Below are 144179 nucleotides of genomic sequence, written 5' to 3' on the forward strand. Positions count from 1 at the left end.
ATAATCCAATCTGTGATTGTATGAAGAAAGCCCTGGAAAAGTGGAGCCAGGAACTCTGAGCCCCCCCTCCACCCCCTTCCTCCCTGGCCCCTGGCAGTGTATCAAGGAGCATTTTAAGACAGAGAGAAGTGGGTCCTGGAACACCGGGATGGGAACAGCTCCGGGATGAGCACTGCCCCGGGATGGGAACAGCTCTGGGATGGGAACAGCCCCGGGATGGGAACAGCCCCGGGATGGGCACTGCTCCGGGATGGGCACTGCTCCGGGATGGGAACAGCCCCAGGATGGGAACTGCCCCGGGATGGGAACAGCCCTGGGCACAGCCCCGGGATGGGAACAGCCCCGGGATGGGAACTGCCCCGGGATGGGAACTGCCCCCGCTCCCGCTCCCGCCCGGATCGAAGGGAAGGAGCGAAGGGAAACCAGCGTCTCTCCCCGCCGGGCTGCGAGACAGCAACACTACTATGGAATATTTTTAATTATCTATTTTCTACTTTTCTATAAATATAATGTATAGGTTTATATTGTCCGCTATTGAAACACATGCTGAGTGTTTCAGACTGGAGTTTGTTTACCGCTGCTCCTAATGTTGCAAAATCGAGCCGTGAGAATCCGGAAAGCTTGGCGAGCGCGGCTTTTATTTGTTTTCCTTAACGCGGCAAATGTACCGACTTGCATTCCACGGTGGCATCCAAGTTCCAGCTCCGTTTGTCCCGATCCTGGTTGTCCCGATCCCGTTTGTTTATCCCGATCCCGTTTGTTTATCCCGATCCCGTTTGTACCGCTCCCAGGATCCCCGCCGCGCCTCCCTCACGGCGCCCGCTCCTTCCCGCGTGACGTCACTGCGCCGGAACAGCCTCGGCGCGCCCGTGACGTCAGCACTTCCTTCTTTCCCGGGGAGGCCGGAGCGAGGTAGGAGCGGGGCGGCCGCGATCCCGGTCCCGACCGCGAATCCGCCGCCATCCGCGCCCGGGCGGCCGCGGGAAGGGGCAGGGCGGGGACGGGACAGGGATGGCGTGTCGCTGAGCGTGTCGCGGGTGTCGCTGAGCTGTCCCCGTGCCCCCGCAGGGCGCCATGGGCCGCGTCATCCGCGGGCAGAGGAAAGGCGCGGGCTCCGTGTTCCGCGCCCACGTCAAGCACAGGAAGGGCCCGGCCAAGCTGCGCGCCGTGGACTTCGCCGAGCGGCACGGGTACATCAAGGGCATCGTCAAGGTACGTGCGGCCGCGGGTCCCCTGCTCGGGGGGAGATTCGGCACCGCGTCCCGGGGGTGGCCGAGCCTCCTGCGCTGCCAGCAGTGCCCACAGCCCTTTGGCTGACCCTTATCCCGTCTGTTCCTCGTCCAGCTTTCTCTCTTCGTAAATAGGGCACAGTCCTTGAAAAGTTAAACTCTTTTAGTTATAAGAACATCTCAACAGAGAGGGCACCCTTAGCCAGCAGCAGGATTTTCTGCTGGAGTTTTGCTAAGAGTAGCAGTACCAGCGTGGTTTTATGTTGCCTTAGAATTCCCTGTACATGAAACATGGTTGGGGAGTTTGCCATGTAGCTGATTGCATATTAAAAAAAAATTAAAAAATCCTTTGCAAATGCCAAGTGATCTCCATAATTTTAGCCTTGAGCAGTAGGAGCAAGGCAGTACCTGTATTTGGGTGTGATAGTGGTTCAGGGGTGCTGCAGGTACTTTCTGGGGTGTCAGGGACTGTAGAGTGCAAACAGTGCTACTGGTTGGATTCTCTGAGCAGCCCTTCAGCATTTTACAGCACGGTCATGTTCAGGATATAGAGAGAATCCTCTTCACCCTCACCTAATTGAGGTGAGAGAAGGTAGGTAGCAAGGCTTGACTTGAACTTGGTAATACATAGGGCATTTGGCCAACAGGGTTGAGAAAACATCAGTAATGGACACCAACAGTTTATGGGCTGTCCTGGAAGACAGACACATCTTACAGATGTGTCAGAGTCACTTGTCTGTAGTCTGTAAACACATGGTTGGGTATTTTAATCCCAGTGTGCTTCAGGAACAGAATGGACATGTTTTGCAAAGTGTAAAAGAAACAACAAGTCTGTGCTTCCTTATTTAGGAGCTTCAAAAACTTTGTTTATCTGTTTGCAGAATGTTAGAAATGCTTCAATCCCAAGGAAACACATGGAGAAGTCACTGCCTGTGCCCACCTCTGTCCAAAGGTGGCTGGGCAAAGAGAAAGTGGATTTCTTAGCATGGAGAGACTGGATACCTGCAGAATGTCAGGAATAAAACTGTTCAGACAGGATTAGCTGCACTCTAAACCAGACATTATTTTGTGATGGATGAATGATTTGGTTTGGAAGGGACCTTAGAGCTCATCCAGTTCTAATTCCCTTGTCATTGGCAGAGACACCTTCCACTATCCCAGGTTGCTCCAAGCCCTGTCCAGCCTGGCTGTGAACACTTCCAGGGATGGGGCATCCTGTGGCAGGGCCTCACCACCCTCACAGGGAGGACTTCTGTGGTAGGATGGGATATAGGTACTGGAGCTTATATCAGATGTGAATCTTCAGCTCCCTCATGCTGAGGGAAACCCAGATCCCCCTGAGAAGTGTCTTGCTCAGAATCACCCCAGAGTAACCATTCCCCAGTTCTCAAAGCTCTGGATTCCTTCAGAGCCCCTGGCAGAGGCCATGTCCTGCCCTAAAGCAGCTCTGCATTCCCACAGGACATCATCCATGACCCCGGGCGGGGTGCTCCGCTGGCCAAGATCGCCTTCCGTGACCCGTACCGGTTCAAGAAGCGCACGGAGCTGTTCATCGCTGCCGAGGGCATCCACACTGGGCAGTTTGTGTACTGTGGCAAGAAAGGTGGGGCGGGGCTGGGCTGGGCTGGGCTGGGCAGGGCAGGGCAGGGCAGGGCAGTGGGGTCCCAGCTCCTGCACTTTGGGATGCCGGAGTGCAGGACCCTGCTGCTGCCACTGGGTCTGTGGCGCAACCCTCCCGTGCTGAGCAGGGCTGTAGCCCTGGCCCAGGGCCCTGAGTGAGGCTGTGGCTGCTCTCTTGCTGTTTGCAGCCCAGCTGAACATCGGGAATGTTCTGCCTGTGGGCACCATGCCCGAGGGCACCATCGTGTGCTGCCTGGAGGAGAAGCCCGGTGACCGCGGGAAGCTGGCGCGTGCCTCCGGGAACTACGCCACCGTCATCTCCCACAACCCCGAAACCAAGAAAACCAGGGTGAAGCTGCCCTCAGGCTCCAAGAAAGTAATTTCTTCTGCAAACAGGGCTGTCGTAGGTAAGGAACAATCACTGTGAACTTGTCACTGGGCTTCTTGTCACTGAATCTTCCAAACAAGGCCCCTGTTTTAGTAACCATCTTGAAAAGAGTGTCATGTGCAGGCTGGACAGTCTGTGCTCAGTTGCCTGGCTCGTGTTTTACACCTGAATTACTTTTGCATGTTGCTAACCTGAATTTGGAGAAGTTTTGACTTGGTGAGAGGAGAGGGAAGTAGCTGCTCATTGTCCTCAGGCTGTAGTGGAATTGCTCAGCCTGTAAAACCTGCGGTCCTTGGGGAACAACTTACATGGAAAATGCCATTTTGATTTCCTGCTTTTGGTACACTGAGGGAGCCTGTTGGTGGTGTCAGGTGGGTGGAGTGTTCTGGGAGGTCTGACAGGGAATGACAAAACCACTGCCAAGAAGCAGAGGCTGCACCAGGTTTGTTGTGCACCTGTGACAGCTGAGATGGCTGCTGGTGACACTTGCCTGCCTCTGCATGGAAGACACCAAGGTGAGTAATCTGGTGTGTTACTCCAGTAAAATTGACTCAGGAAATTATGAAACAAGTAGGTATTGGACCTCAAAGTTCTTTCAATTCATACTTCACTTGAAAAACTTGATGTTGCTCAGGAAATTGTAGCATTAGAACTGACAGTGCTTTAGAAAGAAAGCTCAATCCTGTGTGTATTGGATCAGGAAAAAGGCTGCAGCTCAGTTCTGATGTCACTGTTGGTGTTGGCTTTCCTTTTTACTGGTGTGTACTCTATTTGGGTGTCACCATTCCTGCCATTCCCTGCAGGAATCGTGGCTGGTGGAGGCCGTATTGACAAGCCCATCCTGAAGGCTGGCCGTGCCTACCACAAGTACAAGGCCAAGAGGAACTGCTGGCCACGTGTCCGTGGTGTGGCCATGAACGTGAGTCTGTTTGGAGTCATCCCTGTCCCCTCTGACAGTTGAGAAAAGATTAGTGGGATTATTGGGATGAGCCTGGCATGTATCTGGGAGGGAAGCTTCCCAGATAAATGTGCAGCCACAGGGTGAATTAGCAGCACTTGATGGTGACTGCACCACATGAAAAGTGAAGTAGTTATTTCTTTGTTCCCTTTAATCTGTTTATTTCTGTTGACCATCAGTTTCTGTGGTTACATTGGTGTCTTGCTTTCCCCCTGCACAGCCCGTGGAGCATCCCTTCGGAGGAGGCAACCACCAGCACATCGGGAAGCCCTCGACCATCCGCAGGGATGCTCCCGCGGGACGCAAGGTCGGGCTCATCGCTGCGCGCCGCACGGGGCGGCTGCGGGGCACAAAGACTGTGCAGGAGAAGGAGAACTGAGCTCCCACCCTGGGGACCACACAATAAATTTGTACAACAGAGCTTGTGTAGAGTTCCTAGTATCTGCTGCTGCAGTGGGGGTAATTCTGGGGTAATGTTCATCACAGGAAGTTGTGAGCAGAGATTGGGGGTTTTTTCCCCCTTGCCTTGGAGAGCAAGGATTCTCTCAGCCAGCTGTAAGCTGGTCCTGCAGGCTGGAGAAACACTGCTGTGGGTGCTGCTGTGCCCTGGTGTGATGTTCATGTTGGCCTGGTTCTGTGGAAGCTGAGGCCTAACAAAGCAATCAAGTAATCCTGTGGTTAAACTTGGGAATCTGGCTCAAAGGATGCTCAATTTTCTAAGTTCATAACCTCTAACAATGGTTTTCCATTTTTATCTTTCAGGGGTGGGGGGGAAGCTTGAGAGTTGCAGAACTTAAGGAAGTATTTCAGCTGCTCTCACTGCAAGGTTTGGGCTTCCTTTTGGAACTGTTAAGCTCGAGCCAAAAGAAAGGTGCCTAAAAACTCAAGGTATCATACAGACTGCCCCCTCTACTCGTCAGTTTTTGGGAAGGGCAGACAGCTTCAAACATCCCTTTGCAGGTTGGTCATGACGGGATATTCCAAGGTGCTGCAGTAACGAGGAAGCTGTGTAGTGTTCTCATGAGAACAGCTGTCCTGTGAAAAGCCAGCAAAGTGGCTACATGTACAGCTTTTCTGAACTGCCTTAGGAGGGAAAAGTCAATGAAAGCAGGTGGGGCTCAGCTTTGTGTGTGAGCACACCCAAAGTCGGGGCTCCTGTCGATCTGCAGCAGCTCTGGCTGTGCTGGAGGAGTCTGTGCCAAGGGCCAGGCTTCCATGTACGGATATGACTTGCATTGATGGGAATCCAGTGGAATGCAAAGTGGAAAAGTTCCTACACCCACCCACAAAACCAGTGCTGGAGCTGACCATGTATGTCTGGGGGGGGAAAGGTGATTTAAACACCCCAAACCACACCTTGAAGAAAGGCTTCCAATCCCACTGGGGAGAAAAAGCAAGGCAAGGGAAGTTTTGTTTGTTTATACTGCTCCAATTCCATCAAAGTGAAGTTCACATCTGTTCTTGCCATGAGGTCAGAAGCTCCTGGGGGGTGCGTGTGCTCTCCTGACAGGATCCAAAGTGTAACACTCCTCCCAGGCACCATCAGAAGAGCAGCTGAAGTATTTCGTGTTCCACAACAATTTGCATTAAATGCACTTCAAGGACTTGAAGAAAACCATGGCTTCCAGCCACATTTGTGTGTGTTGACCCTGTGCATTTTCTCAGGAAGGGGGAGATGGCTGCTGTTCCTTGGCTGTTCTGCTTTTCCAGGCTCTGACAGTACCCATGAGTGCTCACAGCCACAGGTTCAGTGCACCAAGCCCAAGAGTTGGGAGTAATTAACACAAATTATTACAAATAAATAAGTACTATATTACATGGTTTAATGCAGCTCCAAACACATTTAATGTAAACATAAAGGATGCAATGCCAGAAGTCTCTAAATTAACACAGTAGTATGAGGATTTCAAAGGTTCTTCTCCCTTCACCAAACTCCAGTTGCAACTACTATTCCAGTCTTGTGTTACCAAAATGAACATGGAACTTAAAAAAGCCACCATGATCCTGGCAAATGAGCAGAGGACTCGAGGGGCAAAATGCTCCTCCAGCCCCAACACCACCAGTGCTAAAAGTCTGTGAAAAGAAACATGAGGGAACAGGGAGTAAGATAAAGCAAATTAAAAAAATGAAATGCTATAAAGAAAGCAACCTGGAATGAAAAATTTAAGTAAACTGAAATACATTTTCCAAACCAAAGGTCTAATTTAAGCGGTAGAATAGAGGCCAACTCCAGCAGTTTACATGACAGGGGAAGTTAAGACAATTAACAATGCAATAAAAATAAAAAAAAAATATACAGGTGAGTTCCTAACAAGCTTAACTTCAGGCTGGGAGGATCTGTGAAAGCACAGAACAGAAAATGAAAACGGGGCTGAGGTTAAACCAGCCCTGTCCTCTGAGTGGGCTGAGCATCAGGCAGCAAGTTCAGCTGGGCAGGGCAGAGGCTCCCTCTGAACCTGCACTGCAGAAATCAGAAACAGCAGGCCAGGGACACTGCAGAGGAGCAGGAGCTGAGGAGCTGCTGCTGACCACAGGAAAGCACAAACCTGGCCATGAGGTGGGCAGGTGTCCTGGCTCCACTGAAGCAGCTCCAAAACAAAAACCCTTTCAAATGTAAATGAAGCAAAATAAATGCAAACCACGTTCAGTAGAAAAGAGCACACTGCTCCTTCTGTGGTCTTGCCCTCCTTCTACCCCCACAATTCATTGTATGGAATCATAGGCTTGGTTTGGGGTTGAAAAGACCTTGAGGATCATCTAGTTCCATCCCCCCTGCTGTGGGAGTAATTATGTAATGTGTTGTAATTATGCTTTAATTGTGTATCATAACCGGCAACCTCCTGCTCAAACCATTTTAGCAGTGTGACAGAATACCCAGTTGATTTGCTTTTATGGTTTATATCCAGGATACTTCACTTCGTGGAGGATCATCTCAATTCCCAATCCTAATACTGTACAGAAGGCATGAACTATTACAGATACAGTCAAACTTAAAAACCAAAGCCATGTTCATTAGTAAAACAATAATAATGATGATTACCATTATATTATTAACCCCCCTCACATAAAGAGAAGCACAGTTACAGAATTCTTGAAATGAAGAAAACTCTTTTAAAGAAAGAAATGTTCCTGCAGAATTTTCAGAGGTTATTTCCAGTATAAGGCTTTGTTTGCTAAAAGAAAAAAAAAAAAAGATACATACCAGTGAAGCACTAAATCTTTCCTTTAGAAGGACTTCAAATTTCCATCTACTGAAAGACCAAACAGTATTTTCTTTATACTTTTTTCAGGGTGTGTTGAGAAGCACCAAGTGCTACCTAAACATCACCAGGTATCACAAATTCCTTCACAGTACCAGAACCTCATTAACATCACTATCCCTTTTCAGCCCCTCCATAGAAGCAATTCTTCACCCGGAAGGTCACTGCCCCGGGGCTTTCCACAGCACCATCTCCCATCCTGACTGCCCAGCCTCAAGACATCAGAAAGGAGGAGCAGATCTGGAGGAGCCACAGCCTGGACACACTGGTACAGGCAGGGAAGAACTGCAGAGGGAGATGCAAGGAAACAATGTGAGGTAAAAAAAGGCCAAAGCAAACCCATGCAGGGAGTTTCTGTGAAAAGGAGAGGGAAACAAGCTCCAGCAGCAAGATAATGATGCTGACTGTTAAGCTGAAGTTACCAGGTAAGTATCTATTAAATCCAAGGGAAATGCTTTGGGCTATATTTTCAGCTAATGTAAAAACCACAGGAGCCCAAATTCTAAAAGGTTTCAGGGAGTCGGGTGATCAATAAATCATTACAGCCTCCACAGAACTTAAATTAAAAAATGGCTTTTTTCATCCTGTGGCATTAACAAATTCTCAGAGAGAAATGTGAGAACAGAAACATTTGTGGGAGTTGTTTTACATTTTTGCTGTCTTCATCAAAAGCTTTCTTCTCCCACTTTACAGCTACCCCCCACCCCAATGATCTGTTGGGATAAATCCAAAATGTACCCTAAATTCTCAGTTTTGCCACCACATCGATGTCCAGAGAATTCACGCTTATGGCCACTCAGATGGGTGACATCGACTGAACAGACCAAGGATGAACTCAGGTGTTACAGAATCACAGAACTGTCAGGGCTGGAGGGAGCTCTGGAGATCACCCAGTCCATCCCAAGGCAGGGTCACCTGGAGCAGGTGACACAGGAATGCATCCAGGTGGAGACATTTGGAATGTCTCCAGAGAGGGAGGCTCCACAGCTGTTCCAGAGCTCTGCCACCTTCACTGTAAAGTTCTTCCTCATGCCAAACTGGAACCTCTGTGTCACCTGCTTCCATAATGTCTTTTTTTAATTGTTTTTTTATTTAATGTTAATACCACAAATTCCCAGGATTTTGCCACTGTTTTCCACTATCTTTTGCATATCTTCAAGAGCAAACTTGGGGGACCAGAGGTTTCCACTAGCTCTCCATTGCACCCACCTCACATTCCTTTGGGAGATGGCTCTTGCTCTGGCAGAGCAAAGCAAGGGGCACGTGGCAGGCGCAGGGGTCACAGCAGCTCCCCAGCACCTGCACCGGCTCCTCTTGGCCTGGAATGTGACAGGACACCTGTCCCTGGAGCAGCTGCCACTCCCAGAGCCTCTGGTCCTCACAGACACCAAGGTGACGCCAGGGGCATTCCCAGCTTGTCTCCAGCCACTGCAGCACCATCAAACCAGTCTGTGGGTGCTACAGGAGGTGCAAAGGCAGCAGCAAACCTGGCTCAACTCAAGGACACCCCAGTGTTATTTCCCTGTCTTCATCACAGTGATTCTCCTCCACCAACAACTTGGTTATGTTGTATTTAATAAATTCAACACAAGAGGCCTCCACTAGCCCATTCTTCAATTAAGTCCACATTTTATTTATGGTTTGCTGTTGGTACTTCAATCAGATTTATATATACATAATCTAAAACCTACATCAAAACCATGTTGACTGCTCTGAAGACCGAGAGAAGTGACACGATTGAAGTTTTCTTCCACAGCTCTATGGTAAGTCTACATTCCCACAGCAGGTTTTTGGTTCAGGTTGCAGAAGTGTTCAGAAAGCCAATGCCAGGTCTCGGACTCGGAGTGGGAGGGTTACAGTTCTCTTTCAGCATTTCAGTCTTACACACAACCACAGTAGCAATCAGTAACATTTTTTTTTTATTATTCTTGATAAACACCTGGGTTGATCTGCAGAATCCTGGCTTTTCACATTCCCACATCTCTCCCTTCCTAAACCCTCATTGACACAGCTGGAAAACCAAGTCCCTCCCTGCGATTGCTGTGTTATTTGAACATTAATTGTGAGAGGATTTGATGCTACTTCACAAAGGAGGCAGCACGAGAGGCTGAGGAGAAAGCGCGAGTCCTCACGGTGCCACCCGAAAAATGCCAGTTCCTTCACTTGAATGCAAACACAGGTACCTCAAACGATTCCATTTATCCCCAGGGAGGCAGGGACTGCCCCTGCCTGCCCAGCAAACAGCCCCACCAGGGATTTGTGCACCTTGGCCTGGCCCAGGACAGCTCTCACACACCAGGAGCCACTCCCGGCAGAGCCACTGGCAATGAACGACAAGAGGTAGAAAGAATTCACAGAAGCAGCTTGCGAAGGCCCTTGCTCAGCCCACTTCCTGTCTTTATTTGCTCAGAGGATCAGACTTGGTACAGATCTTAGAGAAGAAGAAGAATAGAAAATGCTTTACATGCTACTTAATCTGAAGTTCCTGCTCGGAAGGGTTCCTGGTGCCCGGGGAGCCCTGTGGCTCAGGACAGGTCCCATCGGGAAGGCTCCCGAGCTGCTGCCACAGGGCTGTGTGGGGCCAGGCACGGCACATTTCCAGTTCCCCAGGGGTTTCACACAGCACAACCTCTCCCTCCAGCAAAATATTCCCATTTCTGCTATTTCACCTGTCCTTAGTCATGCACAGGGCAGGCAGATAGAATTGGTGAGTATCAGTAAGTCCTGAAGAACTAATCTTCACATTTCTAAGCTTTGGAATTTGCTTCCAGAAGACCTTCTGAGGACTTTAAAGCACCTACCAGATATTTAAATACAATCAAGTATATTAAGTGTCCAAATTTTCCATCAGCCTTCTTTTCCAGAGTAGATTCCAGCAAAACCTACTGGTTTTATTCACCTGTAGAATAATGGTTCAATATAGAAAATGAAGGGAAAAAATACCCCAAACAACAACCAACCAAAGAAACCCAATAAGCTACAAGCTATTAGAATTCCAGACTGCCATCAGTAGCACAAAGCTTTCCTATCCCACATAAATGAGAAGATTTAGGAGATGACAAAGCCCGCCTGGTCGAGGCTGTGGCTGCTGCTACTGCACTGTGAAAGGCTCCAGGCTGCCTGGCAAATGTGGGGTTTTTTTGGGGTTGTTTCTTGCAGCAGCAAACAGCAGGACAGCAGGTGTAGGTAAAAACAGGAGGTAAACAACCATCATGGCAAGTGAAGGGATTTGATTCCAAGAAAATACAAAAATATTGAATATAAAAATGATCCTTGCAATCCAGAGTGAAAAACTCTGTAAGAAAGAATCACAAGAAATGATGGACAGGAATTTAAGAGTGAGGGACAAGAACTGAGCAGCATTTCAATAAATAAAGCTACAAAAAAGGCCAATACCTTTAAAAGCTGCACCTACAGAGGTATCACTACAGCAAAGGAACAGAACTGCTCACTTAATGGCTCAGGTGAAACCACACTTGGAAAGCATTCATCCAGCCCTGGGCATTGTATGAAAACAGCAACAGCACATCACCACGACAGAAATGTGGATCAGGGAACGGCTTATAGGGGAAAATCAAACATTTAAAGATTTTGCTCTGGACTAAAGGGGACATCACTGCAAACGCAGACTGTGCAGCTCACACCACTTTGGGCAAAATACACCCACTTACTGGAATAGCAGTTGCAAATTAAGAACAAAAATTAACATTATCAGACATTTTGAATACTACAGAAACAGAGAGGGAAATGATCTTATTTTCCTGCACTGGATGTTTTGCTATGGTCACATTGTGGATGAAGTCATACAACCTTTTTCCTCTTGTTTACATTACTTAAGGTTATCTAATGGTTAAAAACTAGAAGACATTTTTTGCACATTATTCTGACCACTGAACGATGACCCTGTCATTTCAGAATTTTGCTGATACAATTTAAGGCTATATTAAATTCTTCCAAGGGAACAGCCTGTAGGTCGGTTTTATTATCAAAAAGTGGCTTCAAGGAGTTCTAAAGTTAAAAAATAGAGAGTTGGGTATTTAAAAATCTGATGAAAAGTTAGCCCTTATTCAGGAGTGGTTTTTCTCCTTCAGAAACTGGTTCCCCCGTGCTTGTTTTGATTTGTCTGCAAACAAGAGCTCTTGTCTTCTGTGCCACCCGCTGACTGAGCTGGCTTGACCCCAACATATCACCAGCTTCCACTCTTACAGTGCTGAAATCAACTGAACTCGCACAAATGCTGCTGAAATCCATGGATTCACCACAACTTGCATTAGAAAATCAGAGTGCAGGATGGGAATGTCTGAATGTAATGGCTGAAATCTCTTGTCAGCACACTTCCAGACACAGCCCACCCTTACAGACACTGCAGGATGGGGCTGTGCACTTGCTCTTGTGAAGAAATGACACAGGAATGGTTACTGGACACTTAACAACAGCCCGAGGGAGACTTTAATACCTCAGAAATCAAAGGAAATTTATGGTAAGAACCTTAGGAAGTTCCAGAGTGGAAAGTGACAGTGCCTGGGCTGGGTTAAAGCCCTTCCTCCAGTCTGGACGGGAGGGCAAGTCTCAGCCAAATGACTGTGCTGACATGGCAACCCCACTGAAATGCAGGGACAGGGACAGCCTGGAATGGCACAGGGGCACACACAGATCACTCTGATCCCAGCTGCCAGCCAGGAGAAAATGCACTGAGCTCTAAAGACTGCTTTGGTGTCATGTTCCTCACTAGATCACCTGCAAGTAGGGCAGGAATCCTGGAGGAGGAAGCAGCTGGGATCCTTTCACTTTGCCTTTTGCCACTGCAGCACCACGGTGCAGCACATGGTTTGTACAAGACTCTTCCTACTGCTCCCAGAACACCTCTTCCGTCTGGCTCTAAGCAAGGCCAGTGCAGACTTTATTCCCAGGACCTCATGGCTGTGGGAAAGTGGTATGAACATGATGGACAGCATGAAAAGTAAGACAGCGAGCCAAAATCGCTGTTGTCTTGATTATGCTGTGCTGGAGCAGAGCCACAAATGGCAAACACCCATACCTGTCCTAAGAAATGTGAGGTTGGTATCAGCATCTCACCCTCCCCAAAAGTAAAGGTGTGCCTTTCATCACAGGGAAGAGAACTTACTTTCAATGTGGATTTGAAAGTGTGGCTAACGAGGTTTAACTAAGATATTTAAATGTTTAATTAGTTACTCTCCAAATTTCCCAACATGTCACTTCCTCTAGTTTATACAGTCAGCATTTAGCTTTCATTTTTAGTTAAATCCATTGTACTGAAAGCTTCCCTGCAATGCCCAGTAACTGGAACTCAGGTCAACAAAAACATGGAGCCACTTTGCCCTGACACAGTTCATCACCCTATTCATTTCTGGCAAAAGACTTAAGAGGTAGACAAAATTTATTGAAACCAAAAATGAAGTAAATTGCTACAGCAGCCAATTTTTGCCCATTTTAGCTTTGGCAGAATGGCTAATCTCATTCTCTCCTGGATCTCAGGAAATATACAGGAAGTTTTGGAACCGTAAGTGCTTTTTCATGATACATATGCTAAAACACACAAGCTAGGCACAACAGAGTGGCTGAGAAGGCATAAAACAAATATGATAACACAAATCTCTCATGTTCTAAAGTTCCACTCAGGAAAAAAAAAAAAAAAAGAAATGTCAATGGGGGAATTTCATTTCTTTCTGGCTCAATTTCAGCAAGATACACAAGCTTGAAAAACAGAGAACTCAAATTTTCAGAGCTGGTTGTCAGCTGGGAAAATAATGTGAAAAATTCCAAGCCAAGCAGAGTCCTGTTCTGCTTGTCCACTCCCATAAGTTCGGATCCTGCAGGACAAACAAGCTTTGACTGAACCCTGAGCCATCTCCTTCTTGTCAAAGGGGTAACACAGGTACAGGTGACCAACTCTGTGACCAAAATGTAGTACATTTACTGAAACACAAACAGTGACTGAATTCTTTTTATATATGGCTGTACTATTTTTAACACTGACAGTAGCAAGTGTTAAAAGCTTAATTTAGTCACTAAACAACCACAATCCAAATGTACAAGAGACAGAAATTCTGCTCAGTAAGGTTATGGATTTCCCCCAAGGTCAAACTACACACTAATCCCGACTCAACATCACCTATGGATTTTCAGTTTCTATGTATTCCATGTTACACCGCCAGGAACACGAGGAATTGCTTTACTATTTATTGGCTCATTTTATGGAAGACCAGAGATTCCCTAGAAACTGTTCTAAACAGAAAACAGAACTGAAATCAGTGATGGGGGAATTTAATCTTTAGGCACTTTGAGGGCTACTGCTTTAGAGTGTGCCATCACCAACGAGGTATTGCCAGGTGCATTGCCTGAAAGTCACCTGCCAAAATGCTGCGACAGAAATGTGCATATCAAACTTTTTGCTTGTACAATATTGGTTAAGAAGTACAATTCAGAATGGTTTAGCCCAGAGTGAAGAAAACATTGCACCTTACACTGGAGCTGCCTGTTTAAAAAGCAACAGCTGCAGCAAACAATATGGGTTTATCCTTCTTCATGTCACAAAGATGCACAATATCCTCAGTTTGCTGCCTGGAAAACAACTGTCACTGCAGCCATTCCCAATTCCGGGGCAGGGCTGGGTACGGCTGGAGAAAGCCACAGCCTTAAAGTGTCACAGGTTTGACATGTCTCTACAATCATTGCACTATTAAAAGCAAACACATTTGGCAAGGCTGAACTAGCACATTATATATTTTACCTATATAGTACAAAATACGTAATAATCGCCTCTGAGATAGCTTGTTTAACAATTACTGGTCCAAATAAATATTTCAGCTTGAGAACTCAGGGTAGAATTTTTTTAGTTAAAACCTCCAACAAGCATCCCCAAACATAAATGGGAACACGTTATCCAAATTTACTAAATCCAGGTAAAATGGTATTACTAAAAAACTATGAAAAAAATATGAATTAACTTGAGCACTAGGAAAAACATGGAAGCATAAAAGTGATCATTGCTACACAGCATATTCAAAAATCTTCTGTGTCCCTCCCTTGTTACACTAAATGCCTAAGAATGCACTTGGACTGAATTTTCCATTGTTCATTTCAAAACTACAGACCTTTAATTTGATAAGCAGCTTTGTTTCTATCAACTCATTTGTAAAAAACACCATCAAGCTTGTGCTCTTAAATATATATATGTATATATAAAAACATACAAAAAGTACAAGATAAATCACATTAAGAAACTTTTACAGTGTAATTGTCCTGATTATTTTATTCTTGAGGGCCAATTTTTTTTTTGTGCACAGAATCTCAATGTGACTGTTGTTCCAGAATTCAGCATAGTGCCACTGCACAGAATTCACCTTTCTGTGCAGCCCATTAAAAAACAAAACCCCAAAAAACAACACACACCACAGGACAAAACATTCTTCTTAAATCAAATTCTATTTGTGAATTCAGCAAAATAATTTCTATAAAATAAAACAGCAAAATATTTAAATAGTATAGGGTGGGCTGTATCTGTTTTGCAGGGGTATTTGGTTTTTAGACAGGTTCCAAAAAATTACACACATTCAAGTTACCAATTTTCATTTAAATACAGTATTTACTGATGCGTTTCTTTAAGTCTTTAAACAAATGTTTATTCTGGAATAGAGATACCTCAGAATTGTATTTGACTAACCAGTAGTTTCTTTTATATTTAAACCCTGCTTCTAATGTTAAGATTTTCTGTATAATGGATAAAGAGCTAAGACAATTCTCGCTTTCAAGTAGAACTGTGAACGAGCAGAAAACCAGCAAGTTAACTTGGTGCAGTGGCACTCACAAGTACTCTGTGATTTTGTTGACTTCCACTTCACTGGGATGCAGTAGAAGGAAAGTGTTAGAAGTTTATCTAATAAGCTCTACCAAAGAAACAAAACAAGCACACCAAATACAGTCTATTATGCTCCAGGCATCCTGGCATAGCAAATTTTTGCATATTTGTTTTAAATCTTTTAAATTCCTATTACTGAAAACTAAGTGTTCTTTATCCCACCCAGAGAGAGAACTGTCAAACATCAGATGTGAGGAACATATGTGAAACTGAAAACCACTTGTCACATTTTCCCTCCCCATTTTATAGTCTAGGTGTAAGAAGAAAAAGTTCTGAGCAATGCAGTTGTCACATTGGGACAACTGCTGTCACGTTTGTTGTTTTTTTTCCCCTCATTGGCTACACTAACTTGGTGTGAAGCCATGCTAAATGTTACAGCATAACTATAGCTTCAAAGTGATTAACCTAATACCAGAATGAAAAAGGCAATGAAAAAAGATCTAGAAACAATGTTACATCACCAATTTTCCACATCAACCAAATAATTAAAAGGTTACCAGCCATTACGTTGCTCATAGTAAAATCGACTCCAGTGGCAAAGAATTAACATGAAACTATTTTTGTGGTTGACATGGATAGGCTTTTTTGTAAAGGAGTTGATCCAACTGCCATGAGGCAGGCAACACTGGTTGCAGAGCGCAGCAGATATATCAAGAAATTATTTTTTTGTTTTTGTAGATCTGTGAGTCTCATCAAGACAAAAAAAAATGTTTCTTGCTCAAGAATTAACAGTCAAACATTAATATACTATATACACCTTTGCCATTTACACATTAGCATCAGGCCATTTATTACAAAACACTATACACTTTCCACTGCAGGCGGGTTATATATTGACAGCAATTTTCTGCAGATAAGACAGTGAATAGACTCTCCACTCCATGTTGATTAGGAATAGTTTTTCTAGTTTTAAATATTAGCCAGACACAGAGAAAAGTTGGACTGTAAGGCCTGGGTGCACAGTCTTGATGGAGCAAGTTAATTGATTATGTGCATTTCACTAATCTTTTGTCTGAGGCGGGGAAACTTCTTCACTGCCTTCGTAGTTTTCTTGTGCTCGCTGGCCAGTTCGCTGAGGGTTGTTCATATGATGTGCTGCCGGGCCCGTATATGGCTGTCCATGCACATGGTTATTCTGCAACAAAACACACACATTTCAAAGAGATTTAAACCTGTGGGCTGTCTCCTGACTCCCTGCTTTCCCCCATTTCCACTCAGACCACTGGAAAGCATCCTCAAGCACACCAGCTTCTCGTGTACCTACATGGGTATGAACTCACATCCCAGCTGCTTCATTCCTCTAATTCACACCTTCTACTTACCTTGCCGATTTACACACAAGAGAAACAAACTTTCAACTTATAAAGATAAAAGGATCAGTTGAAACAGTAATCTCAGCTTTTGAATCACAAACAGTTACATGCAAAGCAAAAGCAGCAAGAAAGGGAAAAAGGAGACCAGGAGAGGTTGCCTACGTGCTGCCACATTAAACCGTGCACATATTTTATTAACAGATTCAACCAGCTTGACTTTTTTCCCTAAAACAACGGAAAAAGCAAACCTGTGTTTATGCAGCATATTTTAATTTTTAAGGGGGAAACCTCAATGTTACAGAACTGAATGAAATCTAGACCAACAGTTTTCTGCAAATGCTCTGCCCCAATCTAAAAAGTCACGCACGGATCTGGCAAACAAAACCACCTCATTTTTCTACTGTTTTACAGAGTTTGTGGAGAAACCAAGAGTATGAGGATTGTGTGTGTGTGTGTTAGTGAGAAATGCCATCTCTTGCAAGAAAGTGAACACATGACAAGGGCAATGGTGAGGTTACGGAATGTGTCTAAACTCAGGAGCTCAGGAAGGAGTGGGAAAATCTGCATGACTTACCAACTGCTCTGCTGAGAACATCAAGTAAGGAAAGCAAGATGGAGGGGGAAAATGGATTTGGGCAGGAAAGGAAATTAAATTAGCAGATTTGGAATATACAAAATGAATTGGAACAAAAAATGGCAACTAAGTGAGGGATCTAATAATTTAGTCAGTTCAATAAGATGACCCTGGTTATGATGTCTTCCAGATCTGTCTTTCCACGGGAAGTATTAACAAAGCAGCCATTTAACATAAAAATGGATTTTGATTTTATATGTACTTAAGATTTAGAGATCACTGTTCATAACATGAGTTACATGGCAACAAAGCCATCTGCTTTTTTCCAAAAGCCTTCCAGTTACCCAAATTCAGGCCTTGAGACTTGATTTTATATTTGAAAACAAGAAAGCAATTCACAAAATATTATCAATGTCAATAAATACAACAGAATCAAATTCAGTATGCACTAGGCTGTGATGGCATCAATCTCTCTGCTCTTTCTGTGGATGATTAATCCCTGATCTGATAAAATTCACACCTGAAGCTCTGATGGTGAAACTGCTCCTGTTGAAATGGAGGTGTACCTTTATCTTTATTCCTCCAAACATGGTATTTGACAATAACATGCTTCTGACCAAATGCGTATAATTTAAGTCACCATAAATGCTAAAAAAAGCACACCTGAAACTCTGAATAAGTAGTTAAACTCAGAGCTTTTACCTGTTGATACTGGGAACCAGGTGAATGGGGATACAGTGGGGCATCTTCAGGTGGAGAAGACTCATGTTCATCTGGGGCATCAGGATCATCTGGTTCCTGAAGTTTGAAACAGCCCATTTAACTTACTTTTTAAAAACATATTACAATTATTCTAGCCATAACCAATCCTATGTGCAAGTGATTTAGACATGAAAGAATGATGTTTTAGACATCTAGAGAAAAATTCCACCCCACCCTGTCATCTACAGCTTTTGTTGTACTAAATAAAAATTCCCTCTATCAATGTTTTACTGGAAATAACCATTCATAATCTACTTCAATTTCAATTTTATACTGCTTGTTTTCTAAGTGACAGATATCTATAGGAACAGTAATAAAAACATAAATCCATACTTATAAAGTACATATGAAATGTGTTACTTCTTAAATGAGTGTAGACTGTTGCTACGGTTAATTATTTACAGAAGCACTTTACTCAATTTCTTAATTGAAAGTCAAATTAATTCTTTACCTCCTCTGGGCAGAGTTCACAAGCCTTTGCAAGAGTCATTCTAGCACTGTGTGACCTCTCTAGGAAGTAGCCATTTGATGTTTCATTGCTCTGTATTGGTGGAGACCAATTATTGTAGGTGTATTGGGGATTGCCAGTGTATGGTCGACGCTCTAGCTCATCTCCAAGCCATTCCACTGCCCAGGTCCATTTTCTCTTCAAATCTCCATTGCTCTGCAGACAGAAAATGAACAATTCACAATTATTTCCTCTGCTCTTGAAAACAGAAGTATTTTTCCTTTTCTATACATCAGCTGTCAAGAGATGTAACCTATCTGCCACTTCCTTACAGGAGTCACAAATATCCATTTTTTCCCAAAGAAAACTTCAAATTTGAAATGAAGTTTGCAGATTTGCAGCTGCATCACAGCTACAAATGAGTGTGAATTTAACCAGATTGCTTTCAATCACTTACAATGACCTTCTCATACAGAAAGTTCAAAGAGTTGTCCCTGGAAGTTGTAATTTAATCGAGGTGTTAAAAACTGAATAATGGCGGGGTTTGTTTTGGGTTTTTTTTAACACAGAAGTGGGGAAAAAAGCAGCAAGAAACAGAATAAAAGGTATCACCTGAAGGATCTGGTAGGCTACAGGGCAGTTGCTGAAGAGAGCTACCATGCATTTTATACACTGGTAAGCTCTTTTCTGATAATGATTCTTCGAGCGCTGAATGGTGTCAAAGAGTCCATCCCTGTCATCTGGGATTCCCTTAAGTGCATTGTGAATCCTAGAAAAAAACAAACCAAAGCAATGACAAAACTAAGTTTTAAAGAGTTTTAGCATTTGAATTAAGGCTCTATGTACAATGTAATTATAAAAGGGACAGCTGATGTTCTGACTTCTGGTGTTAAGTCAAGAGGTTTTTTTAAAATCAGAAAATTAACCTAACATGTCATATAAATAACTTAGTTTAAATATTACCAAACATGCTAAAAATGCTAAAAAATGTAGCTGAACAAGATATATGAAAAAATGTAAATATGATTAATTCTAGTCACAGTAACCAACTTTAACAGTTTAATTTTATTACTAAAGTTATCTACTGCATTTACAAATCAGCCCCGTTAACCCAGTAGGTCCTTACCGGGTTAGAATTACTGGTAAAGAATACTTTAGAATTGGAACAGTTAAATCTGTGACAGAATGGTTATTTACACTCAGTTATGCTTCTCAAAGACACCCTTTTACATGCAGCTCCTCTGAAGGCGAATGAATGGTACACATTTGTGCATGGGATAAGGGACTTGGGCATTCCCTGGAACTAAGCCCAGTTTCTGTGCCTTCTGCTCTTGAACAAGGCAGAGGAATGAACTGCTACCCTGAAACTGTGCAAAAACCAAGAACCAACATACTTTTGGCTTTGAAAAAAAGTCAGAGGGGGCACAGAACCCACACTGGTGTCTCCAAGAGCTACACTCATGGCAGGGAAACAACTGCCCTGTTTCCTCATAGCCCTGGCAGCTGCCAGCCCCAGCTCCATCTTTAAAGCAATGATGAACTTTATTTCAGTTAATTGAATGGTATTTGTACCATTCCAAACTTGGCACTTGAACCTGTCAAATCAAGAGAAATTTAAGAGAGTGGGTCTGATGCCAAGGGCCAGCAGCAGTGATCCTGCAGTACCAGAGGACAAGTTGCCCCAAGGGATGCACACTACTCAAGGTCAGATCAGGCTCGTTTTCCAGGAGTTACAAGATACCATTTACAACAAACAATTCCACTGTTTCATGGTGGTTTGTTGAGTTTTGGTTTTTTTGGTTTGTTTTTTTTAAAGATAAGATCATTAAAACTCTCTGATTATCACATCAAAACCAACAACAGGGCAGATACAAGTACTTCAAGCTATGGCCAGAAGTGGCAGCAAGAAGTAGTGGATGACTGGAGCTGGCCATTTAATACCCTCTGTGGAAACCTAACACAGTTCCATAGAGCAGTGCTCCATAGAGCAATGGAACATGTGAGTGATGTACTTCTCCAGGGAAGCCACACCACAACTTCCACCTCCTTCATACCCCGCTTTTCCAAACACAGCATTATCCCCAAGAACCACTTCCATAATTTCTCACCTGCAGTTCAACCCTAAAAATCCATTATTTCAGATCTGTTAAAGTATGCTCATCATCCAGCATTCTGTGGAGTTATCTCATAGAATTACTTGTTTATCAAGAAGGTAATATAAGCTTCTATATAAATATATAGATTTATAAATATAAACTGCATGATACATGCATAGCAAATCCCATAAAGAAAATGACCAAATCCCTGCAACTCACTCATCATATTTTGGAGTGTGGTTAAGCCAGACCACCATCTCCTTTGAGTCCCTCCCAAAATAAGCCCAGGAAATTGGTAATGTCCTAAATGAGCAGTCTGCTTCCACAGCTAAGGACAGGACTCTGCTCCCATACCCACCAAGTGTGCTCTCACTCAAGGTATTTGAAAGGTCCTGAGACACAGCTGGAAATTATTCAGTAAATCACATACTACCTGTAACTGCTTATTATGAAATAGTGACATTTTGCAACACTGACAGGTAGCACATTGATGACTTTTGTGTTATCTCACCTACTACTTTTATATTAAACTTCTGAAAAACTGACTGTTCTCACAAGTAGTATTTGCAGTAATTACAATTTTTAATAACTTTCAAAAGCTTTATTCTGTAGACATATAAAAATCAGGTTTTAAACTGGATTAATATGTCATACACTGAAGTTACAATACTCTTGAAATGTGATCATATAGAAATATCTATATGTGAAATACTCCTCTCTCCCAAATTCACGCTTTATATGTGCTTGGTACCAACTCCTACATCTGATGTGCTCCCAAGCAAGCCCAGGCTGTTGCTGACCCACCTCAAGGGGATGTTTCTATGAATCAATCCAAGCTCTTCAGAGGGAAGACCACTGACTTTAACCTAAACAGCACATTCTCTTGTATGTGAGAAACCCTGGCTTTATAGCAAACTTCTCAATAGTAAGGAATGTGAAAATATTGTACTTACCTCAAAATTTCAGATAAAACCACAAAAAACTGCTTTATATGTGATTTTTGATTTAATGCCTATTTAAAACAAACCTACTGAAAGGATTACCAACAGAACCACTGGCAAACAATCTGTACAGAACATTATTGATTTATAAAAGGACAGGTAAATACTGACCTGTGAGTTTGCCAAGAGTCCTCAATTAACAGGATTTGCAGAAGCAGATCCAAATAAGGTCGAAGCTCATATGTATATGAATATGCAACCTAAAAAGTGAAAATGCAGAGAACACAAGAAAGCATTCCTTGAGGCAGGCAGCTTATACAGTGAAATACAAGAACACAATTCATTTGAAGTTTGCTGTAATTCAAAGGTTGTTTCAAGATACAATACTTCTTTTTGAGAAAGGGTTGGTTGTGTCAGGAATTCTGCGCATCGCAATTTTGTTTGCTTTGTTTTGTTTTTAAATACAGTAGAATCTGTCTGTAAAGGACAAAATGTTTCTTTATGACTTTCTGACACAGTTGATCTAAAGCTCCAAGCATGGTATGCTGAAGAAAGTACCTTAAAAAATACCTTTAGAAAAGCAAAATTTAAAAATGGCACTTTTCATTGATATTACTATGTTTAGGCAATGTGTACAAAGGTTGTCTTCACAGGTTATCCTAAAATGTAAAGTACATGGCTAGCAAAAATATCAATTAAGTGAGTTTTATTATGATTCTTTCAAGTGTCAAACAAAGGGACATAGAAAAATGTCATGTTACATGAAAAAAAAGTGCAAATATTAAGATGGGCTAAGTTCCCTTAATTCTAGTGAAGAGTTTTATTTTGAGTGGAAATGTGTAACTCACCTTACAGAGATTATCATGGAAATATAAGACAGCATCAAAGATTCTTTGCTGAGTCTGAAGCCAAATATATGTTCTGCAGACTTGTAAAAAAATCCTTACTAACATTCTTGAAATAAATACAAGGCAGATCTTAGGAAATTATTCCAACTTCTCATGTCATCTATGAATCTCTTTTAGAGACAATGACAAAGATTTAGCAGATGCTCTTGAAATACACGAAGACCACCTCGGTCTACTTTCCACCCTTAACACATCATTCCTGACTCGTTAAAGGTTGATTGCTTCCCTAAATTCATAAAGCATTTCTCACAGTATTCCAATGTGATGTACAGACCTAAGACTGTAAATACTGACAGAGGATGCCATCTTGAGGAAAGTTTATTTATCAGGCCCCTGTTCAGTATTTAATACAACATTCTTACATATAAATGCAGAATCATTCAAATTTTTATTCCCATCTTTCTCCTAGCTCTTTATTTTTACCTGCCAAAGTAGTTCACTGAGGACTGTGGAAGAGAACTGAGGATTCTCCCAACAGCAGAAACGAAGCAACTTGATAGTCTCTTCAGAGTTGCTGCAATCTTCAATAATTTTCTTTACATAACTAGTTCTCACAAACAGAATGTCTGCTACGTTCTGCTGAAGTGCCATTATAGGTTGAGATAAATTAGGATCACCATAAGGGTTGGCAAGCGGGGGATTACCTGGAACAAACAGTTATTACAGATTAAAAGGTGCTGAAGTACCTTCAGTGTAGACACTCCAAAATACAAACCGTTATAACTCATCAAAAAACACAGATAGAGAAAAAACACAAACCCTCCCTTAAAAACTGACTTTCTTTGAAAAAAAAATTAGCATGAAATAACTAATTTTTATGTTTATGAAGCTTGACACTTGAGAGAGCTACTTCTCCCTCTCTGATAGGATTATGCAGTGAAAATCAAAGCAGAACAGCTGGAGACATGTTCACATGCAAGAGGAGAAATCACTGAGATTCCTCAGAGAAATCCTCTTATCTCCTGCATTTATCTACATCACTGCTTGCGTAACACAGCCCAAGTCATATTTTAAGGACACAATGTCTGTTTATTTCACAAGGCAATGCAAGAGTGTTCAGAGGAAGATTTATGTTAGAACAGGCCCAGCTGAATCTCTGGAGTGTAGACAATAAATATACTTTTGTAATTAATGTATCTTAGTCAGCTTCATTTTGTGTAGCGAAAGAATCTGATTTGCTCCTGATGTTTCTAAATCTAGTAGTGTTTTGAGCCATTGTTTGAAGATGCCCAGAAGACTAGGGAGAACTTTTCTAGCCTCATAAGCTGAAGCAAAAAATAACTTTATTATGCAAATAGTAATCATAATTAGTAGTCAAAGTAAAGTCCATATAAATGTTTTTTTAAATACGCTATTATGAATATAGTGAATATACAACTATTTTTCACAGGTAGAATATCTTTTCAGTTTAAGCTTCAAGTAATGCACTGGAAAAAGACCCAACCAAAATTGCCACATGATTCTGAAGCTCATTACGGCACAGTAAAATTTTCAGTTCATTAATCTCACTATAGCACAGTCTGGCCTATTGACTTTATAGCCTGACACATCAAGCTGTCATCAGTTTGCCATTAAATAGCTTCTTTACAGATTTGTAATTAGGCTTTCTAAAATATGCTTAGCAGAAGGTGTACAGATACAGGCTATAAAGTCCACATGGCCTAATATCCTGTCACTGTTCCTCAAAAATAACTGCATTCCATTCAGCTACTGGAAATGTTAATGATTTACATTGTGGTTAATCCATTTCTAGCTGATTCTTTTTCTTTTATAAATTGAAGTGTTGGCTTCTGTTTGCAGTCTTGAGTATGAACAAGCATCAAATCATATTCAAGAGCTACCCAAAACAATGCAACATCTCTTCAGTGGTAAGAACTATCAGTTATCTTAAAACCTGCTGTGGTGCTTTTCCTGTACAGATTATTTCTGTAGTTTGTTTTTTTATCACATACTCAGGATAAAATCATCTTTGGACAACTCTTTACAATGGGCTTAAACTATTCTAAAAGCATTACTATTCTGTAATGAACAGCCTCCTACTTTATTAATTATTTCCCTCTATTTTTAAGGAGTAAGCCAAGCAGCATAAAATACAGAACAGATTTCTGTCTTGGTCTTTCTAGTATAACAAATCAGTTCTGCTTATGACAAACAGCTCTGTTTCTTTAAATGAAAGGAACTGTGATGCATAAAATAAAACATTTTTCCAGCTGATCCACTTTATACATAATAGCTAAAAATGCAAAAAAAACCATTTACTGATTTAGTCAATAGATCTAAAGCAAACTTGAAATTCACTGTACCATTGATAGAAGACTGCATCCGTGATGAGACGTTGCAACAGCGGATCAGCTGTGACACCACAGTGTACAGCTTCCCCAGCTCAGCATACTGGTATTTAATTGGAGGGCCTGGACCTTCATCCAGAGCCACAAGCATGAAGGTTGCAGGAACATTTAGTTTCAGAAGTTGTGTCTTCTCTGCTACACCTTTATGGGACAGGGAGGTAAAAAAAACATTGTTTCTGGCACTGAAAATATTTTTAGAATTTTTTAAAAGAAAAATAACAGAAGTTTACATGACTCACAACTTTTTAGTTCTTGGGTTCTATTAAACCCTCATTTATACCTTCTGGGGAAAAAATAATCGTATCAATAAAGATGCACAATAAAATTATATACAGCTGAAAAATGACATCGAAGGAGAATTGTAAATTACTCCAATTTCTTCACAGTGCTCATTAGCACTTAAGCAAACACACAAGTAGCATCTGTGTTAATAGCAAAGCCTCAAGAGAAGTCTTTCGGACGATAAATTAATGCTTTTATTGTGAGGCCCAGGAGGATAGGAAAAACAACACCCACAGTGTATTTTGATATTTTTCTAACATGTCCTAGATACATCAGTTACAAACTTAAGACATTTCTAATTGTGCCACACAATGTAATACAAGTAAATTAAGTGACAAAATAAACAAGGCAACCTCCAAAACCCCAACCAACCAAAAAACCCAAAGCTACACCTGGTTTTACTGCAAGAGTACCTTGCACCTACTACACAAGTACTCACCACGAAATTTACTACGTCCCTTCTTCCATTCTGTTTCTTATTTTGCTCAAAAGTAATGATTTTTCATATATTTCCAAGTCTTTTCTTATTCTGAAATACAACTGGACCATACCTTCCATCTTTCTGATAAGGAGGAGTGTAAGTGCTTTTTTTATGGCATTTTTTCTGATTATGCTAGATAGTTTTGTAGTTGCATCCTCAGTAGAACTGACCTCTCACTTGCTTTGATGTGAACAATCTACTATTTGATTTCTCAAAATGTCAGACAATTTAATCTTTTTCCCAGAATGCAAGAATGATGTTATTGTGGGTTTTGCTGAATGAACTCTACATCCATACAGAAGCCTTCAGGTAACAGTAGTAAGACAAGGACAACTGCTTATTGTATTAGTATTTCCAGGTTTATCTCTGCAGAGTAGATTGTGATAATGATCAGACCCACAAATAAAATTTTATTTTCCATCTGGCCTCTGAGTGCTCTCCTACTCAGAGGCCTGAACTGCACTGACTATGAAAAGCTAGTGAAGAAGAAAAGAGAAGTTGGAGCAGAAGAATTGCATCTCTCTTTTCTGCTTTCTAATTCTGCTGTGGGGTCATGACAGAAACCTGCCAGACAGAATATACTTTGGTAGGCAAAGTATATGAAAGCAACAGATTTCAGAGATGTAACTAAATTAACACAATTGTCTAGATTAATTTTAGAGATAGGAAACTAAATTCCTTTAAAATAGTCTACTTCCTTCATGAGCTGATAAACATCAATGGTCAAGTGTTTCATAAAATTTCACTCCCACCCTCTCTCATCAGGACACTGTTTTACTGCTCCAAACTTCTCAGGTTTATATTGCATGGATGATAGGGAGACTGAGGTCCCAAACTTGAAAGAGGAACATGCTAGGGAGCATTTAACTATAACAATCTGCCTAAAGATGGAAGACTGGATCCTCCTACTGTTACCTCTGTAACTGGATCATCAATAACACCCCAGTTTATTACAGTGTCATCAGTAAAAGCAATCTGCTTACCTAGGTTGGCATACATCACAAACAGATTGAAATACTGCTGCAAGTGGCGCCCATGTTCAGATACTTCCCTTCTTAGAAGATTCAGTACCGCCCTCAGTAAGTGATCACTTAAACTTAAGTTATCATAGGCCTACAGAAACAAACAAGTTCTATTGTTAGTGGCTGAATCTATCATATCTTTATTTAGTTTCTACTTTTTACTATGACAGAAAACAGAACTGGTTAAAAGGTATGAGATTTATACAAGCTCCAAAGTACCAGCAGTTGGTCAGTCTTTTGTGTCTCACACAGAGAAAAAGATACAGACAGACAGGGACTAAGATTCCCATCACTCAGTGCAATGTAAATCCAAGAAATTATGCAGCTATAGAAATGTTTAACTGGGCTTTTTTCCCAATAGCAGATAGGCTTAAATACTCAAGAGACACACATACAATACCACTGTTAACTTTTTAGACTAAGACAATCAAATAATCTCTACAGGTGTATCTTAAATGCCTCACAATACAGAACACTTTGTAAGCTATGGAGCTTTAACTTAATTCTTAACAAATTATTTTGCTGGACACAGTAGTGACAATATTCTGAGAAGTTAAGTGGGACCATGTAAGCAAAAGGATACATTAAAACACGACAAAGCAAAAGCTCAAAAAGGTTGGTCTTTTATAACATTGTTATCACAATAAGACGTAGACTTTTTTTGTTGCTGTTTGTCAATTCTAGGTGTGTAAAATCAGGCAATTCACTGTCTACTTCTACATGAAGCTACAATTTTTGACAATTTTACTGTTACAAGATAATGGGATTAAAACTTAGGGAAGTCCTGAAGGTTTTCGGGTTAGTGTGTTTGTTTGTGGGGGTTTGTTTGTTTGTTTTACAGTTCTAAATAAAAAACAAGGATTCACTTCCCTAGACATTACTTCACTAAAATAGTCACTGCTTCTTTTTGCAGATTTCACACTCCCAGCTCTATGTTCTCACTGAGCCTTCACAGAGATTCACAAATGAGGGGAAACAGAACCCTCTGACAGCAACTCTCAAACTGGTTGAGTTACATCCTGTTTCATAGTGCAAAATGGGCTGTACAGCTTTCCAGCTGACACTAATGCATCTGCTCCAGAGTTTACTTTACATTATACGCTTATAACGAAGCACTAAGAGTAAGTTTCAAAAGCTTTTCATTAGAAAATTAAATACCTGACTGGAAGGTCCAGGAGAGGCAAAAGGTGATTGACATGGTCCGTCTTGCAAGGAAAAATGTGCAATAAATACTATAAGTTTTGCAAATGCACCCCTCACTTCTGCACTAGGGCATTCCAGGAGATACTCAGAGAAGCGGTTTGAAACATTAAAAAGGACGTTGTGTGCAAACCAAAAGCGTACATTCTTGCTGTGACGGAGCAGGATGCACAGGGCATCATACCTGAAACAGGAGATAACACAGTTATGACTAAACGCAGACATTAGTGAATTTTGGCAGACATGTTCTTTTGCAGAGTTTCAAGAAAAAAATATGCATTAAAGGTGACATTTTTATTCACAAAATTATTCTAATCAGATAATTTGTAGTTCTTTTAGTGATACTCTTACGAGCAATCAGAAATGGAAGATATCCTTCAATTAAAAACCTAACACTTAACTGTAGCATTTTACTTCTACCACCTGTAAAAATTAAGTCAGCATTATACCCCCTAACTACTCCTCAAAGCAGGTTCTCTGCACCATTCTCTCTGTACTGGAACTGAGGAGAGGGTAAACAGCAGAGAACACAGATGGATTTCATAAACTGTGTATACAATATATAACTAAATATGTAACCTAACAAGAATTTATAATCTCATTTAGAGATCTTAAAAAACCCCACAAAATGAAAAACCAATACCCAAAGACTAAAATATCTGTTTCATAGAGGGCCTTGCATTACTCTGTCCTTTAGCAGGAGTATTTGAACTCTTCTTGATCTCTTAAATTAAAAGGAGTAACTTAAGCTACTCTGGAAGTTGCTGCTGGGGATATGAATTTGCCATTATTACAGAACTACTTACTAGTAGCTGGTAAACTACTGGCCATGAATAGTAGATTTTCTTTCCAATTTGACCAGTAGCAACCCATACTCCTCTCCCCAGCAGAGAATAACCCAGCTGAAGAACTAAAATGAGTAAGATGGAACTGTTTGTCACAGTGTGGATTTGAATTGCAGGCACTGCAGCAATGTACATAAAGTACTCTGCCAACAGTGTCTCAGAGACTATATACATTTCACAAACAGAATTCAAATATAAGCTGCAACAATGGCTTGTAAAGAGCTTTGTTTAAAACTACTAAAACAATGTAAAAATTATTCTAAATTTGTCAGAAAATGTAACTTGTTCTGTGCTAGTGACAGCTTCCATTCTTTTATTATTTTTAGAAGACAGACAAAAAGACAGATTTAAGCTCTGTTTGAAAATGAAATTTGAAGCTGTTCAGATCAGCATGATTAATTTTAAGACTAAAATTCTTCTCAGAATTTTGTATTCAAATTTTCCCCCCTTTTCATATGCACCTTCACCATGTATCTAAATGGGATCTTTTAACAGACATCAAACTTCCAAAACTGTAATTGTTGTTAAAAGACAAAATACCAATCACTAGCAGGGCCACGGACTATTTTCTTTGTATGAAATCCTGTGGTGAAGAGAAATCTAGCAGCAAGCTGAATACTAATCATAGTTATTTCTTCTGCTTCAGGCAACAGATGATCTTGTCCTAAAGAAAAATCAGAAAATACTCACTTGTAGACAAAGTAAAAGCAATTTTCAATAATTAAACTGATTTCAGATTACTGTTTTGTCTGACATGGTGCTCCAATTTTAGAAGAAACTTGATCAAAAACAGCCCCTAGCTTCTATAATGTATCATTTGAAAATGTAAGCTTTAATACAGGTACCTGGAGGCTAAAATGTCTTTTAGAAATCCAGCATATCATCTTTGAGAACTGTTTTTAACAGAAGAGCCCTCTAACTTGAGTATTTTAACTTGATTTAGTAAGGCAACTGAGTAATAGCTGACAGTTTATCACAGTATTGTTTGATAAATATTGTGGCAAGTTATCACTGATGTAATATCAACTCAACAAGAGGTGTTTAATTGCAGAAGTCCAAAAGGACAAGAGTGTTCAAAGCAGGACACACCAAATCTTCTAGATTGTCTAGAAAATCCTTGGCCACACAAACCAAAACTCTTCTTGCAAGAAATGAATCCATAATTATCGCACTACCATACTAACCTGGAGGAGGATTTAGGTAGACACTATTGCAAGTAAGCAACTTCTTTATGAACTGGAAATATTCCAGGCTGTACTGCATCCGATTGTGCATGAACTGCACGTTCTGCTTCCGCACGCTCCGCTCGATGGCTGAGGGCATTTTAATCTGGTGGGGTTTAGTCGTGATAGTGATTTCTGAAATATATTTTATTAGTTCATTGTCTTTGTCTATCGTGTCCATGCGTTCATAAAAAAGAATGTAAGCATTCCACCACCTCTTCTGGCGCCTGTAGGACATTCGCTTCATCATGTGATCAAACACTTCGCCCATGTACTCTCCCCCAAAACACTGATTTTTCATCTCTTCATCGTCATCCATTTTACACTCTGTCACATCTCCATCGTCAAATTTGTACCACCGGTTCTTCTCACCATCTCCACCATTCCTCTGGATAATGTAAGAGTAGTAATGTCCGCCGCTGGCCTGGCCGCTGTGCACAAGCACACCCACAAGTCTGTATTTTGTGCTCCCAGAGTGTTCATTTTCCGACTGCTCATTTTGTATTATCTGATTTTCAGGATTCACGTCATCCCCTTCCAATTTTGCTACACCTGCCACTGTGTAAGGCTCCATGTCCAGTTCTCGTGGAAATTCAAAATAATCATTGAATTTGATTGCACATTCCCTTTCCCAGTCATAATCAAATCGTTTCAACTGGATGGCAAGAACTGGAGGCAACTTCTTAATCAACAAGCGTTTCACTGTATCCACCTAAAAGGACATGAACAGTTACCAGCTCTCAAATTTCCATTCATGTACTCTCACCAAATACCAAACTGAGTAATGAAAGGATGACTTTTCTCCTCAAACATGAACTAAGGCTGAACTTAATATAGCTACAACATCACAGTTATACAAAAATTTAATATATAAGGAATCATTACCTTTTTGTTGCATTTTTCACAATGATACGCATTTGCACCTTCCAATAAATCGCCTTTGACGTACTGTTCCAAAGAATCAAGAAGGTTTTGGTGATTCCTTATATCTACATTCAGAGTTGTGAAGGATTCCTCACACTCGTACCTAGCAATGAACAGGTAAATGTATGAGAAAGGTAGGAATGCATTCAACTTTTTATGTTTTACACGTGCTACAGTGTGTAAGCAGTAAAAAGAACTGAACTATTTTTTACTGCAGTTTTCTTACAGTTACATTAGAGCATCTGCACACTCTAGTTTTATGGCCAGGACTTAGACTGAAAAACACAAATACTGTATCACACATCTAAAGACAATAGTTCAAAACAGATGCCAATTCAGAAAAAAAACAAACAAAAAGCCTTTTTATTTTCTTTCTAAAATCACCATCTTATAAAACCTCTTTGAAAGTTTATGACTGGCTTTGACACTGTAAGCTACAAACAAATTTGACATAAGCTACAAAAAAATCTCTAGCAATGAACCAGCAATGCTTGAGAGACAACCAATTGATACATCCTGGAAGCAACTTTTGCTTTTAAAGATAAAGAAGTGTTGAATAAATTAAAAAAGCTGCATCTATTCCAGTGTAACCCTGAAGGGCTTGTTTCCCTGATATGCAACCAAGCATTCAAAGACTGAATAAATGAATATTTAGAAACACTTCAACCAACAGCAATATTCATTCATCCAATAAATAACATACCAAAAAATATAGAAAGGCTGTTAATTTGCCATACACAAATCCACAATTTGGGTACTATCAGTTTTTTCCTCCCTAAATTACAATCAGGGTAACATTTTTATTAATAAGTAACATTATGCAAAGCCAATAGAGTTCCGAAAACACAGAAAATACTTCAGGATAGTACATAATATCAGGAATGAATGGTAACTCATGCTGCTTCTGGTCTGGATCTGCCATTTAATTACCCAATAGCATATAAAGTAAAATCAGTGCTTTCATTTTACCTTGCAGTATTTCAACTCACTTCTAGTCACTCATTGAAACCCATGAAACCTAAGATGTTCCCTTTACAAATTCTTCTTATTCATATATTCGGTCAATTGAAGTTGAAAGACTACCACAATAAAATCCATTTGTATAATTTTTTTCCAGTATTTTAATTGCTAACTGAAGCCTAAAGGAAATGGTCACCTTTCAAAATAAAGAGAATTTGCAATGGCAATGTACAGAGGTAAGGACTGATAAAGAATCACACATGATCTGAAGAGAAAGAAGGCCAACGAACAGTGACAGAAATAAACACAATAATAAAAAAAAAAAGCCAAATGCTAAAATGAGTAAGTTCATCACTAGGCCATTCTGAATTTTGCATGCGATTTTAACCATCCATCACAAAAAAAGAGATTTAAAAAGTCTGGAGAATTACAACTTCATAATAGTGAGTTCTATTCCTTCATTAATAACCATCATCGAAACAGCGAGCTGCAGACCTGAAGTCCGATTTGGCCGGGGTGGTTTCTTTCATACCTTCTATAAAGCTGAATTTCAGTATTCACATTTAAAGTTAACTACAAATGCAGCAGAAGCCTTAAGAAAAAGATGAACTTTCTACACCACTGTCCTTAATTACAGGTTACATGATGAGTATGAACAGTTTTACTCATTGGAACTGAAGATTCCTACTTGGCTCAGCTCTAAACACACATTATGGAAAAACAAAGACAGCAACAACCATTGGCCAGGTATTAAAATTTTCAACATTGCATTTGGTTCTGACAATTGTTTTCACTTTTAACATGAAAAAGCTTTTTCTTTTCCTGCCTGGATCAATACACAATGCTTCACACACTATCTGTGAAGTAGAAGCAATAATGATTAAGTACTTCAAGGCACTTGTAGACGAATGAATGTTCAGCTGTAGAAAAAATAAGGTAGCAAAATCTGTTAGGTTAAAAAACCCACACAAAAAGCCCACTCTTGACTCTACTTTTATAAGGCCACAAACATGGGTTGTTTTTCTACAAAAAAAGATTAAAATCTTCAACACTTACCGATGTGGGCATCCTTGACAAATCTTCTGATCAGCAAAGGACCCCCCTAAAACTTTACTTAACATTGCTGGATGGCCCAAAGCTTTTAAAGCTTCATCTAAACTGTCCACCAACGAATTAAAAAATTCTAAAGCATCGTGTTGTTCACGTAGATTTACAGGTTCACCCCAGAGTCTGAAAACAAAAGCACATTTTGTCAAATACTTTTGTTTTGTTTGCCAACAATTTCTTTTTGAAGAAGAATATTATTCAAGCTCCTAACAATTCCTTCTTGAAGAACCAAACTACTGGCTTTTAATGTACTATATGACCTGCTGTTCTGTCCCTGACACTTTCTGCTAAGTAAAAAAAAGCTCCTAGGTATAACTTCGTACTTAATTCAAAGTCTCACTATCAAAATCTGCTGAAATTCGGAAGAACCAACCTGCTGTAGACTTTAGTTTATTAACAGACTTCTATGGAATGGTGGAAAGGCAGATAAAACTGCAGAACTTCTGCTAATTTACAATCTACATCATTGTCATTCTACTACAATTAGTTTTTTTGCACTTCAGGGATCCAGTGAACAAACATCAATACTCAATTTTCCACTTACCTAAACTGTTTCCAAAACCCTCTTGGTACATAGTACTGTAGCCTGGAAGCTGCTAAATGGCCAAAAATTACTTGGAGATGCCTCAAAACTCCAATATTGTACTCTTTTCTATCTTCAGTTTTGCTCAGTGCTGGTTTATCTTCATACTGATGTGGGTAACCAAACACATCATCTCGTGGGTCAACATTGCTCTGAAAGGAAGAAAATTTGTGCAATTCACTTTCATATGTAGCTGTCTCGTAGTTAGTTTTATCCCTTGTTTAATTTAGCAATCAAAGGTGTTTCATACTCAGCTGAAAACCCAAATACTGTCTGTGTTTGCATTATCAGAGTTGTGGTGGCAGTGCTTTCCAGCAGAAATGCCTGAGGAGGAATTCTGCAAACCCTGCTACCTGTATCTTTTGAAGTGCCCCTTCAGCAGCAGACCTATTCCATGTATGAAATATTATCCTATTTTCCCCAAAGATATCAGTGGAAATCGAAGTAATTGATTAGCAACTGAAATTTATTATAACCTTTTCATAAAAAAAAAGTAATTGCAATTTAAAGATTAGGTAATTTTATATAATTAAATTTACCTCGTTGTCCTGCTTTTCATCCCCAGACATGTCATCATCCACATCACTGCCTGTGCCTTCAATTGCAAGAATCCCATTCCTGATGGCTGGAATCATGTACAGCTGCTGAATGACAGAATTCATGTAACAAGTGGCACCAGCATTTTTCAGTCCCACAAATCCCTTTGGCGGTCGAGGCCCAACAGGTGGCAGATATTCCCATTCTGTGAGCGCTTCACATGCTAAGAGAAAAGAGCACAATGTGGTCAGGGAACTGCTTTGTTATGAAATAAAGAGAACATCGATGCAGTACAAGAGGGCAGTTGCATGAAATTATTATTAGTCTGTATCATACTGCAATTTAATAAAAAACAATGTTCCATCAGAAAACTTAATTGCTAAAATTAACACAACTTCTATGAAGGACAGTTCTATCTGTAATCTTAACATTATAACATTTTCTTCTACTGCGTAACCACAGAGGTGAACAGGCAGAAATTTAGTCTACTTATATATGCAACAGAAGTCTTTCCTCAATATCAGCAAGTTTCTTAGCTGAAGAATTCAGCTGAGTGAATATAGACTATATAAACAATTTATAAGCCTTCCAAAAATTATAATACTCTCAAAAATTTACAATCCTTAAAAAAATTATAGTATTTCACTTAAGCCTCAATTTTACTTGCCAGGATGCAAAACAGTTTTTAGCAAATGCTATCTATATAACTTATATAAACATTTTTTTCCTCCTCAGTCTTCTCTCTCAGGTCCCTCACATCTCTTCAAGAACATTTATGATCACCTCAGCTAACCTGCTGCTCTGTAGTTTTAACACAAAAATTCTAATATAAGAGAGCATATTTATTTACAAGCAGATTGGTATATGACTCCCAGAGCATGCGCAGTTCATACATGTGCTCTCTCTTCTCTCTGACATACCACAGAGATCTGGTGTTCTGTTGTGCTCATCAAACACTTGAATGGAAGGGAATTCCATTAAATCCCCCTAACTGTGAGGTGATAAGAAATACACTACTTCCCAATAGTAAAGGGTGAAGAAAGAATGATGAGGCAGAGGGGAAAACCATAAAGCTGCCCTTTTAATTTATTCAACTGAGATGGAACTGAACAGGAAGAGACTGAAAAACCTCAAGTGACTCACTGACAGCACCATTCAAGCAAGCAGCACAGCCATTCTGAGAGGCAGTGGACAATTTCCACTTTTGGATAATACTTTTAACTGCTTAAGGTTTTGCTAAACTCTGAGTAATAATTCACTGTTAAATCCCACAATAGTTTGGGTTGGAAGGACCTTTAAAGATCATCTAGTCCAACCCCCTGCCATGGGCCAGAATATCTTCCACTAGACCAGATTGCTCAGGGCCCCATCTAACCTGGCCTGGAACACTTCCAGGGAGAATGTATCAACAACTGGGCAACCTGTTCCAGTGTCTCAGCATTCTCATACTGAAGAATTTCTTCCCTGTGTCCAATCTAAATCTACTCTCCGTTTAAAATTATGGCCTCTTGTCCTGTAACTACAGGCCCTGGTACAAAACTTTTTCTACATCTTTCTTATAAGCCACGTTTTAAATAAGGAAGATCACAATAAGGCACCCCTGGATGCTTCTCTTGTCCAGGCTGAACAACCCAAACTCTCCCAGCTTTTCTCACCATATGAGCTTGGGTTTCCTTGGTTTGATGGTGTTTGGATTTTGTTTGGTGGCTGTTGATCCTTTCCCTGTTATTATTACAGCAGAATGGCTCCAGTGTCCCTTTAGGGCTGGAGAAAATATGTTCCTGCTTTATCATTTTTAAGAAATGCTTTTTTTTATGACAACAATCATCTGTGCTGAAAACAAGGTTTTTGCCATCCTTGTGAAAATTAGCTCAAGTTTCTCTTGACTATTGGCTTTTGAAGCATTTGCAAGTTTTTGAACAGACTGCAATCACTACAATCTTTCTCAAGTGAGAGGGAGAAAGTTCTTTCAGTGCAGAGCTGTGCTGAGACAAGGCCAAAAAGGAATTTGAAAAAGGACTATGAAAGAATGAGTTCAGAACTAAAAAGAGAAGCAGGACACAGCACCTGCATCTGTGGGGACAATGATGAAAAATCAGGTGAGCAACCAAGAGACTGGCTCTAAAACTAAACTGAAGATACGTGGTGAGGCTCTGGGATTAGTTAGCAAGAGCCTGAAACGATGAGACAAAAGTACAAGATACAGACAGAATGAGGTTTCTGGCAGCTGGTATGGACAAAGGGGAGCAATCAGAGATTGAGACAGGAAGGGTCAGGCTGTGCAAGTGACTGAGGCTGGATTTTGGATGTGACCATGGAATGCAAATCAGTGCATTTACTGCATAAAGAAAAACAAGTAAAGGCTACGCTGGCAAACTGATTTTGCAACATTAAAAGCAGCCACAAACAAACCATGAACTAAAAAACTCAGCATTTGGTTCAGTGGATAATATAAACAAAACCTATGCTTGATATATACATTAAAGAGTAGAAAATAGATAATTGAAAGTATTACATACTAGTGATTGCTGTACCTATGTAATACATTTCAGTCAATGTGTCTACTATCTGTTTGAGATTTCGCACACATCCAACTGCTAGTGCAACGAGGAGCTCAAAGCCAGCATTAATAGTGGCTGGTGAACTACAGACTGGTATGGCCTGCTCAGCAGGCAATTCTCCATTCCTCATGTATTGTAGATAAACATTGGATGCTGGGAAGATGAAATCATCTATCAACTCCTGAAAAAGAAGACAATAAATCACCTGTTACCATGGAAATTATTTTATAAGAGAGTAAGGGTTATTACATAAATGAATATCTGAGAACCAGAGAGGTACTTAGAAACAAAAAAACAAGAGTAAAATTGAGACCAACACCATAAAGAGCTTTTACATTTAGAACAGAAGAACTCCATTCTAAAGCGGTTCCCTGCAAACCCACCTCCCTACTGAAAGTTAGAAATAAATCTGTACTGTTCTTGATTGATAAAAAATTTCTTTTGCAAAACCAGTATTATCTACAAAGTGCCTTTTCAATTAATGCTGAAAAACCAACACTCCTGCTCTATAATATCAGAGGTACAAAGAAAACATGTCTGATTAAAGAGATGCTCAGATGCGATGCATTTGTTCAAATCTGCCCTAAGCATTAATAGCACTAATTAAGAACATATTGGATGGAAACAATGGGAAACCATTACAGGGGTAATGAAGAAAAGCAGTCCTGTACAGGATTATCCTGTATCTAGCTCACTGTCTTTATGTGATGTTTGTCAAGTACTGGAATACAGTAAAAATGAGAATGTTAAAGACACTTTACGAATGAAACATGCAATTTTAAAATTTATTTTAAAATTTATTTTTAAAGAAAACATTAAACTCAAATCAAAAGTATTTTATGGATAGAGCCCACAAAGATGTGACGCCTTTTTTACTTATTTATAGGTAAAAACAAACAACAAGAATCCCAAAAATCCATCCCCCCTTCCTCAAAAAAGCCCCTAAAACCTCACAAAGACAAAAAAAAAAAAATCCCCTCCAGAGGTCAAAAAACTTTAACTTACTTTAATGAGATTAGCACCTCCTTTTTCACAACCAATATGGTATTTCTTCTCAGGTGTCTGGAATGCTAACAACTCTTTTGTTACTCCAAGGTGACCCTCTAAGATTGTTTCTTCAACACCTGTTTCCCCTGTTCTCTTTACTTCATCCTGTCATTTAAGAGAAAGTTAGGATACTCCAAATAGCAAAGAAGCTCAGAACTGCAGTTTACAACAAAGCAAAAAAAAAAAACCCTAATTATCAGGAATTAACTGATCCTGAAACTTACCCTGATTCTCTTAAGCCAGTCAATTTCATTATTAAGAAGAACTTCAGCATTGGGTACGTTAATATTACTGTTGTAAGCATAGTTAAGAAGATGTCTTAAGAGGGTGAAGTAGTCTCCAGAATGCTTAGCTCTCTCTCTTGCAGTGCTCTGTGTAAACCAAAAGTAAAAGAGAATTTATACATGCTTCGACTAACAGTACAACACCAACATATTTTCCCTAAATCTTGCAGTAATCTTAAAACAAGTGTAAGGTAATTTTTAACCTTTTAGAAATTTAAAATTGTATTTATCTGCTAATGAATGACTTCTCAACTATTTTAGTAGCAATTTCTATATCTGAATGGGAAAAAAAACCCCAAATCATAACTTTTGTTCAAATGTTCAAGAGAGCCATGAGCATGGGGAGCTGAAAAGCCTGGCAGGATCAGTAGAAGGTACTAACTGTAGGTATCTCTCTAACCTGCTGATGATTTTTACTTAAAGATTAGTGATCACCAAAGATCAAATGCAGACATTAAAGCCTGTTGTTCATGTTCTTATCAGAAAAAGCAAAAGAGTCCCTTTTCCTCTGATCTAGCTGAAATGGAAATTATCTGTGCTGCTTGCCTGTAGGTCAGAAGCAATCTATATTTTAGTGACTGTTATTAATAGCAATTTTTCTTTTCTTGAAGGTGTTTTGTCCTATTACTTTTTACAGATACTTCCATACTGAAGACTTTATCTCTGAAAACTTACCCCTAGAACAGTAAACAGCAGGGTAATGAAGAAAAGGAGAGGTCTCTGTCCCATACAACACCTGGTAGCCATTAAAAAGAATTGCTCCTGTGCCATCTGACGAACGGTTCTAGAAATAATTTAATAGAAACATTAAATTCAATCTCCCTATCCAAACAAAACATTAATTAAATTTGTGTTTATCTGCTTAATGCCATTTTCTAAAACTGAACATAACGTATGAAACAGGAATAGTTTAATTATTCACTACCCATCATATTATTTCTCCTTGTAGTGAAATTTCAGATGCATGAATTATATTACAAAACCTGTTCCACAGATCAAATATTTAAAGGTGAAAGAAAAAGAAACTCAGAAACACCTAACCACCTCTACAACTGACAGCAAATATTGCACAACACAACAATTTGCAATCCTAAATATTTTTTTTTTTTCCTAATCAAGCACCAGTTGTACCTGGTAAGACAAACCAGAACTACTACCAGTAAAACTACTTCTATGTGTCATTGCAGCAGTTTGCTGAGTACCTTTGAAGCGATCAAAATGTATCATTAGTAAGATGTGAGAGATGCTGATCCTCCTGAAAATTCAAGTGGCTATAATTAAAGGAAATTTTCCACCTCAGAAACTAATTTAATCACTAGAGCAATGCAGGATTGGACAAGCTTCAATTAAAAAAATATTTAAGGCAAATCCTATTCTTTCAAGTTGTAGGATTAACTGTCTGAGCAGTATGCCTTATAAAAACTGTTAGGAACAACTCTTTTTGTGTGGGAAGAAACTACAAATGAATGCTGAATGAATGATTTTATGGAAGTATCTCAACATATGAAAAACTGAGTTTTGCAGTGTCTGTTTGGTGTGGCTGTCTTTGTTTCGTACCCATGGAGTCAGGGTGGAAAGCACACCAAAAAGCCCTATTCCCTTCAGAGCTTTTTCATGTATAGTTAACTGCGATTTCAAAGCCACAGAAGGATGACCTTGAGGTCAGAGCAAAGATGCACCTGGCTGAGCACCCATCTGTGCTACCACGCAGAAAGCAAACTGCACAAGAAGAAGGAATCATGCAGTGATACTTCTCCAGAATGTTCTTCTTCTAACAATCTGTGGTTCAAGAAGACCACCAGGAGCAATATTTCATAGCCCTCAATGGACAAGTTCATGAAAGAACCCCTCAAACCATTTCCAAACTGAAGGTTTGCACTGCTTAAATGTTATGCTCAAGAAGGTTTTATACAAAGAAACACAGCTCTCCATTTGTTCTCCCTTTGCTACTTCTGATTTTAAGGGTCTCTGTAGTATTCTCCTCCCACCATTCATCTCTCCTCCAGTATGAGGTGCCCCCAGCTATTCAGCTGTTCCTCAGATGGAAGTCATCACAGAGCTTTGATCTTCTTGTCACCCTTCCCTGATCTTTGCAAGTTCTCCTACTCTGCTCTGAGTTGCAGCAGACTGTGGGGTGGGGCTGGTCTGTTTTGTTCTTTACAATAATTGACATTTTAAGGGGTCTGATTGCTGAGCCAACGTTTTCATAGAACATCTCACAGAAAGTCATTTTAAGCTACAATCCTTTAACTGCTTGGGACAAATCACATAGACACTCCTCAGGGCTGTGCACTTGAAGGCAGAATGAAATAGATAAAGGTGGTATTTTCCTATAATGAGAAATGTGACCAATGTGACATGTCTCAAAGAGTTATGTTTCTGAGGAGTACGCAGTGTTTGAATACAAGTATTACATTTCTGTGAAGCTGTAATGATCTAAGAGCTCTTAAGGAATCATGAGAGGGATGCAGCTGCCTGAGCACAGGCATCTCATGCTGTTTTGGACACATGATGACAGCACAGAGCTGGCACACAGGAGCTGCACAATGAACTCACACTCAACAGGAGAAACAGCTGGAGGTCAAGCACCTCCCTTAAGGCTGGCAGCCTGAATCCTGCCCCATTGAGAGCTCCAGGACACGGGTTTCTGTTCAGTTAATAGACAACAGTCTCTTCAGTAGGTGTAAGTGCCATTGCTTTACACCAGCACAAAGAATTTTAATGTATTTAGGCCACATATCTGTGGCCACCAAACACTTCGCAGGAATCAGCAGAGTACTTCTGGGTTCCAGGATTATTTAGGACTGTTTGGCTATCTCCTCTTAACTAAGCCAGTCTTCCTTTCAGAGGAGACCCTATAAAATCAATTACCTTGTAAGAGAAAAACTACTCCAGCATTTAGTATTAAACACTTTGCATTCTGTTTATCAGTTTAGAGGTAGAATGGATATGCTCTGAGGAAACTGAAGTCCCAGTCAAACTCTAAAAAGCAAACAATCTATCTGATCTTTCCTATAAAGATCTTTTTTGTCAGATCTGAACTTGGCCATCTTCTTAGTCTTTTATGGCGTACAAAAATATTTTCTCACATGCATATTTTTGCTGACATTGTCCTCTGTTTGAGCATAGGAGATTAGAGAACAATAGTTGTGGAAGGATATTCAGAGTTCTGACTGGTATTTGTTAAACTTTCTCTGCACTGCAAATACTGATTTGTTTCCACACTAATTCAGAAAAAGAACTTTTTAGCAGCTTAGTTCAACTTCACCATTCTCATTTACAAAGCAGTCTTCTGTTTTCACTCATGTTTATGCTATTCTATCATGTAACAATGAACAGCTGCACCATTTGAAGTGAGATTATAATATTTATCACAAGTTTTACAGGCCTATGAGAGAGAACAGCTCAGTGGTAGCTTCTTATACTGACTGTATGAACTATTTTTCCATACAGTGAGTGATACAAGGAAGCTTCAGTGAAACTGAAAGTTCAACACCCTGTACCACAGGTTGCAAACTAATAAAGCTTATGGTATTTCTGGTAACCCTCCACAGTTTCACCAATGTGTGCAAAGAGTTCACAGTGAAGAGATTCTCTGATGATACTACTGATCCTTTTGTTAAGGCAAATATTCCTAAACATAAGACTTTTCAACCTGTTTATACAGAAAAGTCAAAACCCCCAAAACACAAATCCTGCTCGAATTCTGACCCCATTCATCTGAGAGCACCATAATCTGGCTCCCTTTAAAACATACTTAGGAAAGGCTTAAGACACTACTAATTTGAGATCTCTTTCGTTTCTCAATGAAAAGTTAAAATATTCATGGAACAACAGTATCTTAAAAAATCAAAGTTAACTCTTTAGTAAGCACTGGCAACCAAGTTTAATAGCATACAACAACTTTCCACCTAGATGGTTTCTGGAAACACCCACCCCAATACTTTACATCACAATTTCAGATGGGCTGAATCCACTGCTCTGCATTTAGGCTTTATTTCATTTTTATTTCATTTTGAATTGTAAAATAATAAATGTGACCAAACTTACTTGCTGTGACAGTGCAATAGTAAATCAATAATAAACGTCTGCCACGCCTTCTCTTTACTGAGTGCATCCAGTGCCGTTGGAATCAAAGCAAAGCACAGGGTCATCACCTCCAGTGCTTCACAGCAAACTTGTTCATCTTCCATGTCTGGCTCATTTCCTGCATTTGTCTGTGAAAACAAACAAGAGTGCACAAAGTGGGTACATAAAACAATCCCAAGAAACCAAACTGGCTCCAAGGTATATCACTAAACACAAACACAAACCACAGCTTTGTACACTAAGTGATTATCAGCGTCAGGGATTTTATGCACTCAGATCCGAGCCAAAGCACTGTGTGGGATGCCTTGAGAATTGTGCTTCTCACAGGAGGATTCCAACCATGAACTTATGGAGACAGAAGTTCAATAGGAAGCATGTGGGCAACAGTTACATCAGTTAGTACTGTCAGAGTTACATTAGTTAGTACTGTCAGTTTTTTCTCTGTTTACATCTGGGGTTTTGTTTTTCTTTACCTCTCGAAACATGGAGTTTAAAGCTTGGAAAACTCTTACTACTTAAACAGAGAACGGCTATAGTGCTGTGTAATTAATTCATCAACGCAGTTTTACAAGGCTTTGACACTCACAACTTATTAGACCAAAGGATTTTTAATACTGCTAGAATTTATTAATCATTTTGCTATTTTCCAGAAACTTGAAATTGCTGTTCAAGTTTTAAACAAAGCTGCTGTGGTGACTTCTGACATAGAAAATAATATTACTGCTAATTGGTGCATAGATTACTTCTTAAACTAAACACTTGAATTAATTGAGTTGATTTTGGTACATTTTTTCTAACTAAATATTTTGAGAATAATGGCAAACCCTCTCCTGCATCTAGAAGTAATAACATTCAAGAAGTTCCAAAGAAACCAAATGTGAGCAGGTCTCAATTTATTGTTTATAAATCATGAGTGCAGGTTAGTCTCATTAAATAGAGTCACTAAATATTTGTTTTATATGTGGAAAGGTATCAAGAATAACTAGGCAGAAAGAAAGGATTACAATGCAGAGGAGAGAACTAATTGTGAACAGGCCAAAATATGCCTCACTCTGGCAACAAACACTATTTTGTCTATGCAAATAAATAAAACAAATAACAAATAAAAAACCAGAGGCAGTCACTGCACTGCAGCAGGAGGATGTGGCAATTCTGACACAATTCGAGATCAGAAATGATATACAGAATGATTTCAGCAAGTCCAGAACTGCACCTGCTCTGCACTGAAGCCCTGGTTAGAAAGGGAAGTTATTTCTCTACCACTGCAGGGACCCAGAAGAAAGGCAAAGTGCATTTTATACTCAATAAAGTACTTCTCTGCACTCAGGCACCCAAAGCTGGGGGTCGGTACATCATTATATTCAGTCTTTATAAAGCCATCATAAAAATTGCTTCCTATAATTTATAACCAGATATGGTTCTCTTAAACTGTGTCTTTTCTTCCATGATATTCCTCTATTTCTAGGATACTTTCCTCTCTTTTAATGTTATATTAACAAAGGGCACTTTATTTCCCGTTCTTATCACTTGTGCAATTCCTTCCTCTTTTGAATTTCCAATTTTTCCCTTTCAATTTTTATTTCCCTTTTGCATAGCAGAAACCAAATGCAGCTGCCATTTATTACAGATGTCCATATAAGTGTCATTAAGAATAAAAATAAAAAAAAAACAAAAATGAAAATCCCACAAAATCATCTGAAGGGTGATCACTAACTCACAGATTAAATTTCACCTCTTAAAATTTCCATTACCTCAAAGTATTTTTACAGAACTTAACTGTACAATTTTTACCCAGAAAAATGTTAAAAAAGCACATTTAGGTCTGTTTTCTTTTAGGTATACTTTCTCTAGTGCACTGCTGCTCTTAAAGCATCCTATGTATAGATATAAGAGCTTCTATTTGCATGCCTGGACTGTCACATGACCTAAACCATGTTTTATATGCAACTATCACCTAAAAAAGCCCCCAAACCCCAATTTATTTCATGAAGAAGTCATGCTCACAGCAATAGAAGCAGATGCCATTATAACCCTATGAAGGGTAATGGCGAGGTGTTGCATTTTGCTGAAGTAAATATCCTTCTTTCAAATGATCATTTAAACACAACAGCAAATATACCAAGAATTAAGCCTCCCTACATATTCCTTTTCCTTTTACTCTCAGGTAAGTATTGCTGAGTACTAAACCTGATTTTACAAGACAAAAAAAAGGAAGATGTTTTCTTTACATCACTGTCCAAATCCAGACTGTTACTTCCTGTAACTGTAAGCAACATTACCTTAAACACAAGATGTGTGATAATCTACTGATATAGAACTCCCAACTCCAAACAATTTGTGTAAACCACATGTGAAACCATGAATAAAAGAAGAAAAGTCTTACAGAATTAGAAATTAAATATTTTTTCCCAGTGCTTCTCACATCACTTTGCTCTTTCTCATTCTAGACTACACATATGCTTTGAATCACTTCTGTAGAACAGACCTTTTAAGTTTGAAGACTAGACAAATTAGCATTGCAGGAAATGCTTGTCCCTTATTTAGAAGCAGAATCTAACTGGTCTGAAAACATATTACAGCAGTTACAGAACTGGTGCATTTTTGAACTGACACCAGATTCAAGTTACAATTCAACAGTTACTGAGAAAAGGAATTTGGAATAGAAAATTAAGCTGCTGAAAATTAAGATTCTGAAATACATGATTGTATCTACCTAAAAGCTCATCACAATCTAATCCTGATCAGGTCAACATTCCCTTTTGTACAGAAACAAACAGTTATACAGAAAAGGAGTTGTTCAGGAATTCTTACCTTCTCATAGATTTTACTAATTTCCTCATTTGAGCTGAAAACCAGCTGAACTGACCCACAACCTGATGCCCAAACAATTTTTTGTACTGCCCTGATAACACAGATGTCAGGGATGTATTTTGAAGCCTGAAAAAAAAAGAGAAAGTAACTAAAGCAGCATTAAATTACAGCTGCAAATAACATTACAATGGATTCTAAATTCCCACAAATGTATTTCACAGCAAATTTAAGATTTAAAATGTTAAAACAAAGATTTTTTTTCTTAAATAGAAAACAGATGATATATCTTGAAGAGTATTTATACTTCATTTATGTAAAATTTCATTTTATAAAGTAGGATGTAGGCAACTGATTCTAAGGCTTAGCACAAACTACCAATTTCAATGCTAAAACCTCCTTTATTTAGGAGAAAAACCCCAAGAAACCACCAAGCACTCATCTGGAAGGCAGACAGCCTCTAAAGCAATGTAAAAAGTTGACCTTATTTTAGGGTTTCTCCCCAGGCTGTGCTAGCTGATAGCCAGCTTGAAGACACTGATGTTATCAAGTATGTGATATAAAGGGTTTGCTTCATGTCCAAGACACAGAGGGCTGAACATGAACAAGAGCACAACTCATATATTTAATGAATGCAAAGTCACTCTTCAGTACTTTGTGCATGGTCTGATCTACATCCAGTAGTTTCTACTGATATACACACATTACAAAACATATTACAACTGCTATTATTTATGGTTCACATCAACTTTTAAAAAACACTACCAAACTTATCTGAAGTTTATATTCAAAACAGAATTGTCAAAAAACCTAGGTAACCTCTAAAAGCAGATGGCAGACAGTTCTCAAGGATTTCAAATTTAATTTCTCTAATGCTCAGACAATAAAAAAGGGGACCCTCAGAGGCTGAGCTAGTTAGGTATCTTCATCAGTAAACCTGAACAATCTTCATTCTTGTACTGATATGGACATTAACAGTATTTACAAGAGAAATAAAAGGCATTTTATCTTTGTCACAAGCAAAGCAACCTTACAGCAATAGCGCCACAAGAAAAATAAGAGGGTTTTTTAATCTCATTGTAGTTTCACAATCTTTAAGTATCAACATTTTTTAAAAAGGTGAGTGATTCCTCTGTGCGCTAAGGTCTTCTCTCTGGCCTACGGAAATTATGTCAAATTATTTTTTTTAAAAATTGTGAGATCCACTGAAAAGAGTCTTTGACCATCAAAACATGAAAAAGAAAAAAAACCTTTCAAAGGCAACTACAAGACGTATGAAATTTAGTTCTACACCAGTATGCATCACTTCAGAAAATTACAGACAAATCTTCCACAGCAATACTGTCAAACACATTCAGATTTTGTTTGCTTTGATGTGCTTGGTGAAAGAAAAATAGTTTATTTATTTATTAGCAGGCCTCTAAGAAAGACAGAGGCAGAATTAAAAAACCTTTCTTCACATCTCACCTCAAAAGATAGTTCTTTTACAGAAGAAATTTGATTAAATCAGAGTTCAATTGGCTGATTTTACACCTATGGATGCAAAACCACCGCTGATGGAAGGCAGGAGGCTCAGTCTTGCAGTGCAGCACATTGTGTTTTCTTTAGACACTGCCCTTTGTTCTCAAGGGATAGTGCACTTGTCAACACCAAGATGAGAATACAATATTATCTTCTATCTAGATATCTCAGAAGTGCTTTGGAGATGGCTTTGTAGATATGCTATACAGTACAGAAACACCATACCTATGGTTTCCCCCCTGGAAACCGAGGGATCCAGATGCATGTGGAAGGGGAAGTTAAAGCAGCTGTGATTTTAGCTCCTGCTGAATTCAGCTGAATTCACTAATGTGTTCACTAACACGACTCCTGGTTCCAGATCCAAATGGGCTTTAGCCACACCATACACATAAGACCACTACGCTTGCAAAGCACATTGTTCAGCCTGAGGTTTTCATTTCTGTCATTTATGCATCTTCAATATAAAAAGATACACTGGTAATGATTTGAGATTTTTCTCTTTCATACGACTATAACCTAAAACATTTTAAAAGGAAAATCTGTGTCTTACAAAGCAACAAATTCAAGGATTAAGAAAATAGAAAAGATGCTATAAGGAAAAAGGTGATACAGAAAGGAATTCACCAACCTCATCAGATATTTGCTGTGCAAGACGTATTGCTACATTTCTCAGCATGCATTCTGAAGTTGGATTAGGAATGTTTTGTAGGGCATTTTGTAGCACCACTGCCTGGTCATGCGTAGCCTGGTTTATCTGGAAGAAAGTATTTCTCATACTTACTTTTACATGGGAAAAAAAAGCAAAAAGATATGAAGATCTAAAGTTACTTGGAAAGGTTTGGTTGAAGTAGGTAAGATCTTGGAAGGAAAATTACTTAGTGCAAAGGCCAACATAAATAAACCTTATTTTCAAACAGATACCATCACATCTGAAGACACTATGCTGCAGTGTAAGATCACAGAGTACAGGCAGTTATAAGGAAAGGCACTTGCTCAAAACTTATTAACTTTGGGGAATTATTTATTTATCAGATTACTTCAAGTTAACAGAACTTTTTTCTGTTACAATGTCTCCTTCCCTTTCAGTAGATGTGGGAAAGAACGGGTTTGGTAAAACACTGGGTCTCCCTCTAGATTAGGTAAGATTGTCCAGAATATAGCTGCAGTTTTTATTATACTGAAGTACATTTTGAACATTTGAGTTAAGTTACTCTTGAAGAATCCTGTTCTAAATTGTCCCTCCTGTTTTTTAAAATATTTTCAAAATAGAAACAGCAAGACAAGTTTTTATCTTTTTTTTGTTCTGGTTTAAGCACAGATCCCTCTCTTCTTAATCTGCCAGAGCTTCATAGTTTTGACAAAACCTGAAATGGTTGTTTCCTTCTCACAGACAAACAAAAGATGGTGTGCTGTAGTTACAACTTAAAATGGAAGAGTTTTTTCATTTTCCTGCACCAGTTCATTCAAAAAGCCCATCTCAAATGCTGCTCAAAAGACACACTATGAGGCTGCTGTGGGTCACATCCCTTGCTTTGTCAGCTTCACTAAGACACCTGATTCAGGGAGCAAAGTCACAGAGCCTCCACTGAAGACTAACAGTCAATCAGCTACTGGATGCTATTGGAAGTGATCAACAGCAATATACATGGGGTAAATCAGTTCTGTGTACCAGAACACTGTATTTAACATTATTAATTCAACATTCTATGAAAACAAGGAAGAAAGTAATAATTTTAAAGGTACTAGTGACAGCAACAGACCAATAGCTGAAAAACTACAGACACATAACCTTGGTTGCCTCCTTCTCTTAAATATTGATGGAAAGCCAAGACAGAAAGTTATATTTTGGTGTTTATGCTTCAGGTAAGAGAAATGAAAGGTTTTAACAAATCTCACCTGCACCCCAGGTGAATAAAAAATACCAAAGTCCTTCAAAGAGGATGATGGTGACAGCAAGAACAGCAATGTTTTTTTCCAACAAATCAGTTATTATTAAATCAGATGTTTGCAACTCTAAATAGTGAAAGCCAGCAGTTGCGGATAAATGTTATTACCTCCTAAGAAGTCAGCCTAAGTCTGTTTCAAGCAATACTTCAAGACTCAAGTGATGCAATGTGTGTTCCAAACTGCCCTTTAAATAACTGCTGTAAGAAACAGGGCAGTCAAATTCACTTATTTTAAACAGACGAAAGACAGGGTGGCAATCATGTCTGCTTTAATATATTCCTATTATACTCTCACATCAGACATAAAAAGGGATCTTCACTTCTTTGTAATCATTAAGAGATCTGATTTACTTGATAAAGAATTAATTATGTATCTTCCAAGAGATGCAGCTAACCAGAACAGAGATTTAAGGGGAATGTACTTCTCCGGTTCAGAGGTGGAACTTAGGGAATACTGTGGAACAGAGTGCTCTGAAGTCAGGTTCTTTGTGTATTCTTGAGTACAGGTTGATAGATCAAGCAACTATTTGGGATGGAACCTCACAAATGGGGAATTCCCATTTAACACAGAAAATGCAAGTTGGAAGGACCTCACAAGGATCATGCAACTCCCACTCCTGGCACTGCATAGAGCCATCCCCAGGAGTCACACCATGTGCCTGAGAGTATTGTCCAAGCACTCCTTGAGCTCCGTCAGGCTGGTGCTGTGACCACTGCCCTGGGGAGCCTGTTCAGTGCCCAACCACCCTCTGGGGGAAGAACCTTTTTCTGATATCCAACCTAAAACTCTCCTGACACAACTTCAGGCTGTTCCCTCGGGTCCTGTCACTGTCACCACAGAGCAGAGATCAGTGCCTGCTGCTTCTCCTTCCCACACGATGAAGTTGCAACTGCAGTGAGGTCTCCTCACCTCAGTCTCCTCCAGGCTGAACAGACCAAGTGACATCAGCTGCTCCTCAGACAGCTTCCCCTCAAAGGCCACCCCTGTGGCCTTCCTTTGGATGCTCCCTAAGAGCTTCATATCCTTCTTACATTGTGGTGCCCCAAGCTGTCCCCAGCACTCGAGGTGAGGCTGCCTCAGCCGAGAGTGGGACAATCCCCTCCCTGCCCCAGCTGGCAATGCTGGGCCTCATGTCCCCCAGGATAGGGATGATCCCCTGGCTGCCAGGACACTGCTGACTCATATTCAACTGGCCATCAAGCAGGACACCCTGGTTCCTTTTTTGTGTCACTGTTTTCCAGCATCTCATTCCTCAGTGTGTCCATACATCCAAGAGTTGCCCCATCCCAGGTGCAGAATCTGGCACTTGTTGAACTCCATATTGTTGATGATTTCCCAGACCTCTGATTTGTTAAGGTCTCTCTGCAGGGCCTCCCTGCCCTGCAGGGAACCAACAGCTCCTCCCACTTTTTGTGCTATCTGCAAACTTGCTCATTGTCCCTTCCAGTCCTGTGTCCAAGTCATTTATGAAGATGTTGAAGAGGATGGAGCCCTGCAGAACCCCACCTGTGACAGGTCACCAGTCTGATTTCACCATTCTCTACAGCCCTTTGTGCCCAACCTGTGAGCCAGCTGCTCACACATCACATGGTGTGTTTATCCTGCTGTGGGCTGGACATTTTGTCCAGAAAGATGAACAGGGTTAAAAATGGTAAGTTACCTGTACTGACAACCATGCACGCCACGAAAAATCATATACATAGCAAGTGTATCTCACATGTAACTTTTTACAATCACCCAGAAAAAGGATTTGTTTAGTAAATTGATCTTTTTTTTAGAATTGTAAAACATTATCTGAAAGTACCGTGAATTCTTGATATGCAACACACTCAAAGAATCGACCACCAATGAAAAGTAAAGAGACGTTGCTGCACGCATTATAAAACACAGAGCACATTGCTATTTCCAGCAAGAAAGATATATATTACCGGTGAAATTGTACTTGTGCCTTCCACAACTGGCTGACAAGCTTCTGCCACAGCTCGAACGTGGCCGTATCCAATTGCTGTTAGCAATAATTTGGCTATTTTTAGAGCATTAAGGTAGGCACCCCTTCGAGTTTCCATATCCGCATTTGGCAGGAAGTTATTTCTGGTCAGCATGCTCAGCACAAGAGGCAAACCACCACTTTTCAGGAAGTTGTACTGGAAGTCACTGGCGTCTTCTCCCAGAGGTGCACTGGCAGGCATTAACAAGGCATAAACTACCTGTAGAAGAAAATACAGAGTTATCTAATGGAAATGCACCAGCTTGGATATAGATGACTGAACATAAGATTTTGCAGCAATACTACGTAAGTATTGCTTTGACAGCACTGGCCATACACATGTTTATGCCAGTAAATTTTTAAGTATTTCAATTATTAATTTAAAGCCACAATTTGATCTTTAGGCTTCTGTAATGTTATAGAGAGGATTGCCACAGAAAACACTGACAATTTTTAAAGAACAGGCAAATCATCACAAACCTCTGTTAGGTACAGCACTTGTGAGGCAGAAGGACCAAAGAATAGAGAATCAAGGGATGGACTAAGGCTGCTTTCTCCAAGCTTTGCATGATCTAAACAAATTGCTCTTAGTTTCTCGACCGTAGTGTTATCTACAATAAAAACACAATTTATAAGTATTTTGCAGCGAAAGTACTCCACACCAACAAGCCAGTACTATTTACAATTATAAATCTGAAAAATTTTAAGTGTACCAGAACAGTTGCAAAAACTTACAGACAAAATCAGACTACAGAGTGTTCTCCAATGATTATTACAGTCAAAAGTGGTCCTATTAAAGCAGTGCTACAAAACCACTTTAAAATACAATGATCCCCATTTTCACTGCACTGTGGCACTGAACCTCAGTACCAACTGCAAACTATACAACTTAATATAGCAGACAAGAAATAACTACATGAGAAATCTTTTACAGTCCTAATTAGGATAAAAGTAATGAATTACAGTATCAATAAATTACCAGAAAGTAGAAAATACTCCCCTATCTTCACTTTTATGAATCAGGTAAGAAATTAGTATACAGCATATTACAAGATAAAAAGAAGCATATTACAAGATAAAAAGAAGCATAAAGTTAAGTTTTACCTGGTGGCATGAGCTTCATAAGAACACGAGCTCCATCTCTAAGAGGTGGCATATTTAGACTACTGCCCAAGTCTGCAACTTGCCAAAGAAAAGAGATGTATCGAGGATGCAGTGACATGATCTTAAAATAAGCAAATTAAAAAAAACCCATAAAAATTGTTAGCCAAAGACAAAGTGTAAGAAAAAACATATTTGAACTGTTAATTTTAGAAAATGCTTACCACTCCAGGCAAACAGCTTTCAACTTCTGGATTTGGACCATCACTGTAGTGATTGCCGTGGTTGCCCGGAGAACCAGTTGAAGAGTCAGAAGAACTATCTGGACTTGAGGGCATATTAGAATTTATCTGTGTAAGCTTGGCTGTAATTAGCTGAAAAACATAATCATAGTTTTAATACTCTCCAAAAATTAAGATTCTTTACCAAATAAGCATCTCAATATAATGTTATTGTCATAATATAAGACGGAAGTATGGAATTATTTCACAAAAATAAATGATGCAATGCATGTTATTTTCCAAGCATTTACAAAAGAGAAGGAACATCTGAAATGACGTAACTACTCAGCCTGCAACACTTACCGTTTTATCTTTGAGATTCAGCTGCCCAATTAATTTTCTGTCATCTGCAGGATCTACCAGCTCACCCCCAATGAACAGCTCTACTTTTGTGTGTGCACTGTTTGCTTTAATGCGATTGAGGATGCAACGCCTGACTTGGCCAATCGTGTCATTTGTGTGAGACCAAATATCCAAATCTTCCACCTGCCGGCCTTGGTTTGGAAAACGAACTACAAGTGTGATATGTTTACCACGGAAAGCTCTGAAAATAAACAAACCAGCCAAAGTTATTTTTGCCCTCATGAAATAAATTCTTTTCCCTCCTGCATTTTTTGTAGCAGGTATTTCAACATTAAATCTTTACATGGTATTTTCCAGTGTAAGATTTTATGAAAGCCCCAGCAACTATGACAACAACATACACAGGATCTTTCAAGAAGCCACACTCAGTACAAATGCATTAGTCATACGGTCAAATTTACAGTCAGGTTAGGAACAGTGACAGAAATTTTAGAAGTCTCTTAAAAAGTTTTAGATCTTTTCTCTGTTTTGTAACTTTCTGACCAAAATAAGCAAACAAAGCTTAATCAGACTGGCAACAATGTTTTGCTCTTTTAGCAAAGCAACTCAAGCTTTAAATACACCAAGACCAGAAAAAGCCATCAGGTTGCTGAGCCTTAACGCCTTCTGTCAAAAGCTGTTACAAGTTTTATACTAAAATTCCAGTTTTTATAATCACAATCTTTTAAAAAATGTTTAAAGTGGTCAAAAAAGGAAGAAAAGGTTTCACATTAACAGTGATCACATTCCCTACAATGGCAGGGAGCTCATTAGGAAAGATGTGCTCAGGTAAGCCCAACAAACTAATCTCATGTAACAAAAGGCAAAAACTCCTCATAAAGCTCCTTGCTAACAAGGCCTGTGAAAGATTAGTCTACTCAAATAAGCAGCCCATATAAAAAAGATATAACCACAATCAGAAGAAAATTTTGTTAGGACTAAATTAATCAATATATGCAGTAAAAAAGCTGTAGCAACACTGCAAATTAGTAACACACCATGAAGAAACAACAATAGCTTCATTTCTTTGGACTAAGAGCGTTTAAATTAAGTGGACAAAAAAACTCCACTGTGTTTAAAAAAATGTTAGCTGCATCATAAATCCATAGAGGTACCAAGGATCTAAGCTGTTTTCATTCAAGGACAAGTATAAGAAGAGTGAAGGTACACAGAAAATAAATATACTTTAAAGTACTGTTCTCCCCCTTCTTGTGAGGAGCTTACAGAATATTTCACATAGAGATAATTAAAAATTTAATCTTGCAAAGTAAGATTGAGATGTCTATAAATTCTGGAAGGTGAATGTATACATTCACAACATGTTTTTGTATAATAAGACTATGAGAAACAAAAAAAACCTTTGCCAATGCTAATGTAAAGAACAGTACTGGTTTTAAGTAATTATCTGAAATAAAGAACTATATCCAAAACAATTGAGCCTCAAGGTACATTGTGCTAGTTGCGGAAAAAAACACCAAGTTTATTCTTAGGCCTGCTGTCCTTTTTATATATACTTGTATTTTCCTGATATTTAATTTTTTTTTTTAAACACAGTTTCATGTATTAGCAAAAAAAGGGAATTCTGAAACACCATGAAGCCCTTTCTTGAATAGAAACCATTTAGAATGTAAAAATCCCAAGGATAATAGTACTTTTAGTTTAACAGAAATAAAAATCATGATACTGCTTTTTCACACATACCTTGACATAGGCAGAATAGTTCTTTCTTCGTGGTAATCACTGTCACACTCATTTATATACTCTCTTAAAACAGTTAACACTCTCACCATCCTTATTGCTTCTTGTCTTGCACAGTTGATACTGTCTTTATCTCCATCCAACACACATAATGTATCATAGGAGGCTTTTAGACGATCGAAACAGGACTGAATGAAGTCTTCATGAATCACTACCTAATTACATCAAGAAATTGGTGTAATTACAAGACATACCAGAACCCACCTTTTCAGAAGGATGAGCAAATGGTAGAGAAAAAAAATCCCACAAACCAAAACAGGTAAGTTACTCAATAAGGCTGTTTTTTTACAGCAACTCCCACCAATAAATAGCTCTGATTTAGTGTGCACGTCATCAGCAACTGTAACTGTATTGTATGTAAATAGAAAAAGCGAAAGTCTGGACAGAGAGCACTGAACTGGACTTTCACTTTCTCCTTTTCTCAGACTATGTTAAAGAATTCTTGTGTGCATGTAAATCAAACACTTCTGGAAGTGTCAGAGCTAAGCATGTGCAGATGGACAGATCGATGAGTGCTTAGTAAGCCCAGACCTACAGCAAAACAGAAGCCTCCAGCCATCTGCCACTGCAGGAAGATACAGCCTGAATGGCTGTGAATTTACCACGTAGAGCAGCTGTGCTGGACCTGGCAGACTGGCAGCTCTGAAGATTATGAAAGTGTTTTTGAAGGCAAGCAGAATATCAGGGTTTTAAGAAATATACCTGGCAAGTTATCAACTACAGATTGTCCAAAGGACAATATTCCTCACCTAAATTTGTGCAGTCACATAATTACCGAATGATTTGGGTTGGAAGGAACCTTAGAGATCATCAGTTCCAACCTCCCTGCCATGAGGAACAGCTTCCACTAGACCAGGTTGCTCAGAGTCCCATCCAACCTGACCGTGAACACCTCCAAAGGTGGGGCATCCACAGCTTCTTTGGCAACCTGTGCCAGTGACACAACACCCTCACAGGAATCATTTCTTTCTAATAGCCAAGTGAAATCTACCCTCTTTCAGTTTAAAGCTTTACCCTTGCCCTGTCACTACATGCCCTTGTCTAAAGTCCCTCCCCATCTTTCTTGCAGGGCCCTGTAAGTACTGGAAGACCTCTATAGTCTCTTGAAAGCCTTCTTTTCTCCATGTCTTCACAGCAGAGGTGCTCCAGCCCCTTGATTATTTTCATGGCCTCTTCTGGACTCGCACCAGCAGGTCCATATCCTTCCCATGTTAGGGGCCCCAGAGCTGGATGCAGCACTGCAGGTGGGGTCTCACCAGAGCAGACAAGAGAGGCAGAACCTCCTTCCTGGACCTCCTGCCCATGATGCAGTTGATGGAGCCCAGACACAGGTGGCTTTCTGGGCTGCCACTGCATGTTTGGCTTCTTGTCAACCAACACCCCCAAGTCTTTCCCTACAGGGCTGCTCTCAATCTGTTCATCCCCCAGCCTGTATTTGTGCCTGGGATTGCCCCAACCCACCTGCAGGACCTTGCACTTGGCTTTGCTGAACTTCACATTGTTCTCAAGAGTCCACTTCTCAAGCCTGTCAAGGACCCTGTGGATGACATCCCTTTCCCTGAGCTTAGAGAAAACTACCTCTTCTTTGTCCACTAAACCACAGCTCCCAGCAAATATTAATGTAGGGAGATAGTATCTGATTTGCTAGACCTCAGCTTGACCATTTCATAGAATATCAGTGACCCTGTGTAAAGGGACATGCCAGCAAAAAGAGATTACATTAGCTTGTGACAACACCCCACAGACCCAGCCACTGAACCTACTCATATGAGTAAGTACCACAATATGCAGTGCAATGAAAGGCTTTCCTCATATGACATTAACTGTTTTCTGAGTAGCAAGAGCAAATATAGCAGATGAACTTAGTATGAAAAATTAATGAGAGTTCAGTCTGCAAATGTGAGAAAAAACTTTAGTTCTGCATCTGCCCAGAATTTGATGGTTAGACTCACCCTCCAAAACACAGAAACTATTCCCTGTTTTCAAATCTTTCAACAATGAAAATATCACCAAACTGATTTTTAAGACTATTTTTTTATTCTTCTACGGTCTTCCTGTTGCTTTTTCTTACCTGATTAACTTGTAACCTTGGGCCAAGATTAGTATAGATCTCTTTAAGAAGGTCTATTGCTCTGTTTGCGATGTCATCATTTCCCTGAATCACAACCTAGCACAATTGAAAAAGAAAGCATTAGCATATCTTTAAACTTGCTGGTATAAAAATGAAAACCAAAACTACTACATAAGTATCTTAACATAACAGTATGCCTAATTATCTTATGAGGTGAAAGGGACTAAAATGCTTAGTTACAAAATACAATCAACACAACTTACAATTAAGATGAGTATATGAGCAAAAATTAATAATTAACTAGTTTTGAGGTTCAGAGTTGGCAAAAAAGGCTGATTTCTATAAACAGAGTAAAAGTAGTGCTCATATGTTTATGTTCACACAATATTCCAAATTTTCTCTTGTTTCAGAGAATAAGAAATCAGCTTCTTCAGATGCTCCAACAATCTGCGTCACCAGACAGAATTTTCAAGTACTTAAATGGCTGTGAGTGGCGGAGCAGGGACAAGCAAATGAATTCTGCTTCTAACCTGATAATCTAAATTTTAATTACTAGATATCAGGTCTGACAGAAGGTATTACAGACAACCCCTTCAGGGAATTGAGCTGAAGCTTTTTGAGTTTTGTCATGCTGATCAGAGTAAAGCTGATTCCCAAAACTAAAACATGCTAACATTCTGTGGGGACTCTGTTCGCAAAAACCATGTGAACTTATTTGTATAAAAATTGGGTTCTACTTTGGTTTTAATTATAATCACCAGAATTAAAATACCCAACCCTTCAACAAGCCACAACCAAAATTACTGAACACTGCTGCTGTACACATTTTACAAACACAAAGCAATGAAAATCATGTCACAGTGCACCACTGTGGGCTCTAAGGCAGCTCTTCAGAGCTAGAAATACACTGAAAAAATTAGGTTACAGTTCAGATACTGATGGTTTTCACCAACAGATTTGGCAAGCTTCAGGAAGCTTTCACCTTCCTACTGAAAAAGAAGAGTCTATATATAGAGAATAGGTGGTTATATGGAATCTACAGATCCTAAAAACCACCATGTTTAGCCAAAAGGTTGTGGTTATAAGAGGAAGAATCAGACCAGTGATCACCTGGTCTGATCTAGAATCACTCCAGTTTACCACACTAGAAGGAATGCCATGAATAGCTTGCATAGTGCATGAAACAAAGCTTTATTATAATGTGCATGTGAAAAAAAGGAGAAATCTACATAATTCACCTGGAAGGATCTTTTCTTCTTCAACAGTATAGGCAAATTTTTAATTTCATGACATACATAAATATACTTATGTTTCAGATAACTTTCCATTAAACATCAGTCTGCAAAGTTACCAACTTGCATACTTGCTGGGAAGACAGTGGAGCCAAGAGCCATGCATTTACTTGAAAAAAGTAGATTTTTGTAATTTCAGTACATTACTAATAACTTACACACAAAGTGACTGCGAAAGTCTTAGCACTTAACCTTTCAGATGCTTCCTTCAATTAACTCACCCTCCAAAGGTAGTCTAATCCTATTAATTCCAGATCATCCATCATATAGGCTCGTCTCTTTGCTACTAGCTTTCCTTCTCGACAGTTCACAGCTTTGAAGAAACGTTCAAAACATTTCATTCCATTTTCTGTTAATAGGGAAGGATCCAGCTGAAGCACATTATTTTCAAAGAAGTCCTTATTAATGTCAGGGTCTAAGTCTGGTTCATCCCCCATTAGTTTGGAATACCATTTAAAACAGGCTTCGCGATCACAAAGATAAACTGCATTTTCAGCTAAACACTTCCATATTTGCTTCGCCTGAGGGGCACAGAGCCACAGCTGACCATCCTTCAATAAAAATCTTGAGCAAAACAAAGAGACAATTAACAGCACTGTCTAAGAGACATCCAGAGTTACAATTCAGTAAAAAGTACAGGCACAAAGTTGGATATGCACATTATACACATATATATCACAAGTATAGAAACTTTATTTACATCATCAGTCCATTCATAATTAGCCCCATGATATGTTAGTAAGTTTGAATGGATCAGTACCTTATATTCCAAACAAAAAAATAACAAAATTCAGTAAAAAAGCACCTTATACAAAAATACCAAGCATTGTTAACATTTTATATACAAAGAAATGCACATTTCCTAATGTAAACTGTTTAGTTTAAAAATCAAGTCACAACATATGAGAATAAATTAATTCTGCAATCATTCATTATCTTTTAACACTTGCTTCAGCAAAATTACAAAAAAGTTATCAATAGCATGGAGCAGAGCCAGAAGCAGAAATCAATGAACTGGAAATCTTTCCTTTTCTTTAAGCAAGTTTTTCCTTTGTGTTCAATTACTATGAAACAATTACTAAGAACTTCAGTTCTGAGAACTAACACCAAGGATGTTTCAGGAGGAACAAGTGATAAACAAAATTCTTTAGAATAATTCATATGATGCAAATTTTTTTTACATAAAATAAATCAGGGACTGAGTTATGGCACTGCTTTTCAGAAATTGCTACATACATATTCTAAATTTGACATCCATGTGACTTCATAAATTTCTGTACATTAATAAACAGTGAACTTAAATCTAAGGAAGTTACAATTTTTAACATGCAGGAATGATACATTAAGTGTGCTATCCATATGCTACTGTATAATTTCATTAAACACTTAACACTTTAATTTCATTAAACACTTAACACTTTAGCTTATTTAATGAAAATTCTTGGTAAAATTTTTAAAAATAAAAGAAAATATCCCTTAGAAAACAAAGAAAAATAGTTCAGAACTTGACAATTCAAATATTTTTACTCATCTAAAAAAAGGTTAAAGCCAGCTAGGAAGAAGCTGAGAGAGACTTAGCCTAAAAAGCATCAACATTCTGCTCTATGATGAGCAGAGATCCCCCGTTTTTTTTTTATTTTACTCAAACAGGAACTGGCCAATATAAACCAAGTTAAGTTTTTTATTGCACTTTCTTTCTAAGGCTGCGTTGCTGACAACACAATATCAGTGACTGACAAAAGTCATGTCAATTTATGATCATGGATTTAAATCTGGTGTGATACAAGTAAGGACACATGGCCATATTCCTTCTTGGAATATTTTAAATTTTAAAATAAGTTACCCCAATAGGAATGCAACTGTATCCACCACACACTGTATTTAAGTCAGTAAGGCTCTGCACACAGAAAGGAAAAAATACAAATCTTAGTGCAGAATCAGAGCCTTGGAGTCCAAAGATTCTAATAAACTTTATTTGAATACTCCAACCGTAGCATAGAAGCCCTCAAGGAAAAAAATCCCAACCCAAATCAAAAACATTCTGTGTATTTTTTGCATCTGAGTTTTGAAAGAAGTTAATAAAACAAATTAAAGCTATAGAAGAGAAAGAAATGCAAAGGGTTTTTCTTTTAAAAGCATCCAAAACATTCTTACAGAAGTTAAACAAATGTTCAAGTTAAAACTCACCGTAAGAAATTAAGCCGTTCCTGTACTTCCTGCACATGACTGTATCGGCTTCCTGGTCTCACAGTTTGAGGATCATATTCACCATGCTCTGCAAACAAAACATTTCATTAGACAACATTCAGAAAAGTGATGCTGACTCCAGAAGATGTGTTTGAAGACATGTTACTCTGAATATAATCCAAACCCGGCACATTTTCAGTGAGGTGTATCAAAAGTTTTCAGCAGTCAGCTACCAGTTAATGCTTCTTCCTAAGCTGAGCACAGGCACAGACTACTGAGGTCTGTAATCAAATCAACAAACAAAATATGTGCAGATACTCAGATGTCCTCACTGTTCAGTATAACTGAAGTGTTACAGAACAATTAAGAACTTGCACTTACTCAAATCAATTTTTCCTACTTTCAAGTAGTCAGTGTGAGGTCAGAAGTCAGTTGAAAATAGATATATACCAAGCATATAACTTAATTATCTATTTTTTTTTTCTGAGGATGCTTTAGTTTTGTTACACAGCATCTTTTCCAAAGAAAAAAGATTCCCTATCACCTTTATACATAGCTATGCACACAACATCACTCAGAGGAAGAAAGTGTAAGACAACTTTATTTACTACAAGTTTCCAAACATAAACCCCAAATTCTTGTAATACTGACAAGCTTGAAAGAGAAGTCTTTTGAAAGTAAAGCATGAAGTCAAACTTTCACCTCCATTTTGTCAAAGTTCCACACACTATTTCCTTAACAAACAGCAATTTTGTTCATAGGAACATGGTTTTGCTGTGGTTGTGCTTGGTGGTTGGCTGCTGCTTAGATCTTTTTAATTAAAGAGATACAGTCTAGATCTGCACGTGCATTCCCTTCATCTGTACTTGCAGTATTTCATCATGACACATATTCATTATGACAGCGCCATTATAAACTAATTAATGCTATATTTCTTATTTGCAAAGGTGTACAGACTGCCTTTAACTAAGGTGACCCAGCCATTGCAGACCATCTCATGACAACATCAAGACTAATATTAAAATTTATCTTCAAAGCTGAAAATCAGTATCTCCTATTACATTAAGCAGGGGGGATAAAGAAGTAAATCAGTGTTTCAAAATAAATAAATAAAAAATAATTGTCATAAATACTCCTCTCTATATCCAAGTGTAAATATTGAGTGATAGGAAAAACAGAAAACCAGTAGTTAACTAATGTCTGCAAAACTGAAGACATTATGTTCATCAAAAATCCTTAAAAATGAAATTATAACCTTCATGAAATTATCATAAATTAACAATTGGCAAAAGGAGAAATGTGAAAAAATAATCTGAGGAAATAATATCAAAGTATGTGAACAAAAATTATTTAAGAATTAGAAGTAGAAAACCAGTAAAATATGCTATGTCTCCAGCAGAAAAAAAAAACCATGGTGGATAAGCATATTGCAGAGAAATTAAAATCGATTACTTGAAATGTTGGGGGTTGTGGGTGGGGTTTTTGTTTGATTTTGATTTGTTGAGGGGGAGGTAGTGGTGTTCATTTATTTTCACTGTAGGGAATATCTGGGCTTTTACTTCCTGACTAGTTTAATTCACAGACACAACATCAATAATGGTGATGACAGGAGAACTCAAAACCAGCCAGCTGCACAAAGGCAGTGTGGATGTACTTCAGAATTCTGAAAAACTCTGAACTACAAAAAAAATCCACTTTCCTAAATATTTTCTAGATCACGTTCTTTCTACATCTCCCAGATTTATTTTCTACTCTGTACATCCCACAGCAAGTCTAAGTGCGATCTCCTTAAAAATTCCTCTTACATACTGGAGCAGAAAACAACTGGTTGAAAATTTAAGTATATGATAAACACACAGAAGATCATATGGTACAGTTTCTACAAATCCATTTAACTAACACTTTAGATTTTTTTTATTACAACAATAAAACAGAAATAAAGGAGAATTGACAAGCAATCTTTAAAAACTGTCAGAAGAACTTATATAAATCATTGAAAGATGAAACTGTGACCTCTTTCAGGACTACAAAATCCAAGAGCAGTTGTCTCATCTCACGGAGGATTTTGTAGAGCTGAAGGAAAGGATGAGTTCAATAGAAGGGAAAATCACAGAGCAGGGAAAAAATTCAGAAGCATAGATTAGGCTTCTCTTTAACCTTAAAAAGGCAAACATATGAAAGGGGAGTATCCCAGAAAACTCTATGCATTAGTGAGTAACAGAAGAATAGGAACACTGTTCTCCATCACTGAAAACAACTAGGGAAGACTTCAAGGAAAACAAACATATGGAAAATTCAAAATTAATTAAAATATCCAAATTACATAGTAATTGCTGTGTTAAGTACCAAGAATATCTGTTGACAACTGGATTTTTTATTTCTATGGTATTTGTTTGACCTGTGGTGTTTGGATCTTTGCCTTGAATTTTCCCCCTTTGTCTCATTCACCTTCTCCAGCCAAGCTTAGAAGCTTCTACAGCTTCCAGTTCCTTCTGTCTTCAGATGCATCATCTTCTTTCTTCTGCTGTCATTTATTCCCTTTCATTTATATGGCCTCCTGGCATATTTTCTCCCACTCCATGAAGGCATGGAAGACTTCTCAGTACTCTATTTTCCTCTCTATTTAGTATATAAAACTGAAAATTAAAGAGTTTTTGCACAAGAACTGTGGATTACAGTCTGAGCACAGTATCCGGAACACAAGGAAGATTTCCAGGTTGCCCTTAATAATGTAATAAAGCACCTAATAAAAAAACCCACACTATTATTCATCTGCTATTCATCTGTACTCTGATACAAATGAGAAGATCTACAACAGTTTCATCTCAAGAAAGCAATTAATTGCTTTGTAATTAGATTAAATTTAAACCCTTTACAAACTTGCAATTCCTATTGCACTGAAGATGTTTGTAGTCCTGCTTAAGAGTCACTATAGCCGGGGAGGGTCAGGGCCATGTGGGTTTTTGGGAAAGGAAAAAGATCTTGCAAGACATCAGCCAAATTCTTCTGCCCTCAACAATTTGATAGGTAAACAGTATTTCCAAAAATGACCTTTTGACTTGAGAGTTAAAAAGCAAGATAAATTAAAAATAGTTCCTACATTAATAGTGAGAACAGATCACATAATTTAGTATTATTTTAACATTAATTACTGCAATGCTATCATTAGTTAAGAAACTTAAATTAGGGTAATCCCCCCCACGTATAACTGAACAGAGAAATACAGCTGCAGTATGTAGATTTAACTGAGTATTATTCGCACTGGCCTACACCTTGATGAAGTGACCATCTTCACAGAGCACCACTATTTACACAAGTCCTCAAGTATGTATTTTGGATATCTTTTATATAAAATACATACACACACACAGACAGATAAGCTGCCAGACTGTTAAGAGGCCAGGGTAGAACAGTCTTTAGTTCCAGTCAGTAAAGTCAGTGGTGGGGAAGGAGGGGTGTAAATCTCCTTTCACTTCTGTTGGTATAATTTTGTATTTATGGAATTGTGGTCCAGTGTACCGAGTTTCCTGGTTCACTGTTCTTCATTTTCATGCTTCTACCTCAGTAGCTAAAAGTTAATCCAGAGTAAGAGCATAAATTCATCATCAAAGAGCTGGATTTAGCCTAAATTACAAAAATACTAACACAAAGTGCTGCCCAAGTGCTGCTAATAACAAACATGGTGAGAGAGCCTGAACAGAACTGGGAGCTACACAGGAAAAAGAAATGGTATCTCTGTGGTTTGAAGTCCTTCTCCCAGACAAATTCCAAATATTGGCTGCAAACTGAGGTGATTAAAAAACTTCTCAAAGGAGCCCTCAAAATTCAAAACTAGAAGTACTAGAACCTTCTACAAAAATAACTACCATAGCCTAAGTAGGTGCAAGATGATTTTTATCAATACACAGATAAACAATGGCTGCCACTTTCTCATATTCTGCTGCAAAACACATATTTCATTTATAAAAAAGAAAAAAATTAGTATTTTAAGCTTTTCTTACCCAGTCACTATTAACCCCCCACAGATGCTTGAAAATTAAACAAGCTTAATAGTTATTTTATTATTGGAATTTACTTTTAATTCCATTTTCGGCTGGAATTCTCCAACACTCCACAAAGCAACTTTGATATTAAAACTCACCTTTAGCATACTGCCTCATGCTTTCCATATACGCAGAGAGGTTTTCTGCAACCAGTGTAACGAGGGCGTGATTGTGCTGCAGTTGATTGATTAAGTCATGTCGGTAAAATACGTGGGGACTTCGCTGAGTTTGACTGAAATTGAAATACAAGTGTTAGAGGAAAAGAAAGAAATCTTTGCACTGAATAGTTCGGAAATCAATTTAAGAGACACATCTTTAATGCAAGATCCAAATTCTCCTACAACATCTCAAACAGAGCAAGTTAAGTTTAAGTTTCTGATTAAGTTCTTGACATATTTTAAGTTCCTGACATATTAAGTTCCTGACATATTTTAATATCTTCTGACGTATCAGTAGTTCTTACCAGCCACTAAAGTAGCTAATTTATGAGGATTATATGGTTACAATATGAATGGAAAACATCAAAGCAATGTGAGCAGTTCAGTGTGCTGGAGGGAGGCTATCTGCAGCAAGACAGAAGAGAAATAAACACCTGCCCAAAATGCACAGTAGAGACCCTCAACTACAGTACAGCTACAATACCTGTTCTTTTCTATATTTAACATTAAAACACCAAGTAAAACTTGATACCATGGTTAAAGTACACTAGCCAAAAACCTCACCAATTATTTCAATACTTAAAAAGCCTAAAAACAGTATTGATTTTTTTCTAAGAACGATGTGAAAAAATGTACAAGCAAATAAAAGTTGTTACACAGAGCATATAACCTAAAATTCCCCAGAAAAGTTCAAGAAATAAAATATCCCAAATAAATAATTAGATTGTAAGTTAAGTGTATTATCAAGACCTGACCAAAAATGCTGCTCTTAAACAACACTAGAACTATTCAAATGACAAAAGCAAACCAGAAAAGAAAATACAGAGCTTGTGTCCAAGACCCACATGCCACGAGCACTACCAAATTCTAGAGCCTGGGGACTCATCACCTCTGCAGAGCACTCTCAAAATGTCCCAACAGCTGTAGATCAGAGCACATCTTGACTGCACAAACCAGTACTGTTCTTCCACGATAAAAAGAGAAAAAAAGAAAACATGTGGGTGTCAGGAGGAAGAGCAGCATTCCTCATTGCCACTCAGCTGATCCCATAGCCTGCCCTAAAGAAAGAAAGATGTGATTTCAAAATTGTTCTCCTTTCTTTCAACACTTAAACAAGTAGACCTCAGAATTAGCTGAGTGGGTTACAGGTAGGAATTCCCATCCTTCATGGGAAAGAGGCTGTCCATACTACACGGCCTACAGCACTCCACAGTACTGCCACTCCTTTAGAGAGCATTGGGGAAGGCAAGAAATCCCAGTTCCAGCATCAGCTGACAGAGATCTTTGCAGCTGATAACCACATTTTTACTGTAGATGTAACAACAACAGACAAATTGATTAATTGGACAAAGATCAGTGTCCATCTGGGTTTAAAAGACAGAAGCCATCAACACCCTGCCAATAATTTTGTTATCTGCAACCAACAGAATTTGGCCTGCTAAGCACTCTGTGGTTTTCAGAAGATTAAATTTCAAAACATGCAGAATTTTCTAAAATAGTTTGAAAGGGGCACTTCAAACACTTAAAAAATTGTGTTAAAAACACCCAAGTACCTAGACGTCTGTCAGAGAGAAAACAAAATGGATGGAAGCATGAAAAAAGAAAACATACAAGACTTCATATATTCAGAACACTCTCTGTTTTCACTTTAAGAAACTTTCTAATTATGTTTCATTCCATATCCACCAACCTCCTTACTCAGAATAAAGCAGCAGCAAATCCAGCAGAAGACTGGATGGCTATTTTAGTGATTACCCAAGATGTCACCCACAGAGAACTGCATTCACAAAGGGTAACAGTAAATAAGAAGCCTGATTATCTGGGAAATACATATGATCAAACAACTAAAGGAACAAACAAAACCAAGATGGGGTGTTTTGTGCAATCAGAGACATTGGAGTGTGTATTTATATTCATAATATTATGCATTTGTATCCATCTCATACAGTACAGCAAAACCAAAACTTTATCAGTAGAAGACTACAATGTTCTGTGCCAGGTATTTTTTATTTCTCTACCTTCTCAGTGACATGCACAAACAGTACATTTGCACATGGATCTATCTTGGTTAGCAATGACTTTGAAAAGCATAATAATTTAAATAACTAGAGATATAAGCTATAACAGTGATCATGAGCAACACTTCCAATGTTATTTTGATCCATTGCTAGGATGGACTCAAAGGCAAAATGATTGTCTTTAGGCACAGGAAAAAAAGCTGATCTGACAAGAGCTGTTAGCATGTTTTCCAGTATAAAAAAAAATTTAAAATTTTCCTTAAGCATCTAAGGTTAGACTAACATGATGCAACCACTGGGACACAATCATTTAACCTTTAATATTATTACACATTAATTACTAGACACTCATTAATGTGCAATAACTGAGGAGCTTGAAAAATTGAAGTTAACAGCAAAACTCATATTTTCATTGTGTTTATACTAAATGGATACTGAAAGTCAATGCATAAAAACTAAAAATACCATTTTTGAAAGGGATGACAAAGCATTTTGGATTACGAAAAAGGACATAGCTTATTTGTCAGAAAAATACTGGCAAACTGGCAAGGGCAAAATTCCAAACAACTTCATTTAAATGGATTAAAAATAATTATTTATCAGACATATAATTTTGGAGATAACAGTTGTGCTAACTGAACAAATGTTATATACCACCAAAAGAGCGCAGATTATTCGGACTTAAATCCAAATCGCAGCAACCAATTCCCACAAATTCTACTACTTAGGCTAGAAAGTGACTTGAAGCAGCATTGTTGCCTTAAAGCACTATGAAACCTCTGAACTCTCAGTGTTCAGTTAATTCTCCTGGACAAGTAATTTTAGAGACTGGACTGGTCTTCTACTGCTCAGGTGCAACTTAAGCATTTGATACCAGTTTACAGGAGGTTCTACCATCCAATGTAGAGAGAATTAAATGATAAAGGCGACTGTTCCTAAGCACTAATAAGCATCTTTGTACCCACAAGAGTCCTTGTACTCAGATAAATATTATTTTCTGTTGCAATTCTGGTTAAACTGAACTTCCTGACAAGTAGCATTTCTTTGTGGTCAGGGAGCTAAATTTTGCCACAGCAATTGTATAAACAATTCATCACTGTTCAACTGCATGAGTAACTAGCAACAATTAAAACCTCCCCCTCAAAAGAATTTCTACAGTGCCAATGGCATAAGACAATTTATACAGATTTTTGCCAAGAATCAGCACTGCTTGCTGATCTGGACTGAACTTTCCATTGCCAGTGCCAATCAGCTGGCCCACCTCAGCAGCATAAAAAATGTGTCCTGTGACTTTTTTTGAGGCAGTTATCACAAACACCCGTTTGGACCTATTTTCACTCCAAATTCTAGAAAAGTGTTAAAGTTTGGAGTCAGATAAGCTAAGCTGATAGGAAGAGGTATTGTATGCATGCATTACAGTTTCCAACCTGTATCAATATTAAAAGTTATGAAAAAAATTAAAGGACTGGAAAGTAACTGATTATCTCAAAATTGTTTTTACTCAGCTTATTTCCCAATCACCTGGGTAGTAATACCACCTGACTAAAATAATTCCCTCAACAGTATCTTGCTAACAAAGGGTTTTTAAGTTCCTTGATTAAAACTTTCAATTCCAAGTTCACTTTCCTACCATAATTATTTTCAAATTCTGCATAAAAATAAGGTGCTATTACATACTTCAATGCAGACTGCCCTAAAATCTGAGGAAGATATAGTCAAATTAAAAAAAAAAATAGGAGAGACATTCAAACCATTTAACTGTACGTAGACCATACAGGAAACCTACACTTCGACAATGAAAGTTGTTCAGTTCCTCCCAAGGTTACTTCAGAGCAGAAACCTAAATCAGTGCTTTGAATGCTTGAAGTGCTTCATTAATTAATTACTGAAAGCAAAGCATCTTTGTTAAAACATGTGCTAAAAGCATTCAACTTGAATAACCAGGTAGCTTGGTTTGCCTAGATCTTACAGCATGAAAAACGTTAAGGATTCCAAGACACAGAAAACTGACTTTTCTGCGAATTAGCAGCTAACTTTGTGACCTTTTTGGATAAACCTCACACATTCATTAATGTAAAACTATAAGGAATTAAAATACATGGAAAATTTGAGAAGTATGTTGCAAACTAAATGAATAAAGAAAACTTGAAAAGCCAGAAAAGGAATGCAACATATCACAGCTCCTGAAAATGGTATCAGTAAGAAGATAGTGTTGTATAAATTGTGGCTTATTTTCCTCAACTTTTCCTGATGTGATCCTTCTTGTGAGCTGACTGTAATAACTATGTTGATTTGAATATTTTATCTGCTACAAGAATTAAAACAAAGCAATTGTGGAACACTGATAAGCCAACAATATTTTTCAGGAGTCTGTAAAAATTCTGATGTGGATAAGAATACTCTTAGGGGCTCAATCTTTCTTACTGAGAAGACATCTAAAATAATTAAAATGATCATGTATACTTTAACAAGCCCAAACTGATGGCTTCTCATTATTTCTTCCTTCAGAAACAAACATCAAATTAATCCCCCACAAAACAAACCAATACACCCACCCATCCCAATAAAACAAATTCCACACATTTCTAATCTATTCCATTCAGGAGAGAAAATCAGTAGAGAATTTCTCCCAGACCACAAAGTTACCTTTGATTTTAATTATATGAACAAGATGACCTGCAAGAATTTATCATCAAAGAAAAGGGATGGCTGGCTATGTTTGTGTATGCACGTGTGTTCATACAGCCATATAGGCACATAAAACATATTTATGCTTTGTTAGCTAATTCCATTGTCAGACAGAAAAGCCCATAAATAACTGAAAAAGAAACCCAGATTTTCCACTAGATTACTGTAAAAATTATTAAAAATGTGCATGAAGAAGCAGCTAATGCTCTCTTAGCAAAATTAGGTGTCTGATTTTTCAGACACTATTTATACACACTAGAACAAACTCAATCCCACCTTCCAACACAGGTTTTACCTAGATCATCCTGACCTCTTGGGGAAAAAAAAAAATAAATTAAATTCCAACCCATCCAACTCTTAACAGACAAAATTTTATCTGAATCCCATTCTTACCTCAAGTTTTGTGGTGCTTCACCAAACAAACTGCAAATTTCTCTAATTTGTTTCAGTGCAGGAATGACCCATTTGTCATTTGTGCGAAGTTCTTCTATAAAACGATCTATCCACTGGATCTTTTGTGTATCTCGATCCTTAAAGAACAGCAGTTTATAATCAAAAATCAAGCATACTGCAGAACTATCCTAATTCCCCTTCTTTATTTCCAAGATAGAACACACAAACTCAAATAAATACTGGATCATCTGAGTTCTGAAGCATAAAAGCGTAACAGAAGTATCGGAGCAGCACTAGTGGTAGAAGCTGCCAGTGTGTTACAAACTCCCTGCACTCAAGCACTCAGTACTTATTTAACAAGTATTTAAATAATTTGCTCTCTCTCTTATTTATTTCTACTCACGCTTGTAAAATATCAAGAAACAATAAGAAACTGTTTCTTAACAAGATGTACGATGGATTAATTTCAAACCATAATTAATTACTGCTCTGACAGACTCCCACAGAAGTTTGGGTGGGGAAGGAGAATGTATAATAGTGTGAAAAGGATTTTGCTAGGTCCTTTCTAAGATTACACAAAACAGATAATGACTTACTGGCACAAAAAACCTCAACAAAACCCACTGAAACAAATTAACATGACTGAGTTTGGGAAAAAGCAAAGTTGGGGGTGCTGCTTTTCCTTTCTCCCTATTCATTTTGGTAGGGCTCTTTTCCAATTCTTCCAGTGTGCTAAATATAGTATGTCACCAATTGCAACAAGATAGGTATACTGATGCATTACACTCTCTTCCATTAAAGCACCAACTGTGTTAATTAAAATATGTTCTGTAACATTTTAAAAGTACCAGGATGTTGGTAGAACCATACTAAGTAACACCTTTGTTAAATTAGCAAATACCTCGAATTTTTAATGGGGAATGGAAGGAAATTCTGACTGATTTCATACTGGATTACTCACCTGTGAACAACTGTAATCTAAGATTTTAATATGGGCACTAAGAGCCTGGTCCATGATATCAACTGGCACATCGTCACTGTGAGCCAAATTCCACAAAAGGTTCAGCACTTTGTGTGCCATCACACCATCCTTGTCGTCCTCTGCAAGGCGACGGATTAACTCAAGCAGTTTCTCACGCTGTTTCTTGCTTGCATTCGTCCAACTTGCCTAAGACAGTATTTTTAAAAAATATTATATAAGTCCTTATGTTAGAAATTCTACACATAACCTGCACTGTTAACAAACAGTGCAGCAATAAAGTGATGCAACTACATAAAGACCTTTCACATTAATTCCTGTCATTAATAATAAATAGCAAATTAGAGCAATACATAAGCCAGACACAACTGAAGAGCTCTTCTAGTATTTGCAACCATAGCATATTCAACTTGAAGCTTAAAAAAGATGGCTCTTAGTTTAAAGATCACAGACATGCTTGAAAAAGTTAACATTACCATTGACAATTTCACCAACAATCAGAGTAGACTCAGCTGTTTCTTTCAAATGCTTTCATGAAACTCCTGTGCTTACACTTAAAAGATTTCTTAAGTAACTTACAATCACTACATAAGTAAAACTTTTGTATCACTCATGTCTCTGAATCTGACTGAAACACATGGCTCCTGCATTACATTAACCTTTTTCTGGCTAAGTTTTCAATATAATATCACTTCATATTCATCCCTCAAGGTCAGACGCAACAGTTTACACACAGAATTTCTGAGCACTGGGTTGAGTATCTGAGCTACAGAACATTAGACCCACATTCATCAAACTACAAGACCACATTAAACAAAGCACAAATTGCATGTAAGATATGACTATATTGCATTTATCTAAAAAGAGAAAACAGAGTCTACTGAGTCTACAAAGCTGGCTTGCATTTTCTAGTACAGCAGATCATGTCCTGAAAGTGAAACAGTAAAACAACCCAGACAGCACCACTACTGGAAGCTGCAAATGTTAAATGTTATACGTGAAAGCCAGTGAATAACATAAACTTTCAGAAACAAGTTGTTTTGTCATTTCAAACAAATCACTATGTGTTTATAAACACTCAACTTTATCTTCCTAAGACTGTTTGATTTTGTATGTAAGCTAAACAGAGAAAAGTTATTACATGATAGAGAGGAAGTTGGGGGAGCAGGGAACGGAAGTCCTTGATCTCCTCTACTTAAAAGATCAAAAGTAGCATTGCCCAGTAAACCTGACAAAACCTACTCTAATGCCAGGAGAAAAACATTATTTATTAAATCACCAAACACTTCTTAATTTAGAACAAATGCAAAAAGGTATCTAAGATAAATAACTTACTTTATTTGGAAAACTATATTCCTAGGATGCTAAATTTAACTTTAATACTACAGGTGAAGTGTCCTAACCAGAAAACAAAACTGTCTACTACACAAACATAAGCAGCCTTTGTTTTAGACAGGAAGTAAAGAGAAAATCTCACAAGGAGTGCTCATTAAAGAATAGCCTTTCTAGAATTAAATACTACAGACTGCTGCTACACACTAAGTCTTTTAACACACAGAAACTGAGCAAATCTACAAGAAGTAGAAAGAAAAATACTGAAAAAGCCACAAATTTACACACACCCTCACAACCCATTTCCTGAATACAGTCAAAACAAAACTACCTTGAAACAATCAAACAGGTGATCAAGCTGTTCAGGAGAGAAATCCCAAGCTAATTTTGCGAGAAGATCATGTACATTTTTTACAATGGCTTCATGTTTTCCTGCCTGTCAGGAAGAAAAAAAACAAAATCCACCAACAATTTATAATAAGTCAAGCAGCAAGACACTTTACATAATTTTTATAAAGAAGACTGCTAGAAGTGGCCAGCAAGAAAAGCTGATGCTGTGGGAGCAGCACAGCAAACTGAATACTTCACTGGGAATTTACAATATTTAGATTTCCCTTTTAAGTGTAAGTATTTAAGAGCGATTTGTGTGTGCACACAAGCATTTATTTAGACCATAAATACTGCGGCATCAAAATATTTTTTTTTTTTTTGTTCCTGCTATAAAATCAAGCTGGGACAGAGGACAATAAAATCTAAAAGGGTACTTTAACTTACAAACTAGTATTTTAATGTTGTTTTGTGTGAGTTTTTATGATTTGGGGTTATTTCATAAGAAATTACTCAAAATCCACTTCTGAATTTCACTGAGGTGTTTAAAGGTGTAAACCAATTATTAGTATTTCCACATAAGCTGGAGTACTTCATTTGTGTTAGTGGATTCACAGAAAACTAAATCCTTCTATTACAAACAACTTGTCACCAGACAATGTTCTCAAGTCCAGCAGCTTCTGAACTTACAAATCCAGCAAAGAGACAACTAAGGATAAGATGTTGAGTTTTACACTAGACACAGTTTTAAGTGAGACTTTGGTGTACATCACAATTTTGACACTTAAGGAGGAAGACAATGAGGGGGAAAAAAGCTAGTTCCATTTAACTCTGAGCATGAAGAAAATTTTCTGCCGAGGCTGGAAAACACATTCTGTACTTTACATCTGCACTCAAAACCAACAAATTTGCACTATGAGAATCAATCGCTGATTTACTGCGGAAAATTTTCCTGTAAGTGAGAAATAAGATATGCAAAACAAATACCTAGAATACACATACTGATGTAATTAATCTTGTTAAAAATATTAAACTATTAAACTATTAAACTATTAAAAATACATGTATAAGCACTTTTGAAATTCAATTCCTACTAAAAACTTCCATCAGTAATTTAAAACTAAAACCAAACCAGACTAACAGCTTTGTTATATGCTGTGCCTCAAACTCTTTATAAAGTGCCATTAATTTTTTTTTAAAAAAAGTCATTTTAAGTATTAATGTTCATTTTCATGTTTTGGGTCAGATTATAGGAGGAAAAATTACTAAACCCATCATTCCACTTGACTTTGGAAAACATAATGTAATTTTTTTCTTCTTACCAGACCATTTCCTGGATAGAAAGAAAAAACTGAAAGCATACAGGGCAGAAAGAGCATCTGTAATACAACAAATAAGAGAAGTATGGCCAGTCCTGGGGGGACCAAGAAGAGCAAGAAGAAGGCAGGTAACAACCTTGATTTGGGAGGTTTTTAACTGATACGTGGAAGCTGTTAAGCCGTGAAGGGTCTGGGGAAGCAGAACCAGAGAGGAGAAGGTAAGGAACTTGGTGTGTGGCCTGCCAGCTTGTTGCACAAGAATGGGAAATGCCTGTGAAGTTCCAGTTAAATACTCCAGAATGTAAGTCATGAGACCTCAACTCCTGCCATTCTCTATTTTGCACAGCTGGATCTTTCCCTGCAACTCCAGAAGCTCCAACTTGCAGCAATGCTTGCATTTAGAGACTTCCAAAATTACTCCTTTAATCAAATACACTCCTATATTGTGAGCACTGGCTTTGTAAGACATGAAAACATTTCAAAAAAATTAAAACTTAGGATGCTTTTGAAAGTAAAAGCAGCATAATTGGATTTCTTTTAGTAATACTAAGAGTCTCAGGTGCATGCTCACCCTGTAAACCCAGGCAGCAACACAAGAGCTTGAGCCTGAAAGCAAAACCTCCCCACTCCTGCACTGAGGCCGAGCTAAAATAGTCTGTTATATAAAGCTACACAGTAAATCAACTCCTCACTACTGAATTTCATGCCCCAGCTGCTCTCAGGGGCAGTTGTTTAGTAAGAACTTCTCAAAAGTACTATACACAGGGAGTAGTGAAGTAGGTGAAACTCATTCTGTATTAGCAGATTTTAGTATTCTTAATTTTTAGTCCATTATAATCGCATGGCTAAAACTTCAGTGAAACCATCTACCTGGATGAGTTACCTTCACACAAAAAAAAGTACATTGCAAAATTACAGCCAGAGTACTTTAGCAGCCACCCACTTGAAAGAGTAAGAAGTGAGCAGAGCAAGCTGGGTATTTTAAGGGCATGGAACATTTCTTCTGAAATTAACTATATTTACTCCTAATTTTTATTTAACTGTTAGGGTGGACTATTCCCACTTCTAAGGGTTGCACCACGTATTCCCATTTTTCTGGAAGGGTAGAAAGTCTGACTTACGCTATCTTATCCATATGTCCTATTTCCAAGCACTAGGAGCAAGGTAATTGCTTAGAAGACTTTTTTTTTTCCCAAATTTCAGATTTTTTCTCCTCTTACTAAAAGTGAGGCTCTAAAATAGGTAAAATAAGCCTACTAACAGCAAAATAACCTCTCAAATTTTTTATTTCTTATTTTTTTTTTCCCCTTACAGGTATCTTGTATTCTGGAAAGATCTACAGACTACAAGCTGAAAACTAACAGTATGATCCCAGATTAATCTGTGCATTAATTCAAGTAATCTGTGTATTGCTCTTCTACATGATGAAATTTTCTTAACTGAACTTTGGGATAATATAAAAAGACTGTACTGAGTTTCAGCCTGTGCAGTTACTGCCATGCTGGAATTGAAGGTTAGGCATGATGAAGTTACTTGCAACACCAGAGATCTCGCCTACATCACCTGCAAGTGTTTTAAATGTAACCTCAAAGTAAGTCCACTTAAACCAAACTGTTATAGTCTCAGAACAGCAGGAACACACGTAAACTGTGTTACTAAAATAACCAAACTTGTATTAGCCCTAGTCAGGGGATAACCCAGCTGGCAACTGAGCAGGACAGAGCTGCTCACTCAACTCTCCACCCCACAATACCATGGGGAAAGAGAGTCAGGAGGGTCAAAGTGAGATAACATAGTTACTACAGAAGCTACTATGGAGAAATTTAACTCTATCCCTGCCCAAACCAGAGACCCCCCTCCCTCCTTGTCTTGGAAACCAGAGTTAGCCTTCCCACACTTGAAAGGCTGGCCTGAGGACTTATTTGTAGAATCAGACTTTTACTAACCAATATTCACGTTTCTATCCTACTTTTTTTTTTTAATTTTCTGTATACTCAGTAATTCTCAATGGTTTTGTCTCTACAGATGCCTAGTCTGTGTGCTAAACTCATGCAGCCCACAGCTAAGGAAGTCCAGCCTCCCCAGTCATGTAAGTAAAAAATTCAACATTGTAAAATTTGTGATTTTCCAAATATAATTACTGCAACACATAGAAAAGAACTCACAGTTAAACAACTTCCAGAAGTCATTATTATAAGCCTTACTAATCACACTCTGCCCGGGAAAAACTTACACAACTGTGGGGAACCCAGAGACTAGCAACACATATTTCTTCATGCATTTTAAAATACTAAGTTATCATGTATCATGTCTTTGATCAACACTGAAGGCTCCTTAATACCTAAAAAGGAGCATCTCTGCACTATGTTCTGAGCCGTTCCCTCAGGCTTTACATACACATGTAGCTGACCCCTTCCACTGGAGACATTTGAGATGACAATTTTAAGCTCCAAGACCCCCAAAATTAACACCATTTCATCTCAATTTTTTCTTTAGCTTTGTCTGCCACAGAGCAGAAGCAGCCCAGGTTCTCTTCTCAACACGACATACAAGGAGATGCCTCCTGTGCCGAAGCAGACAAACAGCTGAATTATTTACCTGTGCAGCCCAAATGTTGTCAAGATCCTGCAAAGTGAGAGCTTTCTCTTTGATGACAAACCGGAGAATTTTCTCAAGTTTTTCTACATATTGAGGTTGATGAAGACTATCTCTTAATACAATTGATAAAATGTTGTTCTGCTGGATCCATTCCTGAATATAAAAAGAAAGTAATGCCATCTCGAATTATTCGGGTGCCATCATTGATATTTAAACTACAAAACAAAAATCCATCCTGTTATGGATTAAAAAAAATGCAGCACAACAGGAAAACCACAATTTTTAATTTCCTCTCTCTTAAAAAAAACCCCCAAAAACCAAAAAGCCAACAGAAACAAAATCACCATTTTAAATAATCAAATATATTACTAGATTATTATTGGAATCCTCTTCATTGTGTTATCTTAGGGGGAATTTTTTTTCAGGCATATTAAAATCACAAACTCAGAGCATAAAAATGTTCAAACAATTTTAAATATAAGAAGCCAATGTAAAGAAGAGTTAACTCTTCTATTCAAGGAACAAAATTTTTATCTTCCAATTCACAGTCATTAAGTATCAAAACCAAATGGTTTAAGACACTTCTAACTCTAATGGTACAGCTACAGCATATCCCATAAAAAGGACTTAAGCAAGGACTGAAATATAAAAAAGATTATTTAAATACTGCCACTTAGGGTTTTTAAAATGTTTCTAATTGAACCAGAGGCAAATAGTCAAGCCATATTTAAGGAGATGCAATTTTCTCAGTGGTGTCACTGACATGGTCAGACCGTTTTGTTCCAAGTGAAGCAAAGCAGGATGTGCTCTGAGCACTGAAAGAGAAAACAAACATCCACAGCATCGCAATTTCCAACAGTCTCCTCGATTAGACCTAAAATATTCAAGCTCATCTCATGGAATAATGGAATCTAGACACTTTCAGTTAAACACACAGGTCTTGTATGGGATGCCAAACTGTACAGAATGTGTAAAAAAGAGACCTATTTCCTCCTACTGCTTTAAAAGGTCAAAACTACAGTTACTTTCCTGTCAGATGTCCTTTAGTAGATTACAAACTTCTCAACAGGTGGCCGCTCAGAAAGATGAGGCAGAACAGGGTAAAAATAATTTAACGCAACTAGATTTCACAAAGATTATGGGAAAATAGTTCTTCTTTTAGTTCTATAATTACATATTTTCATACTTCCCTATACATACATTCAAGCAACATATTCAAAATATGAAAATATTGATTAAAACAAAAATGCGATATCTAGAATTTTCTGTACCAAAGCGTCCAGCTTCTGAAATGTGAGAAGCAGACTAGTCACTCAGAACTCTAATGAGAAGAAGCTGAAGCACCAAACCCAGACTATAACCTTATTTAAATGATCAGTAATTTTCTAGTTACTGTGGCACTGAAGTTTCAAATGAATCACACTTGTTTTGTCTAGGTTTCTCTGGGTTTTTTAAAACTCTATATAGAACCCACACTATTCAAGGATCCATTTTTGAGCCATGGCTTTAGCAGCACTGAAAAGTAATTCTCAACAGGAGCTTTGACACAAATACAGCATTCTTTCACAGAAGGGCTACTATTAAAGTGCTTTATTACCATCACATGATACCTAATGTTTCTAACACTGTATATTAAAATAAACAGTGTGTGCTGGAGCCACAGTGTATAGCTACTTCTACAGCTGAAGCACAAAGGAGAAACAAAATCTGTGCAATGAACTTCACTGAAAAGGAGCACTTACTGCCATTCTTTCAGCTGTGAGCCACTCCTCCTCTTCAGGATTACCATGTCGATGAGTGTAGTATGACACACTGGATATTACTTTGTTAACTTCATTTAGTGCATTCATTTTACCATTGAAAGAGGAAATTTGTAACAACCTGTGAGAAAAATTTAATGTAAGAAGTGTGGAAAAAAATGTCACCAATGGCATATTATATTAGGAGTAGCACCTTACCTAAGAATCATTTTTAACCTAAATATTTCTAAATTTTTTACAGTTTCTTCTTGTCCTGGAACTCTTGAAGCTAAGTTCTTTAGAGATTTGATTATCATTGACAGAGCATCATTTTTGGCTTCATTCTTTGCTTCTTTTTTCAGTTCATCATCTGTTAAATTTTCTAAAAACTGTGGAACCATTTCTATAATTGGAAGGAAGTATTTCTTCACTGTATGTAATGTTAAAAATTCAAAACATTGTCCAAATGGCCTAAAAAACAAGGAAAAAAAGGAAAGTGTGATAATCGGTATGATTTTTTTATTATTTATTTTATTACTTATGATAATAAGGTGCAATTAATTAAAGAAACTCATATCTACTTAGAAGCACATGGTGAAGGAAGAATTTCTTAGAAGAAATGGTGAAGGTAGACACAATGAGATAAAGAGATGGAGTGAAAGGAAGTGCTTCAATAGAAGTCTAAGCTTTCTGCTAACACAGTATTTTATACTGAGTCCAACTTTTGTAAATGCATAAATGATTATTTTGAAAAAAACTTACTTGATGAGAGCTGCAATGATCTGAACATTCAATGCTGATCCACTCATGAACCGATCATGCAAGATCTGAAATCCATTTAATGTGCCAAACTTGTTGATAAGATCTACTAGCCAACCCTGTAATAAAACAAAGTTATTTTCTGATATTTATAAAGTACCATTTAGAAATACTTTCAATTGTTAATAACAAAATTTGCTTTAAAACAATTTTTAAAAACAGTTGTGCTTTACACAACAGTTTACATATCCAGTTTAAAGGAAATGCTCAGAAACAGGCACCAAGATCTGCTCTTTGACATGATGACAGAAAAGATGCTGTCTATGAGCTACTCAAAGAAATTTATTAAATATACAGGAAAAAAATTGACTATAATTTAGGTCCAGCTTTGGCTGTTAAATTACTACAGAAAGTCTGACAGTTCTGGCATTTTTTCTTTGCTCTGGATGTAATAATGCCACATATAAAAATATTAAGAATGCAAAGTAATATTCTTCTAAACACAGCTAGCAATGCACGGGAAGTCCAAGGACACTGGAGCTTTTTATCCTTGGCTCTTACAAGTCAATAGTCAGCAGTTCCACTAAAGGAACCCCCCCCCCCCCAAAAAAAACCCCAAAACAACAAACAAAAAAAAACCAAACAAAAACAAAAATCCCAAACAAAAAAACCCCACCAAAAACAAACAACCCCCCACAAAAAAAAACTAAAAAAAACCCAAAACAATTAGATATAGATATATTATCGATGCCATCTGGAGATCAATTCTGAAAACTTCAGACTCATGAACCAGGATGGATTGCTAATCTTCACTTCCAGTTAAAAAAATAAAACAACAAAAACAAAACCCCCAGAAACCACAACTACAAAAACAAACAACAAAAACCCCAAACAAACAAAAAACCCAAACCTTCAACATCCACCCAAAACAAAACAAAACTAAAAGCCACTGAAAAAAACACACTGACAGTAGTATCTCATGTCCAATAAAAACATTTCTTCCACCACTGGAAACTGTAAAGGAGACAAAATTCCTACTTTATCACATAATCTCCTCCTCCAAATGTGTCATCTACAAAATTTCATGTTAAGTGTGAAGGCAATAAATGGTAAATGCAAGCAAGCAAATTAACAGAGTAGGAATGGCATTCCAGCAGGGTTGTGCCAGCTTACCACAGAAAGACCTAACACAGTTTGATTGCACACCAAAGACAGGAAGAGTCAGAAGGGGAAATATACATTAAATCAGGAGTCATAAGCAGCAGAACACTTTAGTGATAGAGAGAACAAAAAGGGCTTTTGCTCCCCCCACTCTAAAACATTTGCCTACAGCTGCTGTATCATTAGGTAACACATCACAGAATAAAATACACAGGTCTGGAAAGGCTCTCATACCTTTGGTGATCGTGGGTCAGGAGGACGGGCATAAAGTTCATCTTCAGCGAGCTGGACTCCTGCAGGAACTGTTTCTGAGGGACGAGTACCATTGTATAGATGGAATTTGCAGTGAGGATTTAAGGCCATGGCAAGAAGTTCAAGAAGGGGAAACCAATCTTGAGACAGCTTGGCCACACAGAGTTCCACTAGTCGATGAGTGTTGTTAATAATACATCTCTGTTAATTAAAAAAAGAACAAGTAAGAATGTGGCAGGGGACCATGCAATGAATATGAACTATAAACTCGGAACATACATGGTTCAGTCCTCCCCAAATCATCTCATGTTTTATTTCCTTCCAAAACACTGGAGGCAATAAAGTGAAACACTGACAGAAAGATGAGTCACCACTGCCTATCCAGATCCATGCATACAAGTTTTCTCACAAGTTGCTACTGAGTTTCAAAGATTAGGTCCAGTTTTCAGAGTCTCCTCCTAATCACAAAGGCAGTCTCTTTCCTGATTTAAATTATCATGCTCTTCAGACACAAAACTTTAAAAACTCACATGAATCTCAAACTTCCAGCCGCTCACTGCCTCGTCTGTAAGGATTTTTGTGAAGGATATTGTTAACCCATCCCGAAAAAATCGCTGGCATGCTTCACTTTTGACATCAAGGCCTATTTAAAATGAGAAAGAACAAACTATTAGACATGGAATTTAACTAGGTGTTACATCAACATTTTAAATGCTGAAAGCAGAGCTTTGGTGTGCCAGTGTTGGTAAGTTCTTCTCAGTAGCTCATACAGGGCTGTGTTTTGATTTGGGCTGGAAACAGTGTTGATAACACAAAGATGTTTTCTTTACTGCTGAGCAGCGCTTTCAAATCTGAGGTTTTCCCACTTCTCATACCACCCTGCCAGGAAGTAAGCTGGAAGTGCACAAGGATTTGAGAGGGGATACAGTTAGGACAGCTGAGCCTAAAGGACCACAGGGATATCCCAGACCATATGGTATTGTGACTAGCCTACAGAGCTGAGGAAGAAGGAAGGAGGAAATGTTTGAACTGATGTTGTTTGTCTCCCCAAGTCATTGTTACACATGACAGAGCCCTGCTGTCCTGGGGATGACTGAACACCTGCCCAACCATGGGAAGTGATGCATGAATTCCTGGGTTTGCTCTGCTGGCACACAAGGCTTTTGTTTTACCTGTTAAACTGTCTTTATACCAACTCTTGAATTTTTTAACTTTTGCCTTTCTGATTCTCTCCCACATCCCACGGAGGGGCAGTGAGGGAGAGGTGCTTAGTGAGGCTGTGCGGTGCTTAGTTGCTGGCTGGGGTTATATCACAACATTTGGACTTCAAAGGTTTGGTGTTTAAAGTTTCAGAATTGATTTTAAACAAGTCATGCATGAAAACAAACTTACATAAGCTTAAATGGATAAAAACTTGATGGATTAATGTTCTAGTAAAGCCACCTCAAAAAAATTACACTCCTTCACATAACTTTTAAATTGTTCTTTATAAACATGTGATCTGGCCTGTTCTTTTTCCCCACATTTACAACATACTTGAATAGATATACTAGCAAAAATAATAGTAAGTACTATCTTTATCTTCCATTCTTCTTTATGTTCTCCCTTATCTACTTGCTAAAAGCAAAACCAGCGAGTGAAGAGGGGTAAAAATAACCATTGCAAGGGAATGCAGAAGATACAGCTTCAGTAAGCAACTCAGAAGTGGTCCCACAGAAATGCAGATGAATCATCTTGAGAGACAGAGATGGTCTTTAGAGGGTGCTGGAAACAACTCCCATTACTTGGCTGGCCTAACTTGTGGATGCACATGTGCCCATGCACACACAGTTTAATTTTTTTATCACTAGGGCCTCTCTCTCTTTCCCATTTCATGCAATTCATCAAAAACACAGATTTGGGATCAAGTCTGAAGGTTTTTATTGTGTAGTGAAATCTCATTTCAGTTTAAGTAAGTTATAAATTCCAGAAGTTGCTTTGCATTATGCTTGCGTGTGTCACATTGGAAAGTTCTGGCAGCATGTTAGAGAAACGAGTGTAAATGTTAGGAGCAATAAAATCCTTTTGAAAAAAAGAGTGTGAAAGAAAGAATATTCTTGCCCATAGAAATCAAAACCCTAAAGTAAACCATTTTTTAAATCTTTTAAATTTATAGTATCCAATTCACTATGACATTTATTTCTGGAGCCAATCTTGTTACTGAAAATACTTCGTAAGTATTCCAGATTTATTGTGAAGATAAACATCAGTCTAGCTATTACATGCTATTTTTCAAATAGGTTTTCTTCTGTTAGCAAGTAACTCCAGACTATCTGTTGATAGTTTCATGGGTCATTGTTTAACAGAGAATAATAGATCAATGCCTACACATTAAAAGAGAATTTTCCATAAATGGGTGCATCTGCCAGGAATAATGCAAGTCTAACAGGATTCACACTACTCTGTCAAATTTGGTCCTTTCACTTGAAGGTGGTAATACTGAGTTCATTCCTATATCTACTTTCAGTTAGTTCTGTTATGTCCCTTACAATTGTAGTTCCTGAAAAGATTTAAAGATGATGTGAATATCACTCTTATTTTATAGCCAGGGTCACAAATAGCTACCCTGCAGTCACTCCAGAATGCTGATGGCCATTGGCCGTGTTTGGAATAAAAGCTATTTAAGAGCCCTAACAAGAAAATAGTGCTTGATAAAAAACATGTAGCGGGTTCTTTCTGGTTTTGTTGCTTAACAATTTAAATAAAACACAGAGTTTATGTAATTCAAAAGCTGGTTATTTTTCAACAGGCCCTTTCAGTTCCTCCTTTTGGAAACAGATCTTGTCAGAATATGAAAAATTCCCATAGACATGTAGCACAGAGTCCAATTCTAGATGTTACTGAGATAATGGAGCAGCTTAATCTACTAAGAAATATAAACAACAGAACCATATTGCTTCTCTATATATACCCCACTCTCAAAGAGTGTCTGCCAAGCTCTGAGCTACCACAACAGCATCAGTTACACCAAGTTACACCCTATCATATTCCTTGGGAACTGGAAGTTATTTAAAAGGAACCATGTTAGCCATCATGTAACTTCAAGTAACAAAAACCCCTCCAAGAATCTAGGAGGTAGCTGTAAAGATAACACAGTAAACAACTTCTTCTAAGAGCTTTCCTTGTTTTCTCCTTATCCAATAATACCTGCATACACACAGAAATTCATCTAGAGGGCAAGAGAAAACATAATTAAGTAGCAACACAGAAGTACTTTTTAGAATTGCAACCAACAACTTAATAAAAATCAAAGTGCAAAAACATATGAATACATTTCCACTGTTTTTCACAGCTTCAATAAGTTTTTCTTTAGGGGAACTTTCAACTAAGCCTGGTGCTTTGGGGAAGTAGATTGATGTCAGAAGTAGCTAGAGATCTCATTCTGCTCTTATTATTTCACTGCATTGACAGCTTTTAGGTTTTGAGTTGCTTTTCCTTTTAAAGAAGACTTAGCAGCTGGCAGAACATACATCTCCTCTCTCACAAATCACAAGCAGAAAATTTCTTTTTACTGCACTGTTCCAACAACGCAGACACAAAGGTGGCTGCACTTTCTCTCGAAAAGCTGGCATTTTTTTTTCTTTCAGAACAGATGTGATCCCTTGAACATCCTACACTTGCTTAAGGATCCCTGCCAGACCCAGCTACACACAAAGTCACCAATTCCAAGCACAACTACAGCTGATAAATCATAGCTGGCAACAATATGTCATTATCCTGTGCGGGATCAAAAGGATGCACCCTAATTTTTGTTTCTCCACACAGTGCTCCAAAGCAGAAAAGACTTAACAATCAAGACAACCCAGAATATCATGACCACAATCAGCTTTTTAATCTTAAAGCTGCTTAAGAATAACATTTATTAACATGGAAATGAAGTTGTCCTGGGTCAGCACCTATGCAGAAGAAAGAGGAGGCACTTTGTATGGTGCTATATTTGAAACACAAAGAGCTGGTAAGTGTAGATACCCTAAAAAATTAATTTTACTGTGACTCTTGTTATTACTCAAATACAAGCAACTTCCCAGGAGAACAGAATTTTCCAGAACACATGGCAAACCTGTCAATCTGACCAGTACAATTTAACAAACACATACACTGTCCTGACATGGAACTCTCTTACTCCCAAGTCAGACACCAGCAAGCACTGGTAGAACTATTAGTCTAAGCCATGCTGTTTAAAATGCTAACTTTTCTCTGATATTCTTAAAAGTATATGTGTGCCAAATCTGAACAAAAATTTATGGCAAGACATTTGCAAGCTAGGCTAGAAACTTATTAAAAAATAAAAACCAACTAGAATTCTTTGAGTTTCAGCATCTGCTACAGAGACCAAACCCACTAGGTCTGATATCAAAGTGAATACAGAAAACAGGTATGACAGGAATGATAGGATTTTTACATCTCTGAGCTTATTCAACTTCCCTACTCGTGCTAAGACACCTATTTCTAACTACATTAATGGCTTTTTTACAGTTTTCATCTGTGAAGATTTTGCATAGCCCTCTGACACAATCCTCAACACCAGGGTTGTAACAGAAATTATTAACAATTTTTAATCCTTCACCAGGGATTCAAAAGAAGAAAAAAAAACTTTGCACATCAGTCCACCAATAATCAAATGTCTTTCAGTTACCTTTTTTACTTAGGTCAATAGCAGCTTCTAGAAGAACTTCTAATTCTCCTTTCGGCAATACAGGAACAACCCATCGAGGCCTATATTCAAAAACAAACAAACCCAATTTCAATTGTGTTTCTGAAAAACCAAGAATTCTTGCCCCATTGTAATGCTTTTAAATATAGGCTCAGGACATAGATTTGTAAATTCACTGACAAATATTACACCAACCAACCCAAACAAAAACACATTCTGCTTTAAGCTTCTTTCTCTTAACAACTTTAACCAAACAAAAAAGACATTTCAAGAAATCCAGTGAAACAAAGATACAAAAATTCTGATTCCACTATCAAGAAGTTTGCACAGAGCATCTACACCTTGTCAAAAAAGCATGAAAATACCTGTTGATCATGTCATCCAACTTTGCCAGGTCTGTGTGTGGAAATGCAGGCTCCTCATCTTCAAGCTGGGGTGGAGCATCAGCTTGGCCCTGCTCATCAGGCGGGGTAGCTGGGGAGTTCTCATTGGAAGAATCAGGTGAAGAAGTCTAAAATTAGGATGAAAAATACTTTAAGTACTACCTGCACTTGTGTTCACATGTTTTGGCAGTTTTCTGTCATAATATATTCCAAGGAATCATCTCAAGTACATATCAATATAAAATAATTTTATTTCAGATTTATTAAGAAAAAACAGTGCATAAAATGTGCTATATATTTTTTCTATGTTGGCTGTTTAAAAATCAAAATCTTTACCAGTGAGGAAAGTGGGGTTTTTTTGGTAACAGTTTCTACTTTCAGCAGATCTTTTTTCCAGAAGGTGAAATAAATACACTGAAGCTCCAGTTTTCACAAATCTCGACCAGAAAAGTTGATTGCTTTAAGTAGAGAGATAATTTTCAACACAAGTGCAGAAGAAAACAATAATGAAAAATGCTTTCTTAAAGAGTTTGCTAAAAATGAGTGACTCACTACTGTAACCATCTACTAATCAACCTTGAAGAATATGATTGTTACATCCACTTTGACGGGCCATGCAAAGCACAATGCTTTTTGCGGATGTCACTTATTATTCATACACAGAAACAGTATGAACTGACAATAAGAGCAAGACTTAGGAAGACAAAACCTCAAGACCATTTTTCACCTGCTGTACCACATCTGGTTAGCAGGGAGTGTTATTTTCTTCACAGCAGCCTGTAGGGTGCTGGGTTTTTGATTTGCGACCAAAACAGCACTGGTAACACACCAGTGTTTTGTCTGTTGTTGAACAGTGCTGGCACACATTCAAGGCCTGTTTTTCTCTTTGATAACCCCCGTGAAAACTCAGACATAGGCAAGAGATACCATGAGATGGGAACAAGAAAGGCCACCTGGGATGTTGTCAGAGTACGAAGAAATGCAATGAGGAAAGCCAAGGCTCACTTGGAATTAAACCTGGCTAAGGATGTCAAGCATAACAACAAGGGCTTCTTCAAATACATCACAACCAAAAAAAAAAAAAACATTGAAAAATGTAGTCCTGTTGCTGCCTCAGCCAGGAGACCAGGGAGGAGGTCTAGAGGAAGGAGGTTTCCTTTGGTTGAGAAGACTGGGTAGAGACCATGTAATTAAACTTCATAACCACAGGTCCATGGGCCCTGATTGGATGCACCTACAAGTGCTGAGAGAACTGCTGGAAACCATAGTGAGAGGCAGAAGAGGTGCCTGAGGGCTGAAAGAAAGCAAATGTCACCCCAGTCTTCAGTAAGGGCAAGATGGAGGACCTGGGGAACTACTGGCCAGTCAGCCCCCCTTCAACCCCTGGAAAGGTGACAGAAGTGTTCACTCTGGAGGCCATCTTTATCCATGTGGAAGACAAGAAGGGTCAGGATCAGGAGAGGTCAGCACAAATTCACTAAAGGTAAATCATGCTTCACCACCCTGACTGCTTGCTGCAATGAAACAACTACCTGGAGGGATGAGGGGAGAACATGGGATGCTGTCTGCCTCGACTTCAGCAAGGCTCTGACCCTGTCTCTCACAGCATCCGCATTCACAAACTCAAGAAGCAAGGACAGGGTGAGCAGTGAGATGGATTGAGAACTGGCAGATCCCAAAGGTTGGTAATCAGTGACACACGGTCCAGTTGGAGGCCTGTCACCAGTGGTGGCCCCCAAGGTTCAATACTTGGCCCAGGACTGTTTCACTTATTCATCAATGACCCGGGTGAGGGCAGATGCCTCCTCAAGTTCTCTGGTAACACAAGGCTGGGACAAGGGGCCAATACCCCAGAGAGCCCTGCAGCCCTCAGGAACAACCTCAACAGGGTGGAGAGATGGGCAGAGAACCTCCTGAAATCCAGCAAAGGCAAAGGCAGGGTCCTGCACTGGGGAAGAACAGCCCCAGGCACCAGGACAGGCTGGGACTGACCTGCTGGGAAGCCAGGGGAGAAGGACCTGGGGGTCCTGGTGGACAGTGAGCTGTCCCTGAGCCAGCACCGTGTCCCTGTGGCCAAGAAGACCAATGGAATCCTGGGGTGCACTAGGAAGAGCACTGCCAGCAGGTCAGGGATGTGATCGGGCCACTCTGCTGAGCCCTGGTGAGGATCATTGGGAGTGTCCAGTTTGGGGCTTGGAAGTACAGCAGAAATATGGAGCTCCTGGAGCACGTCCAGCAAGACCAGCTAAGATGATGGAGGGACTGGAGCATCTCAGTGAGGAAAGGCTGAGGGGACTGGGCCTATTTAACCCGGAGATGGCTTAGAGGATTCATAAATATCTGCATAAAAGGTGTCAGACAATGGACCAGGCTCTGCCCAGTGATGCCCAGCAATAGGATAAGAGGCAACAGGCAAAAACTGAAGCACAGAAGTTCCACCTGAACATGAGGAAGAACTTAACAGTGAGGCTGACTAAACACTGGAATGGATTGCCTTGAGAGCTTGTGGAGTCTCCTTCTGTGGATATATTGTCTGGTCACAATCCCTAGTACGGTGGTCTAGGGAGCCCTGCATAAACAGGGAGCCTGGATCAGATTGTCACCAGTTGTCTCTTTGGACCTTACCCACCCAGTGATTCTCACTTTGCCCAAGCAGCTAGCAGGGCAAGAGGCTGGGAGAGGACACAGCCGGAGAGCTGACCTGAAATAACCCGAAAGACACTCCATGCCACAGAGCATCACACTTGGCAATGAAACAAAGGGGTTTTTTTCCCAAGGCAGCTGTTGCTTGTGGACTGGTTGGGCATCCATCAGCTGGTAGTGAGTGATGGCACTTGCATCACTTGTTTCCCCCTACCCCTTCATTTATTAAACTGCATTTATCTCAGCCCAAACAGTTTCTCACTTTTTCCCATCCCACTGAGGCAGAGGGAGTCAGCGACAGTGGAGACTGACAGTTGGCAGTTCAGGGCCAACCTACCACACATATCAAAATACAATTCACTCTCAGGAAGGAGCAATCACTAAATCTTATGGTGCTCAAAAAATACCATCTTCATACTGAATTAAATAACAAAGAGTGGCTCTTCTCTTACATGGTTTTGGCTTTACATGATATTGTTTAAAAGCATCTTCTCTGGTATTTTTTTTTCCCCAACAAAAAAAACCCGCTACACTGTGATGCAATATATGAAAGCTTTTACTTTTCTTCTGAGAGCAAGGAACATGAGAAGCCGTTCAGGAAGTCAAGTACAATGAACAGAGACCCGGATGCAGCTGCTCTCGAAGGGGTGATACCAGATTAAGCTGCTTTACCCAGAAAGTGCTTCTGCAGAACTGAGCAGAAACCAAACTCACAGATATAGTGTGGTTTTACCCATCTGTGTTCTACAATGGTTCTACAATGAGGTTCTGAGGAAGCTTCTGATACTAATCCAAGGCTTCTTATCCAAAACAGGTATGCTTGAAAGAATTATGTCACTGCCTGGAAAGGAAGCGTTTTTTGCAATGCCATGCTCTCTAACCATATTTATTTTGCCAATACCACTACCTTCATCCCTCAAAATATTGCTGTACTTCCAAACACACACACAAAAATGTCTAACTTAACTATGAGATCTCCAGAAATATACAGATTCAATTAATTCAGAAACACTATTTCTAAAGAACAAATTCCTTTATTTTTAGATAAATTGACTGTTAATACCATACCTGATTCTGCTGGAGGGGAGGCTGGGACTGTCCATCAGGAGCCTGGCCCTGGCTATCATTCCCTCCTACAGGAGAGCCACGAGTCGTGGCTGTCATACTCGACACAGGGCAGATCTTTGCAATTTTGTCTGCTTATGTAGTTGATGTGAGAGAAGAAATTATAGTCCACTTAGTAAAGTTGAAGTACCAGCATATGCTTGCCTTAAAAAGCTCCAACTCAAGAACATGCCATCTTGCAGAGACCATTGCATAACCTGGAGGGGAAAAAAAAAAGACAATATCCTGTATTAACACATGCATGGAAACACAATCCACATCTGGAAAAGAACATTACAGAAACTGATACATTGCTACAGAGAATCTTCTAGTTTAGACTTAGTATTTCTTTTCATTGAATACAACTGACAAAGTAACATTTAAAATATTTAACATTATTTTGATGTTATAAGTAAAAATTACATTTATAATCACCTTTATACCTTGAGAAATTGACACACACTCCAAATGTGTGGCTGTTTACTCTGTGTTCAGAGTAAATGTGTGCAGCTGTTCACTCTGCCTCTTCTGTGCCTGAATTCCTACAGTAGATTCTCCATCTGAATTCATGGTGCTGCTCAAGGTCTATGTAGAAATGACCTGATTAAGAGCCTGAAAAGCCAAATTTGTAATCTTTTCCAATACTCTCCTCCTGACACTGTCTAACTGCAGATGTCAGAGGGAGTTAAGAGACTGATTCTACCTCAGCTGAGACTAGTAAGAGACGCTGCAGCCAAACTCCTCTTAGCAGATCAGTATTCACCCAGGGAATTTGACCTGTACTCCCCTTGTCCAGCACGTGCCTATGAAAGCCTGGGTCCACTGCCCTTTCAGTTCCACTACAAAGCCCATCACATCCCCACCAAGTGGTTTAGCGGATTATATGAGGAAAATCGTGACATCAGATTTGTTGAACTTGTAATGGTATACCAATAGTTCCATATTCATTGTGTTTCAACTTCAGTGTGTTATATACAGAGAAAAAGAGCTGCATTAAGTTATAACAGTGATTCCACTTTATACCATAAGGCATTGTATAACCACGGAAGCTGAAATGTAATTTCCCAGAGCAACTCAGACTTCCAAGCACCACATAAAACAAAAGCAGTTCTCACAAAGTTAAAAAGCCAAGTAAGGTGATACAAAGAGTTGTATGAGCTTCCAGCAAGATGCATTTGGCAGTGCTGAGTTCCTGATCCAATCACCAAAACCACAAGTTAACAACTGGAGTGAAATTTCTGTTGTAACACTATGCATATTCCTAAGTGTTTTATTATGATGTCTCATCTCAAGTTAAGTTTCAATGCTGTTATCTTCCTCCAAGACATTTTAAAATCTTTTCTTATATTGTATGAATTTGCAAGGCATTACATATACAATAAAAATTGACTGAATACACTCTAATTCCTCTGCCCAGTCTCCAATATTAACAGCATCAACAAACTTAGAGATCGCTAATAATGTCACTAGAATAATGTTCAATTTTGAATAAAATTGTATTGCTTCAAAACACTCCATTGTAATCCATCTCTAGCTTTCATAATTCATATTCATAAGGCTTAGTAAGCCTACTAAGCCCAGAACAAATGCATTACCAACTCAAAACTTTCATTAGGAAGAAACTGATTTTTGAAATGCAATTTTTAAAATTAATATATTTGGTATTTAATCCATTTTTTTTAAATGCCCTCCTGAGTACTTAGTTGTTTTCTACTAATGTTTATAAAGATCACCAAGTAGAACGTACCAGCAGGAGTAAGTTTCCTGTCACATATATATACATATACACTCACTGCAGTCTACTGCAGTTCAATGCAGTTGGTTCCCCTGCGCTACCTGATGGAAGTTTCGAGGTACTCACATAAACCAGTGAAATCCAACTGCTGCCAATTCACACTGCACCCTTCTGCAGCCCTAAGCCAACCACCACAACAAACCTCCTTTAATCACAACCATTCTTCCTTAACAGGGCTGGGTCACACAACAGCCACATAAAAAACTTGTGCTGGCACATGGATCAAGGTAGCAAAGAAGCAGGAAAAGGGTAAAAAACCAGCTCATTTCAGCAGCAATCCTGGTCCAGGCTGGCTTAACGTGCAGGCAGAAGTGTCCACCAGCAGCAGCAGCTCCACAATGGCTGATGCCAAGGACAAGCTGCTTGATTTCATCTCTTCCTTATTCTAATGCTTTGGGCTGAATTACCATGAAGTGAGCTGGTTCAGAGTACAAAAAGAAACAACAACAAAACCCCACCAAATGTACAAAGACTGATCATTTTTTAGTTTCTTTAATTATCTGAAGTGGTGCACTACAAGGCCACACAGTACTCGCCCTAATGCCAGCCAAGGAACCAGGACAAACTGCAGCTCTCCTGTAAGACTGACTGACATGAGTGTGAATTTACCCTCAGATTTTGCCTCTGCAATTAGCTGAAGGATGTGGGCAAAGCATTCTTGTAAATTCCATTCTGCTGAAGGCAAGTAGCACAACTTAATGAGGAAATACAAGAAAGCTACTACTGAAATAGCCAATTTATTCAAAATGATATTCATAGAATGAAACAAAATTCAAGAAAAATACTATGAATACTGTAGATGCAGGTAAATACAAAACATTTACATGAGGGACTAATCTATGTTTTTCTTCCTCTAATTTAGGGATTGTTTGCTTAAGAGTCTAATAATGATTCTCCATGTATATTACTTGAATTACATTCCCAGGAAAGTGTATCTCAGGGCTTCCACAGAATTTCACTTGTCTTAGTCATGTACATTAGGCAAGGCCAACTTCCTAAGTGAGTTCATCACTTCTCCCTCCACATTTGTGTGATGTCCTCAAGACAAACAATAGTAACTTCAAGTTATGCTGCAGCTAACTAAAAACTTTCCATCTCCAATAAATCATCTGACTGTTTCTTGTAGTATCTGCATGTTCTCAGTTCCAGGGATATCCTTTTAAAGGTATCTTCCTTTTAATTACAGAATGTACAAACATACTTTCATTAATACAATCATAATCCAATTCATGCAATTTAAACTGTATTAGAAGGCAGTGGTTTATTAGTCCTGTTTTCAGCCACTCATTTACCATTTATGTTATAGAGAAAGCATCAAACTGCATTTAAACACCACTGCTTTAATCTCTCTAGAACTAATTAACCATGAAACTTTGAATTCCCATCACTTCTTTAATTCAGACTACTCAATTTCAATTTTTTAGTTACAACACACAAAGGCAGTTTTGCTCAGCTCAAGAATAGCCTTTATACTTATTTATAATTAATTTGATAATTTATAAACAAATGTAAACTGATGCAGTGACATATTGGTTTTAAGTGTACAGACAGCCAAATAGAAAAATTCAAACTGCCTGTATCCAGCTGAATTCTACTGGATACTCTATGTTAGTTTTTATATTCATCTTATTTCTACTATTTCTGATTTCAGACTCAGCATACTATCCCAGAATCAACAGAATATGCAAGCTGCAAAGTCCCCCACAAGGATCATCAAGTCCAACTCCTGGGCCAGTACAGAACCATCCCCAGGAGTCACACCATGTGCCCAAGAATATTGACCAAATTTTTCTTGAGCTCTGTCAGGCTGGTGCTGTGACCACTGCCCTGGGGAGCCTGTTCAGCGCCCAACCACCCTCTGGGGAAAGAACCTTTTTCTAACATCCAACCTAAAACTCTCCTGACACAACTTCAGGCTGTTCCCTCGGGTCCTGTCACTGTCACCACAGAGCAGAGATCAGTGCCTGCTGCTCCTCTTCCCCACACGAGGAAGCTGTAACTGCAGTAAGGTCTTCCCTCAGCCTCCTTCAGGCTGAACAGACCAAGTGCCCTCAGCTGCTCCTCAGACAGCTTCCCCTCAAAGCCCTTCACCACCCTCATGTCCCTCCTTTGGACATTCTCTAACAACATCTTTCTTATATTGTTGTGCACCAACGTAGGGCGAGGTTGCCACAGAACAGAGCCGGACAATCCCCTCCCTTGCCCGGCTGGCGATGCTAGACCTGATGCCCCTCAGGACAGGGATGTCCCTCCTGGCTGCCAGGGCACTGCTGACCCACATTCAACTCTCCATTGACCAGGACTCCCATGTCCCTTTCTGCAGTACTGCCGCATTCCCCAGTCTGTCCACATACCCGGGGTTGCCCAGGTACAAGCCACGTTAAAAATTACCACCTCTACCCAAAGCTTTGAATGGATGTTTTAACACAGGGTCCAGATGAAGGCAGAACCCTGTTAAAGTGACAAACTCACTCCTCCACTGCTAATCAAGCAGTGTGTGAGGCTATGAAGACTGAGTCAAGTGAATTCCACTGACACTTGCTTTTGATGCCAACTGAGATAATTCCCATTTGACATGCTTTTCCCATCTCCTAATGTCACCCTGATCCACCACTAAATCATAAGTGAAAGCCAGTTTTTGCTCCACCTAACTCCTTGGAATTTCAGTAGCCTGAAAGACTACTGAAAAAGAAAGACTACAGAAAGAGACAACTATAGATTTTTTGACGCCGTATGGCCCCCATTCAGAAGGCACCACCCAGTGCAAGCAGCATTCCAGGAGCCCCTGCTGCCCACACAGAGGACACCAGGGACGGCACTGTCCTCCAGGAGGGGCCTCTGCTTCCAGGCTCAGCCATCCAGTACAGCTGCACACCTGAACCTCACCTCAGCTTCCACAGTCTGCAATCTTCATGCCTACACAGCAGAGTAGGTTAATTTTGTTTTGGGGAGAAATCAAGCACCTTTTCAAAAGCCAGGGGAAAAAAATCAGATGTGGGTTCCTGGATAAGTAGTAAGTAGGTAAGAAGCAAATATGTACACAATACGATGTTACAGGATAACATGTTACAGCAAACACAAAGATAGCATCTTGGCATGCAATGATAAGGAACAATTTTCTAACACATCTGACTTCCAGAATGGCCTTCATTTGAGTTTCACAAAGTCTCTACAAAAGTAAATGAAATACCCCTATACATACAGCCCTTTTCCCTGAATTAGATACTTCTAATACAGTCTCAGAAAAAAGCAAATGCAAGGTGCCAGATGACAGAGGCAGACCTCAAAATACATTGTATTTTCATGAACATTACCCTAAGCCCTATCTAGGAGGACAGGCCTATTTTTCCTTTAACTTAAGTATTCTGGTTATACACAAGTGAGGACATACGTCACAAAAATCTACTTTGCCATGTGGTAACAATGAATCCCAGAGCAAGAGTCTGCTCAATATGTAACAACAGAGCTTTCTAACAACCAAACAGCAATTTATTTACAGAATAATGTTCCCATGAAACAGGAGCTCACAGACGTGCTTCATCACAAGTACTGCAAAAAGGCTTAACAGCACCGATACAAACTTGGGGTTGATAGGTATCACTGATTTTTTTCATACAGGATTCTAGGAACTGCCTTCTTAAAACCTTAATAAGTACTGACTCATCACAACGATTATGATGTGATTCTAGTTTAAAAATTCTAGACTTCTACCCTATTCCTTTATTTCAACCAGAACGACTTCTCAACCAGAAACACCTCCCCCAAATCTGTAACACTAACCTAATTCAGTAGTTACAATATATACACACCCCCACACATTTTCCATTTTCTTTCCTCCCTGTGCCTTGTATCTTTCAGGAAGAAGGAAATTATTTACATAATCAGAATAGAGAACTGGAGGTCACAGCTTTTCACTCATTAACACTGACATGCACTGAAAGTGAAATGCATTCAATGATTAATGCAAAACCTTTCATTAAGCTACTATTCAGTAGAGCAAGAAGTATCTAACTTTCAACATTTAAAAAATACCTGATAAGCAGCAATCAGAAAATGTTATCTCAAATGGCATATATTACAAAAAAAAAAACCAAAAAAACAAACCTTTAAATTCCTCCTAAAGGAGTGTATAAGAGACTTGGTATCATGTTCCAACATTAGTTCAAAGCAATAAATGTCTTAATGGTACAGTACAAGACAAAATTTGAGTAACTTAACGGTTACAAACTAAAACTATTCTCATTGAAAAATAGGTCACTTCAAGTAACCTTTTTTGGTGATGGTTCCACATCTGAAATTAAGTCAATTGGCAGCATACGTTTCTGGAACACTGAGAACATCCATGTAAACATATAATTCTATTTGTCCTCAAATTCATGCAAAATAAAATGAAACATACTTCAGTTCTTTCAGGACTCTTTTCTTTTTAATTTCAAAACTTGGTGTTGGGACTAAGCTCAGCTAAGATACATCTACTTAACAGTATCCAACTTCACCTTGTACAAGATGCTCCTACATGCAGCACTCACATGAGTTTAAGCAAGTAGTAAGAGCAGAGAAAGTGAACTTCTGAACTTGAAGCCCAAGAATTTCTCATCAAAACAAACTGTATTCAAGTCAAGGCTGACAACGGGATCTTGATCTGCACATCAAGGCAACAGAGCTGACATACTCAAAACATATTAACTTGTTTCATATCATCACAGAATGGTTTTGGTTGGAAAGGACTTCATTAATCATCCAGTTCCAGCCCCCTGCCATGGATAGGACACCTTCCACTAGACCAGGCTGTTCCCTTGATCCAACCTAGCCTTGAACACTTCCAGGGATGGTGCATCCACAACTCTGGGCAACCTGTGCCAGTGCTTCACTACAGGAAATTATTTCTTCCTAACATCTACTCTGAACCTACTCTCAGTTTAAAGCCATTCTCTCTGTCCTGTCACCACATGCCTTTGCTTTAAGTCCCCTCTCAATACTAGGAGGGGTTCAACAGTCTCCCCAGAGCCTTCTCCAGGCTGAACAGCCCCAAGCCTGTCAGTGCGTCTTCAGAGGAGAGCTGCTTCCACGTGGAGTAACTTCTCAAAAGACTTAAAGAAAAAAGAAAACCGTTTACATCAAAGGACTGTCTTGCTTCAAAGCAGTAATTGCTGAAGGCCAAGCCCTGAAAGGGAACTGGAGAGCAGCAGCAAGTGTCCTTCTCCAAAAGACATTCACCTGCCAATAATTCTTGGGACATATAACAGTCAGACAGTGCACCCCTGGTTACTTACAGCACATGATGCTTTTTTGCAAATAATGTAATGAAAGGACAGGCCTTTAGGTCATACACTTAGTTCTGGCTACCAGAAGCAAAAAGCAGTTTCAGTTCCTGTTCTGAAGAAGTGTTTTGCTCATGTGACAGTAAACAGAGGTGAATCCAAATATATGGCACCCAGTCAATGCCTTATACAAAAGCCTACCAAATGATAAGACAATTAACTGAGTTCCCCTCAGGAGCTGTGGCCCTGCTGTCCTGCTTTTCCACAGATGCACATCCCAGGCTTCATCAAAGTGCTGAGCGTGACTGGGCCTCTCATCCTGTACAACCACTCCTTCACTCTCAGGAGCTTTCACTGGGAGTTATACTGGTTCAACTGGTATCAAAATACACTCTCAAAGATATTCAGTATATCTCAGTGACAGAAGGAAGAGGGACATAAATGTACAGTCCCTGAAATTATTTTATTTTTAATAATAATAATAATAATAATAATAACAATAATAATAATAATAATAATAATAACAATAATAATAATAATAATAATAATATTTTACTGGTCTAAACATTTCCCAGCAATGAAGAAACTACATTCACGGCACTGGTAAGTAGCTTAATAATATAGGGTTTTATGGTGGGAGATGAAAATTTTAGTTGTGACAGTAAAAAAAAACAGACTTTTCAAGAACAGAATCCAGTAAACATAAAAAGCACTGGTAAATGCACACACTGGAACCTAAGAAAAGCAAAGTTACTTCAAACTACTAAATGCAAAAATCTATTTTAAAATGCTTAAATGTTTTGAACCATAACTTTCGCTTATTATAAAGCCCTTTTCTTGAATTCCCAATGAACATGCAAAGAAGTGGATAAGACTTCCTTTTACCTTGTATTAACAGAACAAGATACAAGAAGAAACATCTTCAAAACTAAAACAAAAAATATTAAAGAACTTCAGTATATAATTTGTTTCAGTCAGACACGATTCACACTGCTGTATTTTTTTCCAATTATGCTATGGTTTATTTATGCACAAAGCTGTCCTCCCACAAGAAAAAAATGGTCTTGGCAATAGAGCCATTTAGGATTGAGTTGATACTTCAGGTCCAACTGCAAATCCAGTTCTTTTTGGACAGCTGTAGAAAGAACAGTTCAGGCAAAGACAAGGAATACATTCGCAGCTGGTAATCCATCATCTCTGGAGTAATTGTTATTGTATCATTATATCTATCACTACTTCAAGAAAATAGTATGTCTAAAGTTTGCACTGAAGACTGATTAAATGCCCTTGGTCTCTTACTTTTGATTATTAAATCCATAGTTTGGTCCTAGATTCATCCAATTCAAAAATGGATGTGACAGCTACACCTCTGCAAGCTGTAAAGCAAAGTTCGCTGTCCAATACACTTAAGCATAAAACAGTCCCAATGTTCTGGGAATGCATTCCGCATCCTCCCTTTTCACTTGGTACAAAGAACACTTTTACTGAGTATGTTACTCTTTATCATTTGTGCTTTAGGAGTTACATTTAAAGATGGTTTCTCTGTATGCACATTGCTTTTAATTGAAAGTGTATCTATATATAGGTGGTAGTGCTATCAGCTGCTTTTCTTAGCCCTATGGGCTAATTCAAGCGGTCAAATGTTTTCTTGCATCACAAGCTAGAAGACCTGCAAAACACACATTTTAGATGTATTGGTTCTGTTCCTGAAGTCCACAGATTAAAAGCTCCTAGCTCAAAATAATGCCTTACTGTATTTATAATTTGGGGCTTCAGAACCAAGGAGGAGATACCATGTCATGTGTAGGAAATGCTGTACCTCTTCTCAAAAACCGGAGGAAAAGATATGTTCTCCTGCTTTTGCCTATTTTGTTTGTTTGCCTGATCGGCAGTTCTGATTTTTTTGAAAGGAAAGTGCCAGTTAAAAGTACAGTTTGTGTACTGATTTCTCAGTTCTTTTTCTTTGAGAAGTCCAAAAGTCAGAGATAATAGAAACAGCAATCTTAAAAGAACATTTTTATTCCCTAACTCGAAGGGAGTAGACAAATAGTTGCAAACCCCAGAACAGCCAGGCTACCTTGGCAATGGATGGTCTCTCCTGTTATGGGTTCAGATACTTGATTCATCCCACTACACTCTCATCTCACTGGAGCAGCAAATTGATGTGGAGGAAGAACTTTTTGGCTACTACTTACTTTTTTCAGAAATTTCTTATCAGTTTTGTGACCAAAATGATATGTTTCTATGAAAAAGACAGTGCTAAGATTTATTCTTGCTACAAACATACAATTGTGGTTTTCACAGGCAGATGCTTTTGTAAAATAACTGTGCTTTTTTTGTCATGTTCACCAATTCATACGAAGTTTTCTGTATGTGCTTTTTTCCTAGGTAAATGACCTGACACTTGGCTGCTTTAGTGCACATTTCATTGTGCCAAGCTTACCAGATAACTCACATTACTCTGCAATGCGTTCTCACTGTTTGTCACCCCATTTGTTTGGGTGCCATGTGCAAGATTTATTAGTAATTTTATAGTTTTATGTATATAATTTGTCATACATAAACAGTATGCAACTGTGAATTGCTAGGTGAAGGGTTTGGCTAGAAATGTGTTCCTGTTTGTTAAAATCATGTTAATAATTCTGGCTTCACTCTGTAAAGGTTAAATTTTTTTTTAACTCTATGTTTTTCCTGTAAATTTAATCAGACAAGTGTGTTACAATGCAGTACAGAAATTCAGATAGTCTCTAGCACATTTTGATCCTCCTCCTCTACTCTTCTCCAGTGAGACCCCACTTGGGAGTACTGTGTATAGTTCTGGTGTCCTCAATATAAGGACATTGGAGCAAGTCCAGAGGAGGCCACAAAGTTGGTAAGAGTAGTGGAGTATCTCCCAAAGACAGGCTGGGAGAGTTGGGACTGGTCAGCCTGGAGAAGAGAAGGTTGAGTGGAGACTCACAGGGGTATTTGAAGTGGGTCTACAGGGAAATTGGAGAGCAACTCTTTATCAGGAATGGTAGTGAAAGGAAAAGGAGTAATGGGCACGAACTGAAAGAGGGGAAACTTAGGTTAAATATTAGGAAGAAATTTTTTAGCTTGAAGATTGTGAGACACTGGAACACACTGCCCAGGAAGGTTGTGGATGCCCAACACTGGCAGTGTTCAAGGCTCCTTTCTTCTTTCATCATCAACTGCTTGAACCTTTACCTTAGTAAAAACATTGGAGTTTGTATCAAATATTGTGAGGGTAGTGGTAAAGCCACTGATAGTACACATCCCAAACTTCAGCTCTGCAATTTATGCAGGAAGGTTTTATTGATTTTTTTCTGTAAGGTCTCTCTAAGTCACGTCCTACTGTTAACTAGAGAAGAACATGGGTGCTTTAAATTCCAAAAGACATCCACAGAATATCTCACTTCTTCTAACAAGTGGGGCTCAAACCCTTCATAACTGTTAAGAACTTTTGTACCCTAGCTCTAGCAGAGGATAAACAGAATGTAAACATCTGAAACTTCCTTAGATGTTGTTTTCTTGTTTTGCTGCAGGGCTCACAAAGAAAACTCAGATTTTTTTTAAACACAAGTTCATAGGCAGGATTGATAAACCTAAAATGATATCTACTTCCTCCTCCAATTACAGGAATATTTAGAATTATTTTGTTCATCTGCATGGGACTTCCAATGATCATCTAGTCCAACTGCCTCAGGATTATAGATAATACTAACTGCAGACAAAAATCTAAAAATGTTAGTTAGAAAAGTTTAAATCATGACAATCCCTCTGAAGCACTAGAGCCAGTTAATACTGTTCACAACTCCAGTTCTTCCTATGTAACAGAGTAAAAAAAGGAAATAACCCTTCAACATTCCATTCTTGGAATACGGTGCCAAACCATACTGAGGTCCAAATCCTCGCTCATGTTCAGTGCCATCCCTGGCCTTGGTTTCTTCCTGAGATACATAAACACATGGTAGATTCTGTAATTTCTGGTAAGATTCATGCATTTTACCAGGCCACTGGTAAGTCCCAAATGGCTTTTGTTACCTTCATTCTTTCTCAAATATCTGAAGGGAACAATAATGGCATCTTGCAGATTTGTCCCATTTGCAGCTTTAAAATGTGGCCTTATTTATAGTATATATACTGCAAATAAGGCTTTGCAAAACTCAGGACTATAAATATTTGAAATGTTGGCTAAAGTCATTCAGCCAGTAAATTAGAAATATTACTACAATGTTATTTTTACATATTACTTGTGCACTATTTTGTAAACCCTGCTAACGCACAGCACCTGATGTGTCACCACAGTGTGCAGCAGCCGATGCCAATACTGCAACTGGACTGTAAAGATTCTGGTAGAAAAGAGGAGTTTAAAACTGGCCTGCAAAAATCGGGCTCAGCCCCTCTGGCTCTCTTCATGTACCCTATGGAAAACTTAATGGCTTCTCTAAACTATGTTAAACACTACTAAAAAAGGATTAATTAATTAGTAGTAGTCTTTATGTCTAATATTCTATGACATTTTCAACACATTATGAAAATCTTCACACGAAGTATAAAATCAGCACAACTTACTGTTTGGTTAACTGTAAATAATTAAAGCATGATACAGCACCTAACACAGGTATTAAACTGGAAGCAGATTACATTTTTGAATCTTGACAAAAATAACTTGGCAAAATACCTAGATATTTTTAAATGCTATAGATTCAAATATCTAAGCATTCCTGTTACTGTACTAGCTTTAATTTCACTTTTTTTTAAACTCTGCTTTTCATGTAATGTTTAATCAGAACAAACTGAGCATAAGAACCCAAACTCTACCATCATCATTGTCAAGTGTAATTCAAATATCTCTAATACAGAAGAAAGTGACACCAGCATTAAAATTTGTCTTTCAATAAGCTTCTTCACAACTGTTTAAGAAACTTAGCCAAACTTCCAACTAGTTTCAACCTACCAACTGCCTACACAGCCTGGCGATTTTTGTACTGTTCCATGCCAGATAACTGCAAGTAAACATTTTGACATTTTCTGCTGCCTCACAACCATTTCAGTCAGAAGATACTTAGCCTGAAAAATCAAGCTTGCACAAGCTCCCTAGAGGTGTCACAAGATGATAGCTCATGTCTTTTAATATTAAATGCCTTAATTCCAACCAAACTCATACGAGCCCATCTTCCTAGGCAGACTGAATGCTCCAGAAATCCCTGAAAACTATCTGCTCCAGAGAACTTGTATAACAACTCCCCTTAAAAGTCTTGGCCTCACTACAGGGAAGTAAGAAGTGGCAACAGAACAGCAGTTTTGTCTTCTGTCTTCATGTTCCTTCTGCCAACACAACGAAGGCTGTAGTTTGATATAAGCGCAAAAAGATAAATAGCAGAGGAGGTTGGAAAGAAACAAGAAGCCCCTAGAAAATACACTAAGAACAAAGCAGGGCTGGAAATAGGAGAATTATTTCTACTATGTTCACTCCCCACCACAGACCCAAGAAGTGACACCACTGTCCCAGAAACACAGCATTCCTGTATCCATAAAGCCCATTAAAAAGCATGTTATAACCCTCTTTACTGAAAAATGCAGGAGAAAACAATCAACTATTATCACATCCTAAGGGTTTAAGAATTCTGTTGCAGCTATCTGAAAACCAGAAAGTCATTCAAAAAAACCACAACTCACCACACACAAAATAAAAAAATCCACAACACACACTGCTGCTGTTCTCCCTGCACTGAAATAATAAACTGCCAAACCCCCTTGCTAAAGAGCCCTCCCCTTCAGTCACAAAACAGCCTACAAAGACCCCATTTCTGAGCTGAGCCACCAACAGGCCAGGAGAGACAATAGGAACATTGGACCTGTTCTTAAGGACAGTGCTTAAACCAGCACGAATCAGAGTGGCAGAACTCTCATAAGATGGTTTTGCCACCACAGCGTGCGCATGGATCTATTCTGCTTCTACTGTTGGAATCTCAGTGTCAAACAGCAATCTCATCCCCCAGTGCAAGTATTATATTCTGATAAATTTTAGAAAACAAGTCTCTGTATTTCTGCACGTGGACAAGCCTTAGCTCAGTGTAAAGCCTCTCAGTCTGTTTGAAACCAGGGAAGTCTCCACTGTGACAAGAAAAGGAGGGCAATCCTGCTGGCTTCCATGCTAACCACTTTTTCATCACTTTGGAATTAGCCCTTGCATCATCACATCACCAGCCTGACCCAGAAGCCAATATGGCTGAAAGGTAACTGGAGGATAGGAATAAAATTATTTTAGTTTTCAGCTGCATCATATGCCATATGAACACTAACAATGGCAGGAGAAACAGGAAGAACACATAACCATGAATGGAACCAACTCTTTCAGCATCACTGCAAACTTCTCATGAAATTACACCCTAGAAGAGGAGGGAAAGGGAAGGAAACAGAATACAAATCATTACAATTAGCACATATTTAACTAATATGTAACCAAGGTTCATGTACATTAACAGCACGAATGAGTCTTTACAACACAGAAAAGTCATAAAGACCACAATTCTTCCCAAGCATAGTGGATATCACAGGAAAACACACACAGAGAAAGCTGCCTAGTAGATGATAAATGCCAGGAATGTCAGTCCACCAACAGCACAAGTTCAGTCATGAAAGAAATATTAAGCAGCCACAGCAAGTAATGCCAACTGCAAGAAGTCTGAGAAGGTGGAGGCAACAAAGCGTCCTGGAAATTATGATAAAGCCAGCGGAATACTCAGTAGATCACAATGAGTCAGGAAAATTATTTGTCAGTAGTACTTTGAATAATCCCACTACAAGCAGACAACTTAATGATGAAGGTATATAAGGTAACACAGAAGTTGTAAAACAGAAGGTGGCAAAAATTTTACTTCTGATGAAAAAAAAAAGGCCAGTTATGAAACTGTAAGCAAAACTCTACAATTCAAGCAGTACAATTATCTGGAAACTCAGGTAAAAAAAAATGGAACAAGAGATGACAGAGCATGAGTAGCTGAGTACAACAGCTACATCCACTGTGGAAGTCAACATCTTATGACTTTTTCATGAGTTTTCATTTAACAAAATTTTGTGTCTGCATGAAAGACAGAACATGCTCTCTGTATTTGTGAAAGGCTCAATTTGTCCTTTTTCTCCTATCTAATTGGAATTTTCAGAGTAATCTGGTTTCCACTGTAATTTCATTTCCATCAAACTAAGTCTCTTGGGTAAACAGTAATCAACTGAGGCACCAGGAACAAAAATTGTCCATACCTTTTTTGTCACAAGTTTAATGATGTTTTATAAGGAAAGAAACAACTTCAGAAATCAAAGGGAAATCTCTGACTTATAAGGCAGCTATAGAGAACTTCCCAAACTTAATTCTGTGTCTTGTTCAAAAACATTGCTGGACAACACACCAGACTTTTTCAGATTAACCTTTTTGTCCTCCTCTCATTCTTCTGGGTATTGAGAGAAAACTGAGAAAGAGTGAGGAGGTACAACAGCAACTTAAGCCAACAAAACGGTGTAACACCTGAATATCTAACAAAAATCCACTGAAAAGTTATGACAGGAGGTAGGTTTGAAGCTTACAGCCTCTGTGTCTCAGCTCTTCATCAATAACACAAAGACAACACAAGCTTTTTGATTAATGTTTGGGTAACATAGAGGATGAGAATGAAAAGAACCTAAAGAACCTATCAGGTTTATTAACAGCAGAATAATTCTATTCAGTATTTAGACTGATATCATGCATGCATTTACAGAAAGAATTCCACAGATAGAATACTGAATGACAATCCAATTCCATCTGACTGATTGAGTCAAGGATCCAATGGGAGGAAGAGTTCCACATTAAGGTGGCAGGAGTGGGGGGAAACACTGGTTGAATGACAAGCTTCATTCTCCTATTTCCCCATTTTCCATGTTTACGTAAACTCAGAGGAACCTGAAGTTCAAGACCCAGTACAAGGTACTACATATGGGTCAGAGCAACACCAAACACAAGTACAGGCCAGGTGAAGGATGGAATGAGAGCAGCTTTGAGGAGAAGGACTTGAGGGTTCTGGGGGACAAGAAGCACAATAGAAGGACTTGAGGGTGCTGGGGGACAAGAAGCACAATATGACTGGGCAATGTGCACTCACAGCCCAGAAAGCCAAACGTGTCCTGGGCTGCATTCAGAGCTGTGTGGGCAGCAGAACAAACGAAGGGATTCTGTTCCTCTGCTCTGCTCTGGTGACATCCTACCCACTGTACTGCGTCCAGCCCTGGGGTGCCCAGCACAAGAAAGATACGGACCTGCTGGAGTGGGTCCAGAGCAGATCAGGAAAAGGACCACAGGGCCAGAGCCACTCTTCCATAAAGACAGGCTGAGAGAGCTGGGGCTGTTCAGCCCAGAGAAGGCTCTGGGGAGACCTTAGAGCACCTTCCAGTACAAAAAGGGGACTTAGAAAAAAGCTGGAGAGGGCATGTAGAGACAGGACAAGGGCAAATAGCTTTAAGCTGGAAGAAGGTAGGTTTGGAAGAGGGGCTAGGAAGAAAATCTTTACTGTGAAGGTGGTGAAGCACTCAAACAGGTTGCCCAGAGTTGTGGATGCCACATTGCTGGAAGTGTTCAAGGCCAGGCTGGATCACAGGATCCACTACCATCCCCCTAAATGGTTCTTAAATGCTTATATAGACTATGATTCATATTTTTTTCCCCAAGGCTCTTTGCATAATTTGTTTTTCACCACACACAATTTTAAATTAACTTCACTGAGCCATTTGACAATTTGACTAAAAAACAAATAATATACACATTTTAAAAAATAACCTTATAGTTCTGTTAAGAAATCCACTCTGAAATACAAACTCCATGTCCTGATGAATTAATACACAGAAAAGAAACTTGCTCACTTCCATTTATAAAGAATCTGTGCAACAACAAGGCACCTCAAACATCAACCTCATACTTAAAAACGCAGCAAGGCAAAGAAAAAACTCAATTGATTATGTGCACCCTGTGACAAGTTGCTGTCTGTAATGCAGACACTTTCTTACTCACAGCTACAAAGTGTCTCCAAAGTATATACCCAGCATCACCAATTCTGGGAAAACAGAACATCAGCTATTCAGTAGAGACAAGACAACTCTCCTTCAAAGCAGATTACTAACTACTGACCAAACAGGCAAGTAGGAGCAAACTACAAAAATTTTAACAGAATTTTCTTATTAAGAGAAAATCATCACAAATATCATGAAACTATCTTAAGAGAAAGCAAACAGTTCAGCAGCCCATGTAAGAAGCAAAGTTTTTTATACCTACAGAAATGTATCCCCAAAGTAACTTCTTCACAATTTCTAGCAAAGGAAAAATCGTTGCCACTGAACTGCTTAAATGTCAACATGGTTGTCCAGGCTTCTCCCCCTCCCCTCCATTTCTGGAACAAAGTTCTAAGACAAGAACTTAAATTGATGAAACACACTAGAGAAACTGATTATGTCAAATATATGGAATAAAGAATTCTATTCTAGTGGAGAGCTGCAATTCAGAACTTAAGTGACATACAATGATAAATTCACATTTAAAGCAAGTTTTGCTGTTAGACTAACTGAAATTAGAACTAAAGGGTTAGTCTTCATTTTAAGCATGAACTACTACTTATTTATTGTATTTTCACACCCACAAAGAACTGCAGTGACTCATCAACACTGCCAAATCCTCAAACTGTATTTCAGGTGTAGCACAGCGTAAGCACATACTTGAATGCACAAAGCAGGAGAGATTTTGATCCTCTGCTCTCAACTGCTGGCCTACATAATGTCCATAACCTGCACAAAACCTCAGCCTTCGGGGTGATTCTTGTACCTGGGTAAATGTCACACAAACAGTACACTGAGTATCAGTTTCAGCTTCAGAAAAAGATGATCTTCTGAAGTACCATCTAAGGATCAACCAACACCGTGCAGTGGAACCTCCAAATTAACTCTGATACTGGCTCTTAACCACCAACAATGAAAATAAACTAACTACTATACTCCTCCAGCTGCCTCCAGGCAATATATCCTGAGTTCTACTGGTCCTAAATATTCATACCAGTATCAGGAAAGCGATAGAAAATAAAAGGAATATTCACGACAGGATGAATTACCAAACCCTTCTTCATCAAGTCAAAAATCTCAGAATGGTGCAGATATGTGGAAAATTCCAGTCATACACCTGCTAAGCAGAGCTGGGACTGATTGGGATTTTTTTCATTACACATTAGCTTCCAGCAAGGTTTCACTACAACTGAACTCACTGATCATCTCACTGAACATCACTCAACTGATGGTTACTGGATCTACTGAAAAAAAAAAAAAAAACAACCCAAAAAAACCCAACCTAATTTTTCCAATCCTATACACGGAAGGAAAGGGAAAAAAAAGCAGCTCCCCAAATGGCACAAACGGAATTCATGTTTTCAGCTACATCTTCACTACACATGTAATAAACTGTCAACCACAGCAACCTGGCTGAACTGCCACAAGAACACAAACTGAAAGAATTTTCAGGTTGTGTTCCTGCCTAATCACCAAAACTATCACAAAGACATCCCAGCACTGCGAAAGGACTGTAAAACACTTTACAAATCTGACATTACCACCTGATCTAAGGAAAAAAGTCAGTACATCATCCTAGAAAGAGTCCCACTGCATGAGTGTGTGCACACGTGTGTCTATAGACATACACCACTACAAGCATTCAAGGAAAAACACCTGGGATTTTAAGGTCCTACTGTGGTTAATAAAACACTGTCTGAAAGACAGGTCAAGACATATGGAGAGCAGTGCAAAACTAGAACGTGAAACTATAGAATCAGCCACTTGAATTATATCTTCAAGCTCCAGAGGATTTATGTCACAGTTTAAGATTTTAAAAAAATAGGAAATCCTCACTACTGAAAGATTCAGGAAAACACATTAAAAGAAAACATCAGAAATTATCAAACAACATTTCTCTTACTTCTAAATGAGAAATCTACAAGTCTAAAATGTAGTTTAAACTATAGTTTAAGGTTTTAGTTTATCAAAATTTTAGTATTTCACCAACCTATTCACCTAAAAATCAAGTTAAACAGATACATCTTTCTCATTTAACTTTCAAATTCATGGACTTGTTCTGTTGAAATGTATTAAAAAACACACTGAAGTACTCTGTTGCTAAAACAACAGAAAAACATAAGCCATAAACAACTCAAGGCTCATTTACCAGGATGCCAGTATGTTCTGACAACGATGTTAATTCTTATCTTACTTTAAAAAGACTTTTCTTCTCCTCACTGTCAAATTTATTTCTGGACAAGAAAACTGAAGTTCCACCCACAGCCAACACAGGCATGTCCCCACTATCCCCATAACAAGGACACCCTCCTCCAATCAAGAAAGCTGCTCTGGTAACAGAGAGAACACAAATGACACACATCACTACTGATTTTTCTTAATGAACACATTTCTACACAATCTTTTTTTCCTTCTTTCACCATTTGATGTTGTTATAGCTGAAACCACCCTAACACAAAACCAAGCCTTTTTCTCTTTCCGCACCTAGTCCTGCTGAAGCTTGAGAAAAGCTTAAGCAGCAATTAAATGACTTAAGGACTGAACCCTATGGAATTTGGAACATATATTTTTCTGTCATTCCATGTTGCCATGCTGTTTGACTGTTACAAAAAAGTGCTACTTGTTTTAAAGGCTCTTCTAGGGACAATTTTCTATTACTTCAGTTTTGGGTATTTTACATGAAAGCCTAATGAAAAGACAGCCCTGGAATTCCCTCTGCATACTTTTCATTACTTTGAAGCACTCATTTGAACACTTCTATTAAAAAGACTTTTGCAAATTTATAACAGAGAGGATATGGGGAAACTCCTGCAACAAGGATGTCTTGCCTTCAACACAATCTTGAATCCCAGCTTAAAAATGGAATTTGGGAAAAAAAGCACATCTCTAAGGAATGATGCAATGTGGAATTCCCCTCTTCTGAGTAAATCCACAGCTAAATGCTAACTACCCAACAGTAGAATTTGCTGAAATGTCCATGCAAAGATCAAAATGCAAGAAAATCACATTATTCTATTGGCAGTTACATGTGTAAGGAAAACTAAGTCATTAAACAAGGTTACATGGTGGTTCTGCAAGCAGATCAAGGATGCTACAAATAAAAGCTTCCCACAGTAACATTCCTGATAGCTACCCTTTACTCCCAAAGCATTTTCAATATGACTTCATGAAAAAGAGCTGATAATAGCAGTGTTCAAAATACACATAGATCTTAAATCTAAATCCCATGGATCTCTTTCAGAGCTGTACTGACACAAAATTAACTAAAAGCAAGTAATTACTCTCATAGTCAACAGTAACTAATCCTTTAAGAAAATCATATATCAACAATGTTCTTTTAAAAAGCAAGCTTGGGAACCTATATCCCAGTGGTTTTCATTTCCAGCATTATAAATTTTATTTGAAAACACGTCAACAACTCGCAACCAAAAAGCCTTAATAATAAGCAGACTGATTTCAACTCTCAAATAAAATGAGTAACTAATGGCTTCTTATAAAACAAAGCAAATATAAAAAAATTCACAACAGAAAATGCAGAGAAAACTGGTTGTGCTGGTAAGCTCCCTCAAGGAAAAAAAAACTAAAGAAAAACCAAAAGAGAAGGAAAAAGATTTAATATTAAAGTCACAACTGGCTACTTTAAGACCTTATTTACTTTCCTCCTATCCTCTACAGTGAGGACAGTTAACAGCTCTCCTGTAATGTTACCAACACTCCATTTTAAATTACTTTACCAACCCAGATCTACAGAACATGCTCAACAGACAAATGGGCTCAGGTGGGCACTGTAATGGATCAGAAAGGCAGCAGTTGACATTTTGAGAGTGCAAAGCAATGACAGAACAGCATCCTGCCCTATCTACTGAAGACTAAACAAAATAACTAAATACCCAAGTGCAGAGGAAACCTCTGTTAACCATATTCTCAAGTCATGTTCTAGCCTTAATCATAAGAGAACCTGCCAATACAACATAACTGTTCTAAAAAGGGAACTCATAACGAATTATGGTTTCATAATAAGAGTGTGAGAACTTTCAGATGTTCCTACTTTAGTAAGAGAACAAAAAACTAGATTTAATACATGGAAAAAAAGTCACTGTGTTTTTCTAACACAATCTGAAGTAGTTCAAACTTCCCAGATAGAAAAACTCAAGTCTCACTGCATGCAAGTATCTGCTAATAGAAGATCTTCTTTGCCTCTTTCCCATCCTCTATGGAATACCAGAACAACACTCAGTTATGTTAAAAAATAAAAGTAACACTGTGTATTTACAGATCACAGAAAACATATGTGATATGAGACAAATCTACAGGAACCCCACAAAATGCTGCCAGCTTTGCAAAAAAGACAAGGACTGCAATGAAAGACATTATCAAGCTGTGTTCCCAAAACATACCCTGAAACACAGCTTTAAAGTTAGACTTCTGATTTTAAACAGGGGTGATATGGATTATAAAACTGGATGCAGCTACACAGAGGTTGAAGAGAAGACACTGACACATCCATGAAAGAAAAACTTAAGATACCTGCACAAGAGGAACCACGTCCACGTGCTAAGATTACTATTAATGATCACACCCAGCAAACAACTGCACACAGAACACAAAAGCCTTCACATTTACAACTTTTCAAATGAACACAAAATCCAGCAAGGTTTCTTACATCTTCACACTGGTTCCTGCAAGTGCTGGATAAGCAAGGCTCTTGTGATTACACAAGAAAGAATTCAAGTAAATACTATAGTTTCAGTGGTTTCGCAGGGTTTGGATTGTCTTTAAAAAAGATAAAAACCTGCTTTAAGCTAAAAACAGTAAGGGACACCTTTGATTCATTTACTTCACAAATCAGGCTATCTTGATCTGGATGTTTTCAAAATATACCTATTTTTGGTCTCTTAGAATAGATAAAACAGCATTCCTTTTTTAAAAAAAGGAGTAAATACATATACAGGCATACATATATATTTATATACACATACACAGATATATCTCTACACACAGAGAGTACTGCCTAACACAAAAGTACTTTCCATTCAAGTATCTGAAATAAGTTCTGAACTTCTCTAAACCAGAGCAGCAAGGGCAGAAATACTTTCCATGGAATTTAATATATTTTCAATACACACCTGACAGAAACAGAACTTCAAAGCCATTTAAAAAGAAATTGTTCAAACTAATAAATAAATGAATTCCTATCCATTCTTACCCAAGGCTGTATTCATATTGGAAGGTCCTAAACTAATTTTAATTTCAAATACAAGATGTCTTGGAACAAAGGTATTACAGGTACCTTTATTTTCTCAGAAGTCTATTTAATTTTGCAAAATAGACACTAATCACTATTTTAGTTTATTTTTAGTCTCTCATCTGTGAATTTCAGCATATTCATAAAACACATAAACCTGAAAGTGTGCCTTTAGAACACAGAGTAGTTGCACTGGTCTATTTCTGAGTACCGAGGCACCACAATGTGGGGAATAAAACATTTATATAAGGGTGACCGTGTTCCACAGAGACTGAAAACAGTTTTGCTACCACTGTCTGTATTGATTACTACCTCCAGATGTAGAATTCCTGTCAATTCTGTGGGCAGAGAAGCTGCCACAAAGGCAAATTCTGCAAGACATGAAACAGCAGCCAGGCAAGATTATGACAGAAGCTTTCCAAAAGAAACACCCTGAAGACAAACTACACAAAAGAAAAGTACAAGACCCACTGGAGAGGGAGAAGTTACTATGATACAATCTTACATTTATTTCTGGTTAATTCCCTCCCCATAAACATGCTGATAATTCGAGTTTCTTCCACTGCTGCTTTATGATTATGTTTTTGGGTTTTGTATACGGCTACCATTAAGCACCACTGTTGTTTGGAGTATTGCAACAGAATAATCAATACAGGTATTGTGTATGCCTCACTGAAATTCTTGGTATCAGCTACTGTAGTTTGTTGATTCAAAGAATAAACATTATTTCAACTCCAAGAATCAAAAGCATTATTTTAGAAAACAAAACAAAAATAGCCCAAGAAAGCAAACAAACCAACCAACTCCCCCATGTATGACTTGGGTTTTGCTGAAATAAATATGCAACTTGATCAGCAACATTTTTGGTGAGGAGGCCTGACAATTTCTCAAGTAAAATATGGGGGAAAAAAAAAAATCCCAAGTACAATATGAATAATAAAGTTAGCTGCCTACAGCTTTCAGTGACTCCTAAATCTTTCTAACTAGGGACGCTGTTTCTATTCCATAATCGATTAAGGTAAATCCCCCAAACACCCATCAACAGCCCTTTCCTAAAGGTAACAATTTGACCACCCATTTGTCAGGCATCTGAGAAGCTGCTGAAAAACACAGGTTACTGGTCTGTCATAGCAAGTGTTGCCAGAAGTACACTGAAGAATACATAACAGTATCTCAATTCAACAACTTTTTATAAAAATACAGGCCCCAGTTCTGCAAGTAGGTCAGCAAAAGCAGGCCTTGTGCTGGCTTTGAGCCTGCGACTTCAGAGGGTCTTTGGGCTGATACAAACGTCCAGTGATATGTACACAACTGCAGAAATGCGAATATAAACCCAGTTGTACAGATAACATGAAAACCGCTGAGACAGACACAATATGTCTGCAGCGAGCCTAGAAGTCCTTTGAACATTTAATTAGAACAATTCTTTTCTGAACGGTTCTTTTTTTCCTGTACAGTTGTGAGCTACTGCAAATCTTCAAAATACCTAACTGGACTTCTGAAGGAGCAAGCCTAAAACTAAATACGGCATCTTAAAAACTACCCCAATATTTCTAGATGCCTCCAAGAAAGAAAAAAAAACACTCAAGAACAAAATAAGTAATTTTCAAAAGCTGTTCCCGGTGTATACAAACAAAGCTGCACGAAGTGGGACGGCACACATTAACTCAGTGGTAACTAACACACAAAAACCCCAACAAGCCATCCAACTGGAGAAATCTCGTTTTCTCGAGGACAATAACAAAAAGTATCTGCGGCCAAACTACAAGCAGCTACCCCTGCCGCACACGTCGGGCAAGGGAAGAGGGCTGTCCTGCCTAAAATAAATCGCTATAGACAAGCCCTAAGGAACAACTCCGAGGAGGAGAGGCGCGGTGAACTGCAGGAATTAGACGAAAAAACCATGAACCTTTTTCGTACATGGAAGCCGGGGCGCTGGAAGCCGAGGCCAGAGGAGTGGCCTACATGTTAACAGTGTTTACAGCAGGCGTGAACGAGCTGGTGCTGGTGGATTTCATTGAGACCGTCGGGAAAGCGCCTCGGCAGGGCCTGATTTCCAGGCGTCGCCCGGGCCTACGCGGCCCCAATCACTCCACCTCAGTAATGGCGTTCAGGGCGAAGGGAAGCGAGAACAGGAGGAGGCGATGCCGGTGCAGCGCTGCGGGGACGCACCGGGCCCTCCTCACCGGGGGGGCCCGGCCAGAGCGGCCCCGGCGGGGCGGTCAGAGCCCCCCGAGAGCGCCGGGCGCTCCCCCCCGCCGGCAGCCGGGGATGAGGAGCCGTCAGCCATTTTCCCTCGCCCTCCAAAACACGGCGGTGCGGGGCCGACACGCCGGGGCTCCGAGGGAGGCGCTGCCGCCGCCTCACGCCCCGCGGGTCCCGGGGAGCCCCGTCCTCCCCCCCAGCCGCGCCCCGGCCCGCGGAGCCCCATCCCCGGGGAGCACAAACAGCTGCCCGGCCCCGCCCGGGCACCACTCCGCACTCACCCCCGCACCGCTTCCCCTCGTCCCGCGGCGGCAGCTGCGGCGGCCCGGAGCCCTCCTGGGCGCTGCCTCATGCCCGGCAGCCGGCGGGGCACGGTCTCATGCCAGGCCGCGGCTCTGAGGGGGCGGCTCCACTTCCCCCGGTTCCCACTCGGTTGCGCTGCGGCGGGAAGCGGGAGGGCAAATCCGGCGCCGCTGCCCGCGCTCCGGGTGCCGGCCCTGAGCGCTTCTCTCTCTCTGGGGCGTTTTTCCTGCGTCACCAGCTCCTGTCCGGCGGCGGCGGTGGCGGCGGCGGCCCTGCCTGGGCTCGGGCTGGGGCTGGGCCGGGGCCTGCGCGCTCCGCTCCGCCCCGTCCGGGCACCGGGCGCACGCGGGGGGGGGGGGGGGACGCGCGCCCGGGGCCCGGCCGGGCGGGGGTGGCGGGGCCGGGCCCGGCGGCGGGAGCCCCGCGCTCAGGGCTCGGCGGTGCGGGGGAGGCAGCGCGGAGGGAGGCGGCGGCGGCGGCGGCTCCTCGCGCTCCCGGCGGCGGCGGCGCAGCCGCGTCTGGCGGGGCCCCGTGGGCAAGATGGCGGCGCCGGCAGCGCCTTCCGCACCCGGCCCAGCGCGGCGGCGGTTCGGCCACCCGAACGCGGCGCTGACGCGCTGCCCGTGTGCCCGCCCGGGGCTGCCGCTCACGGCCGGCCCCCCGTGTGTCGGTGTGCGGGGCGGGGGCGGCGATGCGGGGAAGGATGAGGACTGTGGGGGACACGGCCACACACACGGCCAGCGGCGCGCGGGCGCGCGCGGGGCCTGTTCCGCGTCGGTTGGGCGCGCGCGCTCTCCATTGTGGCCCGCGCCGCGCCGCCGGGCGCGCGCCGGGGCCCGGATGATGACGTCAGGACGGTGACGATGATGACGTCAGCGCGGCCGCCTCCCGCCGCCCTGGGGACGGGACCGGACCGGACCGGGATGGGACCGCGGGCGGCGGCGGGGGCGGCGGCTCCGTCCCTCACCGCCCGCAGAACTGGCACCCGGTTCGCGAACACCGGCGCTTTTTAAAAGATAAAACGACCTGCTGATCGTCTTGCAGGCTCCCCAGGGCAGCGGTCACAGCACCGGGCCTGGCAGAGCTCGAGATGCGCTCTGCGCACATGGTGTGACTGGGGGTGTCCTGCGCAGGGCCAGGAGTTGGGGTCGATGATCTCCATGGGTCCCTTCCAGCTCTCAATATTCTGTGATTCTTTGGCTCTTTTTCTTTTCTTTGGTACGTCTGTGTTTATATGGCCACAGTATGAGATGGGTAGAACCCCAGTCTGTGTATGTGCTTTATATAGTGACCAGGAGGACTTCAAGCCTGGATTTAAAGCTTGAAGAAAGCTGGAAAGGATGTCTTGTAGCAGGACAGAAGTTTGGCAGATACGGGGAACTCGGGCTTCAGGAGTACCTGAAGTGGTGGTTAAAGTTCTGTTAAGTCTATATTTCAAGATCAAAGTCTCATTTTTACAACATCATTCAAGAATTTCGGAGCAGGAAGTGAAAGATACAGTACTGAGCTGAAAACACAGGAGGAATTTGGGCTCCACAAGTTGGAATTTGCTCGAGCGGCTCAGGCCAATAACCTTAACTCTTAGGCAAAATGTTTTATCTTTTGGACCACACAGTGAAAAAATACTAAGAAACCAATTGCTCATTGCAGGAGTTGGAACAACATTGGGTGGGTGTTTTTCAGTAAAAAGCTGGAGCTCAAAACTGAGTGGTGATAAGTTCTGATATTTCCTCATTTTGCAGAGTTGTTAGTTTTTTTGCTGATCATTAGATGGTATTATTTGGGATGGAAATCTGAAGTACGTTGCTGTGTTAGCCACTCAGTAAACAAAACAAGGGATGCAGCTGCTTTATCAATGTACAAATGCAACAGTTTGTTTACTGAAGGAATAGCTTTATGTGCATTTTCTTCAACAATAAAAACAAGTCATAGCCATGGTGAAAGTCAGCAAGTGTAAGTTTCATGTTTGGGTTAGAAATACTTGTAATCATATCAAAACAGCCCTTTTATCAGCCCTTTTATTATTGTGTTATTTTCATGCAACTGTGCATGTTATTGTGGCCTTCTTTTTTGTTGCTTATCAACTACTTTCAGCTTTTCCTCCTATTTCCCATTTATCCACTTTGTTTTCCAGGGAAAGCATTTAAAATAGCTGCATCCCTCCCTTGCCACTGCAGTATTCTCCCTCAAGCCCTTCACTGTTTATGATAACTTACAGAGGCACGGTGACACCTCAAACAATTGTACTTGCCTATGCTTTGACACTTATCTTTAAAAAGAAACTGCTGTGTTTGTTGATGGTCATTTCTTTTTATTGTTAAGTAGACCCTTGTTTTAATGGCAGGCCACATATTGTTTTCCTTCTGACTACTGTGGCTTTTTTTGGCAGAGCCAAAGAGTGACACGTCAGTGGATTTTTATAATGTGGGTGATTGTCCACCAAGAAATTGACTGTTAGTTCACATAAAAGTCAACAACAACAAAAAAAAAGATATGAAGAGTAGTTGTGGAAACAATGGTGGTACAACTTGTAGCAAGTATTCCCTCTTGTGAAGAAGCATTCCTTCAGACAAGCGAAAGAGTGTAAGCTTTGATTATTTTAATTGAAACTTTAGGCTTGGAACAGATGAAGAACTGATTCCTCTTCAACTCTCCAGGACCTTTGGTGGTACTTTTCAGGTTTTAGATTCTACTTTATGTAAAATTTGCAGAAGCAAACCAATACTGGAGGAATTTTGCACTTTCATGGGGAAAAAACAAAATTATTGTTGTTTATATCTGACCTCCTGCCTGGTTTAAGGGTGCACTCTGGAGTGCCTTGACAGACCAGCAGTTCATTTAAGCTGTTCTAATCAAAGGTCATAATAGACTGAAGCACACAGCTATTTATGGCACCAAATAAAAGAAGGTACTGGATCTGCAATGACCCTGTGTGGTTCCCGAACCAGCAAACTGCAGACACACTTCTGGCTGGGGAATTCTTCCTGTTCCCCCAAACCAGAATCTATGCCTGCCCCTCTTTGCTCAGGCTTCTGAGGGCATTGCTGCGGCTCACTTTGTGCTACACTCTTCCGCCTGAAAAGGTTCACACAGCCCAACACTCCAAATAAATGTTACCAGTTTGTCTTTGTGCAGCAGCTGTGGAAACATAAGTATACAAGCGAGATAAATTACTGATTAAAGAATACCCATGAGATGAAGACAGAAGTCAGTAGGCATTCACAAATCTGACTTAAGTGCTCCAAAGTAAGCATCCACACAGAGAACTGTGACAGAATTCTGGTTAATTCCCCACTGTACACAACTGTTGGTATGATTAGACATTATTTGTATGATTAGAAATGCTTTTCTGACATCTTTAATTCAAGGTGAAAATGTGAGGAAGGGAAACATTTCCCTGAAGCTTTCCCTGCTCCAGCACTGCAGCTAGCCCATCAAACAAAAAGTGAAACCAGTTGTGAGCTAGCTGAAAAACAAAACATTCTGACGAGGGAATTACTCAGAATTTAGAAAATCGCTATGTTAATTTGTGTATTTCTCCCCAGTTCTTAAGCTCTGGTTGATGCTGCACTGCTCAATGAGTAGACAAAAATGAAACTTGAAACACTGCTGATGCAGAGTAAAACTGTGGAGTTTTGCAGTGGGGTAGCAAAAGGAAGACTAACAGATGGGAGAAAGCACTTTTTCCACAGACCCACAAAAGATCTTTTTTTTTTCTCCTGGTTCAGCCCCTTGGATGCTGCATCACACACCGTCCACCAATGTTCAGTAAACAACAGGTTGTGTGGCAGCACTTACTCTACATATAAATTAACATTCAAAATTAGGGAAAAAAAAAATCCCATGATAATGATGTATCAAAATGTTATAAAAACTGTCCTGGAGTGATACTCTATCTCTTTTCCGTTGCAAATAAAGGTCAAGTATAGACATTTCATTTTAGTTTCTCCTGAGGTGACTGCTTTAATTGCCATTCCTCACATCAGCGTAAGACTGCATAGTGATAACTTTCTATCTTTCAACTTCTTTTTTCTGATTGTAAAAGATATTAGCAGTGATGTTGGAATGGGCATAATGTCACTCTTAAAAGACTCATAGAAGCAGTTATATCCAGTTTGTACTCCTATAGGTACAAAAGAATGGTTGCTTAGGCAGAAATCATAGAAATTTTATAAGAAAAAGGTTTTGTAGGCACCTATGGTCTCTCACCTATGTTGAGGAAAGGATCTTATCTGACAAGGAACAACTCTTGTGATAAGAGAAACATGGTGTGGCATTTTCACGTTATTCATTTAGCTGTGCATGGATGGGTTAAATGAACAGCACAAACAGAAATTCTCGGTGTGCCTACCAAATGCTCAGAAGATGTTGCAGAGACCATTTGTCAAAAAGTCTGTTTATAGGCCTAAAAGAGTATCTTGTCTATCTTTTGGAGAGGGAGCAATTCAAAATATTTTTCCTGTCTAGTTCATTCCTATCTGAACTGTCCTCAGATAAACCATGTGGTGTCCATGTGAAAAGCATCCATCTTGTAGGACTTGGACAGAGTTCAAAAAATTGATTTGACAACCATATGGTCCTCTTCATCCACATGAACCTTGAAGAAGTTTGACTTCCTTCCAGCCTTAAGAGTAGAGTGAGGGGAGAAGGGAAACGGTTCTTAAAACTTGTCAATGTTGTTCTAAATGTGCCAGATGAGGACATCGTTTAAAAAAACCAGCAAGGAATTCTGATTTGTGAACTACTTCAATTTCCTCAGCTTTTCTGAGCACCTCTCTGCACACAGAGTGTTTGTCATTGCACTGGTAGGGATTTGAGGGAGCCTGTTGTTCACAAACCCCATCCATCACACGTCATACGATGGCCATTTTCTCCTCAGTAGGGTTTGTAAACATGAGCGTTGCTATGGGCGCAGCAGAACGGAAGCAGCTTGTTTTCCTAGGGCTGAGCATCCTACACCCTTCCAGCCCCGATCTCCCTCCAACCCTGAATTACATCCCTCATGTGTCTGGTTTATGGTGGATATGCTGGGCTAGTCAGGAGCTTAATGAGCTAATAGTAAGCAGGAAGAATAGTAACTGAGTTGCACTTCCCTTTCCAACAGTGGGCATTTCTTTGGAATTTCTTCCTCCTCTCGCTAGCAGTCTTCCTAAAATTTTGTAGGAATTAGTATCTCGTTGAAAGCCCTTTTTCCTCATTCAGGGTTTACTTAAATTGGCTGAAAGAATCAAGGGGAACCAAGAGGCAGAGGCAGACAATGGGATCATGTGAAACCAGTGTCATTAAGAAACCATGAGAAGTTTCGAAACTTCAAAACAGGGTAGTCTGAAAGGAGAAGGGTCGCCACTACACTTTTGGAATGGAAAAAGGAAAAAAAAAGCTGTCATCAGAAACAACAAGAAAATATTATTTAAGAGTGAACCACAAATTTTGAAACAAACATGCAAACATGATTTGAACAGAAACACAGATCCATTTCAGATCTTGTATCAATGGTTTTGTCTGAGTTTTATAAAAATAGTTTCTGAGAAAAGCTTAAATCTAAAAATATTTACAGGAAGGAAGTGTGCAATTTTGTAAAGCTAGGGTTTTTTCTTCCATGTGACTAAAGATTTTCTTTCTTCAGTCCTGAGAGATTTCAGAGTAACATGCAGACTAGTAAGATTTTTGAACCTTTAGTTATGTATTCTCACGCCATTCTTTGCTTTTTTGTTTTGTCCAGAAGTTTTTCTCAACTATCTATATTTTATTGCCAGTTACCTTTCAAAAATAATTCCCGTAGTCCAAAAAAATCATTATTTCTCTTTAATGAAATGGTGCAGTAAGCATATGTCAGTTTACATGGATGATTTGTAAAGAATGAATTTTGATAACTGCTATTGCTGTTCCACTATGTCTCTGTGACAGGTCACTTGAGAACATAATGCAGATTAACTGTGTGCCATACTGTATTTTATGAAGCCCTGTAGCCTTTCTGATTAAATATCTTGGATAAATGTGAAGTAACTCATACTAGGACTTTTGCAGCAGTAGTGTTACTTTGGCTGGAACGTTCAGAGTAGCAGTAATGTTTGAGCAATAGCTGTGTCTTTGTAGCCAGAATAGTGTAAGGCAATAAGCAAGCCAGAACTTGTAAAGAAGGGCAGTATCTTTTGTTAGATCTGAAAACAGGCTTGTATGCATCAAAGCTTGTCTGTTTTTACTAGACATATCAGTTGGTCTACTGAAACAATATTTAAGTAGATCCTTTATCATCCAGAGGCAATCTGCTTTTTTCAGTGCACTAGTTCTTTCCTTTTTTTTTTTTTTTTTCTGTAACGTTATTTTGGGAAGGTAAATATAACTCAGAATCTAAATATGTGGAAATAACACCAATGGACAGAAGCTAAAATTTATGCTGTAAACAGATCATTATTTCTGTGGTTTGACTTTTTTGAATATCAAGCAAAATGCTCTTTAGAAGTCGAATTGACTTGTCACTGCTTCTGTAGTTTGCACTGCTCTCAGTTACAAATTGAGACCAAATGGACAAATCTGATATCTACAAGATAATTTTCTTTTTGAAATCTAAACTACTATAGTTCTGGAGCTCTGCTTTTAAACTTATTGCTGGTTATTTTCTAGGTTAAAATGAGAATCAAATTTCATATCATAACATCCCTTTAATTATTTGCTTTTTCCTTGTGTTTGCACTTTTAGATGCACATGTAGTAAGATATGGTTAGACATACTTCTGTTTTTTTAAATCTATAACAGAAAATCTTAACATCTTTAACAGAAATATAAAACAAAAATGGACAAAGCAATATATTTTAATTTCCCAGAGACAGGATAATTATTCCTTTATTTTCTGAAATGACAGAAAAAAATCTAAATTTATCCTTGTTTTGTGCTCTTTTTTTTTTCCCCTCCGAATAAGATGGACCAAATTGCCAGCAGTTCTTAAGGATTTTAATTTGTGACTACACATCATTACAAAAGACTAATTCCTTATTCTTCTCAGGTGGAGAATCCAACTGAAGTGCACAGATTAATGCCACTAATAGTATTAATTTCACCAAGTAATAGTAGACTTTGAAGTTTTCCTAGAACCTTAATTTGAGGAATGTTATGAGTATCAAAACCATATGGCTGAAAGAATGCAGCTGACTGCACAGCTCCAGCTTTTACTTAGTGGGCTAAATCCATCAAAAATCTGTCTCTGTTTCAAGGGAGAGTGAGGCTCCTAACATGGTAAATAATACTCATTTCAGCTGTATCCATCTCGCTGGGTTGTAACCACCTACAAATGGGGCACCTTGTCAGAGGTGGCTCCCTGCCATCTCTGGGCAGAGCATGGGGAAAGGCAGCGCTCTCTGAGCACAGCTTGCCCCATTCCACCTTTGTCCTCCAGAGCTGCTTTCCTTTCCCCAGCAGCTGCAGAGAAAAAGTGAATGGCTATGTAACTTTCAGCCTGGCAATGTTAGGTGAAATTTGGGTTCTCAACAAGCGGGGTGTCTGCACAAAAGTGAGCTTTGCAGCTGCAAGCAAGATGAGCAATGGCCTGCTAATCCAGGAAGAGCCCTGTGCTGGGTTTATGGGAACAGCTTTTGGTACAGAGGGGCTGTGAGAAGCTGCTGGAAGCTTCCCCTGTGTCCTCTGGACTCAAAACCAGCCAGCTCTGAGACAGACCAGCTGGGCAGGGCTGAGCCCATCAGCAATGGTCAGAGCACCTCTGGCATAACTTAGTTAAGAGAGGGGAAAAAACCTTGTTGTTCAACAGCAGTCAAAGAGGGGAGTGAGGAGATGTGAGACCAACAGCCCTGCAGACACCAAGGTCAGTGAAGAAGGAGGGGCAGGAGCTGCTCCAGGGGCTGGAGCCGAGAGTCCCCTGCAGCCCATGGAGAGCACGGGGATGCAGAGATCCACCTCCACCCATGGAGGACCCCATGCTGGAACAGGTGGATACCCAGAGGAGGCTGAGACCCTGGGAAGGTGCACTGGAGCTCCTGGCAGGAGCTGTGACCCCGTGGAGAGAGGAGTCCATGCTGGAGCAGGTTTGCTGGCAGGACTTGTGAACCCATGGGGGATCCATGCTGGCGCACACTGTTCCCAAAGGACTCCACCCCGAGGGAGGGTCCCACACTGGAACCATTCATGAAGAACTCCAGCCCATGGGAAGAACCCATGTTGGAGCAGAGAAGAGTTTGAGAAGTCCTCCCTCTGGGGAGGAAGAAGTGGTAGAGAAAATGTGCAGTGAACTGACTGCAGTCCCCATTTTCTGTCCCTCTGCACTGCTTGTGGGAGGAGGTAGAGAAGATCAGGAGTGAAGCTGAGCCCAGGAAGAAGGGAGGGTGCGGGGAATAGTGCTTTTTAAGTTTTGGGTTTATTTCTCATTGTCCTACTCTGATTTGATTAGTCATAAATTAAAGCAATTTTCTGAAGTTGAGCCTGTTTTGCCTGTGACAGTAACCTGGTGAGTGATCTCTCCCTGTCCTCATCTCGCACATGAACCTCCTGGTGTATTTTCTCTGCCCTGGCAGCTGAGGAGGGAGTGACAGAGTGGCTTTGGTGGGCACCTGGCACCCAGCCAGGGTCAGCCCACCACAGTTTCCCTCAGGGAGCACACAGACAGCAAAGGAGGCACAAACACAAACGTGCTGCCCACAGCATCAGAAGTGCTCAGGGAGCTGATAAAATGACTGCTGCCTGTAGTGGGCTTCAAGACTACCACTTATCTGTTTCACCAGACATAGATGAGGTGCCATAGCAGCCAATGAGAAAGAAAGATGGGGTGAGAAAAGAGATGAGATAATGAGTCTGACCACAAACAATTCTTTCCAGGAATGGTTTCTTTAAATTATCTTAAACAATGGGCTACACTGTCCAAGAATTACCTACATAGTACTTGAAAACCCTCATTCTAATAGCAAACAGCTGTTTGAATGAACCACATTTATGACCTTTGCTTAGTGTTTGTGGGCATTTGTGTGATTCCAGCTTTGGTCAGCTGTTCTTCTGGCTGATCTTCTAAGTGAGTGTCTGTCCTGCACATGAAGATCCTCACTGCTTGACTTCACTATTGTTCATTTCCCTCCTTGAAAGGCTTAATTCATTTTATCAGGGAGTAGAAATTACAAGACAACCATTGCTTCATGTGTAGATTGAAATTTTTTTGTTCAAATTGTTCTTGGGAGCCACACATAAATTTATTCTTCAAATAATTGCTTTAAAATTTTCACATGGACTCTGGGAACACAGGGCTTATCACATTGCACACATTTTTCAAGTGTAGAATCTTGGAGTTGCCCTAAGAATGCTGTATTTAGATGCTGATGGTGCTTGCAAGAACAAATAAATTACAGATTGGCTCCATCTCATACATGTGAAGAATTCATCAAGATCATACCTGGGGTTTTTTTCAACTTCTGTGTGTGGCTGATCGGGTTTTGCATACCTTTAATGGTGTGCAAAGGTCGCCCTTCAAAGTTATGCAGATGCCCTCAATGGCAAAATTTAGTATCAGGTATTTTAAGTCATGTCAGTGTATCTTACTACTTGGGATAAGTACCTTATTGATTCAAAACCCCCTGGAAAAGGGTTTTCTCAAACTCTGTTTCTTTATTTTCTGGAAGGAATATTGTTTCCTAACTATTTAATCTCATATTGAAAGACCAAAAAGGGAGTTGAGGAATTGAAAATTGCTATTGTGACACTACTGAAGTTATCTTGGAGCACATTTACAGACTTCATATTCTACAGAGACAGCAACAGAAGCAGAGAAACAAGAAGACATTGTTGCCTTCCTCATTTCCCTATCTTGTGTTCATGAAAAACCACCTAAATTTCTGATTAATAATATTTACATTCATATTAGCTGGATACAAAAATGTAAAGTAAGAAAAAGTTGCTGGTTTTCAATGAATATTGTTTGGAATATCTCCAATTTCATACACCAGGGCATGACATGCTGAATTTTGAACATGCTAGAAAGCAGAGTTATTCTTGCTAAATCCCTGATTTTTTTATCTGATGAAAGCAAAATACAAGCTAAAAGTTGTAGTTTATATAAAATCTGAAGCTTAATAAATATTACTATTACCTACATAACTGTTTCCCACATAGCTGTAATACACCAGCATATTTTCCTCTCTTCTGACACATTTCTTAAGGAAGTTTCTCTCACTCAAACCTGCTGGGGAGTAAAGGGGGAAAAAATTACTTACCATTAAGTGCATTACTCAGTTTCTATGAATGCAAAATTTTAAAGCCAACTGTCTTGTACACACACAAAAAAAGACTATTTTTCTTGCCTAAGTAAACACCACATATTCACTTAGGAAACAACTGCGTATTAGTGTGGAAATATCATTTAAAACACATAGAAAATGAAAGTGTATAATCAGCCTTGCAGCTTGTCACAAAGCACCCACTGCCTGATCACCTCACCCAAGATGTGGAAAATTTCAAAGACAGGAAGCAACTTCTCCCAGATTCTCACTGCACTAATTAGCTTTGACTTGCTGTTCCTTCCATGTATGCAGAGAATTTCAGCTTCATAGAGAACCCTAGCACTGCAAGATGAAATAATCTGTAAATTGTGTTATTTTGTATGGCAGAAATGGGTTATGTATTCAACACAGACATATTACAGTTAAAATTCTATCCTAATGTAATCAAAATAGGAGCTATCAGTGTCAATTTGATTAGAAGTATTAAATAAATATATAGAAGTGTTTAATGCAGTGGTACAACTACACAGCTGTTCATATAGGAATGAATGTGAAAAAAACAACACAGTCTTCAGTCCCTCCCTGTCATACAAGTGTATGCAGTATGTTGTTAAATGATGGACATATTGTGCATCCTTAATTAAAAACTAAGAAATAACTGTAAACTATGGCTTTTCTAGCACCTTTACAAGGCACAGATATATCAATTGTGGAACATCAGATAAAGGTAGTGTGGGTTATTTTGCTGCAGCTTGTAGAGAGAGGAAATAATCTTCTAATGTGCCAACTGTCATAGTTGAAGAGTTCAGGAAAGATCTCAGACACACAAAGCCATTGTTCTGAAATAAAAGCAACAGATTTCAAAGATCTGGGGGTTGGACTGGATGATTTTTCAGGATCCCTTCCAACACAAACTATTCCATGATTGTTTGAGTCTCTAAGAGAAAGATGAATGGAGGATGATGGCTCAGAGCTTAGCTGGGTATGTACCAATTTGATTATTTGGGTTAGTTAGTGCTTAATAGTGCAGGTGATGGGTCCCTGTGAAGAATGGAGCTCCTCACTGCAGATGCAAGACATATGGAGAAAATTCAGGTTTGCTCCCTCCTGGGGCAAAAAAATAGAGACACTTGTACTCTATAACCTGTACAGCATGGAGAGGCTAGCAGTGGGCAAGAGAGTTTATAAAATGTCAAAAATATATCTCTGAAGAGCTTCTTATTCCTGGAATTGTGCAGAGTTATAAATGAGTCCATAGTTACCAGGCTCATCCTCAGCAGGTTTCCCCTGAGGGTCCAGACTGAAGGAATAGGATGAAATGACCCTTCTGAGAAACAACCATGGATTGCCAAGTAGGTATTTCTTCCCCTATGGGCATTTTGTGTGAATTCTTCCTGAGTCACAATGGTTATTTACTTGACTTTCTTGCAGGAAACATATCACATTCTTGGACACTCAGGGATGGGATCCAAGATTGTTCTGCTGCAGTTGGTATTTCCTCTGCAGTGGTGGTGGGCAGGAGTTGCTGAGTTTCACATTGTTTGACTGGGTGCAGTCTGGATGTGACTGGCTTACTTTAGACTGTGACTTTTCTTCTGTCCCTTGGTGGGACTGAAGAATGGTTTGAAGGCCAGGATGGACAGCTCTGTCCATCTTTCCACGTAAAAACTCCTCCTCTGTGGAATGTTAGGACTTAATGATTTTCTGCATAGATTATAAGGCAAGGCATGCAACAGTCAGAAGTGTATCACCAACTGGAACTCCTCACACTGAATGTCTCCTTAAAATAAAACTTATTATTTTAAAGAACTATTTCTACTTGAGAGTGAAAGTAAAACAGAGGAGTTTGCTTAAAACCACCAGATTCACTTCTGCTGTATTTTTGTCAGTGGTAAAACTTATGAGAACAGTATGTAACCAAAAAAAAAGTTCACCTTCCAAATAAGAAATGAGTTAATGCAGGTAACAAATAATAGGTAACAAGTGGCAAGGGTAAACATCTCTAATGCCACCAACAAGAAGGCCATTTTTCATTTTTCTTGATCCTGGAAAATTCATTTCAAGATCATGAAAGGAACTGTACTAGGTTTTGCCTTTTCATTAACAAAAGCATTAAAAAAGCATAATGTGATGGACTTGCAATGACAAAATTGCCTCTCTTAAAACATAAAAGCTCAGAATGTTGGGTACTAGGAAGGAACTGAAGAATAAACAAACAAACAAACAAGCATGTTTCTATATGCTGGAGCAGGACTCTGAGAATCTTGGTTTGAAAGTGGATGAACATTTGAAAGATCTAAGGAGTTGTCTTAACAGATGGGATCTGGCTTGGGAAGGGGAGTAATATTATGAAAATATAAATGTTTAATATTTTATGTGGTGTTAGAAGTGCATTCCAGTTTAGACAAAATTCAAATGGTCAAATGTGCAACAAACAGATCACGAAATCAAACCCAAATAAGAGTTACAATTCTTTTAAAAAATCACTCTGGATTCATGAATTGCCTCTAGGAAGGCTGTTTCATACATGAAAGTGTTTCTCATCCTTAAAGACCAGTTTAAAATGTTGTCTTGGGAAAAGCTGCTAAATAAAGAAAAAGTACTAGAAAAGAAAGGGTTCATTTCTTTCTTCTCTGTTGACAAGGAGGATATGGTATAAAGAACATTGTCTAAGACCTAAAAAATTGAGTTTCTGGGAGTCTGACTGCTAAGATCATTCAGTCCCCAAAGCCTGTGGGAAGATTATTCAGCCATGAGTAGACTGTGTCACTGTTTTCATATCTTATCTGTGAGAAGCCAGCTCAACTCATGAGCATTTGCAAAAACTGGAATGTGCTACAGGGATGCCAGAGTGACTCTTGAGTCTGCAATAGTTCTGCCACTGGGTTTTCCTGTCCCTGGTGTCAGGCTCAGGCTGTCCTAGGTAGTGGAGAGCTGGTGGCATAAGGAATATACCATGTGGATAATGTTGGTGCTATTAATCTTCTTTTTATTGTAACCTAAACCCATATTATTAGCTGACACTTGGCGAATGATTCCTAATGTGTTAATCTAACATGATTTAAAGGGATGGTAAAAATAGTGTCTTTCTTTACAGGTATTCATTTATGGAAATAAACTTTAACTAGTGCACAAAAATTAGAGTAGATAATTCCAGGGTTACATTTAATACATCCCAGTTCTTAGAATTGATGTCTTTTAAAATACAATATTAAGATGCTGTGATTCTATAACATGTTGTATTTGGTGGTTTTACTGAAACTTTGCAATGAATATTGATTTAGGCAACTAAATCTCCTGAAATAAAATTAGGCACTGAGGAAAAAACTGCCTACAAAAACAAAATCAGACATATTTAAAAATATAATAGTGTTTGCATTAAAGGTATAGAATGGTAATTTTCTGATGCTTTATTGAATATTTTTATTCTGTTTAGAAGCTGGTCTTTTCAGAAGTTCTTGTAGGAAGCTTGATGATGCTGAGCTAAGTCCCTGGCTCTTTAGGAGTTCAGCTGCTTTGATCTGTCAGATGTGACTTCATTGGTATAATCTGGAGGATAAAGGTTTGGGTTCTGCATCAGGACCATGCTGCCCATCAAATGTACCAGCCACGTCCAGGATATACCTGAGAACACCATTGACACAAAACTGGGAGAAGATTGTTATAAACTTGTTCTAGAGGGGTTACTTTTCATCCAGTGACACATAAATGAGTGAATATTTTAAATTGTCTTAAGTGAGCTCTTAAACACATCTAAAAAACATTTTAAAATGGCCTTGGCTGAATAGTTTTATAGTTTTATTTATACTCTGTTATGAGAAATATAAATATGATTTTGTTTTGTTTTGTTTTTTTCTTATGATAAAGGTCTTTTCTTCAAGAATAACCATCTTTAGCATATGTTAGAAATGGGGTGACAAGTTAGGATAAGAACCAACAATTCGCAGTTTCTGCATGTGCTGAAAAACTCCTCACAGGCATTTTTTGCATTTAGCCTACTTTTCTCTGCCTACAAAGAACTTTGCTTGTCAAGAATTGTAGGTAGCTACTCTTCGAGTGGAAAGAATAGCTGGCCTCCAGCCTCCCACAGGGAGAGCTAGGAATTAAAAAGATCTTTTAGAGAACCTAAGAATGGCTTTAGCCCCTTCAGCAACTGAATAAGGTTTTATAATAGAAGTGCAAACGCACGTGCTGCAGCTCTCAGTGAAAAGCTGTCATGATACCACAGTATTTGCAATCTAAACCTCAGCTTCTCCAGGCATCCTCCTGCACTTTATAAGTGCCTCTGAGGTACAAATAATTTCTGGCGTGGCTCTTGAGAATTCTTGACAAATATTTAGAAGTTATAATCTGTTATGAAAGTGAATTAAATGGGTGTGCTGGGAGCTTTCCCCTCAGTACACAGAATGGGCAGGGGCTGTCTCAAACGAGCTACAAAATTGTTAGCAGTGAACATCACACGCTGTAGGCAGCTGTGCACCTGGCTGCCTCAGCTCAGTTGAGTTCCTGGTGTGCTCAGGTACTGCTGGAGGTGCGGACTTTTGTAAATGCACATGACAACAGCTCCTGCCAGTGCCAAACCCCTCAGCATGAACAGCAGCAGTTTCTGAGCTTCTTTGTTGCCCAGAGGAAACAGTCACAACTTGGGACATGTAGGTTTGTACCTCCAAGGCAGCATCAGCCGCCAGATGTGAGTGCAGGTCATGGAGCTGTAAATCCCTCCCAGGCTGCTGTGAAAGCCACTGCCCCAACACCACTCATCTTTCCAAGGAGATCTCATTGCCCAGTTCTTCCTGCATATCCTCCTCTTCCTCCAGCGCTGCTGGCTTCTCTTTGCACTTGCCCATTTCTTCTCTGACCTTCAATGACACAATTACCTCTCTCATAACATTCATCATAACTTTATCTCCCATTCTCCCCCTTGCCCCTTGCCTTGCATCCTTCTGCCTCTACTCTTCCATGTGGTTCACTGGGAGATGCTTCTTCTCTCTTTGGGTTCCCTTTCTTCACTCCAGCTGCCCTGGAGCTTTAGTTTCTGATGTTCTTCTGTCCCCCTGTGCCAAGAGAGGAACAGTACTGGAAAGATGTGCCTGTCTGAGTGGACAAGGGACAGCCTGCTTTCAGAACACTGAGCTTTTAGGACTGAGGCATTTAAAGTATATGTATTGCATAGAGTCAGGAGTACATCTAACCCTACTGTATGGTCCTACCTTGTCTTCTGTCCTGACAGTTTGAACTGGGCAAAATTTCCATTTATTCACATTGTGTCATCCCATATTTTCTCCGCCTGGTCTAGCTGCAGTCTCTCCCTGGGCATGTGCTCATGCAGCCAGAAGCTGAGGGAGCATAACCCAGTTTCCTGCTTGTCCATTCCAGGGAGAAAGGAGAAACTGTGACCAGAGTGACTGCACAGAGTATTCAGTCAATTCCCAGCCTCACGCCTTCCTGCTCTTCCCCTGTTCCAGGAACTCTCCAGCTGTCTCTGTGTTTACTTCTGCCTTCCCTGTGACATCTTCTTATACTCTCTGCTCCTCTTTTGCCTGCTGGAGAGAACATTAAATGCAGTCCTCTTGTTTTTCTCTTCTGATGGACTGGGCATGCCTGGGCTCCTTCAGAGCTCTTATCCAGCAATGAAAGACAATGCATTCATTGCTCCCCCTTGTTCATGCCATCCTTAACAACAGCAAGAACAACATGAAGCAACAACAGCAAGAACATCCCAGCCTGGCTCCTCTGTGCAGTTTTCAGCTGACTTAGTAGGCCTGTGTTTGTCACTTGTGAGATTTCACAAAAAACTGTAGGTGTAAATTTAATAAAAATACATCTGTAAACATTACAGCACTCAACACCATGTTGTTTTTTTAAAATATAACATAAAGCTGGTTGTCCATATTAAATTTTGGGTGGTAGCTAGCAGGGCTTTATTTCAAGGTTATGTTGCTTGATCCTTTTCCAGGTGAGACACTCCAGATAAATACCCATGAAAATTCTGAAAGGAAGAAAAGAGGCATCTCAGACTGGTGTGGTGACCTATTGTAACACTCTAACAGGATTTTTCAAAGCTAGATGAAAGCATGATAAATTGGTGACAGGAAGGGTCAGTCAGTCAGTTGCAGGGGGGGAAAAAGCCCACAAAGTTTGGCCTCCTGGCTACAGTCACGGACTGGATGACATTCCTGCTGCGTGACAAATGTGCAGGCATCATTTTCCCAAGCTGGAAGGAGATACAGCAAGAATGTGGGAGAAACCAGATGAAGCCAAGAGCATGATGGAAGGATTTATGAAATTAACTCCTTCTTTGGGAAAGGAACCAGGTGGTGAGGAAACCAGAGATAGGAAACCTGTCAGGAATGCTGAGAGGAGGCAGGACAGCAAGACATGGGAAGCAGGCCCCCTGAAAGACTTGTGTAAGTTGGTCACTAAAGGCTTTCAGGACCGTTTACAAGCCTTTAACATAGACATTGCTGAATCCTCATTGCTCAAGTCTCCATGCGCTTGGTTTTGTTCTTTTTCTGGCTTTTCTGGGCTGTCTTTGATGCTTTGGTATTAGAGGAGGAAAGCAGCCCAGTTTATGGCTTCTATCTTGCAGTATTGCTGCCCAACATCCTTACTCCTCTACCAGTGCTGAAAGTTTGTCCTGTCAATAGTCAGAGGTGCCATTTCTGGCACAATAATGGTGAAAAACTGTAGTGGTGTGATAAATAATGAGGTTTCTGGAGCCTTTGTTCCATGCACTCTTGAGAATCTCTGCATGCCCTCCTGACCATCTGCCTGCATGAGCTTGGCAGAGCCCAGGTGAGTTGTGGGGTTAAAGACCACACAGAATGAAATAAAACATCCCAGCTCCCAAGAAGTAGAGCCTAAGGAGGAGTGTACAGCAGATGTAAAGGGTGCTGATGAAGCTTCAGCTGCCTTTGAGCTTATTCTATTTCCACAGTATATAATAAGTAAGTGGGAAGGCAGCTTACAGTGGATATGGAGTCATCACTAAAGGGAGGTTTGCAAGTTCAGCCTGTGTACATCTCTAAACAAGGGAGGGCAGCAGCTTTTTTGGTGGCTGAGTTCAGCTGTCTCACACATCCTTGTCTCACCCCACCTCCCACTCCTGCACCCTGAGAAAGACAGAGCTGTGCCCCTCCAGAGGAAGCTGGGAAAGGAGGGATTGTCCTTATTGTCAGACCCTCTAGAATGTGCCTTGAGCAGCAGTCCCTCCCAAGCAGCCCTTCTGCAAGATGTCTTGGGAAAGCCTGAGATACGGAAGCAAAGCTATGGGCATGCGTGGAAACACACCAGGTTATGCCACCTGCACTAAAGGATCCTTCAGGATGCTCGAGACTTTGGCAGTTTCAGAATCATGGCTGTCCTTGACAAAGGACAAGCCTGGGAAAGTATCATCAATGTTGTCTGTGTCTTCCCTGAGAGGCTCAGTTCACTGTGGCAAGGCCGGTGTGTGATGTTCCCTGTGGCTCTGAACGAGTCCAGCATGCACATGAGAATGGCTTCTACTTTCAATCTGATGTAAATTCTGGAAAATGTCTACCCAAACAACAGGCAACTGAAAATTAAGTTATAATGGACAGTTTCAGGCAATCATAATGTAAATGTCTATACTACTTGGCATATATTTACAAATAACATTTACATTGTAAGCTAACTGAATCAAAGTGCCTACTGGAAAAAAGCTTGGAAACAGGCAAGAAGCCCCTGAGATCTGCACCAAGTTGGCCTAGTGGAACAATAGAAGATTTTCTTAAGCTTATTGGCAATTGACCCTAAAATGAGAAGCTACAATCAATAGATTTTAACAGTTTACAGGCCACAATAGGAAAACAAGCAAAATTTTCATGGCTATGCACTCAATGTCCTTGTTTACCACAAGGCTGTATCTTGAATAGTCACATTTCAGATCTATTTTTAGACAACATTCATGGAGAAGAACCACAAGATCCAGAGCTCCTATGAGCTGTGCGTTTCCCAGGGAGACCTCAGGGAACAGCTGATGTCTTGTTTTCTCTTCCAAAGAGGGTGGCTCTGCGCTCCTTCTTTCCTGCCACAGCCTCCTGAGGACGGCAAAGAAGGGCATTTCTTCCTCACACCCCTTGGGATGTGTCAGGGGCATCCTCATGGATGGACAGTGCTGCCAGCACTGTGCCACATAATCCCAAAAACAACCTGCCAGGAGCTGCTGGGTGAAGCAGAAATTGCATGTTGCAAATGAAGCCCGAAGTTTAATCATTCCTGAGGTAATGTACATAAGAAGGAAATGAAACTCCTCTCTAGAAGAGTGATATATTTGCTTTTTGTCTAAGGAACTAAATACTTTGAAAAGAAAAACAGAGTTTGTAAAGTGTTTCAGCTGGTTTTTAGCTTGGAGGGTAAAGCCTTATTTTTACTAACTATAGACATAATGATAGAAAGCATCCCTTGGTGCAAGACTGAATTTAAAGTGGAAGAGTTGATATGATTATACCATAAAATTCAGTCATACTGAAAATGAAAGCAAAACCCATGAAGGATTTACATGAATCCTTAAAGTGACATTAACTTCAAGAAAAATCCACTTCACTTTGTTGGCAAGCATTTCAGGAGCAGGAGGATTTAGTGACGAGGAAGCACACAGGTTATTTAAACTTCCCCTTCAGCAGCTGTAGAAGGGGTTTGAAACATCCCCACATCCCCTCAGGGGCTCCTGGATGAAAGTGATGGGTTTGGTTCAGGACCACAGGGGAGGTTCAACTCTCATCACCCTGTTAGAAGAAATAACCTGGGAATAGCTGCTGGGACGTTTCATATTTCATAGCTAACAGAAATAAATCAATTTAGCAAACACTGCTTTTCCCTTTCCCCCTAAATGTGCTCATGGATCCTGTGCAGCACTTACAGACGTCAGGCAGAGCAGCTGTTTCCCTCATAATTTCCCATTTTCAGTCATATTTGACAAAACTGTGGCTTTTCTGTCCTCTTGGAAAGACTAATGTTTGATATCTGCTCAAATTTACTGAGTAAATAAAACATCAGGTGGTGTCCCTGTGTAAATTTAGGAGTGCAAGAAGTGGAAAAATAGGTTTGTTTGGGCTGCTCTAGATTAAGAGCAATCATTCCCATAGCACCCACCCCCATGCTGCCTAAAGTCAGCCAAAGGGCCTCTCTCTGAAAAGGCAACACATTTACCTTTGGACAGGTGAATTTCCCACTTTTTAGCTTTTATTCCATTTGCTGCCTTCAAGGATAGACCAAAGATGATGATTTGCTAATAAGATTAGATTATAATTTTAATGTGTTAAATAAAATTTGTACAAATACAATATAATTATTCTAATTATAAAATATAATTTAGTATCATTATCAGCAATATGTGAAAATGGAGCTGGATTAACTTCTAGTATGATCAGCACCAGAGAACCCATGTCTCAATGCTGAGTCTTTACAATGAAGATAAATTGCATTTAGATACTTGCATGAATGCTTCAGCCTAGCCAAGGCAATTTGTCATTTTTTTCTCTTTGAAACAATAAATTTCTGTGTGTACCTCTTACCTCTAAACTGAGTAAATATAATATGGATGTCCATGAAACCTCAGGAATTACATAACAGTCAAAATTCAATGACTACAGATTTGCATTTGTTAAATCCTTTTTGCATTGAGGTTTATCATTTAATGTGAACTCCTGGTGATCCCAAAATAATTCACAGTTTTTTTAGTGGCTTCAATAGGGCATCAAAGCAGACACATCCCAGAGAGACAAAGAAAAAACACCTCATAGTAAAATAAAACAACCACTGTGCTACTAGAAAAATGCTATCAACTGCAATTAAACTTAGTATGATGTATGTATGTAGATGCAACTTTTGCAAAAATATGGGCAGGCCCTACCTATTTTCATACTTATTTGGTTATAACACTTTTATAACTGGTATAGACCCACAGATGTGTTTTCCCTTTCCTGGTGCTGCTGTAGCTTGTCTGATTTCGCACCTGACAAGCTGAAAGCATCTACATTCTAACCTTGTCCAGAAAGAAGATTGTACCAATTTATCTCAATCTTTTCTAAATTGGAGTAGTTAAATTGATACGTGTGTGTGTGTGTGCCTGTGCAGCTGATGGTGTTGATCTACATTTCTCTTCCAATTAATTTCTCCGGCAGTTGCAGCACATCCTGCCTACCAACCAGTCCCTGAGTGTGCTTGGGAGGAGTTCAAAGACTGCAACTAGAAAAGGACTGGGCTGCAAACAAGCCAAAGCAGAACTGAAACTGAAGTCCCAATGCGTTTTGCTTATTGCTCAGACCTCCTTCGCAGTGCGATGTCTCCCCGTGCCCCAGATTAGGAGGTTTGTCACCAGGGACTGTCTGAAGCCTGTTTGATAGACCACATTTTCTAATGCTGTTGAAATACATTGCCCTTTCCAGAGGTGCAGTGCAGAAATAATTATTTGTCCTATAGGACTCAAGCTTAATAACCCCCTTTAAACATAGTCATTCTCACCTTTCTCCTTAGGATTTCCTTTGACCAACATTTAAGTGTATGGATTCTGATGCTCCCATCACTCTTAGGGGGTTCCTCTTGCCACCAGCCCTTTGTCCTTGTCCCTGGGCTCCCTCTTTCACCATGCTATTGTAAATACTTGTGTAGCTCCTTGAGGCAAAAAAAAAAAGGAAAGAAAGAAAGAAATTTGCTTTAACCATATCTACTTTTCCATGTGGATAGAGAACCAATTTTGCCAGAGAGAGGAGGAGGCAGCAAGCACAGCTGGGAGAGGAGCACACAACCTTTCAGTGGCTGTGCTGTTTTGGAGCATTTGTCAAGCTGCACACCCTTCAGTTCAGCTTTTTATTTCACAAGATGCCTCCTCCTAAGGAATTCTTCACTGGTATTTGTCATGTTGATCAGGTGAATCTAGTGGTGTCTCACCCTAGAAGCTGTGTGTGTCTGGGGCTGACTCTCACTGCCTGGGATGCCACGTAGGACTCCTGGCTACTGGAGTTCAACCTTCAATTAGTGTCAGATATTCAGTGGTACCAAATGGACACAAAGATTTTGCTGTGGCTTCTCTGAAAGACAGGACTAAACACAAAGCTTATTTGTGCTTACCTGGGCTGGTAATTAAACCACTAGGACACTCAAGTCTTAATCCAATTGAAAGTTCTTTGATTACAGCATTTAAAATTGTGCCTTCATTACAAACACAGCAGGCTCAATTATTTTGCAATTATGAACATTAATAAGTGGTGTAGGAAAATCAGGACAGCCTGGAGGATTTGAGGATGGCAACTGCTCCTGAGAAGAATGTGGATGTGTTGCTCAGGAGTGATCAGAAGCTGCTGCCAGGCAACGAGGGACCTGAGAGGAACCTCCTGGGATGAGGGGCAGGACCTAGATCATCTCATCTTCCAGAGGGAGATGAGACTTTCGAGGGCCTCCCACCACTGCAGAGAGCAGCCCCAGGGAAGCAGAGCAGCTCTTTTCCTCAGGGCTGCCAGAGAACCAAGCACTGGCAAGTTACTTTGGTTAAAGCTCTTTCAAGCTGCCTTTGTCACATGCATAGCTGTGAGATAAATTGGAACATCTCATTTAGCAGGAAAAAGGACCCAGCCCTGGCCTTGTGTTGGTCTCTATGGATTGGGGAAGAGAAGTTGGGGTGGTCATGAAAATGATCATGACAAAAGAAGCTTTTCTAACTCAGCATGGTCTTTGTTCCCACTCTTGCCTTTTTGTTGAGGCCTTATTTGAGAGCCCCAGGATATGACTTAGGCTTGGCTTAACTAAGCTCTGGCTCTTGAAGGCAGTTTTCTCATGAGCTGCTGTGCTGGTCCATTGTTGGAGAAACAAGAAACAGGAGATGAAAAGAGGCCACAGACTGGTGACCACTTCAAATTAAAGGAAATAATCAAACTAATCTCTTTTTATAATGCCAAGAATTAAAAGATGGTGATAAAGAGACAGTTGGCTTGAAAAGGTTATGGATTAATCATAAATTACTGTTAAGGGCGCTGAGAAAGTCACAAACCATGTTGGTTGAAGAAAGTTCTGGTGATCACTCCTGCTTCACTGCTCTCCTGCTGGCTCTACTGTGTTGCCATTTTGGAGGCAGGTGGACTTTGAGGTGACAGTCTAGGCAAGGTTTGAAGGCATCTGTCTCCTGTCAGTGCAGGCTCTGAAGCAGAAAAGGTAATAGATGAGCAGGTAACAGTCTCAGGGTTCAGAACTCTACCTGTTATTTCTGCCTTAGAGAAGAAGGCTACCCATGCTTGATGGAAGCACATCAAGCACATTAGCAAGCAGCATTTCAAATGAAATGCTCTCGTGTTTTAGGAGCTGGGAAGCACAAGTTCAAGGTAAATAAAAAGTTACTGGAGTTGAATGTTACTTCTCATCATCCAAGGTAAGGTAACTTGTTCTGAGCAAGCTTCAATGGAAAGGTATTGAGCCTTGACATAAAACTTCTCCCTGAAGGTTCAGCCAGGGCAGTCCCTGCCCTTTCCCATCCTTGTGGCCTCATCTTTGTCTTCCTGCCCTTCCTGTCAGCACTCCTCAGATACTGATGTGAGCCAGACCAGGGAGACAAAAGGAGAGAAAGAAAATCCTTTCTTCTGAAGGGTGAGTTTAACTGGCTTCCAGAGAATTCCCAGTGCCAGTGAGGAGGAGGAAGAGGAGGAAGGGTGGGAACAGGTGCTGGGCACAGCAGAGGGGGAGTTTTCAGCTGCACCAAGTGGTTAGACAGGCTTTATTGCTGTAATGTCAAACCACACCTGAGTTACACTAGCGCAAAGCCAGGTGCTGTGTGCGTGTGGGACGGGTGACATGGCCTTCTGCCACTGCTCCTCGTTATTGTCACACTGCTGGAGCAACAGCCTTCCCATTCAAGACTGGCATTCCCTGCAGCCTTAAAGGAGGTGTTCAATTACCAGGTGAGCCCCATTAGCTGCAGGAGTGGCCCTGAGAGCTGAGTCCTCTGTGTGCTGGACAGGCAGCACCTGGGTTCTTGTCAAACACAGCCAGGGATGTCAGGTGAGAATTACAGAAATATGAAGCACATGCTGAGAATAATGCCTGTGTGGTGCTGTGACTGAAAAGGCTGACATGGAAGGACATTTTGGGACAAAACTGGTCTCTATGAACTTTAGACCTCTGCAGTTTAGACAGCTGCACTGGCATGGCTGGCAAGGCTCCCTTTGGAGTCAACTGAAGAGGAGCAAGCCCTTTTAGGGTGCAGTTCATCCCATCCTGGTGTAAATACACACAGCTAAAGGAGATAAATACTTCTCTGATATTTTAAAAAGGCCAAGCTCTTCATAGGCAACTATTTTAAAATGAGAAAGTCATGCCCTATAAAGCCCTGCTTTTTTCCACATGACACTGCAGAGATCCTTTGGTGGCTTGCAGGAGTGCTCACTCGGCCCCCCAGTTTCTCTCCAGGACCTGAAAGATGAGGAAATGTGAGTAATATATTTCTCCATGTTTGCAGAATCAAGAGCAATTCTCCTCACAAAGCAATAACTAAACATTGCATCAGACTCCGAGGGAAAGGTAGTGATGAAAGAAGGAACTGCTTTCCATTCTCTGAAAACCAAAAAGCTTTTGAAAGAAGAAGAAAACTGCCACAAATTCAGCTTCATTCTGAACTGTGGCAGATATTTCTATGCCGTGTGATGCTGACCACACAGCTTCCCTTTGCAGCTAAGCCTTGACACCTGTCATGAAATCTGTTTTGGTTTCTTTTGCCATTAGTACCTTCAGATGTATTCTTTCCTTTAGTAAAATATTATTTGGCTCTCTCTAAAGCCAAAAGTAGATGCTACTAGAATTTCCTCCTGAAGATCAATCTACCTTTAGGGCTGTGTAAACCCTCAAGGCAATACTTGCCCAGAAATAGACTGTACTGCTGAGTGTGGACTCCCAGGCTGCTGTTACAGAGTTTTGCCAGCTGTGAGGAACTGCCAACACACCTTCATCTCCTGGGGGTGTAAAGAGGCAGAGCTGCCTCTCTGCTGCCAGAAGAAACCCCTTGTGCAGACACAGTCATGCTGGCAGCACTCCTTCCCTGCAGGGGCTGCATCTCTGCTGTGGCAGCGAGGAACAAAGGTTGGTCCATTTACCTGCAGCAGGGATGTTTTGCCAACAGAGCACACAGGTTGGACTATTCTGCAGCAGAACTGGTACCTGTTGTGCTTGGCCTTGATGTCTCTGCATTTTATTTCTTTCAGCAAAAGGTTTTGACTGCTGATTTCAACTCGCTCATTCTGGGGCTGCTGGTGATGAGCTATTTAGCATATTAATGGGAATAAGCACTTCTCAGCGAGTCACACTTCATCTCAGACTGCTAAACTTCCCTTTAGCTTACTAAATATTATGCATCTATTCAAATTACATTTATTCTTAATATTCCTGAGATGCTCATGAAAGTGTAAAATAGATGTTTAACAACAAGTTCTTCTCCCTCCTTAAATTTTGGCTTCATTTGCTGTTTTATTTAAATGAGGGCTCACAACTGGCCACTGAATAACAACATTTACTTGGTTTTGTAAAAACCATGCCCTCCTGTAACATCTTTGAAAGGAGGCAGGCATACACTGACAGGTCCTTTCTCTTTAAGAAAAATGCATATCCCTTTGCCTCTGCTTCTGCTTGGGATGAGAAAGCATGCAGAAAAATGCTGTCATTTAAACCAGGCTGCTAATACCTGATCCTGCAAGGGTTAAATGGTGTCATTGCAGTTTCACTTCCTCTCAGACAGAGAGAACTACACTGTATGAAATAATTTGTTTATATTCCTTTCCTGTTCCAGACAGTTACCAAGAACATTAGTATGACTATTGCATCAAACACTTGCATTCCTTTTGCACAAAGCAATTTAAAATGATTTTTTTTGAGCAGGTTTTCTTTTCCTGACTTCTCTAAATGAAAGTGATCCTCAGAAAATTTTGCAGTAGGTAAGTAATTGGCCTGGATAAAAGTCTTTGCCCTCTGGAAACATTTCCAAGTGTTTGGAGTGATAAACTCCATGTAATTACTGGACAGTAGTCCAGAAGACTGTTATAATTTTGTAAGTGGCAGATACAAAAGATGTGCAAGTTCAGGTATGCATTTCAAGAGAATACATCTTGGCTGCTATTAAACAATCACTGGATAATGCAAAGTAAAATGCTTATTTAAAGAAGTTTTATTAAATCTATGAGCCTGTTGGATCACAGATGAATGACTGCTAAAAGAAAAGCTCATTTATAGCAGCATGTGAGACCAGGATATAGATGAATTCACTAATGAAGCACATAAATGGGGACAAGGTGGGGACAAGAGGGAAAATCCAGGATGTAGAAGGCTAATTCCAAACTCTGCTGTACAATGCTCAGCCTTCTTGCTCAGGCTGTACTCTTTACTCAGTTGCACAAGAAATGGTGACAAGATTAATATCAAGATACCAGAACATTTTTTAGGTTACTATAAGGAATGAAAGCAGGACAGAAGAGTCTGGGGAAAGGTATGGGAAGGGAAAAGAGACACGAGGAGCAGAAAGAAGCATTTCTTCTACTATACTAACTTTTTCTCCTCTGTAGTCTTCTTCGGGCAGCCTTGTCTTGCTCCAGGGACAGCTGTACAAGCTACAATTTGACACAAATCCTTTTGCCTGACACTTTTGTATTCCCTGCTACCTTATTTACTCTAGTCAAAGCAAGTAGGAAACACATCTGCAAGGACTATCTGTGTATTTAAATGGTGCAGATGATGATCCTGGAGAAAACAGCCTTGTTTCTTGACTCCTCCACTCTTCTCCTTTGCCATGGTGGGTCGTTCCTTTCAATGCTGCTCCTCTCCCACATGTTTTTTCCTCTCCCTGCCTTGAAATTAAATCAGACAGCACTCTGGTCCCAGAGAGCAGGCTGCCACTCAGTTTTTTCTAGCAGGAATTTCAATGGAAGGTGGGAATTCATTGTGTGGCAGGACTGGAAAAGTCTTTTCAACTAGAACAGAGGCATTGCACGAGAAATTTCTTGCAGTGGAGAAACACTCAAAGATTTTTAATTTCAAGGAAACTGCTGGTAGTTTTCATGGGTTGTTTGCCAAACATTCATTATGCGTATGTATTTAAATAAAGGCCATGATATTTGCTTAGCAGCAGGAGGGCATTGGAGTGTGACAATGCTGCCCTGCATCCATTCCCTGGGATCTGGCTGAAGCAACCTTTCCATGCACTGTATGAAAAAAAAGACCTCTCAAGTTGACTTCTCTTAAACATGTCAGCCCAAAACCTTACTGTTTTGTAGTTTTCTATAATGCTGTTACTTACCTTCATGCTCATTTTCTTAATTAATTTGCAATAATCTGCCTTTCATGTGAACGATTTTATCCTCTGAGGCTGAGGCAAGTAGGAATGGAGACTCCTTCACATGGCATGAGCTCAGTTCCTCCATCCCAGGAAGCCACCTCCATGCTCCATGGGCACAGACTGAAACTATTGAAGGAAGGAAAAGTTTGCTTAAACTGGATGGGGAGTAAATGTTAAAGTCCACTTCACATGATGATTCAATGGGTGAGAGAAACTCTGTGAGCTTAGAGGAACCCTGCAGAGGAGAAAACAGAGACATGGAAGACTGATGATTTACACTTAGTATTTGAAAGACATATAAACAAATCCTAGTTAAGTCCCTCTGATAAGTGAATCACTGCCGCCAGTTTTAAAATGTCAAATGATCTTAATGTTCAAAATGATTGCTGAGATGGTGGTTCTTTCCTAAATCCCTGTTTTCAGTTGCTCCATATCTTACCTTTGGAAGTGAAATTTTTCCATTAGCCTTGACTTGGAAATGAAAGATTGTGCACTTTGAAAACTCAATTTCAAACAATGCTACCCAGCATAAAGTAGACTCTGTTCTGAAAAATGTGTGGCTGCCTGACATTTTCTAGAAAAGCTGCTGGCTTTATGATTTTCAGTCTAACAATTTTGACAGGTCGGGAAAAATGTGCAAGGAGAAATACTTCACTGATATTAGGGCTTTGGAAAAATTGCTCTCTATTTGGAAAAAAGTTGATTTTCATTTTTTATGTTCAGAAAAAAAGGAATTGCTGGTGTCAGAGATACTCTTAAAGAGTTTTGAAACCATTCTTTCAGCTACAAATCACTATCTAATTTTGTGGAAGGGATTATTTGTACACATCATAGAGCTCCTGTATAGGTACAATAATGCAAGCCTTGTATTCTGCATGAGCTCTACTACCATGAAGCCTGAAGCTCACCTGACCCACCACCTGCTCTCCTGTGGTCAGGTTTGTGGCACTGGAGCCAGGGGAAGGCAAACACTGTGGGTGTGGTGGAGGCAGGACCACAGCCCGAGCAGAATTAATTGCAGGCCTTGTGGTGATCAAGGCTCCAGAGAATGTGCTCACCATGGCCTGGATAAGAGAGCTCCAAATGGAATTTTTAAAAAATAAGGATGTTTTTGAGCTCCATGAATATTTGGATGAAGGAGAGGAAGCCCTGTGGTTCCATGCCTCTGCAGAGGGAAGGGCTGCTTGCGGATGGTGACTCCACAGTGTGGCAGTTTTTCCTGCAAACACAGCTCTAGGTCAGCAGCTGAACTGTGGCTACCAGGAAAGCAGAACATTTGTAACAAAGCAGGAACCCTGGAGCAGGGGTTGTCTCTCCCTGCCCTGCAGGCTCACTGAGCTGGGCAAGGTGAGGGTGAGCAATCACTCCCTGCTCTGCTGAACCTGATCAAAGTATTTCCAAATAATGGCTTGATAATAGCAGTGGGGCTGAGAGAGACTGTAAAGGCTGACAGGGGTCCCCTTTTAAAAACCAGGAATCACTGCTCTCACAGCAGAGGATTGTCTTTTAATTATATTTTATACAAATCCCTTTTATAAATGGTTAAGGACAGGCGAACAACCAGTTCCTACCTAGGCAGCAACCTCCCTCTGGCACAGATCCATTTCATTTCTGCAAAGTACTTAAGTACAAGCTTAACTTTAACCACCTGAACTGTCCCACTGGAGCCACGGAGGTGACTCATGAACTAAAGTTAGGCCCCTGCTTGCGTATCCTGCTGACTGTGGCCTTCTGCAGTATCTACTGCCAGATGTTTGGGGGAGGAAATGAAAGAAACTCTGTAGTGGACAGTTAAGGGAGTAATTAGCTAACAGAGGAAACTTTGTATGGCTTCCAAATATCTGAAAAGTGATCTAACATGACAGTTGATGTTTTGGTAGTCCAGACATAGGTTTAAACAATTTTTAGTCCTATTCATGTCTTGATCTTTTATGTTTAGTCTCCTGGATTCTTCTCTAATGCTCCAGTCTGTCCACATTGGGCTTTATCAACTTTGTGGTTTTATCCTAATTTAAATGTACATTAATATTCTTCATTGAATACAAAATTGCAGAGTAAGAAGAAAGAAAAATGCTGGGCTCAATGGATGTAATGCTCCACTGTAGAAAGGCTAGAGTAGAAGATGGTGGGATTTCCAGCAAACCTCTACTTTTGCAATATATATACATACACTGTTTTTTTTTTCTTTTTTCCTTTCCAGTATACTCATCTTTCACTTGAATTGTCTTCCAAAAGCTCTTTATGAGAGCATGGAACAATCTCTGCACAAATAGCACAGCTCTGGGATAGTTAACAGGAGACTTCAGCCTGAAACTCTCACAACAATTTCGTATGCCATAAGCAGCACCTGTCACAATAAGGTCTTTCATTTGGATTATACAGCCCAGCACAATGGCCCACACCAGGCAGCTCCCACAGCCAGAGCCCAGTGTCAAAGGCAACCCATCCCACAAATCCCACACAGAGAGGGATCCCACCACTGTATTCCCCATAGAATGGATCAGGCAACCATCACTTGCAGGACCTCATGCATTTTGTGGAAGTGCTGCTTTTCTAGCTCTGGGTTACGTGGAGATTCAGAGGAAAACGTTGCAGACTTGCGACAGGCTGTCACATTCTGAGAGAGAGAGTGAGAGATTTATTAGAGGAATCTCCTTTGCCTCAAACACAGCTTTCTTTGAGGGCTGACACTTCATTTCTTCCTGGTGCCACCCCTGAGGGCTCTAATTCCCCAAGTGACAGCAATAGAATAAAACTCACCATCTTTGTCTCACCATCTTTGTCACCACTGTGGATTTAGCCTGTTGCTTCCTGAAATTACCCTGGATTGCTCATATACAAATGACCATCTCAGACCCTACCTGAGCTGTTTCCACTGGGCCACACTGGCTGAGTACTGTTCTATTTGCTGGCAGCTCCTTGCAGAGGTCAGTCCCTGGCTGGTCTCGCACTCCCTTTAAAGCAGGCTGCTCCAGCACAGGCCTGACAGGCTAGAAGGGGACTGAGCAGGAAGCCTAGTCTTGATAATGCATGGGGAGTGACTTTATTCTGGAATAAATTCCTCTGGAATGAAGGCATGCAGGACAATCCTTTCTGCAATCACCAGCCTAGTTTTGAAAAGCAGTGGAGAAATAGCACACGAGAGGCCACACTCAAAATGAAACCAACTGCTTCAAATTCCTTCGGTGTGAGTCCTGCCTTTCCTTAAGGTCCATGGGAACTCGGCCAGTAATTGCCCTTGTGCTACAGTTTCCCCCTTTGTATTAGCATCCAGCAAAGCCTGATCTCCACATCAACTCAGAAGATGGCACAGCACTGATTTCTAGTCTGCAAGAGCACACAGAGGTATTGTGAATATGTACTTTACTCTTAACTTTCATCCTATATGACAGCTACTTTTAGTTATGTCATACCCTATACAGCAAACCTCTCTTCCTTGCTAACACTGGAAGAGAAACAAAGGCTTCTTGTTTCTCTGAAGTACTAGACCTACTCTTAATTTCCATCCAGAAAAGCCCTTCCAACATTTATTCTGTCCAGAAAAAAGATCATAGATGGCAGTGGGTGAAACACCGACTGACATTTGAAAAAGTTTCTCCACTGCCCTTCTAGCAGAGGAGCCAGGAAAAGAATATATAGTTAAAGTTCTTCAGTCTCTCTAGGTACCCCTAATGCCTAAAAAAGTCCTATCTTGTATCTCTTTTAGAATTATTATTCAGGTTTCGGTGTAACAGCATACCTATATAACATGCACAGCCACCAAGAGTGCTGTTCCATACTGAGGCTAGAATATAATTCAGGACGAAAATCAAGTACTCAGCTGGGCAAGGACATTCATAAAGGTCCTAGGCTGTTTCCTCTGCTGGTGGAGGAGGGTTTCTGCAGTATGTGGTTCCTCTCTTTCATGTTTTTTGAGCAGGGTTTGAGCAAGGAGCCGTTCATCTGGGGCATTCTCACCTCCCCCCGGGCAGCTGCTGTCAGGGCTGGCAGCTCTCGAACAGCAGTTTCTCCATCTGGGAAAGCAGCGTCCCCACCCTTGGTGCCAAGCTGTCAGTCTGCTTGGAGTTTTGCAGTCTGGGCTCACACTTGTGGCTAGGGTCAATAACACTGAGAACTTTATTAAAAAATAGACCCAGGCTCATCAATACACACCAATATAGAATTGTTTCAGGGCACATGACCAATGTATCTGCTTGCAATTGGCAATGCCTGAGCTTCCAGTCTATGCAAGTGCCTTTAAAACACCATCGGTGTTACTTGTACTGGACCAGCAGCTCTCACCCTGCTGTGAATGAGGAGGAAGGAAAGGGAAAGAGCACACAATTCCCTTGGCTCCTTGTGCAAAATGCAGTTGCAGTCTAGCCCCTGGACTGGGTCTGTGGGTCCCCCCAGTGATGCTCCTGTCCATTATGGTTTTCTATGTATTGCAGCAGGAGACTTGCACTGATCTGTCTCACTGCTTGGCAAGAAGTGAGAATGCCTTCATAAGAAAAGCTGCAGCTTTCTAAATAATGCTGCAGCTCCTATTCTGGACTGCATCCTAAACCTTGCTGGGGGGTAGGTCCAGGGCAGCTGCTGCCCCTGTTCCAGGTCCTGATGCCAGCTGGGTCCTTGGCACTGAGGTCCCAAGGCACCTCCCTGGCCTGGGGACATCCCATGCCAGGGGAATAGGTGGCATCATTTCAGAGACCTCCCCTTTATCTCAATTCCACAGGTTGTGACACGGAGTTTAACATTTGCCACTGTGGTTTGACCAACAAACCAAAATGTTTCCAGTGGCCTCTCATCCTAAAGGAGGATTGGAAGAGTGATGTAGAGAGTTTGGTTTGCAGTCAGCCCCTTTTGTCCTTTCAAGAAGGGGATTATGGATTTAGATGGTAAATACTTGACATGCAGCTAGGTTTAACCACAGTATCTTCCCAACACAAGTGCTGTTCTGTAGGCATCAGATACATGACTGCTACTCTTTTCAGACTCACTCTGTTTTTGTTACTTAATATCACCATGTACATTTCTGGGTAAATTGTTTCATATATATTTCTGAGAAGAAAATTTGTTTTTATAAATGCACAGATGCATATAGCAAATTAAACTGGTAAATTAAAACTAGCATCATCTCATCCAAGTAAACTGACCACACTGCAAGACAGCTGTGTTGCAAAAGAGCCTTGCAATACCCATTTCATTCTTGTAAACAATGCATCTCTTTAAATGTGGACTGAAAAAATCACACACAATACTTTGGTTCAGGAATCCGCAGGCTGATTTTGTGAATCACTGTTTTTAATATAGGGGATGTGGGCGTCTAAAAAGCCTTCTATATATAATTCTGAAGAGCCATCTCATTCTGTTTCTGCAACTTATTTTAACAGTTTCTCCTGATTCATTTTTTAGTGAATGCTGAGCATTTTAAGAGCAGAGACTGAGCAGAAATGCTCTACATAGATCATTACAGTTTGCAGCTCCGTGACTTCCCAAGAGGTTATTATATCCCAAGCAGTGAGAAACAGCTCTCACTGAGTAAGAAATTATTCCATTGTGTAGTATTATTCAAGAAATTAGAAATCATACTGTGTACAAAATACTGTATCTCTAGGTAGCAATTTTGGGTGTTGCACCATGCCTACTTAAGTGTGTAGCTACAGCAAAAGAAGTACTATGTTAACAATACAACCATTCCTAAATCAATAGACTAACAAATTCATAAAAACTACAATATACTGTAATTGAAATGCACTGTTTCATTTGCTTTAGACATCAAAATTTCCAGTTCCAGAGTCTCCAGGTTTCTTGGTTTCCCTGCCATTTATAAATTCCTTATCTGGCCAAGGAGAATGAGCAATGTTTTATAGCATGGAGAAGATGCTCACAGGAAACAAGAGGTAACTTCCTTTTATGTCCACAGCACTCCTGGCTCTTAACAGCTCCTAAACACCCAAAACCTGGTCTTGCATTTTTCTTGGCTAGTACAACATACTGCCATAAGACTAAGCAAAGCATT

General features: G+C 39.8%; 2 protein-coding genes across 4 annotated transcripts; one reads left to right on the top strand and one right to left on the bottom strand.

Moving 5' to 3' along the window:
* Window positions 1-767: 767 nt before the first annotated feature.
* RPL8 (ribosomal protein L8) lies at window positions 768-4615 on the top strand. Its single transcript, XM_005526492.3, has 6 exons — window positions 768-912; window positions 1069-1212; window positions 2691-2832; window positions 3038-3256; window positions 4041-4156; window positions 4416-4615. Exons 2-6 carry the CDS (start codon window positions 1075-1077, stop codon window positions 4572-4574), a joined length of 774 nt encoding a protein of 257 aa, XP_005526549.1. The 5' UTR covers window positions 768-912; window positions 1069-1074; the 3' UTR covers window positions 4575-4615.
* Window positions 4616-14882: 10267 nt separating this feature from the next.
* Window positions 14883-111932, bottom strand: USP9X (ubiquitin specific peptidase 9 X-linked). 3 transcript variants are annotated; one of them, XM_014255665.2, is made up of 45 exons: window positions 111622-111932; window positions 87718-87971; window positions 83989-84134; window positions 83606-83685; window positions 79461-79573; window positions 78913-79131; window positions 77521-77636; window positions 76978-77229; window positions 76762-76900; window positions 75020-75172; window positions 71107-71211; window positions 69426-69632; window positions 68465-68601; window positions 63306-63439; window positions 59165-59252; window positions 57199-57541; window positions 55686-55781; window positions 53558-53769; window positions 51818-52058; window positions 51458-51607; window positions 51237-51357; window positions 50613-50743; window positions 50074-50352; window positions 46827-46952; window positions 44681-44806; window positions 41831-41997; window positions 38456-38564; window positions 37721-37867; window positions 37455-37601; window positions 36423-36630; window positions 33891-34111; window positions 33313-33503; window positions 32718-32891; window positions 30663-30804; window positions 29739-30489; window positions 29095-29218; window positions 27668-27893; window positions 26471-26600; window positions 24680-24865; window positions 22800-23020; window positions 21640-21728; window positions 19044-19200; window positions 18435-18647; window positions 17924-18019; window positions 14883-16469 (listed from the first exon to the last, which is right to left on the bottom strand). In XM_014255665.2, the coding sequence occupies exons 2-45, from the start codon at window positions 87811-87813 to the stop codon at window positions 16335-16337; spliced, it is 7644 nt and encodes a 2547-aa protein (XP_014111140.1). In that variant the 5' UTR covers window positions 87814-87971; window positions 111622-111932; the 3' UTR covers window positions 14883-16334. The 3 variants fall into 3 exon arrangements, with proteins under 3 accessions (XP_014111140.1, XP_005526548.1, XP_014111142.1); XM_005526491.3 differs by having other exon boundaries at window positions 36408-36630; XM_014255667.2 differs by lacking the exon at window positions 46827-46952 and having other exon boundaries at window positions 36408-36630.
* Between the last annotated feature and the right edge of the window lie 32247 nt (window positions 111933-144179).

Source organism: Pseudopodoces humilis, chromosome 2 (assembly GCF_049639895.1).
Source record: "Pseudopodoces humilis isolate 2021_Gansu_Grassland_sample_001 chromosome 2, ASM4963989v1, whole genome shotgun sequence".
Classification (NCBI taxonomy): domain Eukaryota; kingdom Metazoa; phylum Chordata; class Aves; order Passeriformes; family Paridae; genus Pseudopodoces; species Pseudopodoces humilis.

Bases quoted from the DNA above. Each gene is read 5' to 3' on its own strand.
- USP9X (XM_005526491.3), bottom strand. From the start codon at position 87,813: ATGACAGCCACGACTCGTGGCTCTCCTGTAGGAGGGAATGATAGCCAG. The intron at 68,602-69,425 runs GTGAGTAATCCA...CTGTTCTTTAAG, and splicing joins TAGATTACAGTTGTTCACAG to GATCGAGATACACAAAAGAT. The intron at 21,729-22,799 runs GTAAAAATAAAG...TTCACTTTTTAG, and splicing joins TCAGTGAACTACTTTGGCAG to GTTGCATATTCATATACATA.
- RPL8 (XM_005526492.3), top strand. From the start codon at position 1,075: ATGGGCCGCGTCATCCGCGGGCAGAGGAAAGGCGCGGGCTCCGTGTTC. The intron at 2,833-3,037 runs GTGGGGCGGGGC...TGCTGTTTGCAG, and splicing joins TGTGTACTGTGGCAAGAAAG to CCCAGCTGAACATCGGGAAT. The intron at 4,157-4,415 runs GTGAGTCTGTTT...CCCCCTGCACAG, and splicing joins TCCGTGGTGTGGCCATGAAC to CCCGTGGAGCATCCCTTCGG.